The sequence below is a fragment of the Notamacropus eugenii genome, chromosome 1 (assembly GCF_028372415.1).
Source record: "Notamacropus eugenii isolate mMacEug1 chromosome 1, mMacEug1.pri_v2, whole genome shotgun sequence".
NCBI lineage: Eukaryota > Metazoa > Chordata > Mammalia > Diprotodontia > Macropodidae > Notamacropus > Notamacropus eugenii.
Window position 1 is genome coordinate 205,895,910 of NC_092872.1, and position 144,179 is coordinate 206,040,088.

General features: G+C 38.4%; 2 long non-coding RNA genes and 2 other non-coding genes across 4 annotated transcripts; 2 read left to right on the forward strand and 2 right to left on the reverse strand.

Annotated features, from left to right (window-relative positions):
• Positions 1 to 463: 463 nt before the first annotated feature.
• Positions 464 to 26,878, forward strand: LOC140514487 (uncharacterized). Its single transcript, XR_011970705.1, has 4 exons — positions 464 to 771; positions 1,537 to 1,627; positions 19,716 to 19,793; positions 20,033 to 26,878. It is a non-coding gene; the product is annotated as an uncharacterized lncRNA (long non-coding RNA).
• Positions 2,956 to 3,062, reverse strand: LOC140521796 (U6 spliceosomal RNA). Its single transcript, XR_011973090.1, has one exon. It is a non-coding gene; the product is annotated as a U6 spliceosomal RNA (small nuclear RNA).
• A 4,966-nt stretch (positions 26,879 to 31,844) lies between the features above and the next one.
• LOC140521783 (U6 spliceosomal RNA) lies at positions 31,845 to 31,946 on the forward strand. The gene has a single exon (XR_011973082.1). It is a non-coding gene; the product is annotated as a U6 spliceosomal RNA (small nuclear RNA).
• A 10,255-nt stretch (positions 31,947 to 42,201) lies between these two features.
• LOC140514495 (uncharacterized) lies at positions 42,202 to 104,103 on the reverse strand. Its single transcript, XR_011970709.1, has 4 exons — positions 103,201 to 104,103; positions 99,799 to 99,917; positions 96,058 to 96,156; positions 42,202 to 43,714 (listed from the first exon to the last, which is right to left on the reverse strand). It is a non-coding gene; the product is annotated as an uncharacterized lncRNA (long non-coding RNA).
• Positions 104,104 to 144,179: the final 40,076 nt, after the last annotated feature.

Genomic DNA, 144,179 nt, shown 5'->3' on the forward strand with positions numbered 1-144,179 from the left:
ACCATCTTCATTTTGGGGTACTACGTTTTCAGTAGACTATTGATGAGCCTTACTATATTCAGAAGAGGACCACCAGGACAGAGAGGGGATTGAAGACTATCCATTATGAAAACTGGCTCAAAGAACTAAAGTATTTCTCCTGGAAAGAAATAATATCATCATCATTGTCATCACCTGGCATTTATATGGTACATTAAGTTTTGCAAAGCACTTTACATTTTATTTCATTTGATCATCAAAGTAACCCAGTAAGCTACAGGCTATTATTGCCCTTTTACAAATGAGGAAACTGAGTCTGAAGAAGTTTAAGTGACTTGCTCAGGGTCATTCAGTTCTTAAGTAATTGAAGCATGATTTAAACACAAATTTACCTAACTCCGTATTGGATAATTAATGCTATCCACTATGATACCTAACTGCCTCAAAAAAAAAAAAAAAAAGAGTTCAGTTGAGGTCTGGGGAAGAAGGGAGATATGAAGAAGGGAGTTTTATTCAAATATTTGAAGCCCTGCCATGTAGAAGAAGGATTAAGACTTGCTCTGCTTTGTCCCAGAGGGCAAAAGTAAGAACAATAAATGGAATTTTCAGAGAGGCAGATTTTAGCTCCATGTAAGGAAATACTTCCTAAAAATTAGAGCTGAACCAAAATGGAATGAATCGCCTTAGGAGACAATGAATTTCCCATCACTTGAGCTTTTCAAGCAAAGACCAAAGGATCACTCATTGGGAATCTTGGAGAGGACTTTTCTTTTCCAGCTTGAAGGAGGTGTGGTAAGTGATCTCTGAAGTGCCTGCCAACTCAGAGATTCTATGGCTCGAAAATCTGTTTTGAAATGAAAGACGTGCTATTAGACTTGGTCCAAGCGTCAGTTTTATGGAAAACATTTAGTTATCACTAAGTTGGCTTAATGAAAATAGCATATGAAAAGAAAAATAGCAGTCCAGGAGGATGATTAAGTTGGAGAAAAGGTAGGTATAGATTTTCAAGTAACCGTACTTCTTTTAAACTTTGAAAATCTGGGACAATCATGCTATGGAACCATGTCATTATGTAACTGTTTTGGCATATACTTAATATATGTTACACGAGTTTTAAGAAAGAAATGTTATTTAAAATACAAGTGATTTAACAATCGGGTGGCCTAGCAACCAAGAGTACCATCCCCTCATGCAAATGTGGAAATCATTTAGCTCCTTTTTACATGTGAGTTAACCTGAAGTAGCCCTTTCTCTTTGTATAGCCAATTCAGTCTGGATTCCATAATGAAGTTTTTTAGGCTGAGTCACAAGCAGGGGTATGCTAAACTTGAGGTTCTTTGGGATATAATTCAGCAGATTGGAACTATCCAGTTCTCATAGATGTCATAGATTCCACAGATGCAATTAGACTTTGCCTGCTCCTTTTGGAATGGAAATAACAGGAGTCAAATGAACAGGTTCAAAAGATGTTGCCCCCTTCCCCTCCATTTTTTCACTTAAAATATTTATTGATCCTAATGCTTTTTTCTTTAGTTTTTACATATATTTCCCCCATAGGGAGCATCTGGAGGATTGCATTGTTCATAGGGAAATCCTCTTGGCTTGAACTCTAGGCTGGATCTCTTCCATTGCCATAGTAAATACCTTGGTAAGTTTACATCTCCCTGTTTTATACCTCTCTTAGTATTCATTATCAAAGAGATTTTGAAGGGTGTTATTTCTGCTGTTATATCTTTTAAGGAATCGTACATGATTCTATTATATGAATAGCAGACACCTTCTTATAAAAGGTCCAGTAAAGTAGCATTTTGTTCTACTGAATCAATGTTTGTTTGCAGGATTTTTTGGAATCAACAAGTGATAAGTACAATGAGATGTTTTATTATCTACATCTTGCAGTTTGTTATGAAATGATGAAGATGTGGTCCCTTATTGAATATTATTTGAGAAAGCCTGATTTGTCCCTGCTAATACCTTTGTTGAGGATGCCCTCAACTAATAAAGATTTAATATAGATGGGAGAGTAGGCATTCAGGTCAGGAGTTATTAGTATTCATTTGTTCTCCCTTTTTCAGTTTTAATAAGGTCTGAAAACTTTTCTCTGTCTTCAATATATTCCTCTCCATTGGGTACATTTATATCAGTCTCTCAACACCTTTACACTTGTATTATTACCTCTAGCCCAGATCTCCTTTCTATACACTTGGTCTAATTCAGTTGCGTTTACTATCACTGTTGTCTTTAGCCCCATTTCTACCTTCTCTATAAGCATAGTTCCTGTTTACATATGGTGTTCATATTGCATCAAGCCCAGAACAATGTCAGGCTCCCTAAAATAAATCTGTAATCACTCAAAAGAATTTGGCCTGACCATCTATCTGTGAAAGAATGTCTATAACCTAGCTTTCAACAAGAATTTGAATAGACCTGTTTGGCAGTCTGATGAAGCTTATGGATCTCTCCTCAGAATAATGCTTTTTAAACACAGAAAATAAAATATTTTGAGTTTCAAGAGAAACCAATTATTTTAAAAGAGCCATTATTCTTTTAAAAGTTCATAGATTGCAGATTAAGATTGGGGTGACCAGATTGCCTCATGCAAACAATGACGAACTCTGAAGAAGAGTAGGAGTGAAAGATTCCATTGAGAAATTGGGTTATAAGATGAGAGGATAAACTGGTCAGATGTCAAGAATGAGAATTGACAAGTATTCAGCCAAAGTGCTCCACTAGTAGCCTCATGATCTCAGAAGAAATGAAGGAAGGCCTCTAGAATACTGGAGGGCTCCCCAGGTAGAGTTCTTTTGGAAGAACACAGACAAGTCATATAGGTTGGACAAGCAAAGATGGCTTGAGATTTGCATAATTTGAGGGAACCCCTGAATCAATGGAATCATAGATCAACTGAATATTTGAGAGTAACACTTCCTAACAAAACCTCTCTCCTCCCAGCAGAATGCTCCCTTTTATCCAACCAAAAATATAAATTTGTTCACAAATTTACAAGTCATTTTTGAACAGGAACCATGCTGATGTTTTCTGTGTTATTCCAATTTTAATATATGTATTGATGATATTAGCACAGGTTACCTTTTTTCAGACAACTCACAAGTTCTTTCATTCCTTGAAAATATTTTCTACTTGTTGAAAACTAAAAATACTTAATTTTTAAAAAAAATGTTTTTAAATATTTTCTACTCAATATATGTAGGAACGTAACAACCCGGAGAGGAGAGATCTATTTAAAAAACAAAAAAATCTGATTATTCTTAATCTGAGCTTTGAATGACATCTACCCCTTACCTAACACATGTAGAGAGACAATAGACAAGCAGCTTGGGTTTGTATTTGACTCTTAATATATATTTACTCTAGATGCCTATTACATGGAAAACTTACAATGAAAAGATTGCCACTTTCCAGTAAAACAAAAAATCTATCCAAACCCTTCTTCAACAGAACAAGCACTGCCTTTTACTTGAAGAACTACTGCAGATAAAATTAGAAGTGTGGCACATTTTTTTGTTTTATTGACTTATCGTAAAAACAGTGATCAGTATCAGTAGTGCCTGAACCCTTGTGCTTCCATAGTTCACAGAATTAAGAAAAAAATATAACAAAGAAAAGAATGCCCAGCTTGATTTGGGACCAATAGTCAGGGGATGGATTAGATACCCTCGGAAGTCGAATTCAACTTTGATACCTTATGACTCTTCAGTAGGTACTGCAACTTGAGAGGGAAGGATCATCTTACCTGTTTTCATTTGAGACTGGGGAAAATTCGGGTCTGATTGACCCAATGGGACTTGGAACATGAACCTCTTAGACAATTAGAAGCCCCTGAAAACAAAAATAAGTCGAAGGAAGCCAGTAGACATTTAGTCAGGAGACCAATTCCAGGTCCTAGATGCCTCATGTGGGCCTGATGGATTTTTTCAATGTAGTCCTGGAAAAAGCCAGGAGCTACTAGAGAAAATAAATGAAATCTGGGGAAAGAAGAATGCAGACAGAAACAGAATAGCATTTGTTGTTGTTATTCAGTCAATTAGTCATGACTGACTGTGACCCCAGTGGTTTGCCATTTCCTTCTCCAGCTCATTTTACAGATGAGGAAACTGAGGCAAACAGGGTTAAGTGATTTGCCCAGGGTCAAAAAGCTATTAAGTGTCTGTGGCCAAATTTGAACTCAGGTTCGAGAGCCTGGGGCTCTTAGCCGCTGTGCCACCTGAACAGAATTTGAGGATAGATTAACGAGAGCCCAGAGATTCAGTAGAACAGTTAGAAGTCCATACTCAAGGTGTTCATAGTAGCAGTTAAAGATATGGAAGTAACTATTTAAAAATAGAGACTTATTGGATTAAAGACTCAGTTATTTTAAAAGAATCTATGCAGAAGAATGGAAAAGATAACAAATGAACTCGCATTGACCTAGGAAATAAATTGAGAAATGCTTCCAGACTACTCATGCACCCACTGCAATAATAATTTAAAGACAGTAGAGGAGAAGAAGGTTAATAATCAATAACCAAAACTATGTGATTTGTCCCACATTCACAAAACAGAGAAGACAAGTTGGGTGCCAAGAAGATTTTCATTTTGCTGAAAAGGAAAAAACTATCCTTTGAGGAAATTGAAATTTTTCCTAAAAAAAAAGATGTTTGAGAAATTATATATTCTGAAGATTGACCAAGCCAAAATAAGACTGAATCCACCCTCCCTCATATCAGATGTACCATCTATAGAGATAGAAAGTAGGACTAGGAGCACTGAAAGATAGGGGAGGGTTACTGACTCAGTCTAACTGCCTTCACAAGGTTATTGTAAAGATCAAATGAAATCATGTGGGTAGAAGTATGAACAAATGGTTACATGGTGCAACAACCATGTCAATGTGCTACTTTGGTCGACGTAAAATTTAGCCAACTCACATTACCTCTTTGAGCTTCAGTTTCCTTTTCTGTAAAGTGAGGGAGTTGCATTAAGTGATGTTTTTTTAAGGACAGCTAGGTGCATGAGTTGATAGATTGCTAGGCCAGGAGTCAAGACAACTTTTCTTCTTGAGTTCAAATCTGGCCTCAGACACTTGCTAGTTGTGTGACCCTGAGCAAGTCACTTAACCTTATTTGCCTCCATTTCCCCATGAGCTAGAGAAGGAAATGGTAAACCACTCCAGTATCTATGCCAAGAAAATCTCAAATAGTGTTGCAAAGAGTCAGAAGCAACTGAAAACAAAGGTCCCTCCAGGCTCTGAATCCTACAGTTTTGCAGATTCAAAGAGCATCATTAAGCACCTAAGCAAATGAGATGAGTGAACATCAGTTAAGTGGAAATAGCACTGATCTTGGAGCTTTGAGACATGGATACTAGTCTTGTGAAGGTCAACTACTATCAACTATGTTGGTCTTACTCCTGATTTTGCCGTGGATTATAAGACTTTAGTCAAATTACTTCTCTTCTCTGGACCTCAACTGTTTTTTTCTTTTCTAAATATGTGAAACAAAGGGATTGCTTCAGATAGTCCCTTTTGACTCTAAGGCTCTGTAAGTCTACATTTTCTAGCTACACTTTTGTCGAATATGCATTATAGGATCATAGATCAACAGCTTAAAGGGAATTTTAGACATCATCTAGTTCACTCTCCTCTCATTTTATATAGAGAAAAACTGGATTCAAAGTGGTTCAGTGGTCTGCCCAGGTTCACGTGGATGGTAAAGGGCAAAGTTTAGATATTAGCTCAGCCATTCTGACTCAAATCAACGCTCCTTCCACTTTATGTACCACTATGTGAAAAGATAACAAGTTCAGGTCTTATCCAAAGGGATGAGTCCATTGCAGAGCACAGCAGAAGTGCTGTGATCTAGTTTAGAGCTATTTCTTAACCTAATTCTTACCCACATCCTAAAAATGAACTTCCAGTGCAACCAAACCCATCCAAATGATTACAGACTGGTTTTGTAACTCAGTTTGGAATGCGGAAGGAAGGAATGACTCAGAACTGCATGGTTGGCATGGTGAGCTTTACGCTGGCATAACATTCATCCCAGCCTTTTCCTTCCCAACACTATTATCTTAGTTCATGCCCTCTTCCATAGGTTGCAGCATCATTTTCCTAACTGGTTACTGTTTCTCTGGTAACAGCTCTCCATTGTACCAGTGTTGCTCTTCGTCTACTGAGCAGACCTCAGTGTGCCTACTTAAATGCCTGGCATTCAAGGTCCTTCACAATATGGCCATAACCTTAATCTTTAAATCTGTCTCTTATCCATAACTTAGTCTTCAGTCAAACTGAATGCTTTAATGTTCCCCAAACTAATTCTTTCTGCTTTGAAAGCCTCCCCCTCCCCAGATCCAAAGAACCTGTGTTTTTCTTCCTTAACCATAAAACCCTGGCTCAAATGCCTCTTCTTCAATTCAACTCCCATTACCCCTTCTACACCAGAAGCGATCTTACAATCTTCTAAACACATAGCATTTTTGTTATAACTTTCTTAACACACTCTACTTGGTATGGCAAGTTATTTATTACATCATATTTCCTTGAAAGTAGGGACTATTTTTCATCTTTATATTACCAGTATTCATCATGATAATTGGCATGTCATAGGTTTTTAACAAATATTATTTTGCTTGATACATTGATTTGTATATATATATATATGTATATATATATATACATATATATCTTATTCCCTCCTATTTGACCATAAGTTCTCTAAAGATATTAATTTGTGTCTTATTCGTATTTGTTGACAGTTAAATTCAATAAGCATTTATGTGAGAAGATACTATGTGTGGTACCTGTGATACAAACATGTAAAACAATATAGTATCTACCCTCAAGGAGCTTATTTCTAATGAAAGGGACATAATATTAACACAAATGAGAATGAGGCATGATCAGGACAAAGGAGAAGTCTAAGCGACCAGTATAGTAAAGATTCCTTTGGTGGATGGGTTGAACCTTATCCTTAAGAAATCCTCACTGAATATAATTACTCCAACTTGTTTTGTTCTTTATCTCTCCTCCCTTTCAAGACTAAAATCAAAGAGAAAGTCATCTGTAATTATTGTCTCCACTTCCTCTCCTCTTGCTCTATTCTAAACCCCCAATAATGTGGCTTCCAAATTCATCTTTCAACAAAAACACTTCTGTCCAAAGTTGCCAGTGATCTCTAACTTGACAAATCTAATAGTCATTTCTCAAACTTCATCCTACTTGGACCTACTTGGTCCGGGTACAGCCTTTGACACCTTCTTCTCCTGGATACTTTCTCCAATCTAGGTTTTGATGATACTAATGCTTTCTCTTAGATCTGTTTCTGCTTGTCTGACTGTACTCTTTCTTAATCTCCCTTGCTGGATTTTCATTCAGGTCATGTCTACCAAATGTAGATGGCCCCCATGTTGCTTTTGGTTGGGGAGGGGGCCTTTGCTCTTCTATACTGTCATTAAAATATTCTTCTTCTTTTTCTCTGCTTCCTGGCTTCTCTGGATCCTCAGCTCATATGTTTCCTTATGCAAGAAACCTTTCTCAATCCTTTTCCCCCTCCTCCCAGTCAATACATACTGTATCATTTTCTTCTGAGACTAAGACCAAGTTATCCCCAAGTCAATAAAATCTGGTGGCTCTCTATTGTCTTTGAAATCAAGTGCAAAATCCACAGTTTGACTTTTTCAAACTATTTGTAATGTGCTGATCTTCTTGTATATTATTACTCTTCTCCCTCCCCAAGTACTCTGTAATCTAGTGATAAAGGCTTCCTGGACCTTTCTTGAACAAAACTTTTGATCCTCCAGCTCTGGGCATTTTCAATGGCAGCCCCTCAAGTTTGAAACTCTCTCTCTCCTCATCTCTGTCTCCTGGCTTCCTTCAAGTCTCATCTAAAGTCCTTTACCTTCTACAAAAAACCTTTTCCAGACTTGTTTAATCTTAGTTCCTTTTCTCTAAGACTACCCCTGGTTTATCCTGTATACATCTTGTATGAACCTAGTTGTTTGCATATTGTCCCCCCGTTAGACCATGAAGTCTTTGAAATTAAGTACTATCTTTTGCTCTGCTTGTACACAGTGGGCACTTAATAAATGTTTGTTGACATGATAATTTACACTGTACATAGTTTGCATGTGCTTAATTGTCTCCCCAATTGGAATGTGAGCTCCTTGAGTGTAGGGACCATGTTTTGCCTTTCTTTGTATCTCTAATACTTAGCACAGTGCCTGGAACATGGGAAGTACTTTACAAATGGTTGTAGATGATGATGATGATAATAACGATGATGGCAGTCTAGATGGCTACTGAGGTCCTTTCAAACTCCCACGTTCTTTGATTGTATGATTCTGCGAAGTACATTGAGCTGGGGAATCTAGGAAATTTCTTGGAGTTGTGATGTTTTGGGATTGTGAGGCTAGCTCATAGCACCTGGATAATAAGCAAATCTCAGGTCAATCTCTGCCAAGCAAATCAGCACCTTTGAGATAGGCACTGTATCAAAATGCTGAACTTCCTTTTAATGTGGAAAAAAAAACATCAAGCACATGTTTCTCATCCTTGGATCTACTTTTATCTAGAGATACTTGCAAGGATACATATTCCAGGGCTACTGAAACCTGCCTTTTAATAATAAAGGTCCTGGCTATCTTTGTCCTCCTGATATGCACCTTTGTGTGGGGCTCATCTCCAGAGCCAGAATGGTTGTTGACAAAAACCAGCAAATATCTGTGGATGATGACAGCACTATCTAATCTCCCATCTCTGTCCTTTTATACTCCTGTATGCAGTTTTATCACTTCTTTCTCCTTCTTGACTTCCACTTTGGACTTCCCAGCATTTTCACCAGTAAAGACACAAGGCACTATTCCTGATCCCTACATGTGATATTTGCTTTGGGGGTTTTCAGCATTTCGACTGATTGATTGGCCTTGCAGATGGAATGGTCCCACAGGGTATGACCAAAGCTGGCATGGCTTTGACAGAATTTCTTATCTTATACAGGATAAGGACTAAGGTTTGCTGAAATATATGAGGAATGTTGCCAAAAAGACAAATTTTTTTTAGTTCTATTTCATCTGAGACATATATTTCTCTTATTGAGAAGAGAGGGGGGAAGGTGAAGATTTGCCAGGTTAGGGTTTTGCCTTTGTGGCCACATCAAACACAGCAAAACTTTCTGAAATTTCAGGGTACAGTGGGGCATTTTGTAATGCAGGTGCTTGTGAGAATATTAAAGGGTGCCTCCTAAGCAGGGATGAGTTAGTCAAACCTTCTATGGCTCAGTGCTAATCTAATTTTCACTGCTGGGGCCTTAATCATCCACCCCAATAAAGTTGCTATTGAGCTGGATCGTGAAGGAAGCATTGCAGCTGGTGGGGATGTGAAAAGGGGTGTAATCCCCACGTGACATGAGGGAAGGTTTTGTCTGAATGCATGAATGCGGGACAAAGTAGGATGAGATCAGGGAGCAATCCGACAAAATTAGAAACATAGAGTGTTAAAGAACAAAGGCTAAAATGGTTAGTTATAGCCAGATTGTATAAAACTTTAAATGTACGAAGTACTTTGTATTGATCTTATAAACAATAGGGAGCCACTGAATATTTTTTAAACGGGTAGATGACACATTCAGATCTGTGTGTGCATTAGCAAGATGAATTTGGCAACTCTGTGAAGGTTGTATTGGAGAGGGGATAGATGAGCTTGTCAGGGAAACCAGCTAAAAGGCCGTTGCAATAGTTTAAAAGGGACGTCATAAGGTATTGAACTAAGATGGTAGCAACATAAGTGGAGAGGAAATAAAACTGACAAGGGTTAACAAATCATTGAATGTGGTGCGAGGGTATGCAAAAAAAGTGATTGATCCGGAGAATTAGAAGAGAAATCAGGTCTGCATTTATAGATTTGGTAGTCATCAAAACAGAGACAGTAATTGCAGCATAGAGTGGATTACAACACCAAGAGGGGAATGTGGAGAGAAAAGGAAAGGAATCTAGGACAGAGCTTTGGAGAGACAATCATGAGGTTGGTGGAGAATAATGAGTCAAAAGGACTGAAAAAGAGCTGTCATAGAGGCAGAAGGGGAATCAGAAGAGAATGGTGTTGTACAAGCCAAAGGAGAAGAAAGTATTGAGTTAGAGAGGGGTGATCCAGGTAGCTAGGTGATACAGTGGATAGAGCAATGACCCTGGAGTTAGAAGGGCCTGAGTTCAAATTTGACCTTAGTTACTTGATACTTACTTGCTGTGTAATGCTGGGCAAGTCACTTAACCCTGATTGCCCTGAAAAAACAAAAAAGTAGGGGTGTAGAAAGGTCCAAGATGATGAGGATGGAGAAAAATCTATTGGAGTTGGAGGTTATGAGATCATCAGAGACCTGGGAGAGAATTTGAGACTTTTAAATGAGATGGAGATGAGAAAGTGACAACAGTAGGGAGACTACTATTTCTAGAAACTTAGCTGGGAACAGAAAGCGATATAGGATAATGTTTGACTGAAACTAGGTTGGGTTTTTTGATAGGAAAGACCTGCACATGTTTCTGATCAGAAGGAAAAGAGAGGAGGGGAGAAAGATAGACAAAGACAGAGAGACACTAAATGTGATGGAGAGACAGAGACAAAACCACAAAGACAAGAGACTCAGAGACAGAAACTGAGACAGGTAACAGAGGTAATAATAATATTATCTGTATCTTATCCGGCCATATCATATCTTAAGTATTATTTTTTGGTGCTGTCTCATCCAATTTTTTCCATACCTATTCCTACTGAATTTGATCCATGAGAAACAGTCCTTTAGATACTGAACTACGATACAGGAAACACAACAGCTTTTGAGTTTGTTCCCTTTAAAAAAAAACTAAATAACTAACCCCAAGAGTAAAAGCAAAGAAGAATATTAGAGTAAAATAAGTGAGTGCCTTGGAACAGTCAGTTAAATAGTTGCAATACACATTTCTATAAGCACTCTAGAGTTTGCAAAGCCATTTCTTTGCAGAATCCCTATGAGACAGGCACCACAAGTATTATTATCCCCTTTTACAAATGAGAAAACTGAGGCCTTTCTCTCCTGGGATTCATAATTCAGTGAAGGAATACAAGATGTGGACGAACAGCGATGACAAATTATATCTTGCCTTTCTATGTTCAGTTTATTAGATCCTTACTTACTAAGTACCTCCTAACAGCCAGCATTAGATTCAAAAATGAAAAATTATGTGGTCTCTGCCCTCAAGAGCTTGTAGCAAAGTGCCATGTTACATCTGAGGAAGGAAAGGTTGTCTTCCTCCAGGTAGGACCAGAGAAGGCTTCTTGAAGGAATTGGCATCTAAGCTGGATTTTGGAGGATGGGCAGGATTTCAACTGCCAGAAACGTGGGGGAGGCAGAGCAGACAGCAAAGGGCATGAACAGAGGCACCAAGGAGGAAAAATATTATTTGTACCTTTTACATTTCAGTGCTCAGAGGCAAAGCTACAGTCACCACTCCTAGTTAACAATCACTTGAACACTGTATTTTGTATTGATTTCTTCTGGTTTCACATCACTTATATTTTGGGCTACATGCATTCCCCTTTCCCTGTCTGCTGACTTACCACTCAAACCCCTGACTCACTTCTTTAAGAGGCCTATTCACTGAATGGGCCTTACTTCATTTAAAGTGAGAACCTGAAAAGACCTTATCCTAAAAGGGCCAGTCCCCCATTGCATCCCAAGCCATCTCCAGTCATGCTGATGAATATCTGAACACAGGATCCAGATGGCTCTGGAGGAGAAAGTGAGGCTGGTGACCTTGCACAGCCCTCCCTCACTCCAAGTCAACTGCAAGTCATGTCATCATTTCCCTGATGTCAGTCTTCTTCAAAAACAAAGGACAAACACAACAACAACTTACCATTAAGATCTTAAAAGAAATAAGAAAAGGCATTTCAAGAAAACTAGCCAATACATCAACTGAGTCGGATATATGCATGCATATATATATGTATATATACACACATATGTACACACATGTATGTGTATATTACATATATGTATATGTGTGTATATTTATGTATTTACTTATTTATTTATTACACAGTCCTAGTCTTCTAGCCTTCCACCTCTGCAAAGAAAGGAGGAATGTACATTTTCTTGTCTCTTCTCTGGAGCCAAGGGTATTCTTTCTAATTTCACTGCACTGAATTTTGTTTTTTGCTTTTTCAACTTACAGCAGGTCATTTTTTTTGTCTAAACAAAATAAGCATAATGAGCAGGGAGTAGAAACCCCAAGAGAGCAGGGAACATTTATAAGAGACTCTATCTGTATGGGGCATTTATAGAAAACTGTGAATATTCATTTTAGTTTGAATATATAGTACATATGAGGAAGTAACATGAGATAAGGCTAGAAAGCTAAGATGATTCTAGGCTGTGAAGTTCCTTAAAAGGCAGTCTAGAGTTTGAATTTCCTTCTGTAGGCAATAGGATGTCATGGAAGGCCCTTGAGAAAAGGACTGATGAGATCAGTCATGCCTAAGGAAGATTTATCTGGAAATGTGAGCAAACAACTAATATCTTGACACTGAGGAGCCTGGCTTTGTGTGGCAAAAAGGAATAATTGTTTTAACCTGTAAACTAGGAATTGCTGAGCACCTAGTATTTGCCAAGAACTGTGCCAAGCGCTAAGGAAGGCCTTGGGCTATAATCCCTGTTCCTCTGCTCCACAAGGGTTTCTACTCTGCTCGTTTTCTTATTTTTATTAGGAAAAATAACCTGATGCAAATGGAAGGAATGAAAAACAGAACTCAGTGGTGGGAAATTATAATGACTAAGTTCAACCCCAGAGAAGCAGTCAGAAAATGTACTTTCCTCCCCTCTTTGTAGAGGTGGAGGTCTAGGACTGTGGGATACTGCATAAGTTATCAGAGTCAGTTGATATGTTGGCTTCTTTCTTTTTAAATCTCTTTAACAAATTGTGGCTAAGTGAGTATGGAAATATGTATGTATGTTTATATGTGTGTGTGTATAATATGTATGTATATGTATATGCATGTATGTATTCATCCAAAAATGTAAGTGATGTGAAAGAAAAAGATAAATTTACTGCAAATTTAATGTTCAAGTGCCAGAGTATTAATTAGGGACCGATAGCTGTAGTTACCAGGCATTGAAATTTAGAAGGTACATATAGTATTTTGGCTTCTTCACTAGCATGTAAACAATTAAGTTTAGCACTCAACAAGAATAATTCATTTAATTAGCAATTTTCCTGATAGTGCATAACCTCATTACCATCCAAAGTGGCATCCACACCCAAGGTAAGACCCTTGCTGGTGGCCCAGCTCCATATTGTTCCCTTCTTACTACCGGCCTCAGTCTTACCAACAATGTGTGATTTCAGATCCCTCAGAGGTCATCTCACTGAATTCCAACTGCCTTATTTTACAGAAGAGACTGAGACTAGGGACATTAAGGAACTTTCCTAAGATATAGGCAGGAAAAGTAGCAAAGCAAAAACTTGAGTCTAGTGAGACTCTTGAATTTAGAACTTGTGTGACACAGGGCCTCTGGCTCTGAATCTAGCTCTCTAGGACTGAATCGCTCTGTCCCTTTTTGCCCCAAGACACTGTGCTGAAAGTTCTCCCTCCCTTGCTCAGTTGAATATGTATTAAAAAGTTGATAAAAAATGTATTTATTGTTGCTGTCTTCAGAGTCAGAATTATTAATTTTGACTATGGATAGTCAGAGCTTAACAAGAAGGTTTCATCTATTCCTTGGAATTATCAAAGATGATAACTTTGGTAGAGAGGGTGCCATAATCCTCTCTGTGTAGAACTTCCCTTAAAAATGAATGTCCTTTCCCAGACATTATCACTATCCAGGATAGGATAAAGACAATGGAAAGTTTCCATGAGCTTTACAGAGGAAGCCAATACTATTCTGGGTTACAGATGCCTAAGGCACTCCACTAAAGAGTCTTGTAATAGAATAAGGGATGCCAATACTTTTAAGAGCTTACTTACCTCCCATTTGGAAAGAAGATTAGCCTGAGAATCAAGAAACCTGGCTCTAGTCTGGGCTGTGCTACCAATTAGCTCTCTGATCTCAGTTAAAGCTTTCTGTCTTTGGGTCTCCATATCGTAATAGGGTAAATGAAGGAGTTGGACAGGCTAATATCTAAAGTGATTCTAGCTCTAACAGTCTATGATTTTATGACAAAATAACAGGAAATTAATTTTCTCAAACACAATAGATAAAGGACTAGTCCTTGGAATTAGATCCTGGCTCTGCTGTGTGACCTAGGGCATATCACTTAGCCTCTCTGTTAAATGAGAGGATGAGAACAGATGAACTTCAAGGTCTCTTACAACTTTGACATTTTGTGTGCTTCTGAGTCAAAATGTGTGTAAATGAGGAGCTCCTCAAGCCCATTTAGACTTCATCTATCAGAGTGACATCTGGTAGCTCCCAGAAGACACTGTGGTATGCAGCCACTGAAACAATTATGCTAAAAATTATTTTTCCCATCACTTCTGATACATAAATATCTAAAACTATTCTTAAAAAAACAGCACACAAAGTCTGCAATGAAGGAGAAAATTATTTGCAAACATGCTGACTTAAGCTCCAAATACAAACCTCATCTCATAGAAAGAAACGAGAGGTTAGTTGTATACTGATAAAGCAGTGGGTATCACAAATGTAATTAACATATAAAATATTTGGTAGAAAAAAATTAAAACAAACTTTTTTCTGGGTATGGTGTTTCTTATGAAGCAGTGGTAACCAGGAGCAAGCCCTAGGTCAATAGTTGGAAAATCTGAGTTCAAGTTCAGTCCTAAATTATTCTATATTTCTTCCTGAGAAATGTTCTGTACATTGTTCCATAAATACAAATTGATCAATTTATATGTTAATCTATATTAATTTATGATGGCATCAAACACTAGAGCTTAATGTTATATACTCAATAGCCATTTGTGCAATATTTCCCAAAAAACACTTCAACCTGATTCATAGATTCTTACACTCATAAAATGTCAAAATTGTAAAGGACCTTAGAGGTTATTTAATCTAACCTCTTCATCTTACACATAAGGAATCTTCAGCCCAGAGAGGTCAAGGGAATAACCCAAGGTGGCACAATTTGGATTGTGACACTCCACAAAAATAGGGCAGATGGAGAGAGAAGCATGTTCAAAATCTGACATTACTTACATGGACAAATCAAATACGTGGTTATCTATCAGATTCATGGGACCCAATAAAAGTCAGGCAAGGCAATGTAGGGCAATTTAGACAGAAAGTAATGAATTTGGGCAAGTTGTTATTCCAAGAAATGAGACTACCATGAAACACAAATAAATTCAAAATAAGATTTGCATGAAAGTATGAATGATAGCCATAAATGGTTTCTAAGAAAAATAGATCAGACATAATTTTTAAAGCTTACATCATTTAAGGCAATCATGTCCTCTGATGACATATCATTTAGGTTCTCTGTAAGCAAGAATTGTGGGTTGAAAGGAATTCTAGCAAGGTCAAGAAATGGGATTGAACTCTTCATCTGGAATGGAGTAAGGTTTTCATCCTCAAGTAGAAAGATGTCTACCTATCAGAGATGTTGTGGAGAAGAATTGGATGGTGCATTAAATATCCTTTAAATGCTTTTCTAACTCTCCAAAGTCTAAGATTCTTTGGTCCCATGAAAATGATTCAGTATAATAATTCCTAGTTTCTTCTTTCTATAGAAATATTAATCATTCTGCCAACTTCCTTTTCTACAGTAGTAGGGAGAACCATTCCCAACAGAAAAGGATTCCTATGGATGGCTCTAATTAGACTGTAATGTTGAATGATTACAAGGTCCTTTTGCCAATACTAAAAACCAGTACTACTGTATATGTTTCATATCTGAGTCACAACGGAAAAAAATCACTAGTAGCCCCCTTCTTCAGTTCAATACCATCAAAAATATCCCTTATGAACCCAAGGAGAGTCCCTACTTTAATGGCCCAGTAATCGTCTCATCTTCTCTATTACTTAGCCTGATGCTTCATATGTAATAGGCATAAATGCTTAAATGTTTAAATGAATGATTGTTCCTGGGTCCAGTGTTTACTGCTTCTGTTGATAGGACCTATATGGTGTGATTTAAGCTGGAAAGGAAGTTTTCAGATTCTGGATTTGTCAATCCATGTTTATTCCTTGGGGGTGGTTTTCTTAAAGTCTACCTTTTAGTTTGATGTCTTCCCTCTCAGGGGTCCTAAGAAACATTCTCACCCTCTCTAAAATATAATCTCCTTGAGGGAAAGGATGATTTTAGTTTCACCTTTGTATTCCTGGTCCTTATACAATGTCTAGTCCATAGTAAGCACTCAATAAATGAGCCTTGAATTGGATTGAATTGAATTAATTGAGCATTTCACTGCTTACACATTACTTTCTTCAGAACAACTCTGTGAGGGAAGCAGTAAAATGGTCACTTTTTTCCGTTTCCCTAGAGACAAAAACTGAGGCTCAGAGAAGTTAAATGATAGCCCATTGTCATACAGCCACTAAGTCACAGACAGGTGATGCAGATTCAGTTCTACTCTAATATGCCATGCTGCTAGGCCAATGATCCAGGCTGGGCCTATCTACAAGTCCCCATTTGGACTTGACAGCTGAGATTCTGTGACTGTTTCAAGATGGTTATTTCTTCCATTTTCCGTATGTCTTTCTTTTGTCCAAAGCTGAATTGCTCTTGCTAAACGATTAGGCATCAGTTCTCGGGAGAAGAAGGAGACCAGGAATCCTATAGTTAAAGGGTTGATTAGGCTGTCTTAAAATAAACTTAAATTGAACCAAGGGTGAATGATCCGGAAAATAACAAAACACATCTAATTAGACTGGAGAGAGTACAAACTGTGCTCTATCTTTTGGCTTCACTTTACATGGTAATGGGAAAGGATAACCATATACATGATAACACTGACAAAAGAAAGAGATGAGGCTTACTCTTCTTAGAACTCTTCCCTTTTGAAGGCCAGAGGGCCATGGAATAACTTTGACAAGATGCAGAAGTCTGGAGATGTTTATAAAGTCAACGCCTGGGAATTTCATTTGAAAGCTGAGAAAAATGCAGGCTGCTTCTTTCTGTCTGGTGTCAGAAGGCAGCAATTTCATAAAATATTTTTAAAATCCCCTTCCAAATTAAAATCCTGGTAGGTGGAGGGGAAAAAAGGCATTCAATCATTATCCTGCAGAATATGAAACCATGCAAAATCTTCACATTAGTCTCCATCATGTCTCATATTGAATCACATCCTCTTGCCAGGCCATCTGCAAAGTGGGCAGCTTAATAAATAAGAGCCAGCCTTCTATCATCTGGACTCCTATGGCTTCCAAAGGCAAGCTCTAGGTTTATATGCCACCATACCCTCCCTTAGCTGGTATTCTAATTTCTTCCAAAGAGTCCAAAGGCCTCGATGAATATTTCTTCATTCATCCCCTCAACCAGCACTATAACAGTAAGGATGTCATCCACGAACTGAAGCCTTGGTAGGAGGAGGGAAACTGAAGATGGGAATGCCAGGATGGGGGGAGCTGGGTAGCATATGCAAGAAGGGTGGAGGAATAGACTGGACAGATCTGACACCCATAGTAAATTAATAATTAGACAAGGAAAATGATCAAGAGGGTTCTGCCAGTATTCTATCACCTATAAAGTCAGAGCCAAGGGTGTATAATTTCTATCCTTAGCTGGCTAGGGGATGAGTATGTTAGCCTGCTCAACACTTCTTCAGAGGAAAACAGATGGAAAATGTCATTAACCTTGGCGGACAAAAGCAGAGAAAACATTAGTGGAACAGAAAGTGAAGAAGTATATGAATTACAATTAGAATTGAAACCCCTCAAATCTAGTCCAACTCTTTAACCAGAGGAACACCATGATTTTCCTTAAAATTAATTGTTGAGTCAGACCTGGCTCTCCTTTGTCTAAGAGTCATGAAAATCAGGTTATGTGGGATTAGAAGGAACAAAGATGGTGCAAATGTATAAAGCTCTACCATATTCTACTTTAATATACTCAAGTGCCTAAGATCATCCCATGGAATGAAACACATATTTTCCCTGTAGAACTGAATTTAATACATTACTGACAGCATATAGACTATAATTATAATAGCTTAAATATATGTATAACCTTTTTCACTTTTCAATTTTTTATATCTTTTGTTTTTTATATTACTTTAATTTCGAACTATATCCTTGTGCCTTCACTCCCATAAGAGCTATCCCTTATGGCAATGAACAGTAAATAAGGAAGAGGAAAAATCCAAACTAATCAACACATCATCTGGATCTGATAACATATGCAATGTTCCACACCAACAGCTTGGTACCTCTCTAATGAAAAGAAGGAAGTACATTTTTTCATCTCTTCTTTAGTGCCAGGCATAATGATTAAGCAACATCCAATTTCTTTTTTATTGTTGATCTTTTCGTGTACATTGCCATGGTCATGATAGCTATTGTTTTCATGGTCCTTCTTATGTCTTTTCTAGTCATTTGATCATTACAATCACCATAAAAGATAGGTTGTACAAACATTATTATCTCAGCCTTATAGATAAAGAAATCAAGGCTTGAAGAGGCAGAAAGTAAGGGAAGTGAAACTGGAACGCAAGTCTAGATCCAATATTCTTTCAACTGTACCACACTAGACTATAGATCCGGTAATGGATTAGAGGTCTGCTGTTTGAGAACCAAACTTGCTAAATTCAGAGAGATTTATCAATAGGTTAGCTATTAGGTAGTGATGTTTTCGTCCACAGCAACTTTAAAAATAATTGACTATAAAGACCTTGAAATGAGCCATCATGGAGGAAGAACCCACAGGAATAAAATAACAAATACTTGAAATATTGAAGTTTCTCATTATTATGTAATTACCTGAAAAAGAAGAGCCCAAGAGGAGCCTGGTCAAAGTTAGCATCATATGAGTGAAGGTTAATGAGAGTAAAGGATGAGGATTTTACTCTATAAACTATAAACATCCAAAATAACACCACATTTGAGGATGATTGATTAAGTCAGGATTAGTCATACACTTAAGCTACTTAACTTTTTGAATGGAGAGCTGTGTAAACCAGATAAAGATATGAGAACCAGAGCTGAGTTGTTTAAAGAGAAGTGCAAAGAATCTGGTTTCCTGGAGGGAAGCTACCATGTGCAATCTTTTACATCAGAGAATAACCACATAGACCCAGGACAAGAGGGAACTACCTAGTGCCAGAGAGGTCAATAGGTGAAAGCAGTGATGGAGTAAGTGGTGAAGAACTCCTAGGGCCAAGTCAGGAACTAAAGGAATTCACTTTAACCACAATAAAGTGACTGTGTTAAAGAAACTATTTGATCTAATCTCTTAGACAAAAGAAAAAAATTCCTTGACTAAGTCTTCTGAAGAGGAAGGTTTCTCATACAACACTCAGTTGCTGGGCCAGATGGAGTAGTTCTTATAGCAAGCAGGACCCAGAGATGAAGCTAAGGAAAAACTGGAATCAAAGCCATGACCAAAGCCTGGATTTCACAATTGGACATGTGATCTGGGTGAACTGTGGAGATCTTGAGAGTGGGGGCTGTCAGCTATCAACCTATTCAGAAAGACCATAAATGAAGAAGTAGTATAATCCTATCAAACAGTATGGGAAGGTTGGAATCATTAGAAGGATCATTACTTAATTCTCTACAAATCATGAGGTTTTTTTTTTCCTTTACCAGGGGACTTCTTCTGCCATAACAGAAACATAAATCTGAAGTTGTCTATCTACATCAGTATCTGGGAATGTTGAATTCATGGTAAGAATGAGTACCTTGAATTGCCAGCAACCTGAAATACTTTCTTATATTGGGGAAGGCCTCAGTAAAAGGATAATATTATAAATCTGAAGGACTATAAAGGTGTTTGAGAGTGATGAAGAACCACTGAAGAAAGGAGAAGAAATAATTTTAAGGGTTTCAGAGTAAGACTTTTGCATGAGTGTTGTTGGTGGTGGTGTTTTCTGGCAGATAAACCCAACTTTTTTTTGTCTTTTTAGCTTGACTGCTTGTGGGGACCTGAGGATTCTTTTCCTGTTTTTCATCAGCCTAAAAACAAACTCAACTCCTATATCCCCAGGGAAAACCGGTGGGGGCAAGGGAAGGAAATGTGGAAAACAAGCCAAATTCTGATGATCTCAGAAGAAACTCTGGTGGTGGTATAAAGCAAAAAGAGATTTCTGTGTGATTGCCCCAGAGACTGACCACTGCCTATGTAAAAATTATGGAAAACGAAATAAACAACAGCAGCCTTTTGTTTGGAACCACAGTTTACATGTTTAAATTCTCTGTACCTTCAGCTCCACTTAATAAGCATGATTAAGCACCTGCTACATCTAAGATATCATCTGTAACCACTCAAAGGACTCTCAGTTATTTCTTTCCCCCAAATATTTAGAAACAAATCTCTTAGAGGTAAATAGAAAAGGAAGCATCCTGTAAGGATCCCAGGCATTCTCTGTTACTACTAACTAGGCAATGAATAATTTACAGCAATGAGTGTTTTGAGGGAATAAAATTGTTGGTAAGTCAGGAAAAAACCTCTTAGCAGTAAAGCCAAGCAATCCATCTTCAAGAAGCAGGTTTCAAATGCACAGTTTATGAATACATTGAGAGGTTTTTTTATCTATATGGAAATTGGTCAGTCGTAATATATGTTACATCTCAGTGTGAACTTGCATCTGAACAATATCAGAATCAGGAATTAAAGCATCATTTCAAAAGCCTAGGAAGGACACACATGCACAAAATGAAAACCAAGAGCAACAAAATGACACTTTCTATCCAAGGCTGAGGAGAAATATGCTCTGTCTTTAAAACGCTGAGTGTAATGCATTAGTATTCTAGGAATGATGCCATTTGAACAGAACCATATTCAATCTTGTACAAGTATAATGGCAGACTTGATCGGAGAGCAGCTTCCTCAGGGAATCTCGAACCAAAAGCCATGAAGCCCCATTGCTCTGACCTCTAATTTATTGAATTACAGTGGTTCTCTCAAATAACCAGAACATTTCACACTTGGGTAACACATTATCCTAACAAAAGGCTTTCCTCACAACAATCCTGTAACTTCTATTATGCAGGTTTGGGTTTGGGTTTTAAATCAAAACTGAGTCTCAGAGAGGAGTGAAATGACCTCCTGTGGTCACCCAGCTAATAAGGAGCAAAGGAACTCAAACCTTGTTCTCCTGACTCTAAATCCAGTGATCGATTACACCACACTACCATTCAATAGTGGATCGTATTTGATAGATGTGATGTTACTGACCTATCATCAGTACAGTACATTTTTTCCAGTATAAGAGGGTCACGGAGAAGAGTGGTCTTGAGCTTTATGCAATCTACCAGAAAAGGCAAATGGGGGTGGGGGAAAGGGAGAAGGATCAAATATCTCATTATATGAGCACAAGAGCCTATGTATCCACAACCTCCGGTAGAGATCTAGGATTGTCCTTAGAGCAGATTCAAGCCAAGTGACTTAATCAATCCACAAATACTTATTACATACCTACAATGAGTCCCACACTATGTTGTGCACTGGACATATAAAAACAAGCTAAAAATGAAATGGTCCTTGCCCTCAAGGAGCTTATTTAAGTGAAATTACTACCTTAAACTTACTTTTATTTGTACTATGCTGAAAGCAACTGAATAAATCAACCATAGTTTAAAATCATAGCATTTTAGAGTAGAAAATGACATTTGAGATAATTTAAGTTCCCCATTTTGCAAATGAGGGAATTTGTAAATAAATTTCCCCTTTAGAAAGGAGAAATGCTTCGACTTAAGATTTTACAACTAGTCAGTGGCAGAGAATCGGTCTCCTCATTTCCAGGATTTTTTTTAATTAACAAATTTCATTTTTTCACATGATACCTTTTCAAAAAGCTTCACAATTCTCACTCTCACCCCCTCCCACATAGAGTACTTTCAGACATGTAGAATAATTTCAGAAAACAGTTAAACCAAACAGTATAAAAAAGTAACTGCAACAAACATTTCGTGGAACCTTGTACTTCAGGAGTTTTCTGTTTGTTTAAATTAAGGAAGGGTGTGTGCTTTAATTTTAACAAGTTAAGATCAACATTTTTTTTTCTCAGTGTTGTTGACTTTTAAAGCTTTATTTCTATGATGTAGTCACTATATAAATTGTTCTCTTCTTTTTGCCACCTTTACTCTTACCCACTTCGTAAAAGTCCTCCTGTAGTTTTTTTAAATATTCATATTTATCATTGGTTATGGTACAATAGTATTCCATTATATTCATCAATCACAATTTGTTCAATCATCCCTCCATTGCTTGGCACACAATTTGTTTCCAATTTTTTTCTATTTACATATAATGTTCCCTAGGAATATATTTTGGTACAAGCAGGTCTTCTCTTACTATTAATAAGCTCCACGGTGTATAAACCAGGAGGGAGATTACTGGGTGAAAGGATATAAACCTTTCTCACTTATTTGTTCTTTGCATTACCCTAAATTGTTTTCTAAAATAGTTGGTCCAATTCATAGTTCTCCCAACAGTGAAACAGAGGGTCTGTTTCTCATATCCCAGTGATAGGCTCTTTATACTGTAGTCTGTTGTCTCAGTAGTACCAAATCTAACCGTTTCTAGTGCCACAGAATGAAACATGGACAATTTGCACGCTGTACTTTGAGAAACATTTAAAATTACTTAAGATGTAATCAGTGGGTGCCTGGAACAAATCACGTCAAGCAATGATTGTCCATTTGATGGAACCACGATCTGAGAGTTGGGCTAACATGACAAAAATATGCCTCAGCAGTATTTTATGAAGGTAGAGTTTCAACAGAAGTCATTTCTAGTAGCAGAAGAAGGACCTAAAAAGGGTAAGAAAGGACAGTGAAAATGGCAGTAGAGGAAGAGGGGCTAAAATGTAGAAGGAACCAAGAGGACATCGTGAAAAGAAGGAAGGGAACTGGGGACAATCAACTGCCCAAGAACTTCAAAACCAATTCCCATAATTAGCCTTTTTCTCAAACTATATTGTAATCAATTTCCCTTCATTCTTCTTTTTAAATTTTACCTTTAATTGAGTCTTTAAGCCCTAAATAGTCTAGGAAAGTCAGACTTAAAGTCTGATTTCAGCTGAGCTGTTGATATTCTGGAGACCCTAAAAGTCCATTGAGCTCATAAACTCAGAGTACGTCCAGAAAAAATCTCTCCTTGAATATGGAAATAAACATTTCCACCAAAGCATTCTTTAATTTCACAACTCCATGTACAGAAGTATCCATTAATAGACTCCAGACTGATAGAATATTGAATAAACTACTGATTATTATGTTTATTTCACTACATATATTTCTTAAGGGGAAAAAGAAAATGCTGAAATAAAACCCTGAGAAATGGTCATTATTAGTAGTATAATCAAAGATACAGAGTGATAAAACAGTGGGAACAGGAAGGTTACAGCTGTTGTTAATAACACAAAGGAGAGACCATAGTCTCTCCTGGTCTACGCTGCCTATTTAGAAAAGTAGGAAGAGCCCAACTCTCCGGGTTGGTATCCCCTAAAGTGATCCTTATTGTTGGGAAGAAGAAAGAAAGCATGTATTAAGTGCCTACTATGTGCCAAGCACTTTATAAATATATTCCCTTTGATCCTCACAGCAACCCTGCAAGGAGTGCATTTTCCAGCTGAGGAAAATGAGACAAACTGCAGTTAAACGATTTGCCCACAGTCCCAGAACTCTCAGTGTCTGAGGCAGGATTTGAACTTGGGTCTTCCTGATGCTAGGACTAGTGTTCTATCCATTGCAACACCCAGCTGCTTTTATAACAATAGAACTGAGAATCTTAACTAGGGAAAGAACTAAATCAAATAAGAGGGTCAGATGAGTTCCTGTTATGGTGGAGTAACATAATTCTGGGGAGTCCATTTATCTGGATATCTTTTCCTTTGTGTCCTTTGGTCTTCCCCTTTATTACTTGTTCTTAAGAAAAGCAATAGATACTGAGTTGTGCCATAATTTGAAGTAAACCTGGGTGGTGTTGACCTTGGACTAAAAGATCAGAGACATCCATGGCCTTCACTATGGAGCTCATTCCTAGTCTTTCAGGTATACCGATATCCAAGTCATATAATTATGACTGTTGTTGGCTGTGGAACTCCTGTAGCTATCCATATATTAAATAAATTAGTCAAAGGTTCAGTGTAGATTATCCAAACCCTCTTGTTCTCTACTGTCATTTAAAAATCTTCCTTTTAGCCATCTCCTCATTTGTTAGCACCTTTACTGACCTATACTTAACAAATGCTTGCTGTTGGATTGATGGAGTTATCTACCGGAAGCCCAGAAATGTTCTGCATACTTTAAGGGGGCATGAAGATGAAATTAAGACTGTCTGCTCTCAAGGAGCTTTACAATCTAATGTTACAGTTACTTGATACAAATTATATGTGTATGGGAAAGTCTCAAAGCTCTATAAGACAGTAGAAGAAAGACTAGTTTCATCATGGAGAGACAGGGAAGGCTTCATGGAAGAACATCTGTGTGAGACTTGGATGAAAGGAAAAGATTTCCTTGACTAACTTTCCCAAGTATTTTTTCCTTGTGATGCAAAAAAATCTGTCTTTCATAATGTGACTTCAGGGAAACTCAGCAAAAATAATGCAAATGGAATCAGACTATTTAAGCAATTGCATACACACCCACACTCACTCACACACAGACATACACACACATACAGCAACAGAAAATGTTAAAAATGTTAAAGCAATAGCATCGCTATTCTCAAAGGTCCTTGGTTTAATGAGATATTGTAAATAAGTTAACTAGACCTTATAATTAACACTACAAAATATGCCCTCTCCCTCTCTGCATAGTAATCCTTGATTCAGTTTTTCTTATTAACACCATTGCTGTATTCAATTCCTTTTTTTTCCTTCCAATAACTTATAACAGAAGCTAACTGCTCTTGGCCTAGAGCTACTCTGCTGATTTATTTCAAAGACATTATCTAAAGTCACTCAGGAGGAAACTAAATTTAACCTCTGCTACATCCTATAGTGTCATGGCAAAAGGGAAGGTTATTCAACCCACCCATTTCTAAGTCTCTTTATCCCCATTTTTTTTTCATTCCCCCCAGCCAGGCTTGTAAGCTCTTTGAGAATAGAGAATGATTTCATTATTTGTATCACAGCGTACTTATTTTATTTATCACAGTGTATTTATTTACTACGGAGTAAACACTTCAAACCAATCTGATTGTCATATCTTCAGATTTTATTTCTCCTTGCTTTTCTTCCTTCTCTTCTGTTTTTTTTTCTTTTTTATTTATTTAGTATTTTACTTTTCCCCAGTTCTACGTATTTTTTTTTCTTTTTAGTAATTGTGGAATTAAGAGAGGGAAATGAAAGGCAAGTCTAAGAATAACAGGAGTTGAAATAATGAAGAGAAACTAACATTATTTCCATTCCACTACCCAAACTCGTCAGCATAAGAGACTGAAGAGATGGTAGAACCTAGAGATTTGGGGAATTCATTCTCTAATAGGAAACCAGGTTTCTTTAAGAACCAAAAATGCTTTAATCTTCCAGGATTTCTTATGACCAGGAATTCCCAAGAGTCTATCTAGCAACTGACTTGCCTGACTATACCAGAATCTGGGGCACAGGAGAAGAAGAAAGGCTATCCTTACCATATTGGAGATTAGCATTTGATACTGACACCATTTACATTTTAACAGTTCCACATCCCAGCACATCACTCCCCTTGCTCCTTACCAAAGCAAGTCCAAACTGCTTAGCTTGGCTTTTGATAACTCAAAACCAACCTGCCCTTCCATTCTTATTGTCCACCATATATGCCATATGCTCTCTATAAAGTGGGTGCCATGCCATTCTCCAATATATTCTTGGTTCATACCTTTGCCTCTACCTGAAATGTCCACTCTTTCATCTCTACCTGTCAAAATCCTACTCATTCTTCAAGACTGGATTTAAATACCACTTCCTCCATGAAGCCTTCTTTCACCTCTACTCTATCAGGAATTGATTTCCCTCTCTTCTGGACAACCAGAACTTAATTTCTCCCCCTCAGCAAGGGTCACATTCTGCCTTTTGTCATAATCAGTCATGCACATACACATCTTAGCTTCCCTTCTGAGTTCCTTGTAAGCACAGAGACTATGACTTTCAATACAATATTGTTCACCTTTCTCTTCCACTATGCCTACCAACTTTAGAGCTGGGGAGCAAAGTATTCTGAATGAGTGGTTGATTGGAGATAGTTTGATAGAGTGGAAAGAACACTGATTTTTTTTTGACATGGTCAATGAAGGAAATTGTTTCACCTGATTATATACATTTGTTACAAGGATTTTGTTTTTCTTTTCCTTTTTTCCCAAGTAGGGTTGGGTAGAAAGAAAGGAAAATTGATTGTTCATCAACTGAAAAAAAATTAAATAGCATTTTAATAAAATTTAAAGCAAAAAGGGGGAAGAAAAATGTTGGATCTAGAGTCAGAAGATTGGGGTTTGAATCCTAGCTCTGTTCCCTTACTTATTGTGTGACCCTGAACAAATTATTTTAACTCTCAGAGACTCAGTTTCCCCATCAGCAAGATTGGACTAAATAAGGGATTCTTTTAACCTGTGGACTGTGAACTTTTTAAAAAATATTTTAATAACCACATTTCAAGATAACTGGATTCCTTTTGATTCTGTGGATTTGTTTTATATATTTAAAAGCATTATTCCAAAAGGAGATCCATAGGCTTCACCTGAATGACATAAAAATTTAATTCCTTGTTTAAGTTTCTAAGCTTCTCTAAATTCTGTGATAAAATGAATAAAATGATTTCTTGAAAAGTCCCATTTTGTTTTCTACTTTGTCAAATTCTTAGGGTATAAGAGATGTCTTTGGTCCCAACACATTCTCCAGACAGTCCAAACCTAGATAGTAGAGACCTAAGCAAGACTTTACAACCCTTGAAGTTCCTGGGTTTCTTTTTTTGGCAAGTATAGGTCTCTGCAAGTCACAAGTATAGCAAAGTACTCTGGAATTTGTTCGCATCATGAGGAAAATGGTCAAGAGAATCAAAGTAATCTTACATTGTCTTCATCACTGTGAAGTCCCCCCTAAGAGCATCCTAATCATGAAACTCTCACAGGCTGCATTCAAATGTGAAAACTTTGCCTTTTCAGCTGCCTCCCATATAATTCCTGTAGGTACAAAAATCCTAGTCTACCTGAGCCCAGAGTTGAAGCCCTTTTCTGGAAAGGTCCCTTGAACCATATATGGCATACTTATCTATTTTCATTTTGTATCTCCCCAGTGGAATCAGAACTCCTTGAGGTCAGACACTTTTATTTTGTCTTTGTATAGCTAATGCATAGCATGGTACCTTGGATATAGCATGCATTAAATAAACAACTTGCTTAGGAATTGGGAATGGTTAGCCTGAAAAAAAAGAGCTGCCTGTAAGTACTCAGTTGGCTATCCTGTAAAAAGAACGGTTAGACTTGTATTTTGTTTATATGTTTGGCCCCAGATGGGAAAGCCAAGCGCAATGCTTTGGGGGAGACAATTGTGAAAGCAACTTGAGATTTGTGGGGGGTGGGAGGGAAATTCCTATAAATAATAGACATTCATATCAATCTCTAAGGTTTTCAAAGTGGGTGTGTCTGTACGTATGTGTGGGTATATACACACATATAGATAAATATAGATACACATATACATACATATACATATATCTGCATATATGTATGTAATCCCATTTTATCCTTAGAAACCAATTTGTAAGGTAACTGCTGTCATTGTTCCCATTTTAAAGTTGAGGAAATTGAGACTGATTAGAGCTATCCTTAAGAATGGAAGGGGAGGTGTGTGTGTGTGTGTGTGTGTGTGTGTGTGTGTGTGTGTGTGTATGTGTGTGTGTGTGTGTGTGTGTGTGTGTGTGTGTGTGTGTGTAAGAGAGAGAGGCAGCGAGAGAGAGAGACTAGAGGGGTGGGGGCAGACAGACAGAGAGACAGTGACAGAGAGAAATTGATTTCACCTAAGGCTGGATGGGTTAGCCTTTCTTCGCCTAAAGTCCTCACTGGCACTCACCAAGATCAACGGTCATTAAGTCATTTCTGCAGTTGCCAACACTTTTGATGTTAGATAGAGAGTTGCAGCATATTGGTCCAATCTGAATTCTGTGAATTGTTCAATTAGATTACTTTTCAAATCTGGAGAAACTTCCATAATGATACTTAATGGACTATATTGGTTTCATCAAGGATACCAGATACATAGTAGGTGATCAATAAATTGTTATTGGTTTATTGCCACAAATAGGGCAAAATATTTCACCACATCTAATTCAATTATTTGAATTGGACTTGAATTTGACTGTTTCCCCCATATTTGTTGACTCTCCTTACAGTTATTCAACCAAAGCAGCCCCTCTCTGAAGGGGCAGAACAGTATAAGATTCTAGCAGGTAGTGATTAAGGCAATAAGTGTCATTGTTTCTCTTGGACTTTAATGGATGATTGCTAAATAGGCCATGTGTTTACCAGAGTCTTAACAGATAATTTCTAAAGAAGATCAAAGCCACAGCTGCAGCATAAATGGCCATGACACCAATTAGCTTAGCAGAATTTGTTCATTGTGTGGATTCCAAGGAAAAGCCCTTACTTGCCATTTCTTGAGAGAGGAGACCAGCAGTGGGATTGTCACAGGCCTGATTTCCTGAGAATTTTCCTCTCAGTGCTCTGTTCCTGCTACTGCTGTTGGCACAGTACCAAAAACTATATTTAGCTTCCCTGAGGATATACCATATTATTTTTAACCCAGTCTTAAAAATCCTAAGTTTCCATCTGTTCATCACCCATAAACAGAACTATATCCCGTTATAACCCTCACTTGGGAGTTTTCTTCCAAAAATTTTGCCTGAGGGTCTGGTGATAACCATTTGCTGAGTACAGAAACCTTTGTTAACACAGAAAGGTGATGGTAATCAAAACCAACTGAAAGACGTGGAGAACAAGAAGTTGGTCATTGTAATTATAAATATGTAACAGAAGTCTCAATAGACAACTAGTCTCTCCGTGATCCACTCAGAAATATTGACTTCACCCCACCTTTTGACCAGAACCATCTGAGGCCAAACTGGCAGAGTAAATAGAACTCTTCATGCTAAGTGCAAATGGTAAAATCAGGCCCTCTTATTGCCCCATTTTGAGGAGACAGGAACCTTGAGTTAAATTCAAGCCTACTGTTAAGGGAGCAGGTGAGTCAGGAAGATCACTCCCAGCTTATTATCTCGTAGCTTTCTATTTTAACTAATTTTTTTTTGTCCACAAGATGCAAACTTGACCTAGTAGATAGAGATGTGACCTTGAACCCAGAAAGACAAGAATCGTGTCCTGCTGCAGATAAATACCATCTGTGTAACCCTGGGAGAGTCACTTAGTTTCTCAGAACTCTTAGGCAATTTTCTTTTTTTTTAAGGTTTCTGTTCTGTTTTTTTAATTATTATTTTTTTGCTTAACAAGCATTTACTGTTCTCCCTTCTACTTTTTTCCTTCAAATGAATAATAAAAGGGAATAATAAAAAACCTTCAAAATAAATATACATAATTAAATTCCCATACTGACCACATCCAAAAATGTGTTATTTTTCATTTTAAGTTCCTCACCTCCAGAATCATTGTCTTTGAACTGCTTACTCTTAGGCAACTTTCTAAGGCGACTACAAGTTTCAGAGAAAGTTCTAATTGGCATGGGTCTAGTGCCTAGTTTCCTAACTAGATGCTAAACCACATTTCTACACTGCTAAAGGACTCTGAGTGCTGAGGCACTCTCTAATTTGATTCCCTGGGGCAAGCCTGGTTGTCCCACTCTGGTTATGGCTCCGGGACTGCTTAGGGCCTGGAGCCTGTTCATGCCTTAGTAAAAAGTATATAAGTAACCAACTAGTATGAAAAATTGTTGCCTCAGAATAAAGTTCATAGCATATGAACATAATCCTCTGATTGTTGGTGCCTTTGGGCTTTTCCCCTATGTTGTATAGTTGTTTTTCAGTTGTATCTGACTCTTCATGACACCATCTGTTTGTTTTTTTCGGAGAGATACTGAAATAGTTTGTCATTTTCTTCTTCAATTCATTTTACAGATGAGGAAACTGAGGCAAACAGGGTTAAGTGACTTGCTCAGGGTCACACAGTTGGTAAGTGACTGAGGTCAAATCTGAACTCAGGAAGATGAGTGTTCCTGACTCCAGGCCCAGTGCTCTAACCACTGTGCTGCCCACTTGCCCCTCTACTAATCACTGATTGCTTGCCCTTCAATTTAAGACTTCTATAATGTGGAGTATATTCCTTTTCTTTGACTTCTCTTTCAGGTCATAATTACTGCTGGTCAAACCCATTCCTTGACATTCATCCTAACACACCATCTATAGAACTCATGTGATGTACAGGCTACAGAGTTCTTAGGGCCTGCTTTAAATGGGAAAATTTGCCTTTCCAATAATTCAGTATTTAATAAGCTGCTGAAAAAATTTCAGTTCTCCATATGGAATGTAGCTTTTCCTAGTGATGAGGCCATGAATTAAATAGTGACCCTCACTTTACAACTGAAGACAGAGAAGGTGGGGGAAAGCATCATTTTTGGATGTTTTTTTCCCAAAAATTAAAGTTGTCACTATTATGACTCACCCGAAAGAAGAAAGATAAGAAATGAGAAGGCGATGGGATCATAGATTCAGAGTTGGAAAGGACCTTAGAGACCACTGAGTCTAGCCTATCCATTTTATGGATGAAGAAGTTGGAGTACAAAGAAGTTAATTGACTTTCTCAAGATCACTCAATTATCCAGTATCTGGGGCAGGATTCAAGCTCAGGTTTTCCTGATTCAGATGCCAGAGATCTATCTATTAGGCTATCTAGTTACCTCTAGTATCCTATTCCAGGAATGGGGAACCTGTAGCCTCAAGGCCACACGTGGCCTTCTAAGGTCTTTGGGGGTGGTCTTTTGATTGAGTCCAAGTTTGACAGAACAAATCATTTTTATCTTTAAGGGGATTTGTTCTGTGAAGTTTGCATTCAATTCATTCATTCTATTCTAACACTAACATGAGATGCAGCGTTTTATTCACTTAAAACCCAAGTTTTAAGAGCTGAATTTATATAACCTTACTAGCTAAAGCCTGCTTTCTGTGTCTGTCTTCTCGTGTTCTTGAGGCCTTCCTCTAGCCTCAAATAAATCAAAATACTCACAGAACTCTCAATCCATGTCTGTCTGGTCCTTTGCTCTTGCTTTGTGACTAATGGGTTTTCTTACCCAGTTACCCAGACCTCAGATGCCTTATTTCACATCTCAGTAACAAGTTATGTATGACCCTCAAAGAGGAAAATCTCCACATTTTAACAAATGAAAATGTCTGATCATGATTTTCTTTCTTTTTTTTAAACCATATATTTTCTACCTTGTCAAAATGAATGAAGTATCATATGGTAATCGCTGTATAATTTCTTCTAAACATGTTTCTCATGCTTTCTCAGACCATCTTTTTGCACCCCCGAAGGCAGCAAAAACAACACAAAAGAAATTTCAGCTCTTGCTTTTTCTCCTCCTCCTAATTATCAGGCCATCCCATCCTACTTACCAAACAGCTTTTGCTACTGTAATGGATGAAACCAGGCAGGAAGCTACCAGCCTTCATACCATAGCAAATTGATACTGATGGGAAAAGAAGGTGTGTGAGGAGGAAAATTAGGAGACAGCGGATACAACTTCCACAGCAAATTGCAGGGCATTTGGTAATTACTACAAGAATATATAAGCTGTGCTGACTTTGGCAGCACATATACTAAAATGGGAATGATACAGAAATTAGCAAGACCCCTGCATGAATGACATGCATATTCATGAAATGTTCCATATTTTCCTGCTTCTCTGTTTGTCTCTCCTCAGATTCCTAACTGCCAGCCCTGTCTTCTCTATAGGTCACTTGCCCAGTCTGAGCGTCCTTTGGGGCACCAATAGTGTGGTAATGGCAGCCCTGAGTTGCCATCCTTCCCAGTGAGAATGTCTGCAAATACAGTCCTTTCACAGAGGATCCAGGCTCTGGGTACCTTTTCCTATGTGAAGGTGGCAGTATACTCACTCCTGAATGATGGTAGCTGAGGCATATTTCTGTCAATAGATATTGCAATCTAGGTAGGTCCTCCAGTGGGGACTCTTACCATGTTTCTCTTAGAGTGTGTCCATCAGATCTTCCATTGGAGCCAGAACTATATAAACATCTATAGCACCTAATGACATCCAGGAAGATAGTTTGGTTTTTAGTGAGGGTGCTCTTCCTTCCCCATCATCTCCTCTAAAAGAAGAGTAACTCCATCCAGGCCAGGGCAGCATGTGCCTTATTCTCTTGAGCGAGCAAGCTGTTGTCCCCTCCCAAATCCTCACTTCTCAGGGATGGGCCAGAGCATGACATGAGACCCAGAGTCTTCAACCTCCTGGGGTCCATTTTCTTCAACCAAAAACAAACAAATCAGCTCAGGAACAGAGACTTTGATCCAAAGATGAGAATTCTACTGTTGATCCTCCTGGGGACAGTTTCCTTGGTCCCTGATTTTCAGAAGTGAATTTAGTTCAGCAAAGACCTCCAGAGACTAGTTGTGTAGGTGGTCTTGTCCTGAGATGATATGAAGAAAATGACAGCTGCTGTACTGGGTACATGAAGACAGCTGACATTCTATATAGTCTCCTCAGGCCCAGGCCCTAAGTCTAGTCATACATGTAGATTCTGAATAAAAGTTATGTTTTCATATATATAATACATATCTACATGTGTTTATGTATATGATGTATATATGTGTTAACATTTGTACATACATACTCTGAAGCCCATACATTGCACAACAATCGGTCTCTGCCCAAACGCCACTTGAGTTCACTTTTTGGGACTCTCCTGGCTTCAGAATGATTATCAATAGTAACTGCTGCTCTTTCCCTCCTAGCTCCATTTACTTACTTTTTTTTCTTTCTTTTGCTCATTAAAGGGGCCATTCCCTGTTCACTTCTTAAAGAGGCCTATTTACTGAATGGGCATTACCTCACTCTTAGTGAGTACCTGAACAGGCCAAGGTGTCCCAGTGCATCCTGAGCCTTCTCCCATCATCCTAATGAATAACTGGTCACTGAATCCAGATGGCTCAGGAGGAGAAAGTGAGGCTGATCATCTGCACAGTCCTTCCTCACTCAAAACAAAGTCAAGTACAAGTCATGTCATCATTTCTTTGATGTCATGGTCTTCTTCGAAAATGAAGGAGGAACACAGACATGTGTGTGTATGTATATGTATATATACATGTGTATATGTATATATGTTTATCGATTCAAGATTCTGAAATAGCTTAGAAAATGGAGGAGTTGAGAATCAAAGTGGTCTAACTCTTCAGTTCAGTATTTTCCCTGTGTCATACACTACTCCCCTCAATAATCAGATGTGGATGTGTGGGTATGTGACGTTGGACCAGTCACTTTCCCTGTGTGAGCCTCAATTTCCCCATTTATAAAATGAGAGCATTGGGCTATAATATTTCCCAGTTCCCTAACCTTCTAACCTTCTCTGTCTTCTCATGTAAATCCATGATGGAACTTTTTCTAAAATGAACCAATTATTTAAATCCATTGAGTGCTAACAATGATATTCCTGAGGGGAGGAAAAAGCACTGCATTTCAGAGATGTCAGTCTGAGTCCTAGCCTTGACCCTTACTAGGTAAGTGACCTTAGGCAAATGACTTCTCTGGGCTTCAATTTCCCGACCTGCAGAGCAAAAGACTGGACAAGATGATCCCAAAGGAGCCTGCGGCTCTGACAAGAAAGAATGTTCAGGGCTCAAATGGTAGAGAATAATCAATTTGAGATCAGAAGACCTGGGCTTCAATCCAACCTCCTCTGTGTCACTTATTACCTTAGCAACCATGGACAAATCACTCAACCTTTCTGGACCTCAGTTTTCTCATCAGCCAAATTGATGGGGCAGTTGACTAGATGATTTTTCAAGTCCTTTCTATCTCTCAGTCTATGATCCTATGAAATATCTGGCCTGAGGCCACCTGGAGAGTTAGTTGCAGAGCCACTGAACTAGAAATCCAAGGTGTCCCAATTCATACACTGTTTTCTTTTCACTGCGGAGCATAATCTCCAATTAGGAACAAAGAAAATGTCTTCCAGGTAGCATTTTTTTCATCCCACCTTGGCAAGGTAAAATGGTAATAGAAGGCTATAGAGGGATACTAATACACAAGGGAAGTGTCTCAAACCTGTACACTCCCTTTCATAGCAAATCCAAATTAACAAGAGCACAGAGCCCTTCAATTGCCTAGGGAGAGGCACAGGGACTTTCAACAGGACCCACATGGACAGAGGTATGCAGCACCATCAGTCACTATTGTGTGGCTCTGTTCTTCTGTGGAGTTGGTTCCAGTGGGATCTGAACTATGGGCTTTTGTTTTAATGCCCATAAAGCTCTCCACGGCTGCTGCCTTCACAAAGACAAGTCTTATTCACTGTTCTCCCTCAGTCTTCTAAACACTTTATTTGGAAAGTGTCAAAGTCATAATTGATTTTTGCCCAATGTTGGGAAGTTATATTGAAACACCACTCCCTTTGTGGTCGGGGAAAGAGGGGAAAAAAGAAGGCGCTCGCACAAGCAAGCATTATAGATTGCAATGTTGATTCAACCAGCATCGGTCCCAAGAGCAGGGGGTCTGGGATGACTTGAAACCTTCCGGAAATAGGGGTCCCAAGTTTTCTGGAGACTGCCTGGCTTCCACCCTGCTGCTCCAGAGGCAGACAGCAGAAAAAATAAAGTGGGGTCTACTGCTGATGTATGGGGTGTCAGATGTCTCTGGGAACACGAGAGAATCTTTAAATGCGAACAGGAGAGCAGCAGGCAGTCATAATTTTCACAAAGCCCTGTAAAAAGTTTCCATCTTTATATAACCCTTTAAAAATGTTTACCAATTTGTACCCTACCTTAGTTTATCTCTGTTGCCCTGGCCAATCTCTCCTGTTAACATTCACTTCCTGATCCTTTGTAAACCTCTGTATGTCCTAGTAGAGTGGAAAAAATACTGGACCTCATACCAGGAGAAGTATGAGCATTGTCTTTCCCACAGACTCATTGCACAGCCTTATCTCTCTGCTCCTCAGTTTCCCTCCTTTGTAAAAATAGGATTTTGGACTAGATGATCCAGAGGAGAATCAACATTCATAACAGAGGTCATTAAAATGAAAATATCACAGTTCCCAGTCAATGTCTCCAAAATAATACTTCAAGAAAACAACCAGAGGAATGTCTAAATTCCACATTGCTCACTGTGACAACTCCTTAACGGAGAGCTAAATCCATGCTCCCATCATTCTCTGTAGCAGCAAATGACTTTCTACAGGAGCCAAAAACCACTTTATTACTTCGGGACAGGAGGGCATGGTTGATGGTACCTGCATTAACCAGACACTGGAGAAAATGAATACTCCAAAAACAAACAAATGAAACCTCATTAAAGCTGAGTGAATTTTGATTGGGTTGCTTCAGTTATTCTGTTGTAATGCGTGCCCACTGTTCTCAGACTATCAAAATCCTACAACTCACTCATGACCCACCAATCCCATGAAGGATCCCCTGACTATCCTAGACTGACTATAGGGAAATTTTCTCCTGATTATCTGTCCATGGGAGGGGGTGGGTAGGTTTCATTAGGGAAAAGTAGATGAGGAAACAAGCATTTTTGAAACACCTACTTACAGTGTGCCAGGCCCTGTGTTGTGTAGGGGATACAAAGAGAAGCAAAAGACAATCCTTGCCCTCAAGGAGTTTGCAATATAATGGAGCATGTAAATTAAAATATACAAAAGATAAATAGGAAATAATTAGCAGAGGGAAAGTGCTGGAAGTAAGTGGGGCTGGGAAAGGCTTCCTGTAGAAGTTTAGATTTTAATTTTATTTGGGACTTAAAGGAAGTCAGGGATATCAATAGCCAGAGTGGAGAAGGGAAAAGTATTCCAAGCCTGAGGAACAGCTAGGGGGAAAATTCAGAGCTAAGAGCTGGAATGTCTTATTCATGGCACCACTAGGACAGCCGCCAGTGTCACTGGGTCAGAGTACGGGTCAAGGAATAAGGTGTAAAAAGAATGGAAATGTAGGAAGATGCTAGATTATAACAGACTTTGAAGGTCAAATAGAGCATTTTATGTTTACTCCTGACAGTAGAAAGCCACTGGACTTCTTTAAAAAATGAAGTCCACAGATCAGGTTAAGGATCCCTACTTACAGAACGGCAAGGGTTGATTTGCTTGGAGAATCAAGCAGCTTGTGAGAATAAGTGAAAAAGGAAGATGTTTCAATTTAATGGGGGAAAATAATCTTCTCAGTCCCAGAAAAAAAGAAGGCAAAAAAGTACCACCACACAGCATACACTGAATATCACAATCCATTTATTTTCTTCAAAGGGAACTGTAATAAGTACACACAGTGTTGTCTTAAGGCACCATCATGGATGTGTGTGTGTGTGTGTGTGTGTGTGTGTGTGTGTGTGTGTGTGTGTATCAGACAGTATCTTTTCTGGCTTCCCCTTCTGATGTTTTTCTATGAAGCATTTCATAGCTACTACAACTCAAGTGGAAGAAATGATGTGATCCCCAAAGGCTGAGCAAAGTAAAGGAAAGCTGAATGTTTGTTCACTAAATTCCAGGCCAGATTGAATTACCCTCGGAACTCTCTTTAAATAAATACTGAGATCATGCTCTTTCACTGCAAAACAAAAAAGATTGAGGTGTTCTTGAGTTTCAGACAGAACGACCTCATTGAAATTATATGACGTGTTTTAGTAGCAAAGATTTTCTTCATAAAGGACTATTTCCTGGCCAGTAGCATTAAAGCTGCTTTCTTTGCTTTTTTTGTTTCCCTCAATACATGGCTCCATTCAAGCCTAAAGTGTTTCCAAAGTTCACCACTCTGTTGTTCTTTTTTTTCCTTAAAGATTCTCTACAAATCATGGGCAGCTCAGCGTGAGAAAATGACATCAGTGATGTCAATAGGTTTTCAGAGCTCCACCCAGGAATTCTCACCGCTCTCCAGAAACCATGGCCCAGATGGGATGCTTCAGATTGGGTGCCTAAATGGGTCAGGGAGTTGAACTAGAACACTGCCAATGTCTTTTTCAATGTTAAGATCATCTACATCTATGGAAAAAAAAAACAGGAGGGAGAAGCTTTGTCTTCCCAGTTAAAAGGATATAGAGCATTTTTATTTCATGTAATTGCAGATGTGGGAAGAGGCTTAGGGATTCTACACAATTTCTGTGATCTGATGCCCCATCCAACCAAACATTTAGAATATTACCTTCTGAGACACTAAGGAAGGTCATAAAAAAAAAAAAACAATGTTTTGTCAGCTATTAGGAAAATAGGGGGATGGGGGGATGGGGGGAGAACAGTGCCCCGGGCTTCTAAATCCTGTGACATATGATAAATACTATTATTTCACAAGCAGAAAATAATAATAATAATAGCTAACATTTATATAGAGCTCACTATGTGCCAAGCACTATGTAAGTACTTTTGCCATTATTATCTCATTTGATACTCACAACGACCCTGGGAGGTAAGTACTATGGTTATTTCCACTTTACAGATAAGAAAACTGAGGCAAACCAAGGTTAAGCTACTTGCCCAGTGTCACATAGCTAGGAAATGTCTGAAGCTGGATTTGAACTCAGATCTTCCAGACTTCAGACTCAATATTCTGTCTATTGCACCACCTAGCTGCCCCAAATAAGGGTAAAAAGAATGTAGTAGAATAGGATTGCATGCATGTGGAATATATGTGCATAATAAGAATATCTCATGTGTCAGTGTATGTATTATATACAATTCATCTGGACCTGGTGACCTAAGCTCATCAAAAGTAGATTAGATAATCTTTTACTAGGTCCTACTTCTCTTGAACATCAACTTCCTCTTTCCTTTGCATTCTCTTCTTTCTAGTTCAAAAGGTCATTCTTCTTGGCAGAAAAAAAAATCCCAGAGCAAAATAGGATTTAAACACTTCTCTCTTCTCTCCATTAGAATCTCAGAATCACAGAATGACAGAATTTCAAAGTTGGGTGGGACTGCAGTGGGCATCTAATCTAACCTGTATCTCTAAAAGTATTGTCATGGGAACATACTCAGTCCAGTGGTCCATCAATTTCTGTTTGATGACTTCCAATGAGAAGGAACCCATTGACCCCCAAAGAGGCCCATTCCAATTTAAGATAACTCCGATTGTTAGGAAGTTTTTCCTTATACCAGACCTAATTTACCTCTTTGCAACTTTCCCTCTCTGTTCCTTATTCCACCCTGTTTGGTCAAACAGAGCAAACCTAATCCCTCCTTCCTGCAATAACCCTTCCAGTCTTAAAATGCATTCATGTCCTCTCTTAATAAACTGAGACTAGAACTGAGCTCAGGAGAGCAAATATATGTCTGTGTATGTATATATATATATATATATATATATATATATATATATATATATATATATATATATATATATATATGTATGTATGTATGTATGCATATGTAGGTATATGTACATGTGTGTATACACACATGCATATGTGTATGTGTGTGTACATACACATACACACACATATATTCATCCTATTTTCTCCAAAATGGTTAAAATTATTTTTTTTTTGTTCTCCTGAGCTCAGCTCTAGTGTCAGCTTATTCCTAATCAAGCTTACTGTGCTTCTCGAATTGAATGCTTATAAAATTTAACCCTTCTGATATCAGTCTTACAGAGCCATACCATGCATTTGTATTCATCTTATGTTATATACAAAAGATGAAAGTAAGGAGAGGTCATTTAAAAAAAAATCTAAGTTGGTTAGATAAATTCCCTGGGCATCCATATCTATTTCCCCTTTCCCTCCTTATTGGAATGATTTATCTCTGTGTGTTCAGATTTCACTCTTGAAATCTTCCCTCCCTTCATGGACTGACTTCTATAGAAATTTAGGTCCTTGGGGATCCTATCTTTCTTTCTGTGAACTCATCTTAACTCTATTAACTTCTCTTAATAGAGTCATCTTAATTTCACTCTACTATAAGGGGAGGTCTGCAGAATTCAGGAATACAATAAATAAGTGAATGGGAAAAACTCCACAATCCTACAGTTCTTCTCCCTTTTTCTCCCTCTCTGTCCCCCTCTCTGGAATATTGCTGCACTCTCTTCTCTGCCTTTCACCCTGGGGCCCTGTCCTCTTGATTGGCATGAGTTCACCATATCTAGGCATCCTCAATCTCATCATGAAGCATTCTGTGCAGTTTCCTTCCATGTTGCAATTTCTTCCTTCCTCGTTTCTATCTGTTGCTCTGGGAACAGTCATCAAATCGACAATACTGTCCCTAGAAAGAACGTATCTGTTGATTGCCTTATGTTCTATTTACAAGTCCTGTGACTTCCCAGACCAAAACACCATTGCCTTGGCTATACAGTCTCTATTTGTATGGTCTTTCTTTTCAGAATATAAGTTCCTTTAGGGCAGAGACTTTCATATTTGTATCCCATGTCTAGCACATAACAAATGTTAAATAATGTATTCATTCATTTATTCCCTCAGTCAGTCATTCCAGTCTCCCCAGATCATTCTTTCTTGTGCCGTCTTCTTGAGACATGTCAGGATTCTCTACTTCTTCATTCTTTTTAAATCCTTCCATGTTTTTAAGGATCATTTCGCTCTTCCTTATAGCTAGTGCTGTGGAACATCATTATCTGAGCTCCTCTACCTTCTTTCCTTGGAGGGTGACAGCCTGCATTCTGAGTACAGAAAAACAATTATCTGGCCCCAGCAGAAAGATAAACATTAGCAACATTTTTCAGGTCAACTAAAAGATTCTTTTCTTCTCTCTAGTCAGTGGAAGCAGAATCTTCAGCCCTTTGCTGTTCATTATAGTGGCTTTTGTGGCCATTCCCTCCCCCCTCCAAAAAACCCCTACCTTTTTCACCTTCTTAAATATCTTATCCCATTACCACCTTGACCACCATTTTCTAGTTCTTTGCCTTTCTTCTTTTCACTCTTTCAGTTTGTCTTTCTTTTCTCTGTTCTCTTCCTTCTCCCTTTTATCAGGTTCTCCATAGCATAATAGGATCACTCCCTGAAATGAATTTTTGAGGGTTGTTGGGTTTAACTTCCTCATTTCACAAATGAGGAAACTGAGTAGTTTTGAGCTTAATGCACAAAATTATTCATGTCTTGTAGGTACTCTTGTGATCTGTGTGACCAGGATCAGAGGCTCTATTCTTTGGGATTTATCCCTTGGGCATCTCTTAGTATGACACATTTCTTTTTAGTATTTAGTATGTGTTTTGGCTTGCTCCTATCAGTTTGGATCTAATTCCACTCCTGTGCTCTTAGATTGTGGGTGTAAGCCTTGCTTGACTGTGACAGCTGTGATGAGGCCCCATCTTGGGCAGGATTTGTTTGGGCCTTTACTCCTGCTACAATTCAGACCCAGACTAACTGGATGATGGATTGGGTTAGGACTGCCTTGGATACTGTTCAGAACCTTTCTCCTTCTGGGACAGAGCTCAGGGCCACCCCCATCCTTGGCACTGCTCAGTGTCTTTTTCCAAGTTCCATGGACTTACAGTACCACCCACTTTCTGAGCTCTACTATGAGCCTTTCTCTCATTGCCATAGGGTTGCTTTACACATCATCTTCCACCTATAAAGGCTTCCCTTACATTGAGTATATCTGCAGAATTCTGTGTAGCCCTGAACTCAGAGAAGGAGTTAACAGCTGATGTCCCGTATTGTTTTTTTTTTAATCTGAGGCAATTTTAGAGCTTTACTGGGGTGTCAGTAGGGGATCTAAACTCCTCTGGTCCTAAAACCTTTCTTCAACTCTCCAGCACTCTTTCTACATTGTCCTTGACCATTCTATTATTCCCCTTTGAAACTCCAGCCCTACTGTGTGCAAACTGTTCGATGACCAGCAGTTTTTAAACTAATATTCCTTCTATTCATCCCTTTGACTGAGACCCAATTTTCTTTTAGTGCATCACATCCATTATAAACATCTTGAGCAACATAATTTTTTCCACTGAGCCCCAAATGCTTGAGAACAATGAAGAATGAAAAATAAGAAGCTAATTTAGGTGATTAACTCTCATCTCATCTTCCCTTTTACTTGTCTATGGCCCTATGTACAGACAATAGAGTGAACCTATTGTTCATTCATAGAGTGAATCTATGGTGAACCAGAAAGGTACCAACCGACCCCCCAAAATCTGAACATTCCAGGCAGCTGCACCTCTATCCAAGGTCCAGGATTATTGAGTCCAGTCTTAGTTTGGAAATGATGATCATCAGTGATACAGTAAATGCACACAGCTTGCTACAATTACAATATTGTATTTGCTGCAAAGGCAAGCAGTAGATGCACAAAGTGTGACTTACAGAGAAAAGAGGTTTTGTCAGGTTGCTTGGAGACATGGTGCCCATTACAGTATAACAAGACCTTTGTCTCAGTCTTCACCCTGAGAATTTCACCAACCTTCACAAGTAATAAGTGGGTCGTGTGCCTGTGGAAAGCTGATGTATATCTGTTTTGTTTTTTTCCCTTGTGACAGGTTTCCCCTCCCTGGTATTTGTCTCCCAGCAGAGTCATTCTTTGTTCAGTTGGAGTAATAAAGATGTCTGTTATTTGGAGGGCAAAGGTTGCTGGGACTGGCTAGACTCCCATATGAGCATAAGGAAGAAGGATCCATCCTCTGAACATCCTCTAAGCCTTAAAAAAACTGAGGATGTGATGCATTTCCAGATTCTCAAGTCCCTTCCGGCACTTACGGCATGATTCTGTTTTGCTGTTTGTCAAGGTAAATAGCAAGTCAGTATACTAATGACAGCAGCTCACATTTATTCTAGTCAATTCGAAAAATATTTATCAAATGTTCACATCTAAGCAATATGCTGTGCCAGGCACAGATGAAAATAGAAAGATGGATAAAATCCATGGTTCTCTGTCTTCACAGAGTTTGTAATCTAGTAGAGGTGATGAGAGTGATGACTAAATAGAGATTTATAGTATATCAAAATTTTTCATACATTATTAAAGATAAATTCAATAATACATGCACAAATTGTGTATCTTCAGATTTATTAAACAATTGTTATGTAGTAGACACAGTGCTAAGCATTGTGGAAATATGTGTGTGTGTGCATGTGTGTGTATCAATAAAAAGAAAGCTAGTCCTCGTCTGTAAGAAGTTTACATTCTAAAAGGAAAAGACAACATATAAAATAGTGTAGACCATGAAGGGATATTTTGGTATGGAAAAATAGAGAGATGGTGAGTGGAGTCCTAGGGAAATTAAATGACATGTTATTTTCAGAAATGGGAGTGTTGATTTGATTATTTTTCTCAGAGGTAGAGGTGGTGAAAGCTAGGTATAGAAGAGGGATGGGGTGAGGGTAGCAGTACAGCATGACACAAAGATAGCTAGAAAGTTTTGTAATAGATCTAGGTCTTCCTGGGGATGCAGACACTCATCAGTTAGACATGCAGGGAGATACAAAGTTCTATACAAGAAGTCTGAGGCCATATGTAGCATGTTTTGTGTATATTTCATTTGTCAATATTGCTTGGTGAAAAAAAGAAAGGGTATTGAGGTCAAATGACTTGGAATTCAATCCCAATTCTGTTATTTACCATCAGTATGATGTTGCCTTGGTTTCCTCATCTATGAAATGAGGGATTTTGATAAGATGATCTCTAATGTCTCTTCAGTTTTCGTTCTCTCAAACTTCCTTAGAGTTAAGGAGAACAGGAAAGTGATCAGATAATTTTATGGGTTTATAAATTTGGAGACATTTCCAAGATTCAAATAAATGCTGATTGCTTCCAAGTTGAGAAGAAATCTGAATTGCATCCCCGCCACTGCCACCCATGCTTTTCTCAGCTTGTCTTCAGAATGAACTCACTTCTCTCAAACAGTTCCTCTTCAAAACATGCCAAAAGACAGCTTCAAGTTTTTAAGAAATTTTCTGCGTATATGGATGGGAAGAGTTTCTCGGTAGTTCATTTTTCGTCACTTCTTCAAAGGATGTTGTTCCATTTTGAAGTTCACAGGTGCTTGGGAAAAAATAACCACTGGTCATCTCCAATTGTTTCAAATTGACTTTCCTTGCTACCCTTAGAATGGTAGCTGTAGTGTAGAATGGAAAGACCATTGGATTTAGAATAAGAAGATCTGAATTCAAATTCCAGCTCTGCCACACATACTATGTGGCCTCAGACAATTCTTTATCCTTTCAGGCCTCGGTTTCCTCTTTTGTAAAATGTGGGAGTTGCACCAGATGATCTCTCAGGTCCCTTTCTCCTCTAAAATTCTATGATGGTATCATTTAGAGAGTAGTCATTTGTCCAGGAAGCAGTATTTGGTGGCCAAAAAGGAGAAAAATTCTAAAGCGAGGCATATATGTAATTAAATTTTCATCATGGCTAGGATCTTCTCTTTTCTTGGAAGGTAGATAGTAAAGGACTTGAGCTTCCTTCCCCAACTTCTCCTCCCTGCTTTCCAAGAGTCATGCTCTTCAAGTCTATGTTTTGTTCTTTTTACATTTTCTCATTCTTTTCTCATGATGAAATTCAGACTTTTAAAAAAAATGACAAATTAGTTGGCAGAACTTTTTATGATAACACTAAATGAACTAAGTATTTCATCCTCTTTATTCTTCACCCAAAACTTTCAGTGAACTAAAAATGTATTTGTGTATCTCCAGGTGCTCCCTGTGCTCCCCTAGAGACTCCCCTGAATGCCACTCTGAGTTGAAGGCATGCTACAGGTTTAGATCAGAAACCACTTAAATGCAAAGTTCATTAGCTTCAACTAACATCGTTCTTTTACTAAAATTATTAATACTTAGCATTTATATTGTACTTAAAGATTTACAAAGTGCTTTACATATGTGATCTCATCCGATCCTCAAAACAATCATGGGAGACAGGGGCTAATAATTTCTCTCTCTCTCTCTCTCTCTCTCTCTCTCTCTCTCTCTCTCTCTCTCTCTCTCTCTCTGTCTCTCTCTCTCTGTCTCTGTCTCTCTCTTTCTCTCTGTCTCTCTCTCTCTCTGTCTCTCTCACAGACACACATACATTTTTGTTTTGCTATTTTATTTTTCAAATAACATGTATTTTTAATCAATCTATCTCCTTATTAGCTTAATCTCCCATGGAGTACTTTTAAATGGAAAAGAGAGAGAGAGAGAGACAGAGAGAGAGACAGAGAGAGAGACAGAGAGACAGAGAGACAGAGACAGAGACAGAGACAGAGACAGAGAGACAGAGAAAAAGAGAGGTAAAACAAATTCCCATATTAGCCATTCTCAATAACTCTTTTGGTATTTTTAAATTCATCACTTCTGTCAGGACATAAGTGGCAAAAGTCATTCTTTTAGACTGCTAATTTATCACGGTATTGATCAGGGGTCTAAGATCTTTCAAAAATTTTAATTGATATTATTAATATTGCATAAATTGTTCTAGTTTTGTTCACTTTGCTCTGCATCAATTCATCAATAACTCCTCAGCTTTATATGAAATCATTCATTTCTTTGGGCATAATAATATTGCATTACATTTACATGCCACAATTTGTCTAGTCACTTTCCTTCAGATTCCAATGTTTTCTGCTGCAAAAAGCTGTTATAAATATTTTGGTGAATATAGACCCTTTTCCTTTTTTTTTTTTGAGTCCCTTTAGGAAATAGACTTGGTGTAGTATAAAACGAGTTTGGTAACTCTCTGAGCATCATTTCAAATTTCTTTTCATAAGAGCTGAACCAATTCACAGCTCTAGTTACATATATATACTATTACACTTGCTTTCCCACACACCCGTCAATATTTGTCATTTTTCTATTTTGTCATCTTTGCCAGTTTGATAGATATAGATAGTAAAACCTCAAAGTTACTTTAATTTGATGTTTTTTCATTATTGCTGATTCAAGGTATCAAATGAATGGCCAGTGAGGCCTATGGCACTCCTGAATGTGGCCCAAACCAAATTAAAATCTAATTGGGGAATATTTAGCACAATAAATAAAAATACAATAAAACAGATTATGTTAATATATTCCTTCAGGGATCCTGGTGGCCATTTAAGTGGGTTCATTTTCTATTTGAGTTCAACATTACTCAGCACTTTTATAGTACTGTTGATAGCTCGGATTTCCTTCTTTGGTTCACATCCTTTGACCATATTGTCTATCTATTGGAAAATGACTCTTAGTCTTATAAATTTCAATTGGTTCCTTATACATCTTGAAAATGAGAAATTTATGAAAGAAACTTATTGCAAAGATTTTTCCCTGTTACCTGCTTCTCATCACTTTTTTACTATATTAAATTTGCTTGTGCAAAAACATACATTTTACATAATCAAAACTGTTCATATTTGCATGTGACATGATCACTTTTTAGTCATAAACTCTTTGCTTCTCTATAGATCCAATTGCTAATTTCTTCTTTGCTACTCTAATTTGTTTATGATGGGTTTTTTTTTTTATTTATGTCATGTAATCATTTTGAGCTTATATTGTTATACGGTGTGAGATATTGGTCTAAACCCTATTTCTACTCTCCAGTTTTCCTAGAAGCTTCTGCCAAATTGTGGGGTGATATTGTTATCCCCATTTTATAGATGAGGAAACAGACTCTGAGAAGTGAAATTGCTTGACTAGAGCCACACAGCTAGTAAGTGTCTGAGAGAAGATTTGAGTTTAGATCTTCCTTTTCTGTAAAATGAGCTGGAGAAGGAGAAGTATCTTTACCACTAAATCCCAAATGGGGTCACAAAGAGTCAGACAGTGACTGAAAACAACTGATCAACAACAAAAAACTTCCTAATTTCAAGGCCAGCACAGTATCTACAATATCAACCTCTTGCATTTTAGTCATTCCAGTTGTGTCTCAATCTTTGTGACCCCATCTGAAGTTTTCTTGACATCTTTTCAAAACATCTCAAACATTCCACTGGAAAAGAATATGTAAAATTTTATGCAAAGAAGAATGTAGAGCTAGGCCTCTTGCTTCACAGCGAGGTGATGCAGTGGACTAGGTGTTGGGACAGGAGTAGTGAGGGCTCAAATTCAACTTCAGATACTAGCTATGTGACCTTGAGCAAATCATTTAGCCTATATGCCTCAATTTCCTCATCTGTAAAATGGGGAGAATAATATCACCTACCTCCCAGGGTTGTTGTGATGATTAAGTGAGGTAATAATTGTAAAGTGCTAAAAAACAGTGCTTGGCACTGTCAACAAGTTTTCAATTCCAATAATTCCAATGTTTGAAAAGCCCCAGATCATAAATTACTTAGGTAAGATCTACATTTTTTAAGAACTGCAGCAAAACTAGAAAGCAGTTTGGCAAAAATTAGGCTGAGACCAAAATCTTGCACCACACTCCACAATAAATTCAAAATGGATATCTGACCTGAATATAAAAAAGAAGAGCAAAATGACTTGAAGAGAAACAAATAATTTGTCTATTAGAGCTATAAATAGGAGATGAATCCTTAAATAAGAAATAGAGATAATTATGAAAGATGAAATATATAATTTTAATCCCATTAAAGTGAAAAGTTTCTTCACAGATAAAATTTAGGCATCTATTCCCTAGGATAAAAAAGAAAAAAATCAAGTGGGGAAAAAAATTTCCACATCAAATTTCTCAGATATATAAACAACTAAAAGCAATATATGATGTCAAAATCCACTCCCCCAATAGACAAGTGATCAAAGAAGATGAACAGTTCTCAAAAGAAGAATTTCAAAATTTTGGCAACCATATGAAAGAATGTTCCAAATTACTACTAACAAAAAACACAAATTAAAACATCTCATACTCAGCAAATTGGCAAAGATTTCAAAAGATGGAATAGACAATGTTGGAAAGACACTGTGGGTGAAGCTGTGAATTTTCACAACCATTTTGGAAAGCAGTTTGGTATTACGAAGAAAAACTGATTTAAATGTTTATACTCTTAAGCCTAAAGACTTCACTCTCTAGGACAGAGTCATACCAAGGAGGTCACTGGCAAAAAGAACGGCTCCATATACATAAAAGTATTTATAGTAGCTCTTTTTGGGGTAGAATATCTACCTTTTGCTTCTCTCTTTAGGTGTCAATCAGCATTACTTTTTCTACACTTCATGCCTTTGGTAGTTCTAGCAGATGTTGACAGGCACCACTCATTATCGTAATCCCTCCTGACCTACTTCAGTCATTCAATGATCATTAATTAAATACCTACTCTGTGTCAGGCATTGTTCCAGTGAATAAAATTACAAAAATTATACATTCCTTGCTCTCAAAGAGCTCACATTCTATGGAATATTTCATATGTGTAAATTATGTGCTTATAATAGATAGATGTTTGTGTAATTTCATTTCAGTTCCCAGTAGATGGTGGCAGTTGCTTATTACCTATATTGTTGTACTGCCGATAGATGACATTGATGACAGCTCTCCTCAGCTTCCAGCAAATGGTGATTGCTGTCTTTGAATGAAGGTGAACTAGTTCTCTGTTGCCATATTCCCTTGTTTAGCTATATTACAGTTCCAAAACACAGCTTCAGGTAGCAAAATTTCTAGAACCTTTTCTTTTTCTGCCCTGTCTGCAGCTTTAGGCCTCTACTACTAGGTCTCCTAGTAGCCTAAGAAATATCTATTTGTTCTTTAGACATATGTCACCCTCTCCAGTTCTTTGATGGTTGGCTCATGGTGAGTTATCCCAATCTAAACTTCCTTTCTCCATCAGTACCATAATAATATATCCCCTAATGCCTACAGCTCACCAAAAAGGGGGATGGGCTTCTTATGAGACCTGTAGTTTCCTTTTCCTTGGAGGTCTTCAAGCAGAGAATCAGACGACCACTCATTGGGTATGGTGTAAGTGAGGATCTCTTCCTAATATGACTTGCACTAGATGGTCACTTTAGTGTAAATTTGTTTGTATATATTCTTAATTGATCTAATTCATACCCTTTCTCCCATTTATAAAGTTGAATTTTTACAGCAACCCTCAGATTACATATGATTAGATCTACAACTGAACAAATGTTAATCTCCTCTCTCTAAATATAACTCTTCTCAGTATAATAACAATTATAACAGCTTATAATTCAATTTAACTCAAACTAGTTAGTACACTAATATTTTCATTCTTCATTTAGCAAAAGATTCAACATGTCAAAATAAATATGCCTTCTATGCACTATTATACATGTATAATTGATTTCATATACACATGTCATAATCTTATAATTAATAAAACACATTTATTTTTAAAGGATGAGGAATATCTGGATACCTTTCTAAATATCAAGGAAGAAACTAGTGAACAAGGATAAATAATAAATGAGAAAGGAAATGATTCAACAGGTGAGTTTTCAGAAGAAACAAAAAGAGATGAACCCAAGTAGAGTCATTGGCCTTGGCAAGGAGAAAAACCACCTCTCCCTCAGGGTCTGGAGATAGGGGCAAGGATGAGGGGTGCTCTAGAGGGGATTTGAAGTGGGAGTAGTGGAGAAGGGAAAGTGTGCTATTCCAATCCTCTATTTTCTCAGTCAAGTATGATGTGAAATCCTCTGGTGAGGGGGAAGGAAGGTAAGTAATTTACAGGGTTGGAAGAGAGAAAAAATGTTTAAAATAGCCATTTCAGAGAGCAGAAGAATAAAAGGATTATTGTGTAGCAGTGAGGGCCCAGCTGAGATCAGATAACACAAATTTGTAGCAGACCCACTCAACATGGTTACATGACTTTCTCCATCAGTGTTCATCACTTGAGTAGGAGTGAAGAAAGTAGATAATGGGAGTATGGGTTAGTAAGGAGTAAACCTCAACCGGACAAGGGGGCCATGTATTAACGATAGGACTGTTAGTGAATCACATATAGTGTAACTGGTCAACTGTAGGTGCCAAACTGAAGAAAGAACAAAGTGACATTAGAGTAGGGGTGATGGACTGGAATAAAGGAATGAAGAGAATGGAAGTTGTGGTGATAATTAAAAAAATGGGAGGGGGCAGAGCCAAGATAGCACAGAAGATGGACAGACCTGCCCTAGCTCTCTCCCCATAGCCCATAAAATGCCTGTAAAAAATGACTCTAAACAAATTCTAGAGCAGCAGAAGTCACAAAATGACAGAGTGAAAGAGATTTCTAGCCCAAGGCAGCCTGGAAGGCTGACAGGAAAGGTCTATCACACCAGGCTCAGAGGGGAACACAACCCAGTCTTGGCTGTGCAACAGAACTGGAGCAGGCTTCAGGGCATGGGATCATGCACAGCAGCTGCAGTTCCCATATTTCACAACCCACAAATGCCAAAGACAGCTTCAAAGGTCAGTGAAGGTAGGTGAGAAGGGAGCAGGGTCCAGCCCCAGCCCTGGCTCCAGAGTGGTGGCAGCCATGGCTGCAGCAGCATCCATTTTTGGAGCCTTCTGTCTAAAGACCCTGAGGAATTGAGCAGTCAATATGGGTCTCAGTCCTGAGTGGCGGTCCTGGGGTGAGGAGAAGCATGAGAGTGGTGGAGCTGGTGGAGGCTCTGGATAGGGAATCTTACTCACAGATCTTGGACAGAAAAGCTTGTGGTTGCTCCCAGATCAGAGCACAGGCCAGGAGAGGAGTAAACACCTCTCCCTTGATTGTGCCACCTTGGAGGAACTGAGAACTTACAGGTCCCTAGAGTATAACTTCCACTTGACAAAGGATTCAAAAGTCAAGTAACTGCCTGGGAAAATGCCCTAAAAGGGGGAAAAAATAAGACTATAGAAGGTTACTTACTTGGTGAAAAGGTATTTTCTTCCATCCTTTCGGATGAGGAAGAACAAGGAATACCATCAGAGAAAGACATAAAAGTCAAGGCTACTACATGCAAAGCCTCCAAAAAAATATAAATTGGTCTCAGGTCAGGGAAGAGCTCAAAAAGGATTTTGAGGGGGGTGGAGCCAAGATGGCGGAGTGAAAGCAACGACTCACCTAAGCTCCTGGAAAAACTCCTCTGGATATATCTGGGGGGAGAGTCTGACCAGACTTTGGAGGTGTAAAATCCAGTGGGTGACGGACTTTGACGGATTCGGAGCCCAGGCTGGACCGGAGGGTCCACGGGAGGGATCTGTTCCGCGGCAGGGCGGAGGGGATCAGAGGAGCCCGAGAGTGGCGGGCGAGACCAGCGGAGCAGGAGATAAGCCAGGCCGAGCCGGTGAGAGCCGCTGAGTGCCAGACATCAGTGCAGCAGTCCTTGAAATCTTCAGCCTGAAGACGGACTTCGGTGGGTCACTACTTGAACTTCCAGGAACTGGGATGGCAGAGTGATCAGTAAGTGCTCTCTCCTCCCCCCTGATGACCCTGAGGGAACCATAAAATTCTTCCCCAGATTAATCCTGGATCAGCGGGAACAGCAGAAGGGGGCGGGTGGTCTCATAACACCAGAGGCTGGAAAAGTGGCAAAGGGGGATTCTTCCTACTGTGGTGGAGGCGATCTGGAGGGACAGACAACCCAGGGCAGAGAAAATTCGCACTGAGACCCAGGCAAGCCTCAGAGCCGGGAGACGAGCCCCAGGAGGGGCGGGAACACACGTTAGCTTGTAGGCGTGCCCCAGCCCTCCAGGGGAAAAGGGAAGACAATAGGGAAGCTGGGATTACCATCCCCTGACCTTGCCTTTGCCTCAAGTCAGCTGAGGAGATAGCCTGAGACCAGACCACACCTCCCACACACCTAACAAGCTAACCCCAGGGTTGATCAGGGAAACAAAAAACAAAAGCCTGCTTTTAGCCTAGACACACTTCAGCTCAACTTAAAGATCTGTACCTTCTGACTGAAAGAACCAAAAGCTACAACACTCAGCCAACATCATGAATCGGAAAAAGCAGACGAAAAGTGAAAAAACCATAGAATCTTTCTATGGGGATAAGGACCAAAACACAAACACCAAAGAGGTTAGAGCTGAGACTGTACTTCCATCTGAAACCTCAGATGGGACTATGAATTTCTCGCAAGCACAACTAGATTACCTGGAACATCTGAAGAAGGATATAAAAGAAAAACTGGCCAATGATTTTAAAACTATAAAAAAAGAATTCACTGATGAGAACATCACCCTGAAAAAGAAAATTGAAGAAATGGAAAAGGAAGTTCAAAAATTAACTGGAGAGAATAATTCCTTAAAAGGAAGAGCTAATCAAATGGCAAAGGATACCCAAAACCTAATTGGGAAAATTGATCAGATGGAAAAGGAAACCCAAAACCTAACTGGGAAAATTGGTCGATTGGAAAAAGAAGTACAAAAATTAAATGGAGAAAATAGCTCCTTAAAGGGAAAAATTGGTCAGATGGAAAAGGAGATGGAAAAGCTAACTGAAGAAAACACTACGATGAAGATTAGAATTGGGCAAGTAGAAACTAATGACTCAATGAGGCAACAAGAATCAGTCAAACAAAATCTAAAGAATGAAAAGATAGAAGAAAATGTAAAATATTTAATTGGAAAAACAACTGACCTGGAAAACAGATCCAGGAGAGAAAATCTAAGAATTATTGGCCTGCCAGAAACCCATGATGAAGAAAAGAGTCTGGACAATATCTTCCAGGAAATCATCAAGGAAAACTGTCCAGAAGTACTAGACTCAGAGGGCAAAATAGTCATCGAAAGAATCCACCGTTCCCCTCCCGAAAGGGATCCCAAACTCAAAACCCCAAGAAATATAGTTGCCAAATTCCAGAGCTATCAAGTGAAGGAGAAAATACTACAAGCAGCCAGAAAGAAACAATTCAAATATCAAGGACACACAGTCAGGATCACACAGGACCTTGCAGCTTCTACATTAAAAGATCGAAAGAATTGGAACCCAATATTCCGTAAGGCAAAGGAGTTGGGACTTCAACCAAGGATCAACTACCCAGCAAAGTTCAGCATAACATTTCAGGCAAGGAGAAAGTCATTCAACGAAATAAGGGATTTCCAGAGCTTCCTGACCAAAACACCAGAACTCAATAGACAATTTGATCTTCAAATGCAGGTCTCCAGAGAATCATAAAAAGGTAAACAGAGGGGAAAAAACAAAAACAAAAACTTGCTACTCAATTAGGGCAAACTGTTTACCTCCCTATAAGGGAAGATGATACCTGTTAATCTTGAGAACTGTGCAGCTATTATGATAAAAGGGATATATGTAGAGGGAACGGGCATAAAGTAAATGATGTCATGTCAAAAATATGATTTAAGTATGAGAAGGGAATGTAATAGGAGGTGTGGAAAGGGGGAAGCAGAAAATGGCAAATTATATCACAGGAAGAAGTACAAAACTATAATGGAGGGAAGGAGGGGAGGGAGATGAGCATTGTTTGAGAGGTACTCTCATCTGATTTGTTCAAAGGAGGGAACAATAATCTTAAGTAGATAAGCCTAACTAGCTCTATAGGTAGTAGGAGGGGAAGGGGGAAGAAAGGGGAGGGTGGCTAAAAGGGAGGAAAGAAGCAATAAGAGTAAAGGGAACTAAAAGGGAGGGGGGATCAAAAGAAGGAGGGGAAGGCTGCAGGAGGAGGGGGAGAAAAGTGAATACTATTGAGGAGGGGAAGGGAGACGGGAGAGCTAAAAGCACAAATGGTGGGAAAGAGGTTGGAGGGAAATACACAGATTGTAATCATAACTGTGAATGTGAATGGAATGAACTCTCCCATAAAATGGAGATGGATAGCAGAATGGATTAAAAGCCATAATCCAACAATATGCTGCTTACAAGAAACACATTTGAAACGGGGGGATACACATAGGATAAAGGTCAAAGGATGGAGCAGAATATATTGTGCTTCAGCTCATGTAAGAAAGGCAGGAGTAGCAATCCTAATCTCAGACAAAGCAAAAGCAGAAATAGATCTAATCAAAAGGGATAAGGATGGAAACTATATCCTGCTAAAAGGCACCATAGACAATGAAGCAATATCATTACTAAACATGTATGCTCCAAGTGGTATAGCATCCAGATTCTTAGAGGAGAGGTTGGGGGAGTTGAAGGAAGAAATTGATAGCAAAACTATACTAGTGGGGGACCTCAACCTCCCCCTCTCTGAACTCGATAAATCCAACCTCAAAATAAACAAGAAAGAGGTTAAGGAGGTAAATAAAACTCTGGATAAGGTAGATATGATAGATCTTTGGAGAAAATTAAATGGGAATAGAAAGGAATATACTTTTTTCTCAGCGGTACATGGAACATTTACAAAAATTGACCATGTACTAGGACATAAAAATCTCACAATCCAGTGCAGAAAGGTAGAGATAATCAATGCATCCTTTTCAGATCATAATGCATTAAAAATTACATGTAATAAAAGGCCATGGAAAGAGAAACCAAAAATCAATTGGAAACTAAATAATCTAATTCTAAAGAAGGGTTGGGTTAAAGAAGAAATCATAGAAACAATCAACAATTTCATTCGAGAGAATGACAATAGTGAGACAACGTACCAAAACTTATGGGATACTGCAAAAGCAGTTATTAGGGGAAGTTTTATATCTCTGAATGCTTACATAAATAAAATAGAGAAAGAGGAGATCAATGACTTAGGCTTGCAGTTGAAAAAGCTAGAAAAAGAACAAATTGAAAATCCCCAAGTAAATACCAAATTAGAAATACTGAAAACCAAAGGAGAGATTAATAAAATTGAAATGAAGAAAACTATTGAATTAATAAATAAAACCAATAGTTGGTTTTATGAAAAAACTAATAAAATTGATAAACCTTTGGTCAATCTGATTAAAAAAAAGAAAGAAGAAAACCAAATTACTAATATTAAAAATGAAAGGGGTGAACTCACCTCCAATGAGGAGGAAATTAAAACAATAATTAGAAACTACTTTGCCCAACTTTATGCCCACAAATTCGATAATCTAAATGAGATGGATGAATATTTTAAAAAATACAAATTGCCCAGATTAACAGAAGAGGAAGTTGATTACTTAAACAACCCCATCTCAGAAAAAGAAATTGAACAAGCCATCAATGAACTCCCTAGGAAAAAATCTCCAGGGCCAGATGGATTCACAACTGAATTCTATCAAACATTTAAAGAACAGTTAATTCCAATACTACATACACTATTCTTGAAAATTGGGGAAGAAGGAGTCCTCCCAAATTCTTTCTATGATACAAATATGGTTTTGATACCCAAACCAGGAAGAGACAAAACAGAGAAAGAAAATTATAGACCAATTTCCCTAATGAATATAGATGCAAAAATTTTAAATAAGATTCTAGCAAAACGAATACAGCATCTTATCACGAGATTAATACATTATGATCAGGTAGAATTCATACCAGGACTACAGGGCTGGTTCAATATTAGGAAAACTATTAGCATTATCGATCACATCAACAACAAAGCTAACAAAAACCACATGATTATCTCAATAGATGCAGAAAAAGCTTTTGACAAAATACAACATCCATTCCTACTAAAAACATTGGAGAATGTAGGAATAAAGGGAACTTTCCATAAAATAATAAGCAGTATCTATCTAAAACCTTCAGCAAGCATTATATGCAATGGGGATAAGCTAGATGCATTCCCAATAAGATCAGGGGTGAAACAAGGTTGTCCATTATCACCACTATTATTTAATATGGTACTAGAAATGTTAGCTGTAGCAATTAGACAAGATAAAGATATCCAAGGAATTAAAATAGCCAAAGAAGAAACTAAGTTATCACTCTTTGCAGATGATATGATGATTTACCTAGAGAATCCCAGAGATTCAAGTAAAAAATTACTAGAATTAATAAACAACTTTGGCAAAGTTGCAGGGTACAAAATAAACCCACACAAATCTTCTGCATTCCTATATATTAGCAACAAAGTCCAACAGCAAGAGATAGAAAGAGAAATCCCATTTAAAGTTAGGGTAGACAGTATAAAATACTTAGGAGTCTACCTGCCAAAACAAACCCAGGGATTATATGAACACAATTACAAGACACTTTTTGCACAAATAAAGTCAGATTTAAGTAAGTGGAAAAACATTAGTTGCTCATGGGTAGGCCGGGCTAATATAATAAAAATGACAATTCTACCCAAATTAATATACTTATTTAGTGCCATACCAATTAAACTATCAGACAATTACTTTCTAGAGCTGGACAAAATAATATCAAAATTCATTTGGAAAAACAAAAGGTCCAGAATATCAAAGGGACTAATGAAAAGAAATGCTTGGGAAGGTGGCCTAGCGCTACCAGACCTCAAACTGTACTATAAAGCAGCAATTATCAAAACCACTTGGTATTGGCTAAGAAACAGAGAGGTAGACAAGTGGAATAGACTTGGCACTCAAGATGCAGTAGGCAAGGAATATAGCAACCTTCTGTTTGATAAACCCAAGGACCCCAGCTTCTGGGATAAGAACTCATTGTTTGACAAAAATTGCTGGGAAAACTGGATAACAGTGTGGCGGAAATTAGGCATAGACCCATACCTGACACTGTACACAAGAATAAAGTCCAAATGGGTACATGATTTAGGTATAAAGATTGATACCATGAATAAACTGGAGAAGCAAGGAATAGTGTATTTATCAGATCTATGGAGAAGGGAAGAATTCTTTACTAAAGGAGAGATAGAATGCATTATGAAATGCAAAATGATAACTTTGATTACATTAAACTGAAAAGTTTTTGCACAACCAAACCCAATGCAACCAAAATTCAGAGGGATGTAGTAAACTGGGAAAGAATTTTTACAGCTAAGCTCGGGGATAAAGGCCTCATTTCTAGAATATATAGAGAACTGATCCAAATGTACAATCATACAAGTCATTCCCCAATTGATAAATGGTCAAAGGATATGAACAGGCAATTTTCAGAGGAAGAAATTAAAGCTATCTATAATCATATGAAAAAATGCTCTAAATCACTATTGGTTAGAGAGATGCAAATCAAAACAACTCTGAGGTACCACATCACACCTATAAGATTAGCAAACATGACAGAACAAGAAAATGATAAATGCTGGAGAGGATGTGGGAAAGTTGGAACACTAATTCATTGTTGGTGGAGCTGCGAGCGCATCCAACCATTCTGGAGAGCAATTTGGAACTATGCCCAAAGGGCTACAAAAATGTGCATACCCTTTGACCCAGCAATATCGCTACTAGGACTATATCCCCAAGAGATCATAAAAATGGGAAAGGATCCCACATGTACAAAAATATTTATAACAGCACTCTATGTAGTTGCCAAAAACTGGAAGTCAAGGGGATGTCCATCAATTGGGGAATGGCTGAATAAATTATGGTATATGAATGTAATGGAGTACTATTGTGCCATAAGAAATGATGAACAAGAAGACTTCAGAGAGGCCTGGAAGGACTTATATGACCTGATGCTGAGTGAAAGGAGCAGAACCAGGAGAACTTTATGCACAGCAACAACCACAGTGTGTGAGAGTTTTTTTCTGGTAGACTTAGATTTTTGTAATAACACAAGAACTTCTTACCAAAAAAAAAAAAAAAAATCCCAATGGAGGATCTCAAGGCAAAATGCCTGCCACACTCAGAGAGAGAAATATGGAAGTCACTCACATATTGTAGCAGATCATGTTTGTGTATGTGTATGTGTTTGTGTATCATGTTCTGATTTGTTATACGATTTCTTTCATTTATCTTAGTCTGACTACATAGCATGACTATAGTGAAAATATACTCAATAGGAAAGTATATGTAGAATCTATACAGAATTGTATGCAGTCGTGGGGAGGGAGGGGGGAGTGGGGGGTAGGTGGGGGGGATAAAATCACAATTGTATGGCAGTGACTGTTAAACATTACAAAATTTAAAAAAAAAAGGATTTTGAAAATCAAGTAAGAGAGGTGGAGGAAAAATTGGGAAGAGAAATGAGAGTGATGCAAGAAAATCATGAAAAGTGAGTTAACAGCTTGCTAAAGGAGACTCAAAAAATGCTGAAGAAAATAACACCTTTAAAAATAGACTAACCCTAATAACAAAAGAGGTCCAAAAAGCCAATGAGGAGAAGAATGCTTTAAAAAGTAGAATGGGCCAAATGGAAAAGGAGGTTCAAAAGCTCACTGAAGAAAATAGTTCTTTAAAAATTAGAATGGAGCAGATGGAAGCTAATGACTTTATGAGAAGACAAGAAATTATAAAAAAAAGCCAAAAGAATGAAAAAATAGAAGACAATGTGAAACATCCCATTGGAAAAACAAATGACCTGGAAAATAAATCCAGGAAAGACAATTTAAAAATTATGGGACTATCTGAAAGCCGTGATCAAAAATAAAGCCTAAACATCATCTTTCATGAAATTATCAAGGAAAACTGCCCTGATATTCTAGAACCAGAGGATAAAATCAATATTGAAAGAATCCACCCATCACCTCCCAAAAGAGATCCCAAAAGAAAAACCCCTAGAAATATTGTAGTCAAATTCCAGAGTTCCCAGGCCAAGGAGAAAATATTACAAGCAGCCAGAAAGAAATAATTCAAGTATTGTGGAAATACAATCAGGATAACACAGGATTTAGCAGCTTCTACACTAAGGTATCAAAAAGCTTGGAATATGATATTTCAGAGGTCAAAGGAGATAGAATTCAAACCAAGAATCACCTACCCAGCAAAACTGAGTATAATACTTGAAGGGAAAAAAATGGAATTTCAATGAAACAGAGGACTTCCAAGCATTCTTGTTCAAAATACCAGAACTGAATAGAAAATTTGACTTTCAAACACAAGAATTAAGAGAAATATGAAAAGGTAAACAGGAAAGAGAAGTCTTAAGGAACTCATTGATCTGTTTACATTCCTACGTGGAAAGATGTTATTTGTAACTCATGAGACCTTTTTCAGTACTGGGGTTTTTCGAGGGAGTATATATATGTAGGTATGTATGGGTAGGTATGTATGTGCACATTATATATGTGTAGGTATGTATATGTACATGGTTGTATGTGTGTATGTATACATGTATATGTGTATATATGTGTGTGTATGTATATATAAATATACACTTATATATACATATATAGACAGAGGGCATAGGGTGAACTGAATATGAAGGGAGAATATCTAAAAAAAAATTTACTGTTGAATGGAATGTACTAGGAGTAAGAGAAATGGAGATGTAGAATGTAAGAAATCATCTCACATACAAGAGAGAAGAAAGAGCTTTTACAATGGAGAGGAAGATGGGGGAGATGAAAAGAAATAATTGAATCTTACTCTCATGGGATTTGGCTTAAGGAGGGAATAACACACATCTAATTGGATATGGAAATCTATTTTACCCTGAGGGAAGGCAAGGAAGAAGGGGATAGTAGAGGGAAGATAACAGAAGTGTGAGCAAATTGGGGAAAGGGAAAATCAGAAGCACTGTTGTGGGAGGACAGATCAAGGGAGAGAATGGAATAAATGAAGGGCAGGATAGGACAGAGGGAAATGTGGTTAGTCTTTTACAACATAACTATTATGGAAGTGCTTTGCATTGTTACACATGTATAACCTATACTGAATTGTTTATTTTCTCAATGAGGGTAGGTGGGGAGGAAGGGAGAGATTATTGAACTCAGAGCTTTAAGAATGAATGTTTGAAATTGTTTTAGCATGCAACTGGGAAATAAGATGTACAGGCAATGGATTATAGAAATCTATTTTGTCCTATAGAAAAATAGAGGAGAAGGTGGATGGAAGAAGGGTGAGTAATAGAAGTGAGGACAGATTGGAGGAAGGGATGGATGTGGTGCATGCTGTCCTGGGGTGGGGGGTAGGGAGAGATGGGAAGAAAATTTTGAATTCAAATTCTTGTGGAAGTGAATGTTAAGAACTGAAAAACAAATAAATTATATATCAAAAATATGGATTTAAAGGCAGAGGGAGAGATGGAAGGATAGGAAATTTTAAACAATGAGGGAAACTTAAGCATTATAGTGGCAGCACAGATGTGGTTAATGATTAGATGAGATACTAAACAATCTGGTTGTTTGAGATGGAGTAAAGAAATATAGGTCCAGGATGCTGAGCAGACTGATGAACTTAACAGTCATGACATTACTAATTAGTCGAAATGGTAGGTAGCATTTATGTAACACTTTAAGGTTTGCAAAGCCATTTACATATATTTACTCATTTGTTCCTTGAAACAACCCTGTGAAGTCATCCCTATTATTATCCTCATTTTTATTCAGGAGGAAACTGGGAACAAGACAGGTTAAGTGATTTCAGTATCACACAGCTATTAAGTGGTTGAGGTGGGATTCAAACTCTGGTCACAAGTTGAGCATTCTATTCCTGATATCAGTTGAGGGGACATCAGCCTGAGACAAGGGTTAGGGTAGAAAAGAACATTTCAGGACAAGTAACTGAACACTGTGAGAAAAAAGAATGACCTAGAGGCTAGAAAAATGACTGTGATAAGGATATGAACCAACTAATATTAATAAATGGAATGAACATGTGTGATGGTGTCAAGAGAGAGGTTGAAAGTGATAATGAGGAGGAGGGAGTATGTTTGTGTAACTCCCCTTTCTGTCTCCGTACATTGGGAAAAAAGGTCATTGTAGAAGGGGGAAGGATGCAATATCTTCAAAAGGAGCAATATTTCTGTCAAGTCAGAAGATGGAAAAAGCACAAGATGAAGAGCTAGAGGACATTGGGGAATTTGTTAATAAGTCTCATGGGTGAAAGGTAGAATCTCAGAATTGCTTTAATTTGCACTTTTAACTTTAATTTTATTTGCACTTTGTAATAGTGATAATTAACTTTTTTTCATATGGCTATAAATAGCCAGCGTTTCTTACCTGGAAAACTGTTTATTTATACTCTTTGACCAGTTATTAATTGGGGAATGGCTCTTTTTCTTGTAAATTTTGATCAGTTCTTGAGAGCAAAGACCTTTATCAGAAAAAAATTATGCAGATTTTTTTTACTAGTTTTCCTTTAGATTAGATTTGTTTGTGCAATAATGTTTAATTTTATGTAATCAAAACTTTCCATTTTATCTTCTCTGATCCTCTCTCTTCCTTATTTGGTCAATAACTTTTCTCCTATGCATGGAACTGAAAGGTAACTTTTTCCATTTTTCTTTCATTTGTTAATGATGTGACCTTTTATATCTAGGTTATGTAGCATTTTAGAGCTTATCTTTGTATAAGGATAAATATTGGAGGTGCTATGGGGAAAACATGCACATTGATGTACTATTGGTGGACCTGTGAATGGGTACATTCATTCAAGAAAAACATTTGGAATTGTACATAAAGTAATCAAACAGTGCATGCACTTTGACCCAGCTACACCACTGATAAGCCTATACCCAAAAGAGATGAAAGAAAATGAAAAAGTCTCTTTATATGTAAATATATTTACAGCAGCTTTTTTTTTGAAGCATCAGCATCTTGAAATCAAAAAGGATGACCAACAACGGAAGAATGGCTGAATAAATTGTGGAATATGAAGTGAAGGAGGTGTTGTGTTCATCCTTTGTTGCTGAAGAAGACCATGCCATCAGAGAAATGATGGCATGACTTGCACTTGGCTTTTGTTTTGAGTGAGGGAGGGCTGTGCAAGGTCACTAGCTTCACTTCACCTTCTGAGCCACCTGAGTCCAATGACCTGATATTCCTCAGGATGACTAGAGATGGCCCAGGATGCACTGAGAGACCTTGACCCCTTTAGGCCAAGGTCTGAGCAGGTACTCATTTAGGGTGAGGTAACGCCCATTCATTGAATAGGCCTGTTTAAAAGAAGTTGTCAGGGCATGGCCACTTTAATGAGGCAAAGAAGAGAAAGACATCAGCATGGGAGGGAAACAGCAACATTTACTACTGATGATCACTGTGAAACCAGAAGGGTCCAGAAAAGAGCTTTTAGGCAGGGGGCAGGGGGCAGGGGGCAGGGGCCCCATGGTGTCTGAGCCTCACAGTGCAGTAGGCTCAAGATTCAGGGGAGGGGAGGAGACGGGAGCAGAGGGAAGGGAAATTGGCCAGTAAAACCCAAGCCAACTGGGAATCTTTTGGCCATCCAAATTTACCTTCCTTTGGAGAGGAGAAGGAAGGGGAGGGGGAGATAGACAATAAAGGAGGAGCTGAGTCTACTCATAGGGTTGTGTTCGTCCTTCATTGCCAAAAGCAGAATTTAAACTCAGAACTTCTTGACTCCAAGTCCAACACACTGTCCACTATGCTACTCACTTGTCTTAATAGATGTAATCATGCATGAACATACAAAGGTATTACTGTTGTTTAATAAAGGAAGACCACTTGAAAGCCTCCAAACTGGACTATGAGTGAAAATATTTGGGTAGTATTTATTCTGTGGAAGTACTGGGGGATTCGCAGCAGAAAAAATTTAGCTCTTTTAAGAAGAAGGAGATACATAGAAGCACAGACAAGATACATAAAAAGAAGAGAAGTAACTTTAGAGGGGAATACATTAGCAAATGGGAAGACAGGGGGACCAGGAAAGGCTATCTGTTGCGGAAGAAACTTGAGCCAAGATTTGAAGGCTTCTAAGAAACAGAGGTAAGGAGAGAACAATTTGAGCACAGGGTACAGTCAGTGGAAAGGTATGGAGAAGGGAGATGTAGTACTGTATCCGAGGAACAAGTAGGCCATTATGACTGGATCACTGAATTGGGAGAGGGTGGAATTAAAGTGTAGGTAGACAGAAAGATAAGAAGGGGCCTTGTGGAGAGATTTAAAGGACAAACAGAAGAGTTTATATTTAATCCTAGAAGCAATGGAGAGCCACTCAGGTTGGGGGTTTTTTGGGGGGGGCAGGAGAGAAGTAATAGTGATATGCTGTAGGAAAGTAAGATCTATACTTTAGGAAAATTATTTTGGTCACTCTGTAGATAATGTTTTAGAGTGGGGAGACACTTGAGATAAGAAGACCAATGAGGAACTATTGCAATAGTTCAAGCAAGAGGGGATAAAATTCTGAAAGATAGTGGAGGCTGTGTGAGTGGAGAGAAAGGAGCAGATGAGATATGTTTTGGAGGTATAAATGACCAAATTTGGTAGATGATTGGATGTGTAGGATGAGCCAAAATAAGAAATCAAGGATGACATTATGATTGCACACCTTGGGTGACTGAACAAGGTGGGGGACCAGGTAGGGGGAAAGATAAGTTATGCTTTGGTCATGTTGTTTGATATGTTCATATGGCAATCCAGCATGAAATGTCTGATAGGCAGTCAGTTATATAGGAGTAGAGTTCAGGAGAGATACTAGGGCTAGATATATAAACCTTAAAGTCATTTGCATAGAGATAGATTATTGAATCCACGATCAAGTCACTTCCTGTATTGGAGCCTGTAGCAATTATGAATACTATGCTAAGTAACAGAGGGGATCAAACTGCATCAGTCTAACAAAATTAGAGATCTTTGGCGTATCCTCACGTTTGATGCAATTTACCTATAATGTATATCTGACCAGTTAAGGGGCAGCTAGGTGGTGCAGTGGATAGAGCACCAGTGCAGGAGTCAGGAGGACTTGAGTTCAAATCTCACTTCCGACACTTGACACTCACTAGCTGTGTGACCTTGGACAAGTCACTTAACCCCAATTGCCTCATCCTGGGTTATCTCCACTCATCCTGATGAATATCTGGTCACTGAATTCAGATGACTCTGGAGGAGAAGTGAGTCTGGTGGCTTGAACAGCCCTCCCTCATTCAAAACAAAGTCAAGTGCAAGTCATGTCATTATTTCTCTGATGGCATGGTCTTCTTCGACAATGAAGGATGAACACACACATATCTGACCAGTAATCAATGTTCTGGAGACAATCATTATATCTAGGGATGACTCTCAAAAGCATTCTTTTCACCATGAAATGCTCCATATCTCAGAAACCCAATACAAGGAAAGCAGAACTTCGGAGGAGGGTAAATAGTTTCTTAAAGGTCAGATATCTCAAATATATAAAAAACATTGTCGATTCCTTCATTATATTTTCAATAACTCAGGCATGCCAAACAAGATGCCCTCAATGGAGTGGATCTTTGTTAATTCCAATCACATTCCTAATTGGGAGATAGAAAGCATTCACAAAGATCACCCCTGAATTTGGCAGCACTTTTCACAGATTCTAGAGACAGTAAGTAACTTTTCCACTGCCCTGTGAAGCAATTGTAATTAAGCAAAAATGGTTTCACCTCTACTCTGTACAAGGCCATGTACTGAGCTATGAGGGATATTAAGAAGTATAAGACATTATCCCAGACTCCAGACAGACTCCAGGTTCCTTGACCCCCAGGTTAGAGTTCTAAGATACAGCCTAGCCTTCTTAAATGAAATTATTCAAGTTTCAGGAGAGCTACAGTATACAGATACCATACCACCTTCTGGGTATGAAAAACTCTGACATGAAGATTTGCACACACCCAAGTAATGACTAACTGGGGACCACTTAAAAGGGCTATCAATGGCTTTGCATCACAAACTAGGCCTGTTCCCTTGAAGGCTAATGTTTCTTCATCTTTGCCTCAGACTCCTGTGGAGAGAAAAGACTCTTTTAAAGCATCATTGAATTTCATTTGTTTCAATTAACTTCCAAAGAATTGAGAAGGCAAGAAGGGATCTGGAAGGGATTCAAGTTGTAGAAACTTCAATCACATCTTAAGAACTAAATTATACTCTATTACAATTAAAAGGAAAAATATGGGGCACTGGAAGTGACAGAGACTCATTTTAGATCTGCTCCTATTCACTGAAAGTCCATTAGAATGAAAAAGCATCCCATTTTACCTAATCTCCCTTAGCAACCTTACTGGAATGCCTGCAACCCTTGAAGACAAAGCATTCTCATAGTGCTAGAGATTAACCTTGCCTATCATGCTTAAACATTGTTGGGTTTATATAGTATTATGGCAATAATAGGGCTTAGAGTCAGGAGACGGAGTTGTGAGTCCCAGTTTGAGTCCCACTCACTAGCAAGGTGACCTTGTTCTAGTCACAGTCTTTCTGAACCTCATTGTCCACATCTGTTAAGTAAGGATAATCCCCTAAGAGTACCATATATCTCACAGGACAGATAGGAGAATAAAAGGAAATGATGCATGTGAAAGTGCTTTTAAAACTGTAAAATACTATATAGATAAAAAGGATCATAAGTATTAACAACACTTTTAAAGTCAGACTATGAAGACGTAAAGTAATTTTACTAGGATAAATCAAAGAGGAATTGAGCTACCTGTAGGGCCTGTTTGCTGGTGGTTGAGAACGGACTGAGAAAACTGATAGAGACAGTGATGATCTCCTTCTGTGAGTAGGATGACTGATTGCCCTAGGCTGTAGTTGGGAGAAGGAACAAGACTGCTTGGCTGAGTGTCCAAGGGTGTCTTTGAATCCAGGAATCCCAACACAATCCTAACAAAAGACTAGACTAGGCATCTACAGATCTTGCTGGTTATTAAGACCAAGAAGAAAGGATACAGGAAATGACTAGCTCTCTTTTCATTCCATCTGCCCCCTAAAAAGGAGAGCAAGTCCCATTCTGAGAATGAGATTCCATGAGAGCTATTACTTCTTTATTGATTCCTGGAAAAGGTTGCAACCCCATTTTGCTTGTACCGGAAAGGGTTGAAAAGGAGAAAGAGACTGACAATAATTCTGGTTTATTTGTCTTAATAAAATATTTTGCTGTTCAATTTGTTCATCTCAGTCTGTGATTATGCACTGGAATGGTAACTCAAGCTACATTTATGGTTGGGCTATAGAAAGTACCATCTAAAGTATCCTAGAGTTGGAGGGGAATTCTAGGTTGCCTATAAAAAGGAGGTTTGGCTACATCAGGGGTCTGAGCCTTTTTTGTATTGTGGACCCCTCTGGTAGACTGATGGACCCCTTCTCAGGGGCCCAAGTCTATGGACTCTATCAAAATGGTGTTTTTAATATTGATAAAACAAAATGTAAGCATTACAACGGAAGCTAATTACATTGAAATATAGTTATCAAAATATATTTTAAAAAACAAGTAAGTTGGTGAACCTCAGATTAAGAATCTCTGATGATTATTACAGTCTCATAACTTTTGGGAAACAGTGCCTTAGGTTTATTCTTTGTTTTGGTTTGTTTTTGTTTTGTTTTGCCAAAGCATTAAATAGAACAGAATAGACACTCCTATCTAAATCTGCACAAAAATAAGTGAAGTCCTATAAAAAACATGGAGTGGCTAAAGAAATATCTTGTCATCTTATTTGTAAAAATAAGAGAGTTGCATTACATGATTTCTAATGTTGCTTCTAGCTGCAGAGCCTGTGAGGTGTAGTTGGATAACAGATTGTATGAAAAAGACTTGAGAATTTTAGTAGCTTCCTGGCTCAATTAGATTAAATGATATGATAAATAGCTAATGGAATCTTTGGCTACGTTAAAAGAGGCAGCATGTCCAGAACAGAAGAGGTGATAACCCCACTTTACTCTGTCTTGACTGGACAGCTGGAGTGTCTTGTGTTTGGGGTTCCCCACTTTAGGAAGGATATTGATAAATTAGTGTCTAGAGGCAGGCAATTGGATAATAAAAGCCCTGGAATTTATGCCACATGAAGGTTGTTTGAAGGAAATGACTTTGTTTAACCAAAAGAAAAGGAGGTGTGTGGGGAGAGATAAGGGGAAGCAATAACTATCTTCAAGTCTTTGAAAAACTAGTATATGGAAGAATGATTAGACTTGTTCTGCTTGTTCTCAGAAAGCAGATCGAAGGTCAATGAGAGGAAGCTGGTAAGAGGCAAATTTCAAGTCAATGTTAAGAATATATTTACTAACAATTAGAACTGTTGAAAATGGAATGGGATGCTTGGAGAGTCTTAGGTTGCCTGTTCACTAGAATATTTTAGGCAAAATTTAACTTGTTGGAGATAATGTACACAGGATCGTTGTTCAGAAATGGTCTTTTGAAGTTCCTTCCTTCAGAGCCCACATCTGTATTTGTTTTGTAAATCAACAATATAAATAACGGAAAGAGAAATGAATGCACATGCATGTCATATGGTGATAGAACTGTCCTATGACTACAATTGGCTTCTTAAGCCATCATGAAGTGAGGCAATTTCTAATAGAGTCCAGGTATGACTGAAATAGAAAGACAACAAACATTAGAAGGAAGGCAAAGGTCAACACTGAAATTATAGTTCTGGGTCATGGCTTCTTCTGTCTGCATTTATTTTTCCTTTTTGTTGTGAAGTTTTGCAAGAACAGCATCTGTTAGGTGAATGTTGTCAGTCTACCTGATTGCTGTGAGTCTATATGATCATAATTAGGAACATAATTTCAGGAGAATGTAACTCATTGATATATGCAGATGACCCTGGCTTCTTGAAGAACATTCCACCAGGGAATTTGGAACCTTCTATTGCACTATTAAAAAACCAATGGAAAACTATTACAATAGTGCAAGCTGGAAAGGATAAAAATCTATACTAGAGTGGTGGCTGTATGAGTAGAAAAAAAGGGTACATAAGAGATGTTTTGGAGGTAAAAATCTGGCAAATGATTGAATGTATACAGTAGGTCAGAGTGAGGAATCAATTGTGAAAGTCTTGGCAATTCTGATAAAAACAATGGTCCAAGGAAATTCCAAAGGACCCATGATGAAAAATGGTCTCCACCTCCAGAGAGAGAATTGATGAACTCTGGGTACAGACTGAAGCATAATTTTTTAAATTTTTTTTGGTCTTATTCTTTTTGCTTGTGTTTTCTTTTGCAACATGGCTAATATGGAAAGATGTTTTGCATAACTTCATGTGTGTGATAAATATATTTCTTGCCTTCTCAAGAAGGAAGCAGGTGTAGGCAGGAGGGAGAGAATTCAGAACTTGAAGTTTAAAAAAATATTGTTATTTTTACATGCAATTGGTAAATATGTAATGAAATAAAATGTGTTTTTTAAAAAAGAAAATAGTAGAAAGGTATGTCAAGTGATGTGAAGAAGTCAAAAAGGATAAGGACAGAGAAAAGGCCGTATCAGATTTACTATTAATAGACCACTGGTATCTCTGGGTAGAGCATTTTTAGTTGACTAATGATATTGGATACCTAAATGCCAAAGAGTAAGAAGTGAATGTGAGGTGAAAAAATGAAGACAATAAGTATAAACTACTTTTTTTTGGTTTTCAAATAATAGGAGTAAAATAGAATGGGAGCTTGAAAGGATGGTAGGATCAAACAAAAGTCTTTTTACCTTTTAAATAAGAGAGGAGCAGAAGGAGAAGTAAAAATAGAAAAAGGAGGAGAAGAAGTAGAAGGAGGAGGAGGAGGAGGAAGAGAAGAAGGAGGAGGAGGAAGAGGAAAAGGAAGAGGAGGAAGAAGAGAAGAAGAAGAAGAAGAAGAAGAAGAAGAAGAAGAAGAAGAAGAAGAAGAAGAAGAAGGAGGAGGAGGAGGAGGAGGAGGAGGAGGAGGAGGAAGAAGAGGAGGAGGAGGAGGAGGAGGAGGAAGAGGAGAAGAAGGAGGACGGAGGGAGGGAGAGAGAGAGGGAGAGAGAGATTTTAACTAGTAGGGAACATGGATAAGGCAACGTTGAAAATTAGGGATGATGATGGGAATGGTCTCTACTAGTGGAGAGTATACCATTGTCTGTACAATCCAGGATCTTGGAAAATATTCAAATCAAAGGACCTGAGTTCAAATCCTGACTTTGCCATTTACTAATTGTGATATTTTGGATGATCATTTAACCTCTCTGGCCCTTCTGTTCTTCACGACAGAGCTGGATTAAATGGCATCTAAAATACTTTTCAACTCTAAATTTTAGACCTGTATGGTTTCAGATCAAAGTGTTATGAATACTACTAACACATAATCACTAAGCCATGTGTTTTGAATTCATTTCCTAGTAGTGGGGATTGATATGCATGGAGTCATCCCTATTTCCTTTGCCTTACCCTTTTGATGATTGTGACCAGAGTTAGAGGCACGGACTTTGCCCCCCACACCCCCGAAAACCAGCAGAATTCACCAGCAGAATCTACCAGGAAATACAATTCAATTCCCTTGACCTCATTAACACAATATCCAAATCAGCTGATTTAGGAGCCACACACAACTGAGGAATGATGTAATATCTCCCCTCCCCATGGCCTGCCTCTCTAACTCTGGTACTGCTGAAAGATAGCTTCAGAGCACAATTTCCTAGCTGAGAAATTTGAAAGATAACAAGGGGCTGACATTTAGTACCCAAACAACCACAAAATTCTCGTACATTGGATATCACTTACAGGAAACATTTATCTTTCAAATGGCCCCTTCTTTCCAGGTTTCACAGAAAGAGAAAGTCTCTAATTTGATAAAAAAAAAATAATAGATAACATTTTCCATTTCAAAAATGATTCGTCTGCCCCATAAAACCGTTGCTGACTTTTGAATTATCTCAGTTCTGAAAAGGGCTGAGAGGAAAAAAAATGAACCTTAATATTCCTGATTCTCAAAATCAGTATTTCAGATCTAGGAGCAATAGGAGGAAGCTGGGGCCTAGAAATGTTAAGCATTTGCCCAAGTTAGTGTCAGAGACAAAGCTAGAATCAAGATGATTTGACTGACCACCCAAGTGTGCTTTCTTCTACAACACCCCCTCCCCCCAACACACACCCCACACTAAACACAGGTTCCAGACATCTTCACCAAGAGCTAGCTTCTCATTGTCATTGGCACTTCAGTGCCCTATCTTTTTAAGACCAGTCACACGTTTAAACCCACAAATCACAAATGCTCAGTAGAAAGGAAGGAGTCCTGGATAATTCTATTTTTTCTTTAACTGAGGCTTAAAAACACTTTAGTCTCAATCAAGGGTGTTTAATATTTTTTTGTACGTCATCGAATCTGGGGAAACTGATGGATATCTTTTCAGAATAATGATTTTAAATAATTAAAGGAAATGATCAATTTCAGTTAGAGGTTAGTGGAAAATAAAGATATATTCTTTCCTCTCCAAGTTCATAGATGCCCCCAGAAATTTGTCCCTGGACCCTTTGGACATCCGTGAATCCCATGTTAAGAACCGTTGGCCTAGATGATCCCCAAGTTTTCTTTCAATTTTCAAATCCTTTGGACCTTTTTCCTCCAAACCCTATTGAATTTAGAGATTGGAATCCTTCTAAAATGAATGGGTCCCTTCCCAAACTTAGCACCAGTGAGTGACAACAACCAGACCTTTAGTGTCACCATGAGGGATATCAATTTTCTTTGGTCAGAACCGTAGCAGTAGTTGTAAGAGATAAGAGGAAACTGAACTAAAAGCTGTCTTTTGGTTTGTTCATTTTTCAACTAATTTCATCTTTTTCTTGTTTGTTTCTCTCTATTAACATATGGAAGTTCTAATTAATTGAACTTTTGGTTTCTAGTTCTGGCTCTAACTTATTGAGTGAACTTCTCCTCTCTAGGACTCAGTTTCTTTCTCTGTACAAAATGTTTGGTTTCACTGGTGCAGACAACTCCCTTTATCAATGAAAATAAATATCTAGTCTGTAACTTGTAGTCCTAGAGAGTTGCCTGAGGCAAAGAAAAGCTAAGTGACTAGCCCAGGGTCAAACAGCTAATGTGAGTCTGAAACAGGCTTGCTTTCTACTCACTGTCTCTACACTGCCTCTCTACATCTAGAAAATAAGGGCATTGAATTAGATGATTTCTTGGGAAACTTCCATTTCCCCAATGCTCTGACTACTTAGTTAATTGAGGTAGTTAAGGGAAAATATCGCATCATGTAATCTGTTTCCCTTCATATACATAGGGAAAGAAAAAAACTGCATATGTATGTTATGAGAAAAAATGAAAAGTTTCCTGCCTTTATGAAAATATATATCTAGCCCAAATCAAGAGAGAACATGGGGCAGGGTGGAAAATCCCATCAGCTAAGTTTCCAAAGAGGGGAAGAATCAAAGAGGCTTCTCTTGTCAGCAGTGCCGAAGACCCAGAAGCCTGGGACTAATCTTGCAGAAACCAGCAGAGAAGAACCCTCAAAGAATTTTCACTTGGCATCACATTAGCTTTAAAAAAACCCTATTGGGGGAGAAGGGAGTTAACCTGAAAAACCCAACTGAAAGTCAGATGTAGTCCCTGGGCATTTTCTTATACTTTGTACAAAGTAGCCTTGATAGTAGGGATATTTTTCCTCTTGTGGAATGCCTATTTCTTGTTGACTCTGGAAATAACTTTAAAACTAATCTGGGATTTCATGCCAAAGTAGAAACCCAGGAGCGTGGAGGAGGGATAGGTGGATTGAATAATCATTTTACAAGGTAGAAAATATTCATCTTTTTTTTTTCATTTCAGCAATGACTGTAACATATGTTTGATGCAACTTTAAGGGAGTGTTTCCTTTCACACATCTGTCAGAACCAGAAGATTTTTGATGGAGTGAAAGATGAAAAATAGCTTCCATAAACTCATATTAAGAAAGTCCTATTATAGGTTCTGTTCAGAATTGTATGCAAGTTCATTGATTTTTCCGAGCTTATATATTGTTAACCAGGGTTGAGGTCTGTCACTAAGTTATGGTTGACTGGGTTCCACAGCATTGATTTGAGGCAATCTGGTTGGGTGCAACCAGAAATCTACAAAAGGAGGAGGTTGGAATTATCATGTGCACAAGAAAAACCGGCAAATGAAGTCAAGAGTGGATAAGCATTAAGCAGAGACCATACCAGGAATCAAAACATCAGAGGGAGGTAATGTGAGACTGGGTTCAAGGGCCAGGTTTCAGTAGTTTGCTACCAGCTTAAGAAAAAAGGACAAATCCTGACAAAGAATAAGAACTCAAAGAAATAATTCACTTCACCTCACTGGCTCTCATTATCCTCCTTTCAAAATTAGGAGACTCCAGGTCCAAATCTATGATTCTTGGAATCATCCTGTTTTCAAATGGAAGTGCAAAGACTTAAAGAGAAGACTATTTGCTGGTCAACTATGTTGTCAAGCCCTGTTTGAACTGGGGGAAAATGACCAACTGCCAAGAGATTTTCAACATATACTAATATAATATTAAACTACATACATTTACAAACCTTAATGATGCCATCAGGTTAGAGATTGCCATTCATTCAACTCCTGTTTCTTTTAAGATGCTTTGCTTTGGATATGTCTTTGCTTTACCACAGGCATAATACTTTTGAATTAGTGTGACTGTTCTTCATTAATAATTAAGATACCTCTGTGATATTTTATAGCACTCAAATGTTCTTTAGAGGCAATAGAGTCAAGTAGATAGCTCATCTTCACTCCAAGTCCAGTGCTCTAGGTTCAGCTCCCTTCTCCAACACTTATTAGCTGTGTGACCCCCTGGGAAAATCCTCTGAAATGAGGTAACATCTATACTGCCTAATTCACAGAGTTGATGTGAAAATCAAGTGTGATTATGTAGCTGACATATTATATGTACGTAAATTAATAATAATAAATAGTAAAATTCAGGAAAGTTTGTTTTTTATGTTAAACTGAACAGCTTCTTCTCAATTTCCTTCAGGTAGAAAGCTATTAATCATCAATGTCTTCATTATTCCTCATGGCCACAGTTGATTCTAAGTAGTGATAAAGGGCATATAGGGAAAGCAAACATTATCCAGTGCTATAAAAGCTGAGTTCTCACTCTTTAAGTGGCGGTAGGGCAGTCAGGTTTCAACTGTCTCTTTTGTAGATAAACTTCAAAAAGTGTTTCATCCCCCAAAAAATTGCTAGTATGTTTCTGGGGACATCTTCCCCTATTGCTTCTCCCAAAATTCATGGGGTGCAAAGAGCTTAGGGATGTATCCATTTAGAACTAATCTTTGTTGACTCCAGGCCTTTAGACTCAGTGCAAACTGCCTGTCTAGAACCATCTGAAATTCTTTGGTCCATGAAGATGGGCCTGGCAGGATCTAAGTGTATGAGTTGTGTGCTTTTACCAGTCTCTGAAGTGGACTCCTGGGGCTCTTCAGGAAAGAAGTAAAAGGTCCAAGAGCACTGATTTTTCCAACCTTAAGTGGAATGACAGTTGGCAGTCTTTTTTTTTTTTTTCTGAACAGGCTGCATTGTTTTGATTATGGCAGGCCTGCTGGGTAGAAATTACAAATGGGCTGCCAGAGTTCACTGCTGTTGAAGCAATTTGACAAGGCTTCATATTTATATAATGCCAAGCCTTTTCACATTTGTTCATCTTGTTTGGTTCTCAGAACAATCCTATGGTGGAATAGACTAGCAAGGATTATTATCACTAGTTGACAAATCAGGATACCGAGACAGAATCATTGTATAACTTGCCTGAAGTCACATGGTTAGTGGTAGATTGGGACTAAAAATATATGATGAGACAGACAGACAGAGAAAGAGAGACAGAAAGACAGAGACAGAGAGACAAAGACAGTGAGACAGAGACAGAAAAACATGGAGAGATAGAGAAACAGTGAGACACAGAGATAGAAAGACAAGCAGAAACAGACAGACAAGGACAGTGAGACAGAGAAAGAGACAGACATACACAGGGAGAGAAAGAGAGAGACGAAAGAATGATGTGAATTAATATAAAGATTTTCACAGTATAGGAATGTATTGCAGGTACTAAATGAATGAGAGGCAGCATGGTGTAATAGACAGAGTGCTAAGCCAAGAGTCAATCGGTGTCTCTGACACTAGTGTACCCATGGTTGAGTTCTCCAGGCCTCAAACTACCCTCTTGGGATTTCTCTACTAAGTTACAGACAAGCTGTGATCCGTAAGAGTTGAAAGAGTCTGCCCATACTGATAAAAATAGATTACTGACATGACTGGATGAATTTAGTGAGTTTCACCTTTGAGAAGACTGGGTTCAATAACAACAGACTCACAGGGTAGGAAAGACTCTTGGTGAGAATACTAAGTCTGACCTACCTGAAAAAAGACTTTTCCCCTCACCCACAATATCTCCAGGAAGTGTCATATAGTTGAAGACTTCCAGTTATGGGGAACTCTTTGCCTCCTAAGGGGACTCATCCCACTTTTAGACACTTAAAACTGTTAGAAAGGATTTTTCTTCTTCACATCAAAGTAAAATCTGCCTTTCTGACTTCTCTTAGTTGTTCCCTCTGGGTATAAACAGGACACTTCTAATCCCTCTTTCAAATGATGGTCTTTCAAACACTAGAAGACAGTTATGATCCCACTCCTTCCTCCAACATCTTTCCTAAATGACAGCAACAAGAATAATGAATAACTTGCATTTATATTAGCAGCTTACACTTTTTCTTTAAAAAAAAAGTCTTACCTACATTATAACATCGGATATTCATGAGAGGCTGTGATGTTGCAATTTTTAAAAATATTTTGGTATTTTTTGTTTTTACATCACCTACATTTCCTCCTCTATCCCTTCCTCTTTCTTCTCTCAGAACAGTATTCCTTATACCAAAACAAAATGAAAATAAGGAAGAAGAAAAATCAGCTAAATCAATGAACATATAGAAATGCTCTGATATTATATGCAATGTTCTACATTCATAGATCTCCAATTCCAGGGACTAGGGGAGAGGGGGAGTGGAATTAGGGAGAAACTAAGGAAGGGCAGGATATACTATCCTTAATTAACACATAGAAAACACTGAACCTCAAAGAAACTAAGTTATTTAACAAAAACTTGCATTTATATAGTGTTTTAAGGAATATATGGTTCTTTTTCTCTAATCAATCTTATTAATTAGGGCTGAGATTATTAATTTTATTTTCACAAATGAGAAAACTGAAACTCTAAAGGTTTAAGTGACCCCAAGATCACACAGCTAGTATAGTCTTAAATGATCCCTCCCACTCTCTTTCACTTTGAGACTATTCTGGATAACACTAAAATTCTATGGTTATTTTTTTAATCTAAATGGTTGTTGGCTCCAAACAGAATTAGGATAAATCAATTTCAAAACAAGGCTCATTTTCCTCTGAGCTCTCTCCTGCTTTGGTCTCAACTTCCATTTGCCATCCAAAGTATCTACTTACTGAATTACTAAGGAAAAAGGGATCTGATAAAGGAAGGAGGAAATGACAAAAAGCAATTTCAACAAAATGTATTTTGGCTCCAAATAAAATTTTATCCGCTTGCCATTTGATATTTTATCATTTTATTTAAGGATATTACAGCTAGCCATATTGATATCAGTTCCTCTGACTGGAAACATGAAATAAAGTCTGCAAATTGATGTGTCTTATGCCATGGTCCACACCACAGCTAGATGGAATGGAAGCATCACCACCCTCTCTTTTCTACTCCTGTTTCTCTTCAGGAATAGAATCTTAGAAGCAAAGAATATTAGATCTGGAAGAGCTTTTAAAATTCGCTTGGCTTAAATTCCTCAAGTGATAGATTAGAAGACCCAGAAAGGAGAAGAGACTTGCCCACTGTATCATATCTCACTCATGACAAACATCAGAATGGGAGACACAATCCCTGCCAGGAGTCAGGGAAAGTGTAGGCATGGCAGGGGATGATGGAAGAGCAAGAGTTTAAATTATGTAGCAAACAACTTGCCAAGAAGAGGATTTCTAAGAATAAGATCTGGATGTCTGGACCAAAACTCAAAATATAGAAATATAACAATGACAGGCTCCTCACCTGAATGGAGGGCACCTAACAAGAAATGGCAACAATATATATCTGATGCTTTACAAATTTAATCAAAAGGAATTTAAAATTAAAAGGAAGGGATAGGGAAAAATTGCTTACATACATACATATACATACATACACATATGTACATATATACTTACATGTATATATGTATGTATGTGGGTGGGTATATGTGTGTATACAATACACATTTCAAAATACTAAGGAAAATAACAATTGAAATAGAAAAGCCCAGAAGTTCAAAGGAAAGAAAACTCAAGAAAGGAATGAAAGTAAACCCATAGACTCAAGTGTAGGCAATAAACTAGACAAATTAGTAATTCAAGGAGGCAATTTTGACCTCATGGGTATCAACTGAGACTTAATTGTTTGAGATTCATACCTGAAATGTGCCTTCAGAGTAGATAGCACACTAAAAAGAAATGGGATGAGTTAAAATAGAGGGATGGGCTGAAATAATAAAATAATGATACAGTGAAAAAATGCGGAACCTCTAAGAAGTGAACATGGTGAAAAGTATTTGTATAAATAAAAATATCAGTTGAAGAAAAAAAAGACAATGGGGTAAATAGATGATTTCAGGAGACAAATCACGAGTCTGACACAGAGCATGATAGAGTAATAGTGGGACACTTCAATTATACAAATGTCTAGTAGAGCTCTCTCTCTTCCAAAAATAGATCAGTTAATAATTTCTTGATTTAATGATGATTCCACTTTCAAAACTTGAAAAACTTAATGTAAGTTTTATAACAGCATGGGGAATTTATTCTGAATCTGATCATCAAGGAGGAACTGGTTACTGGGGTAGAAATGATGGAAACTTTGGAGGGAAGTAACCACTTGATTTAGACTACTCACTAGAGGGTCAAATAGTGAAGCTGAATGTTAAATATTTTGACCACATAATGAGAAGATGGGATCCATTGGAAAAGACTGGTGTTAGGAAATGTAAAAAGCAAAGGGGATGACAGAGGATGAGATGGATAAATAATGTCATGGAAACAATGGACATGAACTTGGACAGAGTTAGAGAGATAGTGAAGCATAGAGGGATCTGGCATGCCTATGGTCCATGCAGTCACCAAGAGTCAGACACAACTCAATATGAGTTGATGCTGAAGAAGAAAGCTACAGATAAGAAAAGGAGAAGTTCTTAGAAGTTCTTTTAAAAGAAAAAAAAAGAAAAGAATCAATGAGAGGAAATAGCTCCTACTCAGGGAAGATGAGATGGTAATAACATGATAGAACTGCTCAACTTTTGATTTTTTTTTCTGACAAGGAGAATGATCTTTGGATGACTAAAAATGACAAAACAAAAATGAACCACTAAAAAATGACAGTAAAGCATTCCTTCTGAGATTTGGAGATAAAGAAGAGGAAAGCTGAATATGTAATTTGACATGCACCCAACCTTTTGGGAGAATTAATTCTAAGGTATTGTGAGAAAAGACAAAGAAGATCCTCTAAACTAAAATTCAACAGGTGAAATCAAGTCAGGAGGGAAGAAATGCTATTAATTGTTTGTATATGTTCATTTGCTTGTTGCCCCCCTAATAGAATGTGAACTTCTTGAGGATAGTCACTGTCTTGCCACTGTCTTGCTTTTGTTTGTATCCCTCTTGTTAACATATAGTAGACACTTAATAAATGCTTATTAACTATCAAAAAATGGAGTTCTCAAGACACAAAGAGAAACAGTTCTGATGAGAGAATTGCCTGAAGATACCCATTCAAATGTACCAAGAACTAACCAATCAGCATAGATATTTTTAAAGACATGGAACAAAGATGGACATAAGAGCAGGCAGTAGAAGATGAACAGAAATGCATGGCATCATGCTGTAAGAATAGTTTTAGGAATGCTAATGGTCAGAATGAGTTGATGCTGGTGAAGGAAGCTATGGATAAGAAAAGGAGATGTTTTTAAAAGCTCTTTTGGAAAAAAGAATCAATGATAGGAAGCATCCCCTGCTCAGGGAAGATGAGATGTTTATAACATGAAAGAGCTTTTGATTCTTTTTTTCTGACAAGGAGAATGATCTTTAGACTAGAAAGGATAGAACAAAAATAGATAATAGGGATTTGATATCCAAGGTAAGTAAGTAGATGGTAAGAGAGAACCTAGATACTTTCAATGCATTTAAGTCATCCAGCCCATATGAACTGGTAGATGGGATTATTGGACCACTGTTGGTGACATTTGAAGGATTGTGGAGAATAAGACAGATAATTTGGAACTGTCAGAGAGTTTGATCAGGGCAGGTCATGCCAGATTAGTTTTGTGCCTTTTTTTGGTAATGTCACTACACTCAATGGAATGCTACAGAAATGGTTTGATTATATTTTAGTAAACCACTCAGTAAAGTCTCAAAATATTTTTGTGGAAAAGTTGATTAGATAGATTTGGAACCAAATGAATGGTTAGACCCAAAAAGTAACTGTTAATCGTTTGATGTCAGCTTAGAAGGAGGTCTCCACAGGAGTATCTCAGAGTTCTGTGCTTGGTCCTGCATTGTTTAATATTTTAATCAATAATTTGGACAAAAGCATAGATGATAAATTTGAACATACAACAAAATGATAAAAGACAGCTAATGTACTATCTATATATATGTGTATATATATATATATATATATATATATATATATATATATATATATATATATATATCTTTATAGGTTAGACTATTGGTCCAAATCAAAGGGGGTGGGGGGGGAGATGGGGTCACAGACCTGTGATTTCACTAGCATAGGAAATTCCTTCCACGAACTGACAACCTAACTGTAACATAAAGCATTTGAGAGTTATCTGGTACACTGAGAGGTCAAAGTACTTGGCCATGGTCACACAATTAATATGTATCAAAAGCAGGACCTGAATCCAAGTCTTCTTGATGGTGATATCGAAATAAGAGTCATTTCCCAACTGCCAAATGGTCAAAGGATATAAAAAGGCAATTTTCAGAATAATAAATCAAAGCTATCAATAGTCATATAAAATGTTCTAAATCATTATTTATTAGAGAAATGCAAATTAAAACAACTCTGAGGTACTTCAAACCCAAGTCTTCTTGATGGTGATATCAACCCTGTATTTACTACTCCATGATATTTTATTTAATAGCAACAAATGTACATTTCATATTTATGTTCAAAAAATTGATTTCACAAGTACCATATGAGGTAGGCATAATTAGACAGGTTTGACTTACAAAGATTTTAGGATTTAGATGGATTGTATGCTCATGTTTAGTAAACAGTGTGTGTACAATGACAGCCCCAAAAGTTAGTTCATTCTTAAGCTATATTAAGAGATCTACAGCTGGGAGCAAAGCCAAAATGGTAGATTAAGGACAGCCAATTCAACTGAATTCTCCCAACATTCCCCTTCAAACAACTTTAAAATAATTCCTTAAATCAAATTTTGGAGAACCAGAGCCAGAAAAAAAAGTTGAGGTAAGACATTTTTCTGGTCTAAGAAAACTTAAGCAGTCAGCAGAAAAAGTCTGTGACATCCACATGGAGGTCTGTCCAGAGCCCACCCAAACTGCAGCAGCAGCAGTGATTGCAGCAGCAACTTCAGAAGCCTTTAGCCCAGAGATGGCAAGGAAATCAGACAAGTGATCAGAAAGAGATCACTGACACTAAATATAGGTGACATTTATTGGTAACTCTATTGCCTATACATAGTTCTGGGTTGAATTCAAGGAGAGAGAGGAGTCCTTGTGGTCAGTCACAAGGGATCAGGGACTCTGATCATAGTTTCGAAGTAAACAGGAATACTTGTGTTTGTAGTTGCAGAAGACCCATGATTCTTCCTGAAGAAAGATCAGAGCATAGAGCAAGAGAGCTGTGACCATACCTCTCCTAAGATAACACCATCTTGGAAACAACGAAAACTTTCAGACTCCCAGAACTAGCTCTGAAAACAGCTGCACAAAAACACTTAAACCTACGAAAGTGTCTCTCTCCCTCACCCCACAAGAGCAGCTGCAAAAATTAACAAACAGCAAGGAAATTAAAAGAACTTAATCATAAAACTCTACTAAGATGGCAGAGAAGACCAAGATATATACTCAGAAAAAGAGAGAGGAGCCAAGCTGGCCGAGTAGAAAGATACACATATGCTAGCTCCTAACCCACAGCCCATAAAATACCTGTAAAGAAGACCTCCCAACAAGTTCTGGAGCAGCAGAAGCCACAGAACAATGGGGCAGAGGAGATTTCTGTTCCAGAGAGACCTGAAAAACCAACACAAAAAGTCCGTCGCTCACGGGACACAGAACAGAGCACAGCCCTGCCTTGGCAGCATGGCATCGAGGGGAGCAGATCCAAGAAGGCTTCAGGGACAGAATCTCCAGTGGCCATGCAGGTCCCTCCACCCACAGGCACCAAAGATCAGTGAGAGGGTCTTTTCAGCTTGCCGAGAGCATAGCAGGGTGTCCCCATGACTCATGCTCCCTCTGGAGGCAGCAGCAGACAAGGGCTCCCAAAGCAGGCAGGAGCTCAGATTCATTGTTGAAGGTCTCTGCATAAACCCCCTAAGGGAACTGAGCCCTGTGGGGGGGCCCTGCCCCCACCTGAGAAGCTGAACTTAATCTCACACTGAATAGCAGCCCCGCCCCTGCTGAAAGCCCTGAGGCTGGGAAGCAGCATTTGAATCTCAGACCCCAAGGCCTGGCTGGACTGAACTGGAGGCTAGGTGGGTGTGGAGAGGAAACTCAGAAGTCAAGTAACTGGCTGGGAAAATGCCCAGAAAAGGGAAAAAAAATAAGACCATAGAAGGTTACTTTCTTGGTGAACAGATATCTCCTCCCATCCTTTCAGAGGAGAAAGAACAATACTTACCATCAGGGAAAGACATAAAAGTCAAGGCTTCTGTATCCCAAACATCCAAAATAAATATTCAATGGGTTCAGGCCATGGAAGAACTCAAAAAGGATTTTGAAGACCAAGTTAGAGAGGTGGAGGAAAAACTGGGAAAAGAAATGAGAGAGATGCAAGAAAAGCATGAAAAGCAGATCAACACCTTGATAAAGGAGACCCAAAAAAATGCTGAAGAAAATAACACCTTGAAAAATAGGCTAACTCAATTGGCAAAAGAGGTTCAAAAAGCCAATGAGGAGAAGAATGCTTTCAAAAGCAGAATTAGCCAAATGGAAAGAGAGGTTCAAAGGCTCATTGAAGAAAATAGTTCTTTCAAAATTACAATGGAACAGATGGAGGCTAATGACTTTATGAGAAACCAAGAAATCACAAAACAAAAACAAAAGAATGAAAAAACAGAAGATAATGTGAAATATCTCATTGGAAAAAACAACTGACCTGGAAAATAGATCCAGGAGAAACAATTTAAAAATTATGGGACTACCTGAAAGCCATGACCAAAAAAAGAGCCTAGACAGCATCTTTCATGAAATTATCAAGGAAAATTGCCCTGAGATTCTAGAACCAGAGGGCAAAATAAGTATTCAAGGAATCCACAGAACACCGCCTGAAAGAGATCCAAAAAGAGAAACTCCTAGGAACATTGTGGCCAAATTCCAGAGTTCCCAGGTCAAGGAGAAAATATTGCAAGCAGCTAGAAAGAAACAATTTAAGTATTGTGGAAATACAATCAGGATAACACAAGATCTAGCAGCTTCTACATTAAGGGATCAAAGGGCATGGAATAGGATATTCCAGAAGTCAAAGGAACTAGGACTAAAATCAAGAATCACCTACCCAGCAAAACTGAGTATAATACTTCAGGGGAAAAATTGGTCTTTCAATGAAATAGAGGACTTTCAAGCATTCTTGATGAAAAGACCAGAACTGAAAAAAAAAATTGACTTTCAAACACAAGAATGAAGAGAAGCATGAAAAGGTAAACAGTAAAGAGAAGTCATAAGGGACTTATTAAAGTTGAACTGTTTACATTCCTACATGGAAAGACAATATTTGTAACTCTTGAAACTTTTCAGTATCTGGGTAGTAGGTGGGATTACACACACACACATGCCTGCACATGCATACACACAGAGACAGAGAGCACAGAGTGAATTGAATAGGATGGGATCATATCTTTAAAAAATGAAATTAAGCGGTGAGAGAGAAATATATTGAGAGGAGAAAGGGAGAAATGGAATGGGGCATATTATGTCTCATAAAAGAGGCAAGCAAAAGACTTTTTAGTGGAGGGAAAAAGAGGGGAGGTGAGAGAAAAACATGAAATTTACTCTCATCACATTTGACTAAAGGAAGGAATAAAATGCACACTTATTTTGGTATGAAACCCTATCTTACAATACAGGAAAGTTGGGGAGAAGGGAATAAGCAAGGTGTGGGGGATGATGGAAGGGAGGGCAATGGGAGGAAGGAGCAATTTGAAGTCCACACTCTTGGGGAGGGACAGGTTCAAAAGAGAAAATAGAAGCAATGGGGGGCAGGAAAGGATGGAGGGAAATATAGTTAGTCTTACACAACACAACTATTATGGAAGTCATTTGCAAAACTACACAGATATGGCCTATACTGAATTGCTTGCCTTCCCAAAGGGAAGGGGTGGGAAGGGAGGGATGAAGAGAAGTTGGAACTCAAAGTTTTAGGAACAACTGTGGAGTACTGTTCTTGCCACTAGGAAATAAGAAATACAGGTAAAGGGGTATAGAAAGTTATCTGGCCCTACAGGACAAAAGAGAAGATGGGGACAAGGGAAGGGAGGGATGATAGAAAAGAGGGCAGATTGGTGATTGGGGCAATTAGAATGCTCGGTGTTTTGGGCTGGGGGAAGGGGACAAATGGGGAGAAAATTTGGAACCCAAAATTTTGTGAAAATGAATGTTAAACATTAAATAAATAAATTTTTAAAAAAAAGAAAAAAAGAACATTAAAATAGCTGCAATGAAAGCACACACACACACACACACACACACACACACACACACACACACACTTAAAATGCTAATTGGACCCAAACTCAATAAGAATTCCTTGAAGAATTAAAGAAATAAGAGTAGTACAGGAAAAATTGGGGGAAAAATGTGAGTAAAACAAGAAAATTTTGAAAAGAAAATTACGAGCTTAGTAAAAGAAGCACACAGAAAAAATACTGAAGAAAGTAACACTTTAAAAAAAGAATTGGCCAAATGGAAAAAGGACAACAATTCATCCAAAATAATTTCTTAAAAAGCAAATTTGGAGAGGTAGGGAGAAAATTTGGAGCTTGATTTTTAAAAATGAATTAAAAATTACATTTACATGTAATTAGGAACAAAAATATTATTTGAAATTTAAAAAATAAAACAAACAAACAACAACAAAAGGAAATGACAAGTAGAATGATTTCAGAAAAACCTTGTAAGACTGATAAATCGATGTAAAGTGAAGCAAACAGAATTAGGAGAACACTGTACACAGTAACAATCATCAGCTGTGAAAGACTTGGTTATTCTGAGCAAAAAGATCATCCATGATGATGAATTCTGAAGGACTTCTGATGAAAAATGCTATCCACCTACAGAGTGAGAACTGATAAACTCTGAATGAAGATTGAAGATAATTTTTTCACTTTATTTTTCTTGGGGCTTTTTTTTTGGAAATGTGATTAATATGGAAATTATATTGTATAATTCTTATGTATAACTGATATATTACTTGCCTTCTCAGTGGATAGGGAAGGGACTAGAGAGAGAGAAAGAGAATTTGAAATTAATTTTAAATGAATACCAATAAATAAATATTTTTAAATAAAAAGTATAATTGACCAAAGGGAAAAGGATGCACAAAAACTCCCTGAAGAAAATAATTCCTTAAAAATTAGAGTGGGCAAGTGGAAAACAATGACTCCCTTAAACAGCAAGAAACAAAAAAAATAGAAGAAAATGTGAAATCCTCATCAGGAAAACAGCTGACCCAGATATGGATAAAGGAAAGATATTAAGAATTCTTGGAATACTTCAAAGCCATAATGAAAGAAAGAGCCTAAATATCATATTTCAAGAAATTATCAAGGAAAACTGCCTTGATGTCTTGGACTGATAAAGCAGACATTGAAAGAATCTACTAATAATCTCCTGAAAGAAATACCAAAATGAAAATGCCCAAGAATATTTTAGCCAAATTACAGAGCTTCCAGATCAAAGAGAAAATACTTCAAGCAGCCGAAGAAAAACAATTCAAATAGTGCAGCGTGAGAGTCAGAGACACGTAAGATTTAGAATCTTCCATGTTAATGGAGCACAGGGCTTAGAATATGATATTCTAGAAGGCAAAAAACCTAGGATTCCAAAAGAACAAGAATAATCTACCCAGAAAAATGGAGCATGATCCTTCAGGTTAAAAAAAAAAAAAGGAGGATATTTAATGAAATGGAGGACTTTCAAGCATTCCTGATGAAAAGAATTGAATAGGAAATTTGGCATTCAAATATAAGGTTCAAGAGAAGAATAAAGAGGTAGTGAGCATGAAGAGTAATCATAAGGGACTCAATAAACTTAAACTGTTTACATTCCTTTATGGGAAGATGATACATATAACTCCTAAGAAATTTATCATTATTAGAGCATGGTTAGGTTAAAAGCAATTTACATAGAGGGTATAGGTGTGAGTCAATTATGTTGGAATGATCTCAAAAAAAACCAGAAAGAGATTAAAGGGTAAGAAAGAGGGATGCACAGGGAAAAGGGGGAAGGGAAAGGTAGAATGGAGAAAATTTTTCTTACATAAGAGAGGTGGTCAAGGAAGAGCTTCTATAGTGGAAGAGGAAATGGACATGATGGACAATGCTTAAACTTCACTCTCATAGGAATTGGTTCAAAGAGGGAAGAAGGTGTAAAAAAGGTAATTTACTCAATAGGGAAATAAAAGGGGATGGGGGATAAGAGAAGGTGGGAGGTGATTAAAAAGGGAGAGGAATGGATTAGGGAGGCAGTGATTAGAAGCAAAATAGACTTTTGAGGAAGGAAAGGAGGAAAAGGAATAAAAAGAAAACAACAGAAGAAAATGGGATAGAGGGAAATACATAGTAATTATAACTGTGAATGGGAATGGAAGCAGATAGCAGAATGGATCAGAAACCAGAATTGAACAACATATTGTTTATAAGAAACACACTTAAAACAGAAAGACTCACATACAGTTAATAAAAGGCCAGAGCAAAATTGTATATGCTTCCATTGAAGTTAAAAAAAAAGACAGAAGTAGCAATCATGATCTCAGCCAAAGCATAAACAATATTCGATCTGGTTAAAAGAGATAAGCAGGGAAATTGCAATATGCTAAAAGGTTATCATAGACAATAAAGTAATATCAAAACATCTTACTGCAGTTTCTCTCATAAAGGCCTCATTTCTTAAATATGTACTTAGTATAGAACTGAGTTAAATTTATAAAAAATTTCCCTACTGCCAAATGATCAAAGGATATAAAAAGGCAGTTTTCAGAAGAATAAATAAAAGCTATCAATAGTCATATAAAAATGTTCTACATCATTATTTATTAGAGAAATACAAATTAAAATAACTCTGAGGTGCCACTTCACACATATAAGAAATGACAAATGCTGGAGGGGATGAAGGAAAAGTAGGTACGCTAGTGAACTGCTGGTGGAATAGTGAACTACCCCAATCCTTCTGTAAAACAATTTGCAACTATGTCCAAAGGGCTATAAAACTGTGCATATCCTTTGATCTAGAAGTATGACTACTAGGTCTGTATTCCAAAGAGATGAAAGAAAAAGGAAAAGAATAAAAATGTTTATAGCAGCTCTTTTTGTAGTGGCAAAGTATAGAAATTGAGGATAGGCTCATCAATTGAGGAATGGTTGAACAAGTTGTGAAATGTGATTGGGATAAAGGGAAATCGATTGTGCTGTGGGAAATAATGAGGGGGATGGTTTAAAAAACCGACACAGCAAGACCTATATGAAATGATGCAAAATGAAATGAGAATAACTGGAAGATTATTGTGTACAATAACTGCAGTGCTGTAATGATGATCAACTGTGAAAGGCTTGGCTACTCTGGTCAATACAATGATCCAAGACATTTCCAAAGGATTCATGATGTAAAAATCCTATCAACTTTCAGAGAGAGGACTGATGAACCCAGAGTGAAAATTGAAGTATAATTTTCTCACTTTCTTTACTTTTCTTGCTTTTAAAAAATATGGCTAATAAAGAAATATATTTTGTATGATTTCACATGTATAATTGATATCATCTTGCTTGCTTTCTCAGTGAGTGGGAAAGGATGTGGGCGAAAGGGAAAGAATTTAGAACTCAAAAGAAAAGAATGTTAAAAATGAATTAAAATGCTGAAAGACAGAAAGGGAGAGAGAGAATGAGAACTTCCAGTAATATAATTCCTACTGTCCCTGTCCTAATCAGAACACATCTTGAATCCTGGGCTCAATCCTTAGCATAACATTTTAAAAAGACACTGATAAATGGGAAAAGATTTAGAGAAAGATGACCAGGATGGTGAAGAGTGACGAGTTTATGCTATATGAGAATTAGTTGAAGTAAATGGGGATATTTAGCCCATAGAATAAAAGATGGTGGTGATGGTAGTGGTGGAAGAGGAAGAATAATAATTCTATGTGAAGCTTTGGGTGGCAGAGCTCTGAGTCATTTGTAAAAGTTGCAAAGAAATAGATTTATCTTGGATTTTAGGGAAAAGCAAAACTTTTCCAATCTTAGAACTTTTCAAAAGAAAAATGGGTCTGCTTCAGTGCTTCCTCACTGGAGTTACTCAAGCAAAGGATGGAGAACCACTTGTGCATATCTTTGAGGAAAATATTTTTCAAGTATAGATTGGGCTACATGGTCACTCAAGAGCCCTTCTAATTCCACAATCCTGTGAATCTATAAGCAGGGGTAATGGTAAAGGCAAGTCAGGAAAAGGCCTTTGTTGGGGTACCAAAATCCAAAGGATTGAAATAACCAAGAAAGCCAGTTACAGGAAAGATAACTCAGGCTAGTAAACTGGTACTCATTCAGGAGATGAAGCAGAGGGTGTATTGGATCAACTAATCTGATTTAATCTGTCTCATCAAAGTATTGATCTTTTGTGGTGGCCATATGTATTCCCTTTGTCCCCTCTAAGTCCTTGTGCCCATACGGTTCATGACTAAATTCATTCTATTCCCTTCTAATTCTTGTAAGTCCCAACACTAATGAGGAAGTGACCTCAGACAAGGTCACAGAATGGCAGGGTCAAGACTCGCTCTAGATATTTGAATGCCAAGTTCAGTGTTCTTTCCACTTCTAGGGATTCACAACCTTTTTATGTCATGGACTCCTTTGGCAACTTGGTGACACCTATGAATGACGTCTCAGAATAATATTTTTAAATATATAAAATAAAATATACATAATTACAAAGGAAATTAATTGCATTGAAATAATTTCAAGTATATTTATAAATATATTTCACATATTCACCACCACCATTTTTTACATGTACATATAAAATAAGTTCATGAATCTTAGGTTAAGAATCTCTGCTCTAGAGCAGACTATCTACCAATCCATTGAAGACTTTCCATTTTGCCTAAATCTATGTGCCTATACTCATTTTGGGCTAAGGTCTGTGTCTTCAGAAAGTTTCATGTTAGCTACAAAGAAGGCCATGAAAGCATTTGCAATCATGTGATACTGTGTTTACATAGACCACAACTTTGGGTATTGTTTTATGCTTATATATTATTTTTGATTTATTATTTTATTGGATCATATAAACTCTTTAATAATTTTATAATGATAACTCCATTTATATTACAAATATTATCTCATTTGATCCTCACAACAACCCTGAGCCATAGGTGCTATGATTAGTTCTATTCTACAGACAAGGAAACTGAGGCAGAGAGGTTAAGTGACTTGTTCAGGGTCTTCTAGTAAGTGTCTGAGGAAGAATCTGAACTCAGATTTTTCTATTTCCAAGTTCAGCACACTATCCATTCTGCCATCACTTAGCAGGTAATGAAAATATTTTCACTTACAGATGAAGAAACTGAAGCCCAATAAGGTTAAATGTCATCATATATAAGGTAATACCACTTTTATTGTTCAGTAGCGTTAGACTCTCCATGAACCTATTTTGGGGTTTTCTTGGCAAAGATACTGGAGTGGTTTGCCATTTCCTTCTCCAATTTATGTTAGAGATGAGGAAACTGAGGCAAACAGGGTTAAGTGACTTGCCTGGTGTCACACAGTTAGTAAGTGTCTAAGGCCAGATTTGAATTCAGGAAGAGTCAAACTGATTCCAAGTCCAGTACTTTATCCACTGATGCCCCATGAAGTATTACTAATAGATAATAAAACCAACAATTGAAATTATGTCCCCTAACATCATAGCCCAGTCCACCCATGACACCCTAGACTACAGTGAATCCTAGGTCAGCATCTGGCACAACCCAAATGGGTGACCTAGACTATATCTGTGGCTTCCTCCTTGGTCTCTCCATTCTTTCTCCCTCTCCAATTCATCCTAAACAGAGCTGTCAAAATGATTTTCCCAAAGCATGAGTTTCACCATGTCACTACCCTAGTGAACAAATTTCAGTGGCTCCCTATAACCACTAAGGTCAAAGAGAAGTGTCTCTACTAGGCATTTAAAGTTCTTCACCACCTATTTCTGATCTGCCTTTTCTGTCATATCATATATTCATTTTGTACTCTATGGTCTAGTCACACTGGCTTTGTGGCTGGTCCTTGTATGACATTCTATCTTCCATTACATGCCTTTGCACAGGCTGTGGAATTAACTCCCTCCTCCCTTTTGCCTCTAAGAATCCCTGATTTCCTTCAAAGCTCAGTTCAAAGGATAATTCCTACATGAAATCTTTTCTGATCCTCCCAGCTGTTAGAGCCCTCCCATTACCTTTTATTTATTTTGATAGATTTTGCACAAATTTATATATATACATAATTGTACATGTGTGTGCATATGTGTGTGCATGTACACATACTGTGCCCCCTCTATGATTTAAGTTCCTTATTAGAAGAAATAACTTCATTTTATCTTTGTAGCCTCAGAACCTAGCACAATACCTTTTATATTATAGATGGTACAATATTATAGGTAGAACAGTACTCAGAGCACTGGGCCTAGATTCAGGAAGACCTGAGCTCAAATTTGGCCTCAGACACTTACTAGCTGCATGACCCTGGGCAAGTCACTTACCCTCCTGTCTGCATAAAACTGGAGAAGGAAATGACAAACCACCCCAATATTTTTTCCAAGCAGGTCACAAAGAGTTGGACATCACTGAAATGATTAAACTACCACCACAATAAAAATGCTTGTTGATTAATTGGTCCACTGTTTTCTCATCCGAAGTGAGGGCATTGAATTGGATGGTCTCTAAAACCCTCTCAGTTCTGTGACTGTTTCTTTAACTGCTATAACAAAGCTAAGTTCTTCCCTTTCTGAACCTAACGCAACATCATGGTGTATATACATATACATGTGCATACATACATCCGTGTGCTCTCTGACCAATTCTTATGGTATTTCTTATATATAAGGGATTATCCAGATAACCTCTCAAGGCTTTTTCCTGTCCCCAGGCTCCTAGACCTGCAAGTTACTTTGTGTTATCCAGTTTTAGAGACACATGAATTACAAACCAATCAAATTATGACTGGCCTGAAATACTTAATTCCCACATATGGTAATGAGAGCTCTTGCTTGGCCCCATCATCGCCTGCACAACAACATTCAAATTAGAAAAGCCATCATAAAGCCTGGGAGAAAATGCCATTTGTGCAGAAAGTGCCTCTTGACAAAGTGTTCTGTTTGGCTAAATTAAATCCTGTTGATATTTCCCTATTGCCCAGGGAACATTTCCAAAATGAGAAAACATTTGTCAAGAGCACATTGAGAAAATGAGTCAATTAACTCTTTTTTAAAAGAGGGAGAGAAAGTGGGAGGGCAAGAAAGGAAGGGAGAAACAGAAGAGAAGAAAGACAGAAAAAGAGAGAGAATTAAAAAGAAGAAAAATCACTTTCTGTTTTATCATTATTTACCCAACTTGTTTCCTCTCTTTTCCTTCCCTTTCCTTATCTTCATCTTTCTCTAGGGACTTGGTCATGGAGGAAAAATACCAAACATTTGTTAGCTATAAGGGTGTCATGGGGGAGAGGAGAACTAGAAATGATGGAACGCTCTCTCTTATGTCTTCTACCCCTTTCACCCACTTCTCCTAGCTCATCTCAGAATACCACCACCACCACCACCAAGAGACCAGAACAACATATATGAAATCACATTGCATTTAAGTGATTCAACATGCAGCCAAAAGGGAAATCATACAAGATCATAGGATCATAGTTACAGAGTTAGAAGGGAACTTTGACATCCTCTAGTTCAATCTCCTCCTTCTACACATGAGGAAATAAAGGCCCAAGAGAGACATTTGCAGGGCATATTGTGAGTGACAGAGCTCAAAGGCCATCTGACCCCAACCTCATTCTCTTTCCTGTACATTGTGATTGATGTCTCCCATCCATCCCTCATTGGTATGAGACTCTTACACCTACAACTGCATCTTATCCTTCCAACAAATTGCTTTTTAAGTATGAGTAGAAAGCCATTCTGAGCCTTCAACATCTTTCACAGATTGCCAGAATTGGAAGGGACATCTTACCATCTAGTGAACTGGTACAAAATGAAGTCTAATATAGAATATATATATATAGAATTTGTCATCCATCTTCTACTAGATGGCTTTCAGTGATGGGAAACTCCTGTTCTCCTGATGTAAACCTTTTAGATATTTGCAAAGTCTTCATTATTATCCATTTTTCTTATTGAACCAGAATTCTATTTTTCTTCACATGACATTGACTGCTCTGAGTTGGGCCTAAGCAAAGCAAATCTACTCCTACCCCTTCCACATGTCAACCCTTCTGATCACAGAATTTAAAATTAACATTATAGCATATAGAATTTATAGAGCACTTTAAAGTTTAAAAAGTATTTTATTCATGTTAACTCATTTGATTCTCAAAACAATCCCTGTGAAGTAGAGGCTTTCACTATTCCCAACTTACAGGTGAGGGAACTGAGATTGAAAGATTAAGTGCATGCCCATCATCAGATTCTGAGGGAGAATTTTATTCAGGTCTTCCTGACTCCAAGTCTAATGCTTTATGAACTTTATCTACGAAGTCACCTACCTAGAAGGGATCTTACACATTATTGAGTCCCACTCCTACTGCAATTTTAGAGATAAGAAATTAACTTCAGTTCAGCACCATTAAGCATGAGAAAGTCATCCTTCCATGTAAGACTTTTAAGAAATATTGTTTGTCAGAGCAATGATGCCACTGAAAGGCAGCTCAGGAAGGTTCGTTAATCCTCCAGCATCTCATTGCTTCCAACTTCATTGGAATATATTGAGTACTAGACTCCTTGCCTTGATTCATAATCAATTGCAATAAGGAATGATGAGAGGGTTAGTAGAGGACCTGAACTCAAGTCACTGCTGTGAAATAATGAGAAATCTCTCTAGTGTAGGGGTAAAAATTTCTAAATATGGGAAAGTGGATAATTCTTTCTTCCATTACAGCCAGTTGCAAAAGAGGTGATGTAGAACCCAGGGCTATTGTTGTTTTGCTTTACTTTCTTATAATCAGTTATCTATATGATGTAAAGTAAAGTAAATAGAATCTGGGGGACATCTCACACAAGGACCCCAACACCACCAAAAAATATCAGAATGATGAACAGTCTTTGCTTTAGAGTAACGATGTCAAACACAAGAGGAAGCCTGGTGGTTTGCAGTCCTCCCTACATGGAAGAATCAGATTAAAATATTTAACTGGGAAATGTTTAACAAAATAAATAAAACACAATAAAACATAGGTAATGTTAATGTGTAGTTTTCTAAGTCACTATGTACCTGCTGGGATCGGGATTCTTATGTATAGTTTAGTGACCCCTGTTTCAACTTTGACACCATGGAGACAGAGAACTGCCAATAAACCAACTTCCCTTCTCTCAGCAGAAAGGTGGTAGGCAACAGGCTCAGAATGAGGTGTATATTGTCACACATGGCCAGAATATTGACTTGTTTTGTTTAAATGTACTTCTTTGTTACAAGGGATAGTTTTATTGGGTGGAGAGAGAGTCATAAGGAAGTGATAGCTCTGTGTGTGTGCGTGCGTGCTTGCGTGAGTGTGTGTGTGTGTGTATGTATAAAAGCATCAATATTTATTTTTAAAAATGTAACCAACCATTAGTTTCCCTTAGAGCAGCATGAAGCTGTGAAAAGGATGTTTAGAAGACCTGAGTCATAATCCTCCCTACTTCCCATGTGACTTTGAACACACTTTTGGGCTTTGGTTTCCACATCATAAAATCATAAGGTCATATTTGTTAATTGTTCAGGTTGTTCTTAATCCTTTAATACTATTGGACTAAGTACAATACTAAAACAATCTTCACATGAATGTGTTTCCCTTCCATATCCATAATAAATGAATAAATGAAACATTTAACAAGAGCTTTAGTCCAGTCTCTCCTTCTCTGGGCTTCAGTATCCTCATCTTCATTTATAAGATGTGGTATACTGGGGAGTACTGGATTTAGAATCAGGAAATCATGGGTTTGTAACCCAACTCTATATTTTTTCTGTGTTAAAAAAAGTGTTTTTCAAATGGGATTCAAAATTATTTCATCTCACACACAATTCTGTATGATAGGATCATAGCTCAGAAACTAAAGCAAAACTTATCTGTGAAGGGTAGGAATCTTAGTTTGAGTTGAAGACAGGACAAAAGAAAACAAACTGAAATTGCTGCCAGAAGGACTTATATGTAAGAATTGAGGAGGAGATTGGGAGACCTGGGGATATGCTGCTGAGAAGGGTACCTTGAGTCTTCTCAGTCAAAAGATGGGGAGTACATAGTGGTGGTGACCATTTTGTCCTGCTTGTAGCAAAGAAGTGAATTAAGTGTTCTCTGAATCCTGGGATTTTCTGCAGAGCTTAGGACTTTCTGAGTATCAGGATCTTCTTAGACTGATACTAAGCCACCTGAAGCATGCCTTACCTTCGCTCGTTTCCACATTCCCTCCCTAGCCTATATGTCCCTCAGGGATATTCTTTTTGATGGTTTCTTTTTATGTTTTTTTTTCCCCATTTATCCTTGGATTTATGTGTTTGCATGAAAGAAAACCAACATTAAACTGGTATCACAAATGATTTTCAAGGCCAGTAATGCTTTTTTAAATGGCTGAAATGATCTATTACTCGATATAGTAGTATGAAAGAGAAATTTGAAAGAACTTATTAAATTTTCTTGGGAAGAGTTTACACAAACTTCTATGCCATCTGCTTGAAAAATTCAACTCTGATTATTAGATGTATAGGCAAATTTATTTATTCAACTATTATTTGTTAAGGACAAGAACATGACAGTGTAAGGCACTGCAGAGGGATGAAAAAAAGGAATAAGAAATATTCTCTGCCTCTGGGAGCTTTCAATCTCTCAACAGGGATGATAAAACATATTCAAACTCTAGTTTATGCAATTAAAGGCCAACAGAATGGCATGTGCTTAATATATGTTTCTTGACTGATTTGCTAACCATAAAGCTTATGAGTATTCAGATCAGGGAGAGGTCACTGTAGGCTATGGTGGTCATGAAATTCCTTATTTAGGAAAATGTCAATATGGCGTGAAAGAGTCAAGAAGACCTGACTTCAAATCCCCCTGTTAGCTGTGTGATCCTGTGAAAGTCACTTAACTTCTCTGTAACTTATTTTTTTCACTTGTAAAATAAGGGAATTGGGCTTAATAACCAAGGACCCTTCCAGCTTTAAAATGATGATCCTATGAAGTTGAAAGATGGCTGAAATTTTGATAAATGTAGAAGAAAGTATTCGAAGGGATGGGAATTCAAGAGGACAGTAAGTAAAGCATGTTTAAGGGACAGAGAGACCAGCCTGGCCAGAGTGGAGGCAGATCAAGTTTGCAGGTCCAGATTATAACAAGTTTTAAATATAAAGTTAAAAAGCTTGATTTTATAGCTAATTGTAATTACAATTTTTACAATGTTTTAAGATTTAGAAAGAAATTTACATGCTACTCAGCCCTTACAACAACCCTATGAGGTATTATTACCCTCCTTTTTAGAAATAAGAAAACTATCAGGAAAAGGTTAAGTGACTTACCTAGGGTATTATAGCTAGTAAGTGTTTGAAGTTGGACTCATTCTTGTCCAGGTCAGGGAAATAATTAAAAATACACTTCCAAGGGCGGAGTTACCATGAACGTGAGCCTTTAAATCTGCCCCATTTGATTACAAGCCTAAAAGTGGTGTGACCCCTAGTGCCTACCCTCTGATTCCTCCTGGGGCCAAATTCAAAGCTCTTTCCACTATACTCTCCTCTCTCTAATCTTTTAAGATTAATCTGGCAGCTGTATGTAGGATGGATTGAAAGATGAAATCACTTAGGAAGCTTCTATGGTAATTCAGCTAAGATGTAGAGGTGGAGCATGTGAGACAATGGAGTAGTGAATTTGGAATCAGATGACCTGGGCTCCAGTCCCAGCTCTGACATTTACTCAACCTATATGATCTGAATCAAGTCTTTTCTTTCTGGGCCTCAGTATCCTCATTTGTAAAACAAGGTAGTTGAACAAGGTCATCATTTTGGGTCCTAAATCTATGACCCTGTTATTCTATGATTAAAGGCATTTAAATGTTCACATTGAAAGTGATTTTTAAATTGCCAGGCATATCTAATTTTTTAAACAATAAGACAATTTTTAAACAGAAAATTCTTAAAATATTTTATATAAAATTTTATATTTTATGCAAAAAACATAAAAAGTAATCCAATAAATGTGCACGTATACTATGTGTTCATGTGTATGCTTATATACATTTTCCATTTTTAAGATAAAATGTGTCAAAATCAAGTAGGTTGGAAGAACTAAAATGTTAGAGATGTCAAAAATTTCAATGTGAGCCGTGTTTCAACAGTCTTACAGCAAATGCCAGAGAAGCTGAAAGTAACAAGTTGTTGGATCCTAAAAGGAGTCATCTCTTGGATGTGATGGTGCTGATTCTGTATTTAATAACTGTTTTTGTTACTCCCTCCACTCCTAAAGGAAGAGAAAATTTATTGATTGATTTATGAATAAATAGAATAAATTCTTTGATTAATGATGGGTCAGTTGTAGATTGATTGGGTAAGTATTAAATTTCATTTATGGATGGGACCTGTGATTTCATGCCTAAGAGAATTCCCTATGAGAAAACTCCTTCTACCACAGCAAATAGGCACCTGCCCTACAATTTATAACCTTAGAGTGTTGCCTAGAGCACTGAGAGTTTAAGCCATTTGCCCAGAGTTACACACTGGGTACATGACAGATGGAGGACTGAAGCCACTTCTTATTGACCCTGGGGCCATATCCCTATGCATGCCTTATGAAACATTGATTCTTTTGCCAGTTAAGGGCCTAATTAAATAGTTCCTGTTGCCAGAGGCAAGAACACTAGGGCCAGGTATCACGTTATGTGTGTATGTATGTATGTCATTTCTGAATTGAAGAAAGGAAGGGAGGAAGAGAGGGAGGGAGAAAGGAAGGAAGGGAGGAAGGAAGGAAGGAAGGAAGGAAGGAAGGAAGGAAGGAAGGAAGGAAGGAAGGAAGGAAGGAAGGAAGGAAGGAAGGAAGGAAGAAAAGAAAAAGGCAGATGGGAACCAAGATATGCAGAGTGAGGTGAGGAGAACCAGGAGAATAATTTCTGTAGTAGCAACATTGTGAAGATAAATGACTTTGAAATTCCTAAAAACTCTCCTCAATACAAGAACCAATCATAATTCTAGGGAATAATGATAAGGATGACTATGAGGATAACACATACATGCATGATAAACAGAGTCAAGTACAAGTCATGTCATTATCTCTCGGGTGGCATGTTCTTCTTCAGCAGCAAAGGACGAACAGAATAACAACCCATCTTCTACCAGAGATGTGACAGACTAAAGAAGCAAATGAGAGATATACTTTTGGACAGGGTCAATATGCGAATTTTCTTTTTTACTTGATCATGCAGATTTGTTACAAAGGTTTTCCTTTCCTTTTTTTTTCTAATGGGGTGAGGAAGGAGAGATAGAAAAAAAATTTTAAAAAGCATTGAGGTCCTGCAGCAGATAAATATCAAAGCACTGGGAACTTCAGAGAATATAAGGAGGAGGATACATGGAACTAACCGGCCATAGATAGGAACCATTTGCTGGTTCTTCCGTCTGCTATGAGGGGAATGGGCAGGCCTGCTCCGTTCCCCTAGGTTCTGCTGATAGGCACACTCACACCTTCCTGAAAAGCCTAGAGTGGGGATATGAGGCTACTGAGGGCATGCAGTATTTGCTTTTAGTTTTTTCTGTTTTGTTTTTTTTTATCCCCGGTGCTTTGCACAGAGTAGGTACTTAACAAGTATGGGTTGAAATAAATTGAGGCACTTAATACTATCAGTGGTAATCTCCATTTCCTCATACACATCCTTGAGAGCTTCCTTGACCTTCCAAGTGTGGCATATACCTGCTTGTGCTCACTGCTTGTGAGGTGGCATTGCAGAGAGTTATGGGTTTCACTATTTATTACAGTTATTTCCAATATTTCAGGGAATTTTCCATTTAATTCCAATATTTTCCAAGTGTGGAATAAATAAAACCTTAACATTTTTAATTCACTTATTTTTTTAAAGGAATAAAGTAAAATGGTGTTTGATTGGGAAAATACCTATCCAACTAATAATCATCAATTAATTGAGACCAGCTATAACCTCAATTCTCATCCCTGGGAAAATGTAGACAATAATTTATCTTTGTTCTTTATTTTCTTTTAATTTTACTTTAAAATAGACATATATGAGACTTCCTATCCTTTCCTTCTTTACTTTCTATACTTTATCCTTCTTTGCTAAAAGGCCAGATTGTTAGCTAACGTGCCAATATGTTTTAGGTTTGGTTTTGTTTTGCTTTTTGACCAAGCCTACAGAACACAACATTCATTGAGACTCAAAGAAAAAGTACCCCTACATTTCACACATCTTCATATATTCCTCCTGTGTTTTATAAACATGGAACCCAAATTGCCCTTGCTGAATGAAGACGGTGTACATACACACACACACACACACACACACACACACACACACACACACACACACTGACACACCCAGATAAAGAAAGATTCAGAGAAAGGAGAGACAGAAGAGAGAGAAGACAGACAGAGAGAGAGAGAGAAAGAGAGAGAAATAGAAAAAGAGAGAGAGAGAGATCCTCTCCCAGTATGACTGGCATTTACATTGTTTTATTTCCTATACTAATACAAGAAGTAAGAATGGAGCAAGTACTAATGGATCACCTTTTATCATCTTCACATCCACTGGCAATCTCACTACCAAAATCCAAAGAAGTCCTTCATGGTGACCAAACTCTGCAGAGCCAGCCATCTTGGGAGACCCTGGATGATATAAAGATTGCTAATGATGGAAAGTTCTGGAGTACAGGGACAAGTCTTCATTTTGTCTTTGTCTCCCTAGCAAATACTAGGCACTCGTTGAATTCAAAGTTTGAACTGTTGACACTAAGAGATGTTCCCTACCCCAAATACTGATTCTGAGAAAGTATCACCTCCGTATTCTCCTGAATGGAAGATACTTATGTCAACAAGACAGGCAAACAGTCTGTCACACCATGATTTCTAGTACTTAGGAGGCTGTATTCAATTTTTTTCCTAGTAGGAAGGCAGACAAACTCACTCACATGAAGGTAGCAATGACTGACAATAGTCTGATGAGCTACTATTCTCAAGAATATTTGTGGTTAAAAATTGAATATGTAGAAATAGTAAGGTTCTAAATGGAAAAAATTAAAATTTTTGGAATTTTAAACACTGTTGTTCAGTTTTTTCAGTTGTGTCTAGTTCTTCATGACTCTGTTTGGGGTTGTCTTGGAAAAGATACAGGAGTGGTTTTTCATTTCCTTCTGGAGCTCATTATATATATGAGGAAACCAATACAAATAGGATTAAGTGACTTGCCCAGGGTCACAAAATTACTAAAGTATCTGGGGCTGGTTTTGAACTCAGGTCCTCCTAATCCAGGCCTAGTGTTCTATCTATGATGCCACCAAGCTGCCCTGTCATACCTGATAGTAATCATATATTCATATTCATATCTATATGTTAAGATGATCGTGCCTTGCTTGGTGATTTTTTTTTTAGAATTCACCCATTTAAAATGGGAAAACTTGAGTTCATTAAACAATAGCACCAAAAATTGTCCACTTTGTGGGGAATGTCACTTTACTTCCTAGGTGTAGAGATTATACCTGTGATTTCTCTTTCTACCAAGGTAAGTGACACCCTCTCTGCAACTTATCCATAGTCTTAGAGAGTTGCCAGGGCTCTGAGGTCCAGTGTTTTCCTTGCCCATGGCTGTGACACCAAATTCATAAGAGGCAAGACTCCAACCCAGGTCTTGCTGACTTCAAGCCAGCTCTCTATTCACCCTGCCATGCTGCTTCTTTAAGCATGGTTTATGCTTAATAACTATTCATTATAAATTTTCCTAGTAAGTGAACATGACTCATCGTCATGGAGAAAGGAAAAGTGTATCTTTGCAAAATATAGGATATTATTTCCCATTTCCCGAGTTCTACTTCCAACTCCAAATTAGTGGTTGTGAATAGAAAATTGGCTAATTAACAGCTAGAGAAAGTAATTGTTTATAAAGATGATAAATATTTTATACTTGAAGTGGTGAGAAAATAATTTAATAAATTTGGTTTATGTGTATAATCTTATATGAAGCTGTACAGACAGGAAACTATACTTTGATTTGGGGGGGGGGTAGGGTTTGTTTCAAATGGCACAGTTCAATTGCAAATTGAATAACTAAATATTTGGGGGGGGGGGATTTACATGATTCCTTTCCTTGGCTCAGGAAGGATCCAAAGCCTAGCAAAGTGAGATGACATTTAACCCCAGCTCATATCAGACTCTTTTAAAAAATTGCCAACTGTTTAAATTTTTGGTTGGGTTGTAAACTAAATCATTCCATTCCTGATGCTTCTTCTTTCCATTACATTTTAATTCCAGGAGAGCCCTTAAAGAGAAAGAATCTGATTGAAGTTAAATCCCCTACATAGTGCTAAGGAGGGGCTAAAGAACGGAGGAGTCTTAAAGGATGCCCAATTCTCCAGAGTAGTCACCAAGAGCAACTTCCTGGCAAAAATAGAAGCCTTTGTGGATGCTACTGTGTGAGTGACACAACACACTTCTTGGAGGTCAAGTTAATCAACTCAACGAACATTTATTAAATGCTTACTGTGGGGTAAATGGAGGTGGCTGAGGAGATAGAGTGCTGGGCTTAGAGTCAGGAAGACCCAGGTAGATGTTCACTAGCCGTGTGACCTGGGCAAGTCACTTAACCTCTCTTTGCCTTAATCCACTGGAAAAGGAAATGGCAAATCACTCCGCTATCTTTGCCAAGAAAACCCCACGGACATATAGTTCATGGGGTCATGAAGAGTTAGACACAACTGAGCAATAATAAGATGGGATAAATAAATTGGAGCACCAACCACTCCATATTCCCACAGGACCAGGGCTCCCCACCCAAAATTTTCTATTGCCCCCTGATCAAAGCTGTTCTGGGAGCAGGGCACCTGGGACAAAAACAGTTGAGAAGGGATGATGGCTGGGAGGCAATGATCAGAAGAAGAATGTGATGCCAATCTCAGTCAGATCAGGAGAAGATACCACCTGTGATACATCACTACCTACCAGGGTTTCCCATTGCTATATGGGTTAAGCTAATTTTCCCCCTGAAACCCAACTGGCCCAGGTAGCTAAGGTTTATTCCCCATATCTTTTGCTATGGCTTTCTAATGGCCTCCAGTCAGACCACCCGTGGTCTGACCACATGGCCTTCTGAACCATACCCTTCCCTGTTGACAAGAGGCTCTTACAGTACCCCATATCCATAACCTAAGTTTTATTTCATCTTTGTTGAACATATTTTATGTGTTAGAGTTAAGGAAACCTCTTTTGGTTAAGTGTTAAATGACCTATGAATGTATCATTTTGTTCCAACACTGAACTTGAAATAACAGGATACTGGCCTAAGTCATGTCCACTCCTCATACCCTTCCATACTTTATGGTGTGTGGGAGGGAGGGAGTGGTGAGGGTGTGTGTACCTAGAATAATGGCACTCCAAAGTAAACCCTGTCCCACCCCATTCACCACTCCTACTCCCAGTTACTGTCCTCTAAGGAGCTAGATTTTCCAGTATGTCACTATGACTGAGTCCTATACATAGCCTACCCACAACATATTCCCTACCTTATGAGGAGTTTCCATTCTATCAGGAGATCTGACCCAAATCATGCATAAAGCAGTCAAAATCAATAGTGACTGGAAACCAGTTGCAGGTCTGCCATGCATGACCTTGGGCAAGTCACTTTTCTCTTCCTTAGCTTTAAATTAATAAGGTTGAGCTAGAATCCACTACGACTCAAGAAACTGATTTAGGTTAACATAACATGTGGGATAGGGTTTGACTAGAATCATGTTTCTTAACCTTTTTTGGCATCATAGAATTTTTTCAGTCTGGTGAAGCCTATGGGCCCCTTCTCAGAATGTGTTTAAATGCATGACATATTGCATTGTGAAAGAAATCAATTATATTGAAATATAGCCATCAATATATTATAAGAGTTCACAGGTCCCAAATTAAGAATTCCTGGTCAGCCTAAATTATCTCTAGGTCCCTTCCAAACTCTAGGATGCTAAAAGTAAATATTTAATAAATGTTAAACAAATTAATAGAATAGAGAATGCTCTTGCACTAAGCAAAGGCCATAATTCTATTAACTCTAGAGGATATTGCCCCATATAGGAAGCCTGGATGCCAATGGGAAGTCACTCGCCAAGTAACTTACATTTTTATGTGTCTTACAACTAATTTTGAGAGCCCTGTTAACTAATAAACAAGTCAGCAATTATTTATTAAGCATCTAGAATGTGCTAGGCTAGGTAGACCCTGTGCTGGGTACCAAGGATATGAAGACATGAATAAAACCATCCTAAATGAACTTACCTTCCATACGAATTTCTACAATGACAAAATGCAGGTCAACAGATCAACTCTCCTGTAGGTCATCGGGTTCCTAAAGGTCTCACCATCTTCTCAGAATGCTGATGAAGAGCTGTTTGTGCCTTAGGGGGAAGGCCCACAAAATGTTAATGTAGCATTTTATCAGGAGAGCAGTGTTGGAATGCAAAGATTTTCCAGTCATTAGTTTTCACTCTCATCTCTTAAACTCGAAGAAAATCTAAATATATTCAGATCACACCTGTGGAGAAATAGCTCCTCCTATGTAAGTGATTCACAATAACTTAAAATGGATTTCCACACATCCCTAAGCTGGTGGCAAAATGACTGGGGATATATTTTGGTTACCACACTCATAACCATTGCCAATGTGGATTTCTTGATAAGAACAGCCCCTCCTGGGAACCCCCCTGCCTCTGTACACTGCCAAAAGAATCCAGTCCTCTGAGGCCACTGGCTTTTGTCCCCATACACAGCTGACTTGTTCCCTTCAGCTACTCCAAGAAGGATGATCCTGCCAGCATTTAAATGAGGCCTACTCTGACAGCTCTCCCATAACCCACTTAATGGACTCATTAAGACTAGAATGATCTGTTTTCTGGACAATAAAAAAACAAGATTATCCAAAGTCAGGGAGTCTCTAGCATTCTGTAACTCTCATTGTCCTGCCTCCCCCCCAAAGAAGTATTTGAGTGAAAACAGCCCCAGGGCCTTTTGCAGGCTGATTATATACTTTTCCCCACCAGACCTGAACTAACCAACTCAATGACTGTGTTTAATGGTATATACAATATTCTGCATCCATAATCTCCTACCTCTGTGAAGAGAGAGGAAGGATGCTTTCACTTTAAAATTTTTTCATTTAATTTTTAATTAATCTCTTTTATTTCCCCATCCCACTGAGAAAAGAAAAAAGAAAACAAAACCCTTTAAACACATTTGCATAACCAAGGAAAACAAATTTCCTCATAAACCATGTCCAAAAAATCTATTTCAATCTGCACCGAGTCCATCACCTGTCAGTCCTACTACTTCATAAGCATGCTTTATTGTCAAGTCCTCTGGAATCATGATTGGTCACTAAGGTTGATCAGAGTCCTTAAGTCTATCAAAATGGTTTGTCTATATAACTTCATTATGGCATAAATTACTCTCTTTGTTCTGCTACCTTCACTCTCTATCAGTTCATACAAGCCTTCCTAGGTTACTCTGAAATCATCTCCTTCATCAATTCTTACGGCATAATGGCATTCCATTTCCTTCATATATAATAATTTGTTCCACCATTCCTCAGCTGACAAGTATTCCATTATTTTCCAGTTCTTTGCCACCACTAAAAAAGCTGCTATAAATATCTTTTGTATATGTTTCGTCTTCCTTTGATCTCTTTAGGATAGAGCCCATTAACTCTTCTAGAAGAACTATGGTAGTTAGTTCCTGAAAGTTCCATTTGTGGGAGACTAGTCCATCTAGAAGGGACCTTAAACACTGAGTCCAACCACCCCATACCCATTTGCACATGAAAAAACTGAGGCACAGAGAAGTTAAGTAGGTCACACAGCTAGGAAGTATCTGATGTAGAATTTGAATTCGAGTCTTCCAGACTGCAAGTCCAGTTCCCTGTTCATTAATACAATAGTTTATTTCTCAAAAATCTAAGCAGAGCTAAACAAGTAAGTGAAATAAATTCAATATGTCTTTCCATACAAACTAGACTTCTTTTGAAATAGCCCCCATTCTCCTCTTAATATAACCCCCAAAACAAGTAGTATTTGTGAAAAATGTACTACTGCCATGTGCTCGGAGAAAACTGCTTTTTAATAACAGCACTATCAGCCCAGCCTTGGACAGACCTAAATCTCTATCTCAAGTTTGCCAGCCAAGTTTACTGAAAATGCACCATAAGAGAAACACAATCTGCTCTCTCTGTTCAGAGACACATTCTCTGGCATCCTCTCTGAGCACATCTGCACTCAGATGGTGAAGTCTTTCAGTAGATGCCACACGGGTCCTCTCCCCACCCCCCAGCATGCACTATGTGTATCTGAGCAGACAAAATGAACATTTATCCCCATCATGGATCACAGTTGATTATAGTTGCTGAGCAGATTGCAAATTCCCTACAAGGTCCTGTTTACTATTCTTGACCAAGTCCCTTGTGTCCATGATCACTACCAGCTGTGTAGAATCATAACTAAAAACTTCCCAGGATGGGAATATATCCTTTCTTTTTCTGGTCCTGTATTGTCATATCATATATTCTACAGAGCTTCCAAAGTGTTCCTGATTTTGAGAAAGGTAGGGAATGACAATGTGGTTTTGGAATTTTGTCAAGAGCTGGATATGGAATTACGTGATGCAGGTGTGTCATTTCTGTGTGGCCACTCATAACCCGTGTGATCTTGGTCATTCATTTTACATTTCCTGAGCCTCCATTTTCTCATCCATTAAATAAAAGTGTTAGATTAAACCCAGAGGTATGTCACAGACTCATCTAAGAGTAAAGAGTTTGGTGAAACCCATGGGTCCCTTCTCAAAATAATGTTTTAAAATGCATTAAAGTAAAATACATGGGATTACAAAGAAAAAAAATCCAGGGACCCACAGGAATCTATCTACAGACCCCAAGACATCCATTTTCCTAGGTTAAGAACCATTGGACTAAGGTCCTTTCCAGCTTTAAGTCCTATATTGTCAAGTCAAAGCGACAGATATTTGTAAATTGCTTACTATGTGCCAGGCCCTAGGAATCCAAAGAAAGACAAAAAGCAATCATTTTCTCTTGAACAACTTGCAGTCTAATGGGGGAGACTCATAAACAATTATGTACAGATGAGATACCACGCAGGCTAAATTAAAGATAATCTCAGAAGGCAGGCACTGAGATTAAAGAGGACTGGGAAAAGCTTCTTGGAGAAGGTGGAACTTTAGCTGAGACTTACCACTGCCTTCATTAAGTTTGATTACCTGTGAAATTAGGAATTGTTTTCTCTGTTAGATTCACAGTCAAAGCTTAGTTATCCTCAGAAACTTTAAGGAATTAAATTTTCTGGATAGTCAAAATTCTCGGATAATAAGACTGCTTATGAAATCAGTGACCAGCAATCAGCAACCTGACATATCCTTTCTTAAAAGCTAACAGTTTATGTTAGTGTGTCACCACCGTGGGTAGTGTACCCAACTTGGTAATGGGCAGGGTGCCAACACACTCTGCTATAGAAAAAAAAAGCCACTCCTGGAAACAGCCTGGTACCTTTGCATTTGGGGAATCCCACCAATATTTTAACTTTCATTGAGTCCCTGCCATGCCCTAAATACAATATTCATCTTTTAGAGATGATACAAAGTTAGATGAATGAATAAAAAAAGCATTTATTAAGTACTTACCAAGCACAAAGAATGATACTAAACCTTGGGGATATCAATAGAAAAATATGACAGTCCATGTTCTCAAGGAGCTCACATTCTAACATGCGATGGGACATATATGGAAGGTTTTAGCTGCAAGTCAGGTGGACCAGTCTCACGGTCCTTAAGGTACTACAGCAAAGCTGATGGTGATGCCTCTCCTTTCCTGTAATTTCCATTTACTCATTCATATCAACTTCTTCTGTTGAACTCTTTTGCAGTGTTAAGAGCTTTGGTGGCAACAGCTTTATATTCCGGTCATGGAAATATCTGTAGAAATAGTTACCAGATGGCATTTCAACAGGGTTGTTTCCTGGGATGATGGCTGGGCTGGAAGCAGGACCAGCAGTCTTGGGAAGCACTGCTATTCACAAAACTTTTCGATTCATGGGTCATCTCCATCAAGGTCACAAGGGAGATGGTGGTCAAAGTGATGGCAATGGTTTGACTAGACTGGCACAAGCTGCTTCAGCTTTTATGGTGTGCCTGCCCTTTAGGTGACAGGTTGTCTGCAGGTGTTGAAGGGCTGTTGGTCTCTTCTCCATAGGAATTTCTTCTTTGAATGATGGTTCTAGAGGACTGAGCTTGAGTAGTCCTGGAGTCAGGACTGAGGAAGAAATCACCCTCCTTGTAATCCAGTTAGTAGAGGACTCTAACAATTTGAAAAGGTAACTTTAGAATAAATTAAAAGAAGGGCACCATCATGTGACAATATAAAGTTAGGGAACTTCTTGTCCTAAGAAATAGCCCAGGCTTAAGAACAGATTTAAGAAGAAAATTATAAAAATGAAAGAGCAGAACTAGACTATGATCCCTCACAGCTCTAACAATCCATGCTCCTAGAAATTTACACGCTTTCTGGAGGTTATCGCAACCTATGCCAACTTCTCCCAGGCAAGAACGTTCTATTTATAGGCACTGCTGATAATACAGTACCAAAGATATCTATGAGAGCAGCAGCAGTCTGTCCTCATTGAGAAAGCATATCCTAGAGTGACAGAACATTAGAGCTACAAGGGACCGTAAAAACCATCTCCTTTTACAGAAGAGTAGGGAAAAATAATAGGGAAAAATAATAAAAAAAAAAAATCACACAAAGGGTTAATGGCAGAGTCTGAACCAGAACCCAGATTTCTTCATTCTCAGACCAATGCTCTTTTAAATTTTAATTTTTTTTACTGTGCTTACAATTTCAGGCATATAGCGCAGTCTCTATACCAAGGCAGGTCAGGGTCTGCTGTGCAAATTTTAGTCTCAAAGGATTAGTTTTCCCACAATACTATCTTTATTAATTACCAACTGTATGGAATGGTCTTTTGCAAACTGATATTTTGGAAGGAGTGGTGGTAAACAATAAAAACTAGCCTAGAGATTAGAGAGAGGAAGAAACTCTGTCCTTCCCATTCTGTCTTCTAGACATGAGACTCCATCCAGTTCAGTGATTGATTTCTCACTTGGAAGGGTAATTGCAGAGACCAGAAGATCAAAGGAAAGGGAAAAAATACAATTTCCCAATAAATTGTGAAAGTTGGATTGGTACTGTCTTGTCTGAAATGCCTTACTTTCTTCTGTCTATCTTTTAAAATCCTCTCTGTGTTTCAACATCAGCTCAACTCCCACCTTTTCCAGGAATTCTGTCCTCACAATCTCTTCCCCTCTCTCTTAAACTCACAGAATGTAATCTGTTCCACATTTCAGCACTTAAAAGAAATATTGTCTTCTACTTCCCCCAACAATTGTCTCCTTTTGAGGGCAGGACCATTCATATTTCTCACACATACATGCACACACACACACACACACACACACACACACACACACACACACCGTGTTTCTAGGAGTTGACTCAACTGTTGTTGTTCAGTCCCTTCAGTTGTGTCTGATTCTTCATGATCCCATTTCAGGGTTTTCTTGGCAAAGATACTGGAGAGGTTTGCCATTTCCTTGTCCAGCTCATTTTACAGATGAGGAAACCGAGGCAAACAGGGTTAAGTGACTTGGCCAGAGTCACACAACCAGTAAGTATCTGAGGCCAAAGTTGAACTCCTGAAGATGAGTCTTTCTCATTCCAAGTCCACTGCGCCACCTAGTTGCCACCCCATAATTTGGCAGCAGGATAACAGATGCTTAAGTTCAAACTAGTTGAGTTCAGTTCTCTGAATGTGTCTGTATTTGACTTTGCTCAACCCCCAGCTGTAGTGGTGCAAGCATCCTCAGCATCTCTCTAATGGTAATTTGGTTTCTAATTATGGACCTGCATTATTGGATCAGAATCATAGACTGAGAGTTTGAAGGGACCTTAGATGTTCGGTTTGATTTGGTTTGGTTTTACCTAGTCTAGACTCTACCGTAAGCAGAAATATCTTCTATGACATTTCAGGCAAGTGGTCTTTCACCAAGGGGGAGGGGAGTGTCATAAGCTCTGTTTGAACACACACACACACACACACACACACACACACACATCCTTCCTCTTTTGAAGACTTCTCTAGCTGGAATCCATTTCCTGGACTAGAACCTCTGTCTCCAATGCTCCAACGCCTCCTCCAACATATAGCTGGTTCAAGTCCATGATTATTTCTGCCATACCTGTGCCTGATTCTAAGCCCCATCATCACCACTCCACCCCACCCCCAGTGGCTGATTATAGCATTACTTCACCTGTGCAATACATTAAGCTCCTAAATATGGAGGGCATTTGGTTGGGTTTAACAACTAGGACAGGAAATAATCCCAGGGCACCAACCCCAGCACTGAGCCTGGCCTTCACATCCAGCAGATTTAATACCTTCCTCCCTCATTCAGCTAGGCCTCCTTGACCTTGAAGTCAACTCAAATTATCCCCACCACAGCAAATAATCTATAATCCTATGAAAATCCTATAATCCTTTTGAGAATATTGTTATTGGTGGCGATGGTCTTTACAATTTTACTGTAAAGCTTCTCTACAGTTAAATGTGCTCTAACAAGTTCATGCTTACACAAGTGAGAAAATGCATTCCAAACTCTGTACGGTGGCACATATAAGGGCAGCTAGGTGGCACAGTTGATAGAGCACTGGGTCTGGAGTCAGGAAGACTCATCTTCTTGAGTTCAAATTCAGTCTCAGACACTTACTGTGTGACCCTGGGCAAGTCACTTAAGCCTGTTTGCCTCAGTTTCCCCATCTGTAAAATGAGCTGAAGAAGGAAATGACAAGTCACTCCACTATCTTTGCCAAGAAAACTCCAATTCAGGTCCCAAGAGTCAGGCACAACTGAACAACAATATAAATTATTAGGAGATAGAAGGGAAAATAACAATAATGGGTAGTGTACTGACCATGAAGTTAGAAAGATTCACACATTTCTATAACACTTTAAGACTATTTACCTTACAGTGACCCTGTAAGGCAGACAATGTAAGCATTATCACCTCCATTTTGCAGAGGAAGAAATTGAGGTTTATGAGGTTCAAGTGATTTGGAGTCAGGAGGTCTACATATGCCAGTAATAGAAATAATAGCAGGAAGGGACTTTAGATCACCTATGTCATTATTCATTTTATAGATGGTGAAACTGAAGTCCAGGAAAACTGAATGACTCACCAAGACCACAGAGGAAGTAAGTGGCAGAGTTGGGACACAAAGTCAGGTCCCTTGCCTCTAATTCATAGGCTCACAGAGCTAGAGCTAGGAAGAACCTCAGAACTCATCTAGTCCACATCTCTCATTTTTTAGAAATATAATTGACACCCAAGGAAATGAATTTATTTCCCCAAGGTCATATATGTAATAGTCATTAGGAATGGGATTTGAACTCAGGTCCTCTGATTCTGAGGTCAATACTCTTTCCATAATACCAACAATGATTTTACCATGATACCACCCAGACACCAGAGTTCATGCCCTGGGCCTGCTACTTCCCGACCATAAACAGATGAAAAGTGCAGAAAAAAGTTAGAAAGTGTGAAATTATTTTTAGACAGTTAAAATATGTGACTAATTCAGAACACCTCTCCCAGATAAAATTAGGAAAGCACATGTATTTTAGAATCTTTTAAAGCCTTGCCTAAAAAAGCACTCTTGTGGACTTTGAAGCAAATCTTTATGTTTCCCAAATCTCAGATTCCTTATCTAGAAATGGAGACAATGATACTTGCTACAAAAGTTACAAGCTTGTCACGAAGAGCAAAATGAGACAATGCTTGCAACGCACTTTGTGGTTGTGAAAGGATAGATACGTCACCTGCTATTGATAAACTCAACTCATAAGTTCAATTATTGATAAGCAAAAGTGACCGAAACCTATTTTACTTTAAAAATGTAAGCTCTGTTAAAAAAAAAAAAAAAAACAGTATACAGCTAATCACCACATGTTCCTCAGAATAGACAGCCGGTGACTATGTCTAATGTTTGTGATACAATAATCACAGTCAAACCTTTTTCTGGCTCAGATGTTTCCAAACTACAAGCTGTTCTTTTCATTTTTTCCAAAGCAGTTGGTTCATGCATAATGTTCTCTAGGGCTGGTACTAGCCAACACTCTACCAATGACATTTCCCCACCCCTGTCTAAGACCTAACTCTTCTGTGGACTCATTTTCACTTCAAAGTACACGAGTGCTTTTTTTAGCTATGACTTTAAGAGATTCTAAAATACATGTAAAGGTTTTCCTAATTGTATCTGATAAAGGTGTTTTGAATTAGTTACTTATTTTAACTGTCTAAAAAGTATTCTCACACTCTCTAACTTTTCACTGCACCAAAGAAAAGCTCAAAACCCATTAAACCTTAGGTGGAAGGCCATATTGTCTAAAGCCTTACCTCTCGGTTGTCCAGTTTAAGAATGTGACTACATAGAATATGTTATTGTCTCTAATCACAGCGGCTGCAGAGAGTTTTGGGTATCTTAGCAGCTATTTGGAGTCCCGGTCAGATTGGGATGATATTCATTCATATGTTCATTCATTTACATATTCATTCAGTCATGTGTTTGCTCATTCATTTATTTATTCTAGGACTATGCCCTTTTACTGCTTGTATTCTTCATGGCACGCAGCACAGTCCTTTGCAGTATTAAATGCTTAATAAGTGTTTGAAATACAGACGAACAGTAGCTAGTTAAAACTACTTTCTTTCCTGCCCTCTAAATGCAAGAAGTCTTCATTAGTCTTGACTCTGGTCTCTGATCCCTTCCTATTTCACTTTCTCCCTTAGAATGCTCATCTGCTTTCCATGATGTACTTAACTCTCCTGACCCTATGGCAATCCCAAGTCTGCATCTCCTGTCTCAGGCAAGAATTAGATTTGCAGGCAGAGGATCTGTGTTCAAATCTCAACTCTGTCATTTATTACCTGTGTGACCTTGGGCAAATCATTTAACCTCCTCAGTTTCCTTTTCTGTAAAATGGGAGAGGTTGGACTAAATGGCCTCTGAAGTCCTTTCCAGCTCTTGATCTGTGAAACTGGATCCCACCATTCTAACAAACTTAATCACTCCATTCCTCATTTTCCTGGTCTGTAAAATGAGAGGATCCCTTTCAAGTCTTAGTTCCATATTTCTAATTCCAAATGGAAACTTCCTGTTGCATATCCTGCAGTCACCTTTAAAGTTCTATTGTCCTTTCTGCCTCAGCATATATTAAATGGACATAATGATATCTGTTACCTCTCTTCCATCTCCACCCCCTCAAAAGTCTAAAATAAAAACTACTTTTTCTCCTGGTCACCCTATTTTTTGATGATACTAACAACCTCCCAGTCACCCATGTTCAAAATTTCACTAATCTCTGTCTCTTTCCCTTCCCTTGACCTCCAAATTCCATCAGTAACCAGGTCCTACTAAGCTACCTTTCAGAAATTCTCCCGTCCTCTCTATGTTTTCCATTCCTAATGTCACCAGCCTGGAGTCGATCAGGTTCTCATTACCCCTCACTTGGATTATGACATTCATCTCCTCATTTGTCCCTCTGGTCCTCCCTCTAATCTGTGCTGCTCATGCTGTCAAAACTTAAATCACCATTTTCATCATGCCACTTTTCTGCTCAGAAATCTACAATGGCTCCCATTTCCTTTAAAGATGAGCCAATCTCTTTAGGATGGTAATTAACACTCTCCACAGTGTGGAATATGTTTGCCTTTCTAATCTTTGCTTTCACTATTCCCTGGATGAAGCCTCCAATCCAACTCAACTGGTCTGTTCACTGTCCCACATAAAATGCAATGTATATAGCCTGCTCCACCTTGCTTTACTTAGCACCTCTTTTTTGGTATGGTTTCCTTTCAGAGATATCTGACAGTCAAAACCCTACCAATCCTTGAAGTCCAGTTCAAATGCAACTTTTTTCCCTAGATGATTCACAAGCGACCTTTCTCTGATTCTATAACTATTCTTAAAGGAATTATTGTCTCTACTATACATCACATATGTCTTACATTCAGCCAAAGTAAAAAGTATTATATAGTCCATGACCTTCTCACTGTGCTCCCCCCTTTCAGATACAACTAGGTTTGTGGTCTTGTTGGAGTAACCACCTTCTTAAATTTACAGCTCTGTGCCCTCACTAATGCATTTCTTTAAACTAGAATAGGTGATGTGATGCAGGATTCAAGAAAGGAATTTAATGAGTCAAAACAGCAAGGTAATAACAAGGAAAAATCTCCACATACACAAAAGTGCACAGACACTATAGATTACCAGAATGCCAATGAATGAAGGACCACTCCTCAGATAATTGCTCCCAGGGTTATATCCCAGCTGAAATACCCCTCTCAGCTCAGTGTCGCAGTTCAATCTCCCAGAAACCTGCTGGGCCTTATTGTTTCTCCATTATGCCTTTAAAACTGCTCCTTGCTACTTCTCAACATAATGTGGCTGGCATCTGCTGCTGGGCTTCTGCCCTGAGATGCTGCCACCTTCTGGTGCTGTCTTTGGCTGCTAGAACTCCTTTTGCCTCAAAGGGAGTATTTATTGCTTTTTTGTGAAATTACCTATGCTTAAAAGCTATTTCAGCTCTTTTATTAATAAGGCCCAGAACCACACTTAGAAATCACAAGAAGCCTGAATCTCTTTCTTTTTTTTACTAGTTCCTTTTATCACCATGGGAATTCTCCTTGACTGCTGTTTGAGATAGACTGAGAAAATTCCTTTCAACTTCCATCATCCTAAAATCCATGGACATTATCCTACAATTTCTTTTACTAGTCCTGAATGAGCAGGATGAAACTAGTAACTTCTGCTCCATATTCAAGAGTATGCTAGCAAACATTTAACAATCAGCTCTCTGGGGGGAAAAATATGTGTGACCCTTTTAAGTTTAACCTGCATTATTAACAATTTTTTCTATCACTTTCTTAAGTCTACCTAGCCCATCAACAAACAAAATCAAGCCTTGATTTGCAGCATTCACTTATTTCTGAATTGTAAATGCTCACACTAAAACTTTAACCATCATCTCTCTTGAACTGATTGGAATGGGCTGCAGAACATTCCTGCTACATTGCTGTAGCTTCAGCCAGTTCACTATCCTTGGCAGAGGAGATGCCCAACAACAGATGATAGCATTAGTACTACAGGGAAACAGCAAGGAGGTAGAGGAAGAAGGGAGAAGCAATGAGTCACAGCAAGCTGTTAGACAATTAACTTGGGTAACTGAACTTAAAGGACCACGAGAGGTATTCCATCCAGCTCACACAATCCCTAAGAGTATGAGTAGTCCAGGGAGTGTTCCCTCTTCTCTTGGTGGTGTGTTCATCCTTCGTTGCTGAAGAAGACCATGTCATCAAAGAAGACCATGCCATCAAAGAAATAATGACATGACTTGCACTTAACTGCTTTGAGTGAGGGAACGTTGTGCAGGTCACCAGCCTCACTTCTCCTCCAGAGCTATCTGGATATTCATCAGGATGACTGTAGATGACCCAGGATGAGACAATTGGGGTTAAGTGACTTGCCCAAGGTCACACAGCTAGTGAGTGTCAAGTGTCCGAGGTGAGATTTGAACTCAGGTCCTCCTGACTCCTGCACTGGTGCTCTATCCACTGCACCACCTAGCTGCCCCAATTAGTAGCATAAGAATTTGTGAGAGATTGTGCCCTTTTGTGTATAGGGAGATTTCTTTCCCTTTGCTTTTATCTAACATTTCTCTTTCATTGAATATCTCTCTAAATCTCTGTGTCACATACAAGAGATGGAAAAAGAGATGCACCGATGGGGGCTTGAAGTTATAAATTCAAATGGTTTCCAACAGACTTGTGAACCTGAGTGTAGCTGAGAAGAGACACCTGCCTAAAATTAAGTGGCTATACCATTCAAGGTCTTGTGCTGGGTGCTGCAGATACAAAGATGAACAATGGCACATTCCTTTCCCCCAAGGCATGTGAATTCTACTGGGTGAACATGACCTGTACATAAATAGGTATGATAGAAGGTATCATGTGATTGAGACAAAGGGAGTTAGAACAAAGTACAATAAGAAATTTATAAAGGAAGACATCCCTTCAGTTTCAGGGGATTTTGCTATTGTTGAGTCATTTCAGTCATGTTTGACTCTCTGTGACCCCATTTGGGGTTTTCTTGGCAGAGATACTGGAGTGGTTTGCCATTTCCTTCTCCAGCTCATTTTACAAATGAGAAAACTAAGGCAAATAGGATGAAGTGACTCACCCAGGGTCACATAGCTAGTAAGTGTCTGAGGCTGGATTTGAATTTAGGTCTTCTAGTCTCTAATCATGGTGCTCTACCCACTGTACCACCTAGCTACTCTACCTCTGTAGTATCTGTGGGATAAAATGCAAATTCCTTAGTTTGATATGTAAGGTTCTCTCCAGTCGGGTTCCATTATATCTTTCCAAGTTTGTTTTATTCTCCTCCTTCACATAAGCTATTGTTCCAACCAAACCTTACCATTAGTGGTTCCCAGTTACCTTTTCTAGCACTATGCATTTGATCAGACAATTCCCTATGCATGGAACATATTCCCTGCTTGTCTCTATCTCTCTTCCAACATCCTTCTCTGCCTTTAAGATCCAGTTCAGGTGTCTTCCTGCTTTCTTTAACCAGTAACAAATCACTTCACAGAAGTATTATCTCATTTCAATCCTCAAAAAAATTGCATGAGGTAAGTGCTGTTATTGTCGTATTTGATAGATGAGCAAACTGAGGCTGAGGATAGTTAAGTGATTTGCTTCAGGTCACACAGGGAGCAAGGCTTTGAGGAAGGATGTTTAGTGAGGTCTCCCTGACTCTGAGCCCAGCATTCTACCCACAGTGCCATCTAGTCTTCAGCTGAAAGAGATCTCTTCCTCTTCACATTTTCTTAGAGCATTTTGATCACTCCTTTCCTTCTATCACATTCTACCTTGTGTTATGCTTATTTGTTTATTATTCCTTATTTTCCAGGGGAGGAAATTGAAATCCAGTGAGACTGAATGACTTGCCCCAAATTCCACAGGTAATGGGACAGAACTGAGATTTGAACCCGGGCCATATGCTTGCAAATGTAGCATTTTTTTCTATTGCATCCATTTCTAATCCTCAGATTAGCACATACTAGGGGAAGTTGAAGGATGTCATGGAAGGAGTTGGGCTTTCTGAAGGAAGGAGTAAAAAGGGAAAAGAGCAGAGCCCAGAGAAAAAAAACAATGAAGGCTGCCTCCATTCAGAGGGCTGGAGAGAAAGAAAAGCAACTATTATAGCTAGCTACTCTCCATTCATATATCATATCCTCTCACCTGTTTTACAGGTTAAGTTTCTCAGGTGCAAGGAATGTGTTGGTGTTGTGTTTAATCTTTGGCTCATCGATGCCTAGAACAATGCCTTGTTACTCTGAGCAACTCAACCTTGATTGCCTCCTTAATAAATGAATGAATGGATAGATAGAGGGATGGATGGATGGGTAGATGGTTGCAGAGTGTTCAAAAAGTCCAGATTTAAGCCTTAATCATTTAAACAGTTTTGCTGAATTGAAATGACATGAAAGCTGAAATTCAGTTTGGTTTGACTGTATACTTTGTGAAAGGGAAATAATATTGGAACAGTATCTGGATGGCACAAACAACCATCCTGGCACAAACAGGAGCTATAATGGAAGATGTTTGCCTAGCTTATGAGGATATAGTCATTAAACACAGAGTAAGGATACATATTGACACTTCTGGTTTGGGTTCTATCAAGAACCAAGATCTTTGCTTGTTTCTGTCTTTTTCATGGGCGTTATGCTCTTGTGTTGGCAAACGTAACTAGAACCTAGTAAAGAATCCACATGATCTGAAAAGGCAAGAAGCATTCTTTGTGGGGGCTTTTCATGGAATCAGAGGCAGCCTAGGAACTTCTCCTTGAAATCTTGTCTTCTCCCTCCACTTTGCTTCTCCCTTATGAGTACAGCCCTGACCATAGCCTACTCCGAAGAGTAGAGTTTGGAGTACATTGAGTTGGGAGTGCTATCAAGACATAAAGGTGAAAATGGCCATCAGACAGTTGAAAAGCTAGGACCAAGGCTCTGCAGTGAAATTAGGGATGCAAATATCGGTCTGGGAGCTATTTGTATATAGATAACTAAAGCCATGGGAATAGGTAAGCTCACTATGGGAGATATTGTAATCACCTTGTAGGTATGTCTTCTAAATTATAAAGTAAATTTTCTTACTTGCACACTCATAGAAGACAGAAGCTATAGCTTTTCTATCTTTCTTTCCCTGTGTCTGTGCAATACTTTCTGCCATGCATAAAACAAAGAAACTTTTATGCTCTTACCCCTTAAGTAGCTCAGAATCTAAGCACTCACAAATCCCCCAAGAGCTTGTAATCTTATCTCTTCTGCAGGCTAGGGATTTCCCTTTGATATTCTATCCCAGAGGTGTCTAGGAACTTCCCTCTTAATATCCTCTCTCCTCTCCCACTGACCTCCTTTCTCCATTGCAATGTGAATGTGCCTGGTCTGCCATAGCCTACTGAAGGGTAGTATACTGAACTCAATTTTAGTCATGTTAAGTTTGTGATACTATCAAGATTTAAAGGCGAAGATGTCCATTAGGCAACTGAAAATATGAGACCAAGGTTCTGGGGAGAGATTAGAAGTAGAATAGATGTGGGAGTCATTTGAGACCACGGCTGAAGCCATGGGAATGGATGAGCTCACCAAGGGGGGATTGTAATTATCTTGTCATTGTGTGCTTTGACATCTTATATCCCACATCAAATTATAAACTCATGGAAGACAAAAGCCGTATGCTTTATATTGTTGTTTCTTTAGTGCATAGCTAGACTTCAGTGTTTGTTGAATTTTGAGATGTGAAGTCAAGGGAAAAGTGAGATTTGTGATGCCTCCCTTCTATTAACTTGGCCGTTTCCAACCATTATCTCCTACTCCTTATGAGCAGGGCATGTGTCTAGTGCTATTCAAAATTTGTGAGATACCATTTCATTTTACTGCAGGTACATTTGTGGTGATTGAGCTTTTGTTTTATGGAAATCTCCATTTTTCAAACCCAGCAGCTTGTGTGTGTGTGTGTGTGTGTGTGTGTGTGTGTGTGTGTGTGTGTGTATGTATAAATCCAGCAGCTTATATATATATATATATATATATATATATATATATATATATATATATATATATATTAGAGTTAACTACTTCTCTAGGGTGGGCATATATAAGATCAGTTGAAAGCTAACTACCGCTCCATCATTTTCCCCACTGCATCAGGGCAGGGTTCTCTCAAGGAGGAAATCCTTTACCAATGAAAGTGCTTCTACTTCACTGCACTTTTTTGTCTTAAAGAGAGAGTTGCCTGGAACACACATACACATGCATATGCACACACACATGTACACACACATGTATACATATGTGCATGTATGCATGCATTTCACATATGTATTGTTTATATAGGTGTGTATATCAATAGATTGATAGATAGTTATTCTTTTATTTATTTACTTATTATTAGTTTTCAACAATCACTTTTATAAGATTTTGAGGTCTAAATTTCCCAGCCCTTTTCCCCTCCCCTTTCCCCAAGATGGCATTCAATCTGATATAGACTATACATGTACAATCATATTAAAAGTATTTCCACATTGGTCGTGTTGTGAAAGAAGAACCAGAGCAAAAGGAAAACCATGAGAAAGAAAAAAAGAGAGAAAAAAGTATGCTTCAATCTGCATTAAGACTGCATAGTTCTTTCTCTGCATGTGACATTTTCCATCATGAATCCCTTGGAATTGTCTTAGATCGTTGCATTGCTGAGAAGAACTAAGTCTATCAAAGCTGGTCATCGCACAGTATTGCTGTTAATGGGTACAACGTTCTCCTGTTAGCTTGGCATTGTTGCTTTTCAAGGGTCAGTGCCAACAAAAGCCATATTTGCAGAAACCATCTTCCTGGTTCTGCTCACTTCACTCTGCATCAGTTCATGAAAATCTTTCCAGGTTTTTTCTGAAATCCCTCTGCTTACCATCGCTTATGGAATAATAGTATTATTACATTTATATATTACAAATTCTTTAGTCATTCCCCAACTGATGGTCATCCCTTCAATGTTCAATTCTTTGCCACCACAAAAAGATCTGCTATATTTTTTGTACAGATAGGTCCTTTCCCCTTTTTCAATGATATCTTTGATATACAGACCTAGTAGTGGCATTACTGGATCAAAAGGTATGTACAGTTTTATAGCCCTTTGGACATAGTGCCAAATTGCTCTCCAGAATGATTGGAGCAGTTCACAACTCTACCAGCAGTTCATTAGTGCTCCAGTTTTACCATATCTTCTCCAACATTTATCATTTTTCCTGCTTTGTCATGTTAGCCAAACTGAGAGGTGTGATGTGATACCTCAGAGCTGTTTTGATTTGCATTTCTCTAATCAATAATGGTTTAGAGTATTTTATCACATGACTATAAATAGCTTTAATTTCTTCATCAGAAAATTACCTTATCATATCCTTTGACCATTTGTCAATTGTGGAATGACTTGTGGTCTTATAAAGTTGACTCAGTTCTCTATATATTTTAGACATGAGGATTTTGTCAGAGACACTGACTATAAAAATTATTGCCTAGTTTTCTGCTTCCCTTCTAAACTTGGTTGAATTGGCTTTGTTTGTACAAAAACTTTTTAGTTTAATGTGATCAAATTTATCCATTTTGCATTTCATAATGTATTCTATCTCTTGTTTGGTCATAAATTCTTCTCTTCTCTATAGATCTGACAGGTAAACTATTCCTTGCTTTCCTAATTTGCTTACAGTTTCACCCATTATATCTAAATCATGTACCCGTTTTGAACATATCCTGGTATACGGTATATAATGTTGATCTATGCCTAATTTCCAATACACTATTTCCCAGTTTTCCTAGGATTTTGGTCAAATAGTGAGTTTTTGTCCCAGAAACTGAAGTGTTTGGGTGATGAGAGTTATTTTTTCTATGAGATTCTATTAATTGTGGGGTGATCTCCCCTCCTAGTATTCCCTTCTAGGTAAGATGGGGTCCTAAAGTTAGTTCTTTCTCAGACTAAGTCTGAGTGAACCATTTCATCTGTAACCACTGATGCCTCAGTCAGAAGTTCTTAACCTTTTTTGTGTCATGACCTCTTTAGTAGTCTGGTGAACCCTTCTCAGATTAAAGCATAAAATATCCATAAAATGGGAGGCATCAGGATGGTAAAGAGCTGGAAGTTCATACTATATAAGGATTGTTGAAGGAAGGAGGAGGCTTGGGGTGGGAGGTGGGGGAGAAAGCTACTAGTTGTCTTCAAGTATTTTAGGGGCTGTTCCATCAAAAATGAATTCAATTTATCTTGACTGGCACCATAAAGTAGAAACAATGTTAGGAAGAATCTAATTTAGATTTTGACTCGTTTGTGTATTCATTAAGCGTTTAAGTGCTCATTCCCTATATCACCCAGCTGATGAAGATTCAAAGGAAAAATATCAACTCCTTTCTAGGAATCTGAACTCTATTGTCTTTGAGGGAATGGAAGGGGGGAAGGGGGTATTATTATGAAACAGAGAACTCAGTAAAAATATACATACAAAATAAAGATAAAGTAAATTTGGGACAAAGCAAGCAGCAAGTAGAGGCTTTCAAGAAACTCCCTCAAGTTGACTTTGCATAGAAATCATCAGTGCTCCCTGATGAAATATCCCTTCCCTGGGAGTAGGGATGGAATGATCTTAACCTGGACCCTGACTCTTGATGAGGCCTGTTCTTCTCACAAAAAGAGACAGTGAGGGTAAAACTCTAAACAGCAAGAAGATTGGGGGCAGCCTCATTCAGAAATCTTATGAGAATTCTAGAAGCAATCTAGAATTTATTTTGTAATCTATACTGGAAAATATCTGTCAAAGTGAAGGTTTGGAATTATTTAGATGAAAATCAAGGCAGAGGAATTCTCCTTATAGGTTTTGATGGTGTTGACACCAACAGGTTGATGGGACTGGGTTCACTATATCTAATACCTATAGAAAACTGGAGTAACTGTTCATGTGACCTTGTTGCTTTTCAGGGGTTAATGCCAACAAAGGGCCACATTTGCAGAAGCCATTTTTGACACAAAAAGATGGTCTGCAATCTGTATGGCTGGGTGTGACTCAGATGGAATGTCCTGAGTTAGATTATGAACCAGTCCTTCTCAGGGCCCAAAAAGAGATCCAAATTTTAACATTCATTTGAAATCACCCATCTGAACTGCTTTGTATTTGTAATAAATCCAACATTCTTTTTCTTGAAATCCCTTCATACCTTTCTAGGTTAGAATGCTACCCTAGTCAAATAACCCAATGTATTTGAAGATGTAGACTCATTTTATAATGGTGGCTGTCAGATCCCTGTCCAAAACGGAGAGTCCTACAGCTTGTCCTCCATTATTTTAAAGCACAGGTTTATATGATTATAAAATCACAGTGAATATGTGGAAGCATTGGAAACGCTGACACTGATATGGTCTTAACATTGTTCCCTGCACACTTCTCTGTTGAGTTGTTGGGGTTTTTTTGTTATTATTATTCAAGAGAAACTCACAGTGTGCCTACCATTTCCTCTTAAATTGTTATTCTATATTCCATGCCAAATTTATTCTTCATGCGTCAATTCTTTCCTTGAGACATCTTTTCCCCTTCCAGTGAGAATTTGGCAACTAAGGCAGCTGTCCAAACTAAATTAATTATAAAAGCATATTAATGTCATCTGGATAGAGAGGGAATTAATTTATTCCATAAATCTGAGAAGTCATCAATTTTGGCTGGTGAATGTAAGCACTTTGTGTCACAACATTAGTGATTCTGATGCATTTTCATATTTCCCCCAGCAAGTCTACACCATGAATATTGTCTGCTAGGTAAGGTTTATTTATGCAGTAAGTATACCTTTTATATGTCATTTGGGTGCAAACACTACATACACGTTCTGTCCTTAGGAAGGGTGCTTGTTAGGATGTTTATTTCTCCTTGGAAAAATAAGGAGTTCCGCTCTCCCAGAATGTAATCTGCCCTCAGTGTGCAGGAATATAGAGTCTTCACTGACAACATTTCCCTTTGAGATTGTGATCACTCCTTACTCATATATCAGATAGACCTGAGCAGGACCCACAGGTAGCCCATAGCATATACTTCCCAAGGGAAATGAGAGCACCTTCTACCATAAAGTAACTTAGTAAAGATTTCTCTTCAGAATAATTTTATTTCAGGGTGCCTACATTTAAATCTGTTGTAGTCTCTTCACTTCTTTCCTTGAACCCTCCAACCCATCCATCTCCATTCAGCAAAGGCAATGTCATTCTCCCACTCCCATGTATTGGTGAAGCCCCACTGAGCCCTAACACTGTCTACATACCTATGGGAGTCCCTTTCATTTTAAAAAAAAACACTTCATTAGACATCAAACATTCAACATCAATACAGAAACACCTTTCTTAGTAATTATTTTGATTTAAACTACTTCTACATAAAATGTATTATTGCAGTCACTGCTGTATAACTTCCCATCTCAGAATGCTTTGTCCATTCTTGTGATCTACTTGACCTCATATGATCATAGCAGGAAATCCATTCCTCTAATGCCGTACTTTATTTCACAGTTTTTTTTCCTGATTCTCTTATTTTTGCCAGATTTCCTTGCATTATAGTAGTCTCTGCCTTTAAATCAATGCAATTCTTTAATTTTTAGCTTGAATGGGCAGCTTCAGCACATAGTGAGCTTCCCATCACTAGAAGAGTTCAAAGGAGAGATATTACAGGGAATGTTATGGAGAGAATGCCAGTGCAATCATTGATTAGACTAGATGGCTTTTGGACTGCTTTCCCGTGCTGAGGTTCTGAGATCCTGAGACTGAAGTAATGTATCATAAGACAAAACTGAGATTGTGTATGGGTTGTTACATCTGTCACTTTGTAAACAATGAAAAATGCTGCAAAATGAAGTGTGATTATTTTAGGCAGTGTAAATGAGTGGAACAATGTAATGAAAATAGGGGGGAAACTGTTGACTGCCTGTGCATTGACCCCTGCCATAACAGGAATTGGAACAAAAAAGCATATACCCCTTATAAGCTTTCCATATTACATGGAGACTAAGTACACACTAGCTCATACTTCTTTTTTGGATGAGAGAGACATCTATAATCTCATAATGTGGGTAATGCTTGATATGCCAATGCAGAACAGTAATTGATCTGTAACATGGTCTTAGTGAGTTGCCTGGCCCCTCTCCCCTGTACCACATTGCCTTTCACTCATACAGGCACAGTAGGACTTAACTTGATCTGTCATGTCACTAAGTCATCAGATAAAGAGGTACCTTAGAACGGTGGGACTTAGAGATGGGAGGAATCTTAAATATCATCTAAACTACTAAAAAGAAACCTGGGATCTAGAGAAATGAAATGTAACCCATAGTTACACAGCCTATAAGTACAGATGAAAATCTGATCTATATTCTCTAGCTTCTAATTTAGTGTCCTTTACTTGACTCCATGCTGCTTCATCATATAAGTAGAAAGGACACTTTATTTGAAGTTAGAAGACCTAAATTTGAGTGCTGGCTCTTCCGCCTACTAACTCTGTGAACAGGAGGAAGTCTCACTACATTCTCAATGATTTTACTTCCTCAACTCTAAAAAGATTATAGTTTGCATGAGATGTATTGAGTGTTCAAGAGGACTAGTCCCTCTGCTGAGAAAGCTGGCCAAGTCTTTTTCAGGGTTGTTCATTCACCTTCAGGGTCCACCTTTTACCCAAGTCTTACCTGAGACTCCAAGAAGCTGTGGGTAGCATGTGCAGAGGGCATTCCCTGGTGAAACCATCTCAGCAGACGATCTAAACCAGGTTAAGGATGAGTGACAGACCTCAAATCTGTCAATGAGTTAGGGATATTGTACATGCTTGAGCCCCTTTGAAATGCTTTCTGAGTGAACCCCAAAATTAAGCTAATTGGGAGCATTCTTCTGTTTATGACTGACAAGGACCAGGTGCCTTGAACCAGACACTATCTTGATTAATGGCTTTTCTCTTATCTCATTGTTTTATGGACAGTATCCTGTTATGACATTCTCTTCTTGTTATGACATCCCCTTGTTTATGGTTGACAGAAACCAGACAACCCGAGGGTACTCTCTGGCTCTATGGAAGCTATATTTTTGGCTTACACAGACATCCTGAGTTAGAAAGGAGGGGGAAGCACTTCCTTACTCTATGGATATACAATCTTCTTCAAGAAACCTTTCTTTGATTCTCAGTTTCACTGAGAATTCCATACATGTGTGTTTCTACTAGCGTAGAGAGAAGAAACAGCACATATATGACCTAGTTTTGTTTGTCTTTTAGACCAAACACTGAAGGTTGACATTGGGATGTATATCCCAAGTATGTGAAGAATTCCCCCAGCAGAATGGACAGATGAGAACAATTTGTTCCAGTGGCTATGAAGGCAACTTAACAGGCACTATAGCGTGCTTAGAGTTTGGTCAGACATCCAAGATGCAAAGATCATCCATCCCATCCCAGGCCATAGTCAGTCATCTTGATTTGTGTCCTGCCACTGGACTTCAATGACTCTGGAAGAGAGAGACTGATGACTTTGTGCAGCTCTGATATCATTGTTCTCCAAAAACAAAAAACAGACAATGGCAACAGTATACATGAAATGATCATAGAGATAAAAATGTTTCCATTACTTATATCAAAAAAATATTGTAAGGAAAACCTTTTGTAAACTGTGAAGCCAGAGCCATAACAATTGGAGCTGTACTTCTGAGATGCTGAATTTAGAGGCTGCTTAGAGCTCTTGCACTGCTTCAGTAGGAATGCAGCAACTATTAAACACCTAGTTTGCAAGAATACCTGGTTAAAACAGGAAATTATCAGATGGTTGCTGGGGTGAGTCCTTCCCTGATCCACCCTTCACCCTGATCCTTCCCTTGGTGAGTAGCAGCCTCACCCCAGTAAAGTTCTCTGTATAACCATGCCCAACAATGAGAGTGACTTTTGTGACATTTGTCCCAGGCTGTTTATAGCGCTTCCCGTGGGCACAAAAATTCCTAGTATGGTTCTTAGCACAGCAATTTGTAAATATAAGTTATTATAACTAATTTATTCTTTTATATGAAATATATAAAAATATCATGACATATCTTATTGTTCTTATTATTGTACATCGACTGGAGAAAGTATTTATGTAAGATCAAAGACTTCTCTGCATGTTGTCACGTGTAGGGATGATTACACTCTCATCTCTGGACACTGCTCACTAAGAAACTGAGTCTGTCTGGAAAATTTCTCCATGTAATACTCTATAAACATTCTCCTAATGCCCTGTTATTATGTTACAAAGTACTAGCACAACCATTTACCCAGAAATAATTGTGCCTGTGTTTATCTGACTGTTCTTCCATCCCAATATGCAATCGTTTGTCTTGGTGCACCTGGACAGCTGAAAGGGGCTCCTGCATGATAATTGCAATGATTGCCTTTCTACGTAGCGTAAGCAGGTGCTGTTTACATGCACAAGTGCAGACACAGATAAAATGATGTCTTCCTGCTTATTTGCATGATATTTTAAAATTATTATTTATTAATTTTATTTTAATTTAAAATAAATTTTTAAAATTCATCTTCTTCTTTACAGTGGGCTGTCAGCAGGTACACTTTATAATGATTATGAGCTCAGTGAGTGCCCTGAGTGGGAGATATCCGTAGCTCTCACCCTACTCAATCCTCTAACATCATCAATTATCACATCAACCCTAGTGCTAACTTCTCATCAGTACTTTCTGCCCCCTGGAGTCCTTCTGACTGGAAGGCAGAATGTAGGACTCCTTACCGAACTGTCATTTGGGAGGAGAGACCCAAGGCAGCCATCCCTTCATTTCCCATCCACCTGCCTTCCTTTGGAATTTTCTGTTGTTCCCGTTATGGGTCTCTCCCCCATCATTTTCAGTTTTCTCCCCCTTTTTATCTGTCTTTTGTATTTTGTTACATTAGATTGTAAGCTCCTTGAGGGAAGGGACTGTCTTTCTCTTCAGTATTTTGTACCCCAGTACTCAGCACAATGCCTGGTATATGGTAGGCACATAATAAAATTTGACTCACTGAATGTCGGACGATAAGAAGGCACTCAGAGCATCAGAGTCATCCCAGAGTGTTATCCTAACTAACAAACATGTATACTTTCTTTCCATGCTCTGTACCCTGACAAAGACCTACCCATCCACACTCAGGATAAATGCTGCAGTTTGTCACTAGTCCCTGTTGACTTGTTGCTCCTCTAATGTGTCTCATAAGCACAGAATTTCAGAATTTCAGCGATAGAAGGAATCTCATCCCTCCATAAGAGTTTCCTCTGAAATGTTCCTGAATTCCTGCTTGGTTACAAAATTTCTATTAAAGTGAGAATCACTGCTTCCTGAGGCAGCCCGTTCCATTTTAGGGAATTCCAATTCTTGGGAGGTTTTTTTCCAATTCCTGTTCCAGTTCCCATCTTCATGCCTTTGAACGGCTATCCCCTATGCCTAACTCTCCTCTCTCCTTATCTTCACCTCTGCCTTGAAGGTTTATGGCAAGTGCTACCCTCCTACGTACGATGTTTCCTGATTTCTCTCTACATCCCAATTCTCATTGTTAATAAATACAAATTCCTTTGGACTTACTTTGTATACATTTTGTTTACATTTTACGTTGACTTTTTTGTGTACACATTTCCATCCTCTCTCTAAACTCTTCCACCCTCTTCCCATTTTAATCTGTCAGCACCTGGCACAGTGCCTTTGTAAATAACTATCGTTGTTCAGTCTTTTTGTGAGTCCATTTTGGGATTTTCTTGGCAAGGATACTGGAATGGTTTGCCATTTTCTTCTCCAGTTCATTACATTATTACATATTCCTCATTACAAATGAGGAAACTGAGTCAAATGGGGTTAAGCAACTTACCCAGGGTCACACAGCTAATAGTGTCTGTGCCTGCATTTGAATTCAGGTCTTCTGTCTGATGCCAGGTGCGGAGCTCTATCCTCTGTGCCACCTACCTACCTTTGTACACAGTAGGCACTTAATATTAACAAATCCCTCTTTTAATCAACAAAAGTCTAAATTTCCTTCCTTGTAACTTCTACCAATGGTTTCTAACTGCACTATCATGCCAAGCAGGAAAAGTTTAATTCCTCTGCCATCTACTTGGGTATTCCCATATATCATTATTTAGTTTTCCTTTATTAATGGTATCTCTCTAAGTAAACTGAAAAGATCTAGGAGGTCAGGGATTGTGTTAAAATTTACCTTTACATCCTCCATAAGACCAAAAATGATCTCCTACCACCAGAGAAGGATTATAGTGGCCTTCCTTTAAAAAAATGGTTAAATAAATTAGATGCAGCTCCTAGTGGTAGCTTTCTGTTCAGAATTATATTTTCAAGTAACTGGTAGAGAGTTTGATCTGTTCTATTCCCAAGAAACTTAAATCAGAGCTTTCAGATTCCCTTTACTGTTGTAGCAGTAAAGCAGCCATTACAAAACACACACACACACACACACACACACACACACACACATTAATCACTGGTCTTGAAAACCATTTATGCCACCAGCGCAAGACTGGCTTTCCTTTTGTAAACACACAAATCCAAGGACTAAAGGGAAAAATCACCATGTTAAAAAATGGAATATCCCTGAAAGGCTCAAAAGTCAGCAAGGAAATGATGAGAGAGTTGATGAAGGTAAAAGATGCTGCAGGGTGGTGCGTTCTGCTGGGATATGATTCTCTGCCAAATAATATCTTTATGCTCAGAAGCTTCCTAAATTCTGCAGATAATTCCTGGATTCCAGGGTCATTTAATCTACTATTTTGCTACAGGCAAAAGAGTATTTAAGTTACCCTGGGGATGAGGATGGGGGGTGGGGGTGGGAGGGGGAAGCTCCCTTTTTAAATATCCAGGGAAGACTCTAAGTGCCCCTCTCGGTAGCGTAGGTCCAGATGTCACGATCTCTTAAATCAGGAAATTCTTCCTCCATTCTAGCCCATATTCCTTCCGTCTCAGTTCAAACTTTCTCTCTTGTCCTATTCTCAAATGAAGCTGAAACTTCACTCCCTAACTCTCAGACAGTCTCATTTTAGTTGTCAAGCCATAATCCTATCACACAGACTCATGAGCAAGCGAAATTATTTTGGAAACCTATTTGCAAGGCAGATTTTTTAAAACGTAGAGAGGCAAAGCAAATTGTGGAGACTTAACAAAAGATGCGAAGCTAAATCTCTGGATTTATAAGCAGTTGGGATCACTTTTTTTTGTTGCTGATCATCCTGGGCATTAAAAAATATTAGGCTGAAGAGAGTGTGACTCTCCGCAGCCTTGCCACTATCATCAGTTCCCCTCAGCATGTGGCTCAGGGCTTTGAGCTAAGCAGAGGGAATTTTGACAGGCAGTGGGTGTGTATAGCATTTTGGATGGATCTCTGATCTCATTAGTGTGGTACTTCCTCTACTGTTACAGACTGGGAGCCATCAATTCACTTCAACAAGAAATCTTTTAAGGGTATAGCATGTACAAGACACTTTGGTAGGTAGTTAGGGATCCAAAGATGAAATTTTGATCACTGTCATAAGGGAGCTTACATCCTGCTTAGGGGTGAGGGGTCACAGATTCTTATAATACAAGGTAAGGTATGATGGGGACAATAGAGAATTAGAGACACAGTGCTCTAGGACAAAGGTATCAAACATGGAACCACAACACTTTCTAATGTGACCCAAACTATAGTAAAACATAATTGGAAAATATTGAACTAAATTTAAAAAATTAATAAAACAGAGTTAGTATTAGGTCTAAGGTTAGATTTTAAAAGTAAGTCAAAATGTAGCCAAGAAGGATCCTTACATATGGTTTAGTTGTCTGTGTTCATTTGACATTGATACTACAGCTCTAGGAAAATTTGAGGAGGGAAAAAAAGAGGGATTATGGAAGGCTTTATGGAGGAGGTAGCATCCAATTTACCTTGTAGGAAAAAAAAACAGAATCCTGAACCTTAGTTTGCCTCAGTTTTCTCAATTGCATAATAAGGAAAATAATAGCAACTACCCCATAGGGTTATTATCAGGATCAAATGAGATAACATTTGTAAAAGTACTAAGCATAGTGCCTGGCATACAGTAGGCACTATGTAAATGCTTATTCCTTTCCTTCCTTTATGTTCTCAAATAAATTTGTAAAAGTAGCTATCTAATCTTGGGTATCTTTTCCTGGAGATCTTCCTCTCTGGTTATTTTCATATTTCACATATACCAATACAGTATTTGATTGAACCAGCTGCTATCCTTCTCTCTTACTATGTGATCAGCACACTTACTTGGACCCTCCATGGTGATTTGGGGGTGATCCTGAGTCCTCAAAGGATTTACTTACAGAAAAAAAGGACCACCTTCAGGAGGGTAGGGTGCCCTTGACATTCAGTAGATAGGACAGGCAGAGTGCCCCCTGATGCATGCCTTCTGTGGACAGCTAAGGGCTTTCCCAGTTGAGTCAAGGACCCATGCAGCACAAAAAAGGCAATGCAAGATGGCAGAAATGTTGCCTTGGAACACACAGAGCCGTTTGTCAAGGATCAGCCCCAGGGAAAGAGGCCTGAAGTCCATTCAGTCTTCTCAGGAAAGAAATGATTACTCATATAGGAAGTTAGTCAGTGAAGACTCCTCAGTCCTTCCCTCTCAGGAGGGATTCATATGGGAGAAAGTACCACAAGATTGTTCTGCATAATAAGGCTTGGATGGGCATACACTGAAAGAAGGACTTTACCAGAGGGCACTGAGGCATTGACTTGAAGGCACATGTTCCCAACTCCTGAAGACAGATCCTTTTCCCTGCAGAATCAATGGCATCCTCACACTAAATATGGCCAAGGCGGAACTGGAGAAAAATCCCAATCATACTGGAAAGCACCTTCTATATAAAAACCTTTATGGAGCCCCCTTGTGCTAATACCTTTCTTCTTCTGAATATCTCCAACATATATAGGTACATATGTGTATATATGTACATATATACATATGCTTATATATGTTTATATACATATACACTGCATACATGTGTGTTATATAAGTATATGTGTGTACACGTATACACATAGATATACATATATACACACACATATATACATATAATTTATACACGGTTGCATACATGTTGTCTCTTCTATTATACTGAGTATTACTTCAGAGCAAGAAATGTTTTTTTAACCTTTCTTTTGTAACCCCAGTGCTCATCACAATGATGTACATAGTATATGCTCAACAAATACTTACTGCTTGCCTTATACTTGTTAAAAACAGAAAATTAAACTAAAGCTCTCAAGTAGGGCAGGGATTGGGGAAGAGAAGAGTAAAAACTGCGAAGAACCTGGATTCAAACCCCCCCATCAGACACTTACTAACTCTGTGACTCTCAGCAAATCACTTCATCTCCTTCTGCCTCAATTTCCTTATCACTAAAATAAAAGGGTTGGTCTTGATGTTCTCTAAAGTCTTTTCTAGCTCTAAATCTATGGCCATGTGAAGTAGAGAAACTATCTCTCCATGGGTGTCCTTGCCAACACCCTTGCTCCACAAGTTGGCTCCTTACACCAACAGAAAAGCAGTTAGAGGTCCTATACATCCAAGTGCCAGTCTTCAGGAGTTCTATTCTGCACTGGCTCCTAAATCCATGCATCATGTCATGCTGAAAAGAGGAGCCAAGAACTGGGACTAAAATTAATGAGTTTCCATCTAATCACCAGCCCTGTTGGGTGACATGAGTCAAGCCACAGCTGGAAACTGTGTTGAATTTTCTACACTCCCTTTCCCGTTCACAGGAGGAACAGCCATAAGGACTCCTGGGTTTGGATGGGCCTAGATACTTTATATGGGCAAGGTATAGGAGGGTAGCAGAAGCTGTAGTCAGGCAGCTACAAGATGGATGTTTTGTTATGTAGTGTTTATTGCATGAATTAGTCCTATGCCAGAAGTAAAACATGACATAGAATTAAGTATGTTATCTATACCATTGAAGATTAAGTTCATTATTCCAAGATCTCTCCCTAAGATTCAGTGAAAAAAGCAAGTTTGGGGACAGTATTTCTTATATGATGGAAGCTCAGAACTATTCGGATTAGCTAAATCAACATCACCTACACCCAGGCTGCAATGATACATTGACCTGGCCGTACCATGATAGGTGAAGCTGGAGACAGAAGGTAATAACCAGTGATAGCACTTCTTCTCAGCTGAAAAGTCATCATAACTTCTGGTCTGAGCATGGGACTCCCAAATGCTGAACTTTCCTATTGAATAAGATTGGATTGGGGATTGTCAGCATCACTTGCTAATTCAACGCGTCTTCTCTGAACTTTGTCTCTCCTCCAATACCAGGCACAAGTTGCTGCACAGGTAAGTACTTCATCAGTGTTTGTTGAATGATTGATGTAAGGCACCATCTCCTCAAGGTGAGGCCCTTTTACCTGATGATGTTAGATGCTAAGAGGAGCAGAAATACTATTTTTGTATAAAGAAAAAATAATTAACTGGTAAAGGATGTAAGGTATTGCAATAACAGTTTGATGTTTCAAATGAGTGAGGAAAGTACTTTGGTTTAAAAATGACTTCTAAAAGACATGTGTAAAGAAATAGTTTTACAAAGGAATGTCAGCAGTTTGGGGCAGAAAATTTACTGTAGGATATATACAGACATATGGATAAATGTATACACATATATTGATAGAGATTTACATATGGGCTTAAATCATCATAAAAAGATTGAGGATGATGCCTCTTTTGTGTGAATAGTTAGATAAGCTAAAGGGGTAAAAAAGATATTTTATTTATTTAAAACACATAAGATGTCAGTATGAAGAAATATAATTTTCAGACACAAACTGTGGGAAGAAGATCACTTTAAGAACTGATAAATGGCTAGAACCAAAAGGTGATCATTCATTTGTAATTGTATTTTTAAAAAAATTATAATGTATTTATAAACAATAGAAAATATAAGAGAATAAAACAAACTGTTCAGTGAGAGATCTGTGTTCAGATTATATATATAGTCAAATTAAGTTAAGCCAACAATGATTAATTAAGTTCCCACAATATTCCAGGCACAGTGCTAAGCAGTTGGGGATACAAAAAAAAGGCAAAAAAAAATCTCTGCTTTCACAGAGCTCATAGTTTAATGGGAGAAACTACATACAAATCATTATATATGAACAAGATGTAGACAGGATAAATTAGAGATAAACCTAGAAAAAAGGCACTGACAACTAAGAGGAATAAGGAAAAGCTTTGTGCAGAAGGTAGGATTTTAGTTGAGATCTGAAGGATGTCAGGAGGCAAAGAGAAAGAGTGAGAGAATTCCAGACTCTGAAACTGCCAGTGAAAAGAAACAGAATGGAGACAGAGTCGATGGAGGAGAGTAAACTCTAAAAAGACTAGAAGAGTAGAAAGAGGTCAGGTTATGAAGAACTCCAAAAGCCAAATCTGATCCTGGAGGTAACAGAAGGTAAATGGAGTTTATTGAAAGATGTGGGAAGGGTGATATGGTTAGATCTGTGCTTTAAGATCACTTTGGTAGCTGAGTAAGAATGAACTGGAGTGGGAAGTGAGTTCTGTCAAGGAGACCATTCAAAAGACTGCTGCAAGAGTCCTGGTATGAGGTGATGAGGTCCTGTACCAGGTGGTGGCAGTACCAGAGGAAAGAAGAGGGCATGCCCACAACTGACAGAACATAGTAACAGTTTGGATATGAGAGATGAGAGAGTGAGGATTGGAGGGTGACACCCAGGTCACAAGCCTAAGGGGCTGGAAGATTGGTGGTGCCCTTAACAGTAGGGTTTGTTAACAAAAATGATGCATTTAGTTTTGGATGCAGTGAATTTAAGATGTCCCTAGGATGTCCAGTTGAAGATATCCAGTAGGTGGCTGGAGATGTGAGAATGGAAGTCAGGCAATAGTTTAGGGTTAAATAAGTAGATGTAAGAATCATCAGCATAGAGGTGCTTACTGAATGCATTGGAACTGCTGAAATTACCAAATAAAATGGTATAGAGGGAAAAGAGAAAAAGGCCTACGGCAGAGTCTTATGGGACAGCCAATGTTAGTGGGCACCACACAGATAATGATCTAACAAAGTGCATTAAGATATAAAGGTCCCACAGGAAGAAGTAGAACCAAGAGACAGAAGAGTCACAAAAACCTAAAGAGAAGAAAATACAAAAGAGAAGATGGTGATGGACAGTGGCAAAGGATGAATATCAAGAAAGATGAGGGTTGAAAAAGGATTAGATTAGGAAGTTAAGAGATCATTGGCAACTTTGGAGAAAGCAGCTTCAGTTGAATGATGAGGTTGGAAGACCCAGTACAGAAATTTAAGGGGGGAGAGAAGGAAGTGGAGGCACCAATTGTCAACAGTCTTCTCAAAGGAGTTTAGTCATGAAATTAAGAAGCATGTGGGGATGGACAGATCAAGAGAGGATTTTTCAAGGATGGATGAGAGATGGGCTTGTTGTTAGATGGTAGAAAAGCATCCAACAAGCAGGGAGATATTGAGAGTTAATGAGAGATTAGGAATGGAAGAGGGGACAATCTGCTAGGGAAGATGGGATGGAGGAGTGGAAGATTATATTCCATCATAAGAGGGCTACATATAATGTACTAAAGAAATTTAAGTGTAGCTTTTTGGTGGTAGCCTTTCTCTGGGCATCTATACCTTCCAGTCTAATGGCAGATTGAAGTTAGTGAGTCAGTCCAAAAAGTAAGTAGGGAACCACAAAGCCCAGAGTGAAAGGTCTGAGGCCCCACAACACTGGCAGGGGGAGGTGGGGACCTCATATACCTGTTACACTTGTTACACAAATAAAATGGTAATCTACTCAGTTGCAACACATTCAAGGCAATGTTGTTGCCCAAATAATCTGATTGGAATCTAAAAAAGGGGGGGGATAAAGAATATAATGTGTTTCCCCTCACAGAAAGTCCTTAAAGAGAAACTAAATAACCACTCATTGCTGATGTTACAGAGGCGTTGTGATATGGGCCTGACTCAGACCAGTCCTCTGGAAGTTTAGGACCAATTTTGAAACAAAATGAGATACTCATAGGTCATTGAACAGTCAAGAAAAGCAGGCTTACTTAACGATAGGAGAAGGACATTCAACAAATACTTTCAGTAAGGACAGCATGCTGATTTAGCTGAGCGTAGCTTCCTAGTCTTGGTCATGCAATCATCCATGGTCAGAAAACTGAGAAAATGCTGGAGTTACTCATGGTCTTTTCTATTCAGGCAACCAAGAAGCTATACCAACCACCAGAGCGAACTCTTCTAGCCAATCTAGTCTAAAAAATAATTTCAATACCTTTGTAAAAAATTACTAACAATCTTCTTGAAGTAGAGTCTTAGGAAAAACTTTCTCCGCCTACATGGCAATGCCCAAGGAAATCCACCAGTCAGATATGAGTTGGGCTACATCATCTTCGAGGTTCCTGTCAACTCAGATTTTGTGAACTAGGATTTATTAGTTTGTCCAGTACTGCTTAAGAAGGAGAATGATCTGATTTTAGACAATGGATACCTCTCTGTTCTTTGCGCACACACAAAATATCCCTAGGGAGAAAAGGGAACAATTCCCAAGTTATCTCAGTCTGATGGAAATTTCCCTAAAGATCATTCCATTTCCTTTGCTCTTATATAGGAAATTACCTTCTGATTTCTAGAATTTGGTTTTCTGAGTGGATTTCCTCACTAGAGGTGTGTGACCTGTGCAGATGACTAATACTAGTTTTGGTGGCCATCCCATTATGGATGAATACATTGTTATTCTGTTTTTGAAATTATCTATTATCTCTCTAAAGTATCCTATGCTACATTTGATTAATGTGAACCTAATTCTCAAAGACTGGTCACTACGGAAGGGATTGAAAAAAATGGGTTTCTGAATTCACAGTGATTCCCTTCAAAGTGTGGATACCTCCTGAGGTGGTTAGCCAGGCAGCTACTCTTTAATGCTATCCATTATTTCAACCATAGTTCAGTTCACGTGAATCAATTTCTCAGAACTTAATCTTCCCACTGTAAATTGGCAGGGGGTGGGGATTGGACTAATTTGTAAATCCACAGTAACTCCTCCCACAGTGTAGACATCCTATGGAGCAATGGCAGAGTGGTCAGTTGGCCATACTCTCTTTAATGATGAAGCAAAGGTGTAAAATCTGATTTGTTTCACAAAATATTTGGTCTATATGTATTCCTTTCAAGAAATTCTCCAATTACATAAAGAGTTCCCTAAGCTTGGGACCCTTCCTAGAAGAAGATTTGCAAAGTCTGAGGAAAACAGCCTGCACTGAATTGAAGAAGTAATCTTTGTCCTTTCCAGAACCTTTCTGCACAGTATCATGGAAAGTCCCAGAGCACTTGTTGCTTTGGGGCAGACAATGTCTGCAAGTAGTCAGTGTAGAACTGAACCTGAAGTGAAGAAAGCCATCAGTTAGCACAGACTCTGCCCTAAGCTACCATTAAAGTAAATTAAAGAAAAGGGAGAAAAATTGACTGAAGCCTACTAGTTATTTGCAAAGCAGGATTATTTCTTTCTGCATGATAAACCTACCACAGTTGCCCTTGTCTCAACCTGGAGCAAGATTCACCTGCAGATCCTTTTGGCCAAGGAGTGATGTCTGTAGGCTCAAAGTTGTATTCTCTATGCCCTCCCCTACCTCCCCCACTAGGATCAGAACTCATCATCCTTTTCCCAATGCCATACTCGCTTTCCCTTCTGTACGGGTCCACAGTTCAACAGAGATGGCTCACTCAGAAAGGAGACATAGATGCTCTCACCTGAGACCATTTCTAAGTTTTGAGACACCAGGGAGGCAACGTGAAACAAGACAGAGTACTGATTATGGAACCAGAGAGCCTCTTCAAATCCTAATTCTTCTACCTAATATCACCATGGACAAGGCAAGTAATTCCTGCAGACCTTAATTTTGCCGTCTCTAAGATGAACAGCTTGACTAGATGACATCTAAGCTTGTTTCTAGTGAAAATCTGTGATTCTACAAATCAAAATGTTAACTCCATAGCACCCTCCCTCCATTTTCACTTCCTGATCATCCATGATAACACTCAGTTCTAAATTCACAAATCAACAGATTAGTTTGACCACTTGTCTCAGATCTTTGGATCTTGACATCTGGCAGATATCATAGTAATTGACTTAGCCTGACTTTTCAGATTGTATTGGCTCTCCTTCCAACTCAACCCCTTTTTACTCTGCTCTAGTCAGGGGATTATGATTCCCCTTGTCCAGAGACATGCTTGTTTTGCTTTTCCTAATCATTGACAAATGGTGAGAGCCAGTGCTTTCACCTCTAAGTCTTTGCATAAAATCTGACTAGGACTATGATGCCCACTGCTTCTTCCCTGGTTTTGCTGATCTACTTAAACTTCACACCATGTTTGTTTAGTCTTTGGAATCTATTAGAAGCCTAGTTGCCATTTTTTCGGTCTTGGAATTTCTTAATTACTTTGTTCTTCCCCTGACTTCCCACAAAGTCCAGAATGCCTTATATCTATATGGTTCTTGGCAGTTACAAATTACTTATATATCCATTATTTTATCTGAGTCTCACAAATAACTTTTTGAGATAAATGGGTCAGGTATTATTATCAGCGTTTTGCAGACAATAGAGATAGACTTTTTGTTGTCATTGTAATTATGAAGTCCTACTCTGATGCTTCATCTTGGTATGCTTATGATTCTGGGTTCCCAGACACAATGCAAGTGGAGAATAAGCTCTGAGAGGTTCTGCTATGGCTTCAAGTATGGCCCTGGTAATAGACCAGATCAGTTGGCTAAGGACCAAACTAGCTGATTATGAAAAGGTTCATCACTTGTAAGTCACCTGGTGATGAAAAAAAAAAAGAATTAATTTGGCAAATCATGAACCAAAGAAAAATAAAACTTTAGTCCTGTATAGCCTCCTTTCTCTTCTTCACTAATGTTGACAGGAAAGGGGGTGGAGGGCACTTTGAATCACACTGTCAGCACATCAACAAAATTCAATTTTAGTTTTGGTTCTCTAAATTTGAGACCCTTGTCCAATGTCCAATAAGTAGATATATTGTTGGAGGTTCTGGATCATATCAGTCTCAACAATGTCACAATAAACAAAGACAGAAAAAGGTTGGAAATTGCAACTAAATGGATGGGTGGCTCACAGGTACTCACTGGAGAGGTAAAGAAATGAAATAGTGGAATAGGCTTTATTTTATACCCAAAAATTATAAGACACACCTTTTCATGGACTATTTGATAATTGCATACTGTAATCCTAATGATAAAGACTTGCAAGAAGATCACCTCCAAAATAAGTGATCCTCATTCCCCAATATCAGTTGCTAAAGACAAAATAGTAAGAAATTCTACAAAGAACTTAAAAAGATCTTCAAATCAAATTGACATATCCTCCAATAATTGAAGACCTAAATGCAAAAGATGGAAAATGGTAAGGATGGGGAGGAATACACGGAAAACTGGAGATCTGAGAATGAAATGAGAGAGACCAATACAGATTACACAGAAGCCCTGGACTTCTGTGAAGAAGAAAGAGAAGGAGAAGGAGAAGGAGAAGAACAAAAGACATAGTTTGTAATTCAAAAGATAAAATTCACAATCAGTGAAGCAAGTGATTGAAGATAAAATATTGGAAATGGACAATAAAACTGACATTGATGTTGGATATTATAATTCCATCCAAAGCAATTGTCACCAAACAGAAACAAAAAGAGCCCAAAAATCATTTTAGGTCACAAACATCTGACTTACTCATCAAACAATGAAAGACAACACCAAAAGTCAACACCAGGTTAGAAACAAAGTTTTCTGTAAAATCTGACAAAGAATGATTGACAATTATTAACAGTATCATCTTATAAAACAGAAAGAGGCAATGGAGGATTAAATGAAGTTTAAAGAATAACTGACTAGATATTTGACTAAACAAAGTCATACCAAGGGCAGGCAAAGATCAAAATAGAGGGAGAGCTAAAAACAGAAGAGAAACAGAGAAAAATTTGCAAGAGCCATTTTAACAAGCAGCTTTCTCTGTCAAGGAGAGGGAACCACCATAGCTGCATCTTAGTATCATAGTTGTCAACGTGTATATGTTGTTGTTCAGTCCTTTTTCATTTGTGTCTGTTCATTTGCGAGCCCATTTGGGATTTTCTTGGCAAAGATGCTGAAGTGGTTTGCCATTTCCTTCTCCAGCTCATTTTACATATTAGGAAACTGAGGCAGACAGGATTAAGTGACTTGCCAAGGGTCACACAACTAGTGAGTGTCTGAGGCCAGATTTGAACTTAGGAAGATGAGTCTTCCTGACTTCAGGTCCAGTGCTCTATCCACTGCACCGTCTAAGTGCCCATGTATATAGAGAAGGTGGAAATGACGGTAAAGAAAAGGAAGACAGGAAAAGGAAAGGAGGTAATCAAGAACATATCAAGGAGATCTGTATTGGAGATGATGCAATTGTGAAGGCATTGAGGAATTGATTTTCAGGGTATCTAAAGAAGGCCTAGAAAAATCTCAGACCTTGTTGACATAAAAAAATGACTGAGAGAATATCATTTGTTACTGACTTATATGCTTATTCTCTTCTCCCATTTATACAAAATCTTTATGAAGATCTTCTATACATTAAGTGAGGGGATTTTCAAAGGGTATTAGTAGGGAAGAAGTAGACTTTTGTAAATATTATTCAATGGACCACATCTTTCCACAAGCTCTTTACTCCAATGCATCTCCCATCCATAGATCAAGATTATTCATGATTCCATATAAGATGTGACAAGAGAAATAGCCCTGTTCAGTGACCCTCTGATAAGAAACATCAGGTGAGACATAAAAAAAGAAACTAAATGTGCCAAGGGGATTTGCCCCTCTGTTGGAGGAGATCCAGCATAGGATCTTGGTCAAAGAGGGATTCCCTACAGATGGTGAAGTCCTCTAGAGGCTTGTATTTATGGGGGCTATCATATTAATTGCAGGATATCATAGAGCCTCCTGGAAGAAATCTGCAAGCACTCAAAGGAATTTGACCTATTAATCCATCCAGGTGGTGTATATACATGCATACATACATATAAATATATACACACATATAAATGTATATACATACACACACACACACACACACACACACACATATATATATATATATATATATATATATATATATATATATATATATATATATATATATATATATACACCATGAAATGAGGAGGAGAACAAGCTGAATTACCTTCAGGAAATGGCAGAGTTCTTTTACTGATCCCAAGATTCCCGTAAAAGCAAAGATCCATCTCTTCAATACTAACGTTTCATAGATTGCACTGAGATATGGGATACCTCTACTAAAGATATACATCAGCTGGAGGGCAATGGAGAGGGACATGGTGGGTATATGGGTGTTGAAAGGGCTGCAACACATAACCAATGAGGAACTCTGAAGAAAAAGAGGAGAAAAGGATATCATCAAGGAGTTGTACGTCCGGAAGAAAAGATGGGTTGGTCATGGTGGCAAGAATGAGGGATGGTGAATGGACAACCCAAGGCTTCCAATGCTACCCTCATATTGTTAAGAGAAAACAAGGCTGACTTGCATATTATGGGGACCTTCTGTAGCAAACTTTTGAGAGAACATGGGTAAGAGTAACATAGGATAGGCAGGAATATGAAGGTTGTTATCTGCATTATTGGAGAGAAGTGATGAAGTTATAAATCCATCTGAGTATTGAGTAAACTCCTCCTATGTCAACACAGCGACAGCACTAGGTAACAGAGCTAAGCCTCTATATCCAGGTTTTCTGCCTCTAAGCCCATTTAGGATTCTTTCCATTATAATGTAACATGGCAAAGACATGGTTTTGATCCTTTCAGTTAGAGTTAAGTTACTTAGTAGAACTATATTCATTCCATTCCTCTTCAAAGATTATTTGTTGTCTAGTAATTCTCAGTAGAAGTATTTCAGAGATAGACCATATATCTGTCTTTTTCTTCTCTTCTCCCCATTCCCTCCACTTATGTCCCATATTGCAAGCTAAATGAATCCTCTTTCTTCCTGATGTTTATTTCTTTTAATTATTTATAGCTCATGATCAATCCTTTCTCCCCTTTCTCCTCATGTGGTCTTCACAGGCCCAATATGTATAGAGAGACCCAGCTCATGTAGGCTGGCCTTTCAAGTCAGCTACAGTTCCCCCCAGATATATGCAACAGATAGAAAAATGGTAAGAAAAATGAACATTTGGAGAAAAAAATATGAATGTATATTATACTGATTGGCTACACTCCCTGCCATGGTTATTGCTTATTGTGAAGTCTACCACCTTCTTGGTATGTTTGTACACACAAGGGTACATGTTTGCACGTGCACTTATATGTGCGTGCATAATTATGAAACGAACTGACAAATAAGTGATTGGTGAAGTAGTATTCTGGCCTGAATTGGTATAAAATAGAATGTTATTCATCTCAAAGTATAATGTCAGAAATCAGTTTCCATGGATAGGTTTCCCAAGTGCCATGGGTTATCAAAAATCTATCTTGCAGCTTTCCAGACTACACCTGTCACCCAGAGTGCCTTAGTATTAGTCTAAATCTCAGAACAAGATAATGAGGCAGTGTCAAAGAGAGGAGAGTGTGCAGAAACTCTTGTTGCTTAGTAAATGACTTTCTTTTATTTTAAAATACCTCACTGAAACCATGCCATTTATCATGAGAGAGGCTGATTTATAGCTGAGTGCTGGCATACCACCAAATTCACAAGAACGTATTCAGAGTTTTTTATGGACAGCTCCTTTTCAGATAACTCATGCTTCCCCTTTCAGGGAGGCTGCTGTTTGGCTTTGCTATCAGTACCCGTAATCGTGCTGGTCAAGAATAATGAGAAACGAGGCCAGGCCATTTCAGGGAGCTTTCGAACTGCAAACAGGATTCTAAAATTGCTAGCTCATTAGTATTTAATACGCTTGGTTTTTTCTAGGTTTTGTTTTGTCGTCTATGCTGAAGGACTCAGCAGACTAGGGGCAAGTTAAATCATCTGAATCTGCAGTTGAGTGTCATAAAGGAAATAAACATCATTTTTCTTCATTTGTATATGAAGTCACTGGCAGGATCTATACCAGGCAACAGAAACTTGCCTTAAGTTGTTCCTCTAAAGAAATTCAAATGCTTTGAGGCTTCCCCCTCCCAACCCACTCCTACTGTAATTTGTAGGACCCAGCCTATCCTCCCAGTGAGGAAACAGCTGCCTAAGAATTAGGCAAAGACATTTATCATCATATTTATACTTTAAAATTTAAATTCCATTAGACTTGTAATATCATTTCTCCCAGGCAAAGCCTCTCTAGACCTGAGCTGCTGTTGTTTTTCCAATTACTCTTTGCCAAGGGCTCTGTGTGGGAAGGTTGTCAAATTCACAGCCAACTTCCTCCCCCTCCTGAGAGGTCTGACCTTGGAAATGGCCCAACACAGTCTACTGGGGGCCCTCCCATCCTCCACAGAGGCCCCATTCCTTTAGGGCTGGTCTTCTCCATCAGAGTTTAGTGCACAGAACTAGAGAACCAAAGTAGAGCATGGGGGGAGGGAGGAAGGGGAAGAATATTCAAGGAGGGCGTTCACATCAGGCAAGAAATAAGATTGGCTCTCCATACCACTTGTGTGTGTGCATGCACCACACATGCATGCATGCATGCTCAAGTATATATATGAGGAAAAACAGACAACCACAAACAACAATGGTGTTTTCATCCAAGAAGCATGGCATGGGGGAAAGAGTTAATTCTGTAGTCAGAGGACTTGAGGGCAAATCCATGCTCTGTCATTCACTGCATGAACCTGGATACACCATTTAATCTCTCTGGGTCTCACTTTCTTTATCTGTAAAATAATGGGATTGCACTAAATGATTTCAAAGTTCCTTTCAGACTTTATACTTATGATCCTTCCATCCAGTTATAATATTCTTCCCACTGAGGTCCTTTCTAGCCTTGAGCTTGTGGTGTTCTTTCATTCACATCAGTAAGGATTTCCTGTGAGGACACATCCTCAGCATGCTCCCCCCCCCCCCCCATTCCACAGATTGAGTTCTGAATCATAGAAAATCTTTCTCTGTCAGAGCAACACCCATTAAAGAGTCCAGGTAGGGCTATTTCTTCCTAAAGTCTCCTGAGTAGCAAAGAAAACAACATCCACTGTGTGACTGGGAAGTTTCTGATACTGGGCATGTAGTAGGTACTTAATAAATTCTACCACACTCAAATTGAATGCCACTTTCCAAACAGAGAGTCCCCACATGCCAAAGATTGCAAAAGGGAGAAAATATCCACCTGTCTAAACAATTCAACTCTGAGTTGTCTAGGAAGAAGAGGATGCCAGCCAATTTGAAACATGAACATCATCTTTAACTCTTCTCTTGCCCGCATCTCTAATCAGTCACTGTTCATCCTTTGTAACTCTCTCATATTCAACTGTTCTTCTCCATTCCTACCACAGTGACTTCATCCCAGATTCTTACCTCATTACCTAGACTTTCATCACACCTTCTGATTCTCCTCTGATTCATCCTTCAAATTCTGCCAGATAAATATTCCACAAACTTCAGTTTCTTCATGTCACTCGATACCCTGCTCTCAGACTTTCAATGGTTCCGCATACTGGTGCTCCTCAGAGTAGTCATTCAGTTAACAAGCATTTATTAAGAATCTACCATGTGCCAGGCTAAGTGCTAAGTGATGAGCATACAAAGAAATGACAAAAACATCTCTGCCCTCAAAGATCTCATAGTCTAATGGGGAGACAAATGCAAACAATTATGTATGGAGGAGAAACAGACAGAATCAATTGGGGGTGATCTCAGTAAGATTAAGGAGGACTGGAAAAGGCTTCTTACAGAAGGGCAGACTTTAGCTGAGATGTGAAGGAAGCCAATCTTCAAGTAAACCTCTGTTCCTCTTTAGATACTGCCTCAAAGAGCTCATCCACCCTCCCAGATTAAAGATTGCCATTATGGGAATGACACAAACTTTTTTTCATCAGTGTGTTCTCACTGAGTTCCATTTCTGATGTCATTCTGGACATTTCCATCTGGATTGTCCACATTCTCCTAAAACATGCCTAAAGCTGAACTCCCAAACCATTTCCTTGCTTTTATTCTGATTTTCTTATTCTGTTAAAAGTATCACTATCTTCCCAATCATAAATTCAAACCCTCAGGGTCATTTTTTATTTCTCCATCCCTCATGGCAAGTCAGTCACTAAACCCTTAAGACTTCTCTTCACTTTTCTCAGTTCCTTGCCTTTGCTCATGACACTTCCTTCACCTGAATTCCTCCACCCCAACTCCTACTACTTTCCATGTATTGGCAATCTACCCAGTCTTTAAAGTGCAGCTCTGCTCCCACCTGTCCTTGAAGCCTTTCCTGATCATACCTGCCTGAACTGATCTCTTCCTGATTCAGATGACTATGACTATTTCAGTTGCATTGTGCCACTCATTTGATCCTTACCATATGCTATCTTGTATTTATATCTTTTTATATGCATTTGTCCTGATTACCTGACTTTCCTGTAAATCTGCCCTGTCATCTGTCTTCTGGAGCCAAACTCTGCAACCTGGGGACCTTGTCTCCTATTATTTCCAATCTCTTCCTCCCCAACCCCCCCATCCCAAATTCTGTTGTGAATCTCTGACTTTGATCTTGCATTAATTTCCAACTTGTCTGCCTGACTTTGGCTTTTCTAAGTTAATGTATCAGTCTCTCAAGTTAATAATCATAACAATAACTGGAATTTTAAGGTTGGCAGAGCACCTTACTTAAATTCCTGGGATTGGTAGCTGTCTCTGGGCTCTTGATCTGTAGAAGATCTAGAGCTCCCCTCCCACAACTGAACAGGAATACACTCTACAACATTCTTGACAAAAGAAAAAAAGTGGTCATCAAATCTCTGCATGAAGACTTCTATTAAAGGGAAACCCACTATCTCCTCAGAGAACACTGTCTACTTTTGGACAGATTTCATTGTAAGGAAGCTTTGCTCCCTTTCAAAAAACCCAAATCTGCCTCTCTGTGTCTTCCACCCATTCTCCTAATTTTGTCTCCTGGAGCCAAGAAAAACAAATCCATCCTTTAATTCAGAGAGGCAGCCTGGTATAATAGAAAGAATGCTGGAATTCGAGTCGGGAAACTGTATTCAAATCCTATCGTTGACATTTACCAGCTGCCTGATCATTTCACTTAACATCCCAGAATCAGTTTCTTCTTCTGAAAAAATGGATAAACATAATAACAATATCTATTTCACAGAGTTGATATGAATGAATGAGATGAGGAACATCAAAATGCTTTGTAAACCTTAAATTGCTATATAAATGTTAGCTATTATCATTATTTACTATCATTACCTTTCCATCCCCATTCCCAGAACAAGGAACCCATCCAAAGACAAGGCTATGTGGACTAGAACACCACCAAGAAGTAAATGGAGTTGCTATAGAAAGTAATATAACATATCTTCCCCCAGCTGGAGCCCCAGTCATGAGGGTACTCCCTGTGATTCAGGACCAGCATCTGGAATGGGGATTTACTTGCCTAGAAGCTGGCAACTCCAACAATGGAAGGAGACAGGAACTATCAGTGACAGTGAATAGGGTGGGACGTGGATCTTGGTAAGTAGGGTAAGGTAGGGTCAGGCTGTGGGATAAGAGCCTCTAACAATCAAGCATGGAGGAGCTCCAGAAAGCAGCAACCATCCATGTGTATGTCTGAGACCTTAAGTCAAGGCTCATAAGAATCCTCTCCTCATTTGTAACATCTTTTATGGTGTTAACTAGCATTGAAATGTTGGTTGTTAATTAGCTTATCTTGGGTACATCTTATCTTTCTAAACTATAAGCTCCATGAGGTCAGGGAACATGACTTACAGAAATTCTAGCGTAACAATCTTTCACATGGTAGGTATTTACTAATCATTTGTTAAAGGGCTTCTTGATAAGTCTGCCTCCATGGAAGGGAATGGACCTTAGAAGGGCCCCTCTAGCTCTTTATTTTTGAAATCCTTCAGCATTTGTCTCCCCCATGATGCCAGTCTCAATCTTATTTCCAATTCAGAGATGCAGCCTCATTCTGTTTTCCATATTTAATAACCCATGTAATAAATAGATGCCACTACCCATACTTGGAGCCATCTGAAGTCTGGAGCTGTGAGCTGTAGATAGAAGTGACAACTAGCATGTCATTGTCAGGCCCTGATGCTAATTGGTTGGCTAGATTAGCATACTGAACTCATTCATGCAGATGGAATTCAAGGAGACTGTTCCAAAAAACCTGAGACAGTCTGTTGAAAGACTTGGGAATAACCACACATGACTGGGAAATATGGCCACCATCTAAATTGGTTTTCCAAAATGGAAGCTTGCTGTTGCCCTGGGCAACCTTTAGTTCATGTCTAATATATACCAGGTCTGTGATTCAGTGGCCAGGATAAACTTAACCAAAACCATGCTAAAGGAGGGGGGAAGTACAACCCCAAAGCACTACTTGGTTCCTTTCCAAAGCTTGGGCTCTCCCTTTCTAATACTGTAGATTTTAAAAACTTTGTAAAGGCAAGAGATGCTTTTCCATTTTAGGACATTAAATATGTATTCCTGAGATTCCTAAGCAGGTTTGATATATGAGGAAACCAAAAAAAAAAAAAAAAGTTACAAGGGCAGTGTATTTCAACAATGATGTACCAAAAAGTTAGGTGGGAGGGTAACTTTATTACTTGGAATCATGGGGTTTTTAGAGCTAGAAGGAATTTGGGGGATTGTTTAGTTCCACTGTCCTGATTTTACAGAGGAGGAAACTGAGGTTCAGACAGACTAAATTAAATAATTTACCCAAAGTCATATAGCTAGTTCATAAAAGAGTCAGAGTGAGAATCCAGGTTCCCTGACTCCTCCTTCAAGGCTCCTTCCAGATGAAAGGGAAATAGGCACACATCCCATAATGAGGATTACAAACTCCTCCCCTCCTTGAGGATTTTAGTGAAAAGAACCCACAAAGCAGCCAGCCTCCAAGTCTTCGATGATGTAACTCTGTGATCCAAGGGTGGGATTCCCCTCGGACTTCAAAGGGAACTTTGCCATTGCATTATCTCTGTGAAATGAAAAAGCAGCTCCCTGGGGAGATTGGATCTGCTGTAATTTTATGCTTTAACTGCCCTCCTCTCTAGAATGCACACCTCCTAAATTAGCCCAATGACCACATGCAACTCAACCCACACATACCACATGTTTCTTTTTATTAGTTTGAATCCAGCTTTGAAAGAACCCACCCACTTCTCTGCTCTGGGCCTCAGGGACTCCTTGGATGGCCTGCCCAGGAATCACACTTCCAACTAAAGTTTCAGAAGAAAGCCATGGATTCTGGCCCTAGGATGATGGGAAGGAGAGCTGAGCTGCTGACATTCCGCCTTCCTGAGAACAGAAAGACTGACAGAGGAAGAGCTGGGACAGCCCCTGCTTCCAAGTCTTTCTTGCCTTTCTTAGGGCTAAATCACTTGTGGCTTTTTAGGGGATCCATTTTATTTTTACTATTCCAATATGAAAAAAAAGAAATGCAATTGAAAACATACTCATGAATCCAGAAATATTCTTCAGGGAGCAATCCTTATTCTATAACCATTATTCAACCCAGCACTCTATGCTATTTCTGATCTTAGAGGAAATGTGGTTAAGTAAGTTGTGCTACCTCATTTGGACATGAAAAAATATACATGTATATGCAGCCAATTCAGGCCCTAGGTCTATGGGGAAATAGTTTGTCCCCATTAAGGACTTGAACTGGAGAAATAATAATATATTTTCTTCTCTAAGAGGGGTGAGTTGAACTACAAGATTTCTGAGATCTTTTCTCACTCTAATGTTTGGTTCTGTTAAAAAAAAATCATTAAGTACTGACTATGCATAAGGACCTATGCCTTAGAATATTGTAGGTTCTAAGTCTCCTTAGGACTCTAACATTCTGGGTTTTAAAGGTTTCTTCTGGCTCAAAAGTTCTAGCTGTAACATTCTGAGCTCCAAAATCCCTTCTAGTTCTAACATCCTGGGTTCAAAAAATCCTTCCAGCCTATTGTTTTATTATTCTATTGAGATATTCTAATCTTGTGCTGATTCAGTGGTTTTACAGGGGGAAAACATAAAAATAAGATAGTCTTAAAGCTGAAAGAAACCTTGGAGACTCCTTAGTCCAACCCATATGACATACAATTAATCTCCTTTGCATCCCTGACAAGTAGTTAATCATCTTTCATTTGGATACCTCCAGGAGTGGGAAACTCAATATGTTCCAAAGTCAATCCTTGGATACCTCAATTTGTTAGGGAAATTTTGATTACATTCAGTCTGTAAAATCTCTCTCTCTCTCTCTCTCTC